We start from the raw sequence: 119,720 nt of genomic DNA on the forward strand, positions 1-119,720 counted from the left end.
AGAAATGTTTTCTTTCGATGCAAATTAAATCTGAGCGTTTATCACGCCATTTCGGATAGTAAACTTTTGTCGGTGGGCGCGCACGCCCTTCATTCTGGTTTCTTTTCCTTTCTTTTTTGTGTCTCTTCTTCTCCGTTCCATTCTTCAGCCCAGAGCTCAGCGGCATCTGCCCCGCGTCCGCGAGCGCGCGCGTTCGCGGGAAGCGATCGTATTCAGCGGTCGTATAAAAAACGTTATCGCCTTCGACGTGCCTCCGGCTGCCGAAGTGGCGCAGCCGCTCTATATGCTTCCTTAGCACCGAGGCGAGAACGTCTCTAGTCAGGTGTGTAGCGTCGTCGTCTTCCACGGATTCCCTTTCTCGCCTCGCTATCATGCGCCGTGTAGCTATACAGCGGCTCCCGGAGGCCTTCTCTGATAATGGGCGCAAATCGTCCGCCTCGCACGTGCATCCTTTTATCGCGCTCGCCGCTCTTATCCGTGCCTCCCCCGCCATCGACGGCTGCCGATGATCTCGGGCAAGGAGAGAGCTCGGACGGAGAAGGCATGCGTGCGTGCTCGCCAAGAAAGAGAGAGAATGCATTGCAAGAGGCGATCTGTGAGCCGAGAGAAAGGCGTTCGCTAAAGCTGGAGGCGAGAGGAGAGAGAGGGCGTCGACTAAGAGGTGAGGGGGAAGGAGGGGGGCGGAAATTGAATCAGCCTGATTAGCGTGCAAGCGCAAACGCACACTGTGTGTGTGCCGACAAGCAGAGTCAAAGGCGCCGCTCGCAACAAGGTTAAGAGACGATTACAAGGTCAGCTGACCTCCCCCTCAACCCCCCCCTACTCGTGCCGCCGCTGCCGACAGAGAGCCGCGTCCGATCAAGCAGGTGGTCTCACGTGATCGCTGCCGTCACGCGCTGCCTCCCCCCCCCCCCCTGCGCCTGTTGTCGCCACGTGACATTGGCATGTCTCCTTTTTCGCTTTTTTGCTTTGGAGAAAAAAGATTAGTTGTTTGAAGAAGTGAATTCAGGACGTGGCTATTGAAGGAGCTCTTAGCGCAAACAGGCCTGGATGCGACATTGTTGATGTAGGAGGCGCGTGCTTTTTCACTTACTGCGTTGAGTCTGTAAAGCGCAACGTTAAAAAAATTAAGAGGAAAAAAAAGACATCGCGTAGGCTAGTGAATATATGCACGGAGCAAGGCTTCTCTCGATTCGCTGACGTCGTCGTTCGGGGCTTTGTCGATGTAATTTTGCTGGCGCTTTGTCTGGCATCTTCTTGAAGTTGTGATGAGGACGATCAAACGCACCTCCACCAGCTCACTTTCTCTCTTTTTTTTTGTTTTTGCGTTTTCCTTTTAATTTGTGCGCTATAATTATAGAAGTGCAGAAGCGTGTGTGGGTGAATGCCGAATTAAATATTTCTTCACAGACGGATTCTTTTTTATTTAGGTTTTAAGCTTTTATATGTTCACTTTTCTGAAAGTTCTGAACCCACAACCTTCCCGTTTTTCTTTTCGGGTGTTTGCTAAATGCCGTAAGGAACCGTAAAGCTGAAAAGAGAGCGCCTCACATGTCTCTTCTTCTTAACGGAGTCTCCGGCAGCCTTTACCAATTGTCCCTCTGCAGGTTAAGCGCCGGACGTGCGGATGCGATTCTGCACGTGATCCGGCGTGATCCGGCGTGATCCGGCGTGATCCGGCGTGATCCGGCGTGATCCGGTGTGATCCGGCTAAAGACGCGCAAACAACCCCAAGATTCAACAATTTTCCAGCATGTACAAGTGCAAATTTCCAACACGTATTCGAGCATTCGCAGCAGCCATCCTTCCGGCACGCCGCTTGCTCGAATCGGACGCGGCAACGGTTTCTGTTACATTAGCAGCACTTGGGCGTTCCCACCGCTAGGCAGCTTTCGTGGGGATAGCCTACACTAGGTTAGTTGAAAAAGACGCGAGGAAGTCTGTCATAACGAGCGAAATCGCTGCCTGATTTCTACATACTGACGTCACGACGCACATTATTTTGCTGTTGCTCAAATATGTGCACGATGAAGCACGCTTTGTCACAGCGAAATAAACCACTGTGATTATTGAAACACCTTCTCGGGAAGAGAGAAATAAAATTGTTTTCGCGGCATAAGTCTATGCTTTCGATACAAGTTTTTGTCACACTTTTTGGACATCTTCTAGTGGTACCCTTAATAGAGTGTCGGGTGGAAAAAAATAATCATTCAGGTTGTTTAACGGCGCAAAACAACACTGGCACTGTGAGAGTCGCTGTGGCTTCGCGTTGACTTTAACTACCTATCTAACGGGCACATAAATATATCTGCAAAAGTGCTCTTCCATTCCACGTGCATGCGTCAGAATGTTGTTACAGCCGCCTGACATATCGAACCCGCGACCTCGCGTTCAGTAGCGGTACGCCACACGCGTTAAATCGTCGCGGTGGAATAAGATGGCGAATTGGGCTAGTTGGTCGACGTTCATATTTGAGTGAGATCGTAGCGCACCTAAGACGCGGACACATAAAGGAAGTAGAAAGGACAGTGCTTGTCCTATCTAGTTTCTTTCTGTGTCCGCGTCTTAGGAGCGCTACGATCTCACTCAGATATGAACGTCGCGTTGGGTCTGGTAGAAGGAGGTGTCTTGGATAAGAGCGCCCGCAAATCTCTGAGCCTCTCTGTAAATAAATAAAGAGAGAGAGAGAGAGAGAGAGAGAGAGAAACGAGATCTGACGACAGGTTAAAATGAACAGAAACGAGGTGGCTAAAATCTCGCTGAAACTCGGACCTCTCTTGCCAACGCGCGAGTGAAAACTGCTGACAACCATTCTGGGCGCCTTTTCTCTGGTGAGCCCTTTTTTCTTTTCTTTTTCTGCCAGGTTTCCAAATTAAAACCCAGGTACCGAGAGAAGGTACTCTTCACCGGGAAAGTGGCGCTCGCCAGCACCTGAACGCTTTCCAGACACCCCCGGCCACGGCGCCTAACCACCTCCGTGTTCGCGGCAGTGGAGCTTTCGCGCTGCCTCCGTGGCACCGTTTATCACGTTTCTCCCGCGTCTACGGAGAGAACACCAGCCTTCGGCCCATGGTTCCAGCGCTTCGCCGACTCTAGTTCCTTGTATCTCTCTCTCTCTTTCTCTCTCTCATCTTTGCTCTCTTTTACCCTGCGCTCCCAATCGTGCTGTTCAAAATCGCTGAGGCAGGCGTTTAACTTGAAGAGATATTTGTCACAGCGGGGCCGAAATAGGCCTCCTGTCTTCAATATTTTTTTTTCTTTTGGTTTATTTGCACTGGGCGCGGGAACGGGTTGCTAAAGCGGTCCCACTATCTTTATGTTTTTGCTGTGTCGTCACAGCAGGTCGTCAGTGAGCTGACTTTAACAGATGGCTTTCGAACGGCATGATGTGCTGACCCGCCCCGCCGTATTGGAAAGCTTATCCATCAGCTGAGCCCCTCTTGAATTTTGCGCCACATCACTAGTCGGAAAAAAATGATAACTTACTTCTTCTTTTTTTAACAGAAGACTGCTTGGAGGAAGAGGCCGCATGGAGAAGAATATAATATTAGCTGTGAGAGGTATAGGTGTTAACCTAGCTGTCTTGGGGGAGGGAAAGTGCGCGGTGAAGGATAAGTCAAGAGAAGAGGAAGGAATGACAGGAACTAGAGGTGCGCAATGTGACCATGATGAATAATTACCTTCGTTAAAGAGGTTGGACAAGTTGGATCGTCGAACTTTCTATAGAGGTACGGGGACAAGCGATAACAATGACAAACTATGCCTAAATTTCCACGCTTGGCGAAGTCTGCTGCCTCCTATGTTCTTTGTTACAGGGAGTCGTTCTTTTAACATAATGTGAAACGGTACTCAGATTTATTTATTTATTTATATTAAAGAACATGTTTCACTTTGTTCCTTTATACCTTAGACTCAGCGTACAGATGAAGACAAATCCTGATCATTGGCTTTTTACAAGAGATGCTTGATAATGTTCATGAAATATCTGTTTCATTTCACTCATTAATTCATCTATCAACCGTCAAAATGACCATAGCCAGTATGCTAAATCCATAGTCTACCTGTTTCTCGGGCTAGAGAGAGATGAAGAGGAAAGGAAGAGAGGTTAGCCAGGTATTAGTCTCCGGTTTGCTACTGTACACTGGGGTAGGGAGATAAGGATCAGAAAGAGGATAGAGAGGAAAGGGGTAAAAAAATGCACACACAGAGCCACACACGAAGGGCGTTCCAATTAGAGACGTTCACAAAGGCCAGCAGATCGCAAGAAGCGCAGTATAGCACTCGCACGGCCTTGTGTGAGGTTAGGTCCTGTCGATTGTGTGGAATTCTTTATTCCTATAGTGGTCGGTCGTCCAGCTGGTTCAGTTCGTGGCGAAGGGATTCCCTCTGTGGACTGTACTGCGGATAGTCGCACAAAATATGGCCACTCGATTCTTCATGGCCGCAGTGGTCACAGGTTGCGGTGTCGGCCATTCTCACACGGCACGCATAGGCTTCGGTAAAAGCAACGCCCAACAAAAGTCGATAGAAAAGCGTGGCGTCTCCACTTCGAACCTTTGATGGGACTCGAAGGCTTACTGTGGGATAAACAGAGCATAATCGGTAATTCCTGAAATGGCGACTCATTCCATTGCGACGTGGTGCACTGGCGAGCAAGCAGGCGGAGCTTCCGCGCTGCGTCAGTTCTAGAAAGTGGTACTGATAGTAGTGATCCTCTGTATGGGCAGAACGTGCAGTTTGATTCACCAATTCATTACCGATAATCCCGCAGTAACCTGGAAGCCGTTGGAAAGTTATTTCATGGCCTGCATCACTTATATGGTGCATCGTCTCTGTAATCTGAAATACTAGCTGTTCGTGCGGTCCGCGTCATAAAAGTGACAGCAGAGACTGCAGTGCCGCCTTTGAATCGCAGAAAATCGTCCACTCGTGTGGCGGTTCATCACCAATGTAATGAAAGGCGGTAAGGAGCGCTGCGAGCTCTGCTGCCGTTGATGATATCGCGTGAGTCGTCTTAAACTTGATGGTTGTAACTTTTGCTGGTATCACGATTGCTGTAGCAGAGCTGTTTGGCAGGACAGATTCATCAGTGTAGATATGCGTAGAGTCACGGTAGTTCTCGTAAAAAAGTAGTAACCTGAGCTGTTTAAGGGCTGGCGATGATAGATCAGCTTTTTTCGTGATGCCAGTTATTTTCAGATTGATTTTTGACTGAGCGAGGCACCATGGAGAAGTCGAAGGTCTCGCAGCAGGAGTGAAACAAGCTGGCAATGATTCACCATGTGCGGTTATTTTTGGCTGAAACAAGTATGTGGTCTGTCCGTTGGCAGAGAGGGTAGGTGGTGGCGAGGAGTCCTGGCAAAATACGTTATATGGGTCCTCAGCGCTTCAATTTCAATGTGGGTCTTGACAAGGTAGATAGCAGTTTGGGCTAATTTTTGTCAGCACACATTAGCTCTGATAATTTTTTCCTCTTCGCTCGAGGCTGGGTAGAAATCGGACGGAATGCTGACATCCTGTTTTCCAACTGTTACCAAATGGTACAAGATACAAAGAAGTTGCCGTCCGGTAATAACTATTTCCATATTTCGGCAATTCAAGAATGGTAATTTTGCCATATGTATATGCACCACAAAGAAACGTCTTAGATTTAATTGTGGCATCTTGCTGAGACAGCTGGCTCGCAGTTTTGAGCTTACTAAATACGGGCGAACAGAGTTCACGTGACAGAGGGGGACACAGTGTCGTCGTCTTTCACTCTTTCAGCCACACTGATGCAATGTAAACAATATAAAGACAAATTAAGGTTTTTCACTCACCTGAACATGAAAAGCAATTTGCCAGATTAAGTATATGTTCTTAGAAACATTTGCCTATTGTTTGGCATGTGAACGTCGTCTGGTATTTGAACGTCATTTTCATGTGCCTATATCATCTTGCAACCCACTTCTGGTGCTCCAGCGGTGTCGAAAGGCCGCGTAATGGAGGAACGTTTCAATTGCACGCGAAATGAAACGAAACAAGAACGATCGCACATGGCAGAGGGTATGGAGAGATGCCGAGCGGCCGCGGGATGACGAGGGAAAGCGGGACGCGGGGAGCCGAGCGCGTCTGGGGAGCGGCGGGAGAGAGCGCGGGCGTCGTGGGGAGGAAGGGTCCGCTGCTCCCGGAGGAGGAGCCTGCTATAAAGCGCTGGGGGAGTCCCGATGCCTCGATCAAAACACCGCGCCTCACCGGGAACGTGCCGTGGAGGGAGCGAACGCTGCGTGCCGTGAGCGCCGACCGTGTGTGCCGCGCTGGTTGCCGTTGCTGGTGGTTCTCTTGGTGCTGTGCGTGCGACTGAACGCGTACTGTTTTGCCGGGTCCCCTCCGGCACGTGACTCCGCGGTACCGATAGGCGCGACTTTGTCGAAGCAGCCACAGGCCGTACATAGCCGTACTGTGAACTCTCCGTGTGCCAGGCCTAACAGAACCCGCATCGGGCAGTTTCGTTGGGCATCGACTTTTCGCGCGGCGCGCAGCACGCGGACCCGATCGCGCCGATCGCTCGAAGCGCCGCCGTTGAGGTGAGGTACGTCTCGGCTTTTCAGGACTTCGTGTTCAGATTCGTGCGTGAGCGAGTAGTGCGAAAGGCGGGACCAGGGAGTGAGAGACCAAGGTGACGGGTCGATATGAAACGTTCATCTGACGTTCCTACATATACATAGCCGCGTAATAGAGTGTTGCGGCTGTGATGAACCACTAGAGGTAAGGTCTCGTATCGGACTTGGCTCAGCTAAGTAGCTGCGTTCTTGAGCAAACATGGCACTTCCAGTTGAACTTCACTTGTCCTGAAACCTGATCGAACAACTGCAGCTTTCGAGCGAGACACTATGGCTCGTCGTCGTTAAGTGGCCAACTCGGCAGGCGCAATCTTCTACTGAATGTATATCCCAGGTTTTGGACAAATTCTGCAGCGGCTTCGCTTGAGACTAACGACTAGTCAGTCGGGTGCTTGATATGATCTCGTCAGAGATCGACGGCTGAAGAAAGCTCCCGGGCCCTGCGTGCTTTTCGCTCGCGAGTATCATACGAGCTCAGAGAACGGAAAAGCGGTAGGTTCTGGTTGTGAAGACCGAGCAGCACTGGAGTAGCGCAGAGAGAGGGAAAACGCTTCGGCCATGGACTACGGATACCTGAACCAGGCTGCTGCGGCCAGCGCCGCGTTCGAACCATGCATGGAATCCGCGGCGTGCCAGCTGTCCTGCTCGTACGCTGAGCTTGGTCCTCCGACGGCCGCCTACCACCGCTACTCGGCGCCCGTGCCAAGGTCCTTCTCGGCACCGCCGTCCGCCTCGGCCCCGACCTGCGGCGCGGCGGGACTCATCGCTCGAGGAGTGAGGCCCGAGCCTCCGCCACCTCCGCCACCCCCGCCACCGCAGCAGCCGCAGCACCACCCGACGCCAGTCTTCCCGGCCATTCAGAGTAAGTGCGGGCCTTGGGCTTAGACCTCAGCAACTGCGCGACGCTCTTGTGCACTCGCAGCTAGCGGTAGACCAATGTCGCGTACTTATGGTACACCCGTGAGCACGCGGACGCGGAAAGTACGCGGACCAGGGATTGCGCAATAAAACTAATTTTCTCCTCGGTCTGTGAATGCAACTTGAAATTGGAGACTGCAGTCCATACTTGGCATTACGAATTTTCTAACGCACTCGTCAGTTTCCGCTTATGCGTTTTAATTACGAAGAAATTCTGTTTTTTCGGCGACCCTGTGGTCCGTATACTTTTGCTCACGAGTGTACGAGACAGTTCCTTATGTCATCAATGTTCTTGGTTCCTGTTGCTCGTCCCCTTTTCTCTTCTCCAGTGCATAGCAGTACCTTGAGCGAGGTGTTTTGTAGCGAGATGGAGTGGATGTTTTTGTCATGAGCACCAAGCATAACTCGCGCCTTTCGTTTCTCAAGTTCCTGTCACATATAAATCTGGCAAAATTACATAGGGAACACTCTGGCTTGGTGAGCGACAAAATTAGCGAGCAAGTGAGTGTTAATAAAATTGATGGATTAGGTAGCCATGATGATTGCGTGACACTGCTGATGTCCGGGATGAAAGATACGCTATGTCACTCAGGCCTCTGCCTTTTTCTTTCTTTCTTTTTTATTACACACCATCTCTTTCGTGGTTCCCCAGCTTTCACTATGGAACGTAGCCATATGAAAGGAATAAGAACAGGATCTGAGATGATTATACCGGGCTCACGAAAAGCGTGCATATTTTATTGCTATAGGTTACAATAATCAGAAAAAAAAAGAACGATCGTCTATCCACTACCTCAAGTACACAAATAATTAATCTCCGCATTCAAGACATCTTCAGCCTGGGTATTCGACTTGCACTTTGTTATACTGTATAATCGCGAAATTGTGTTTGTGGGCGTGTTTTTTATTGCGGCGGTTACCGGCGCACCGACGTCATTGATTCTCTGACTGCCTATTGATGCTGACTACGCCTACACTGAATTGAATTTTGAAATTTAACATGTCGGAACAGTACAGCAGCTATTAATGGACGCCGCGGGTGCGGGGGGCGGGGCGATAGTAGCAGAGTTGGGGGAGTTCCAGATTGCTTATACGTACGACTATAGATTTACACGGACAAGCTTTTTTTTATTATTTTGATCCCCATCGGAATGCAGCCGCCACGGCTTTAAGTCGATCCCGTGCACCTCGTGTTCAACAGCACAACGTCACAGCCACCAAGCCTCCTCGACGGGTGGCCTACGTTTCTCCAGGTCGCGTAATACGCCGGCTGCGGAGCTACTAAATTCTAATTTTCCGTCTTAACACCTTTCGTCTCATTATATGGCAAGAGTATGAGCACTAATTCACTCTTATACATTCATCGTCACCACGACTGGTGAAGCGCTGTCACGGCTTGCACTTTATAAAATAAATTGACGTGAAAAAAAAAAAAAGGTTATAAACGTTCCAAAACAACTAGCGCGCTTCGAGAAAATGGAAGCTCCGAAATAATTTCTACCACCTATAAAGTTGTTTATTAACGTGCGCATATACTTGAGTACCCGAGCGCTCTTGCACGGTTCTTCCGTTGTGCTGCGACCGCCGCGGCCGGTCACAAAACAGGATTAATACATAAAAAATAAAGACGAAAGATATAGTTTGTTATAAGAAACACTGGCCTGTGTGCTGGCCCTTCAGCACTTGTCTGGGGAGCTTGGTTATGTGAGCATATCCCACTCATGATGGATAATGTAAACAGAGAGAGATAAAGTTGGAAAGGCAGAGAAATTAACCAAGGTGGTGCCCGGTCGGCTATCATACACCTGGTAGAGAGGGTAAAAAATTCAAGAATGAAGAGGGAGAGTCATTGTGCGCGCACCCGCAGATGAATGTCCACTTGCGTATATAGTCCTCTTACGTATGTATACGGAAAGCATGGGGAAGGCGGGAGATGGAAATTCAAGACGATGAGCAAAATGAGAACAAGGTGAAAGCAGGAGCCATCGTTTCGACAAGTGCTCTACACCTTGAAGAAGACAAGTCCACTTATCTACACGTTGGCTCCTGCTTTCACCTTGTTCTCATTTTGCTCATCGTCTTGAATTTCCATATCCCGCCTTCCCCATGCTTTCCGTATACATACGTAAGAGGTATACGGAAATGCTCATCGTCTTGCGAATGTAGTCACATAGCTCGTGTAGCCCAGTTGCCTTCAAGAAGCGCATGCATTGTCGCTTTGGTGGTCCTTCTGCATACTGGAGTTCTTCGGCCGAGGTTCCGGGATCTTTGCTTCCGAAAACTGTTTGTGGTATAAGTGACCGAGACTATATCACGCAGAACATGCTGCTGGGATTCGACAGATGGGCAGTGGCACAGAAGGTTCTCTATAGTTTTTATCACAACCACAAGATGTTGCTCCAATATTATTTTAGATATCTTACTGTTTCCAGCAATTTCTGCTTTAAAGAAAGCAGAGCTTTTAAATCCATATTGTGCTTCCGGCTGTCAGTAACATAATACTCTTTTCTCGTAAGTGGGAAGTATTTCATTAAAATTGGTTCGGGGGTCACTGAAAGGAACCATTCCGCGCTCTTTGTGTACTTGATTTCGGCAATCGACATTTGTCACAAGATAAGGTCCATCTTAAGTAACTTTGGCATTTTGCGTCCTTTTTATTATTATTTAGACGTTCTTCTTTCGAAAGCCGTGTTTCCGCACAAAACGACCGGCACAAGCGCTACCCTTTCAACTCAGCAACACAACTCAAAACCGCTTCACTGCTGGAAGATAGCGCTTGTGCCTACCGCTTGGTGTGTTTCAATCTCATCCTAAATATCCGCGCAAGAAAAGCTAAGAGTTAAGATTCATTCTGGCTTCGTTGTCTGTTACTCCATATGGTTGTGACTAACAAAAAATTTAGCCTGGGCCTCGCATCTCCTTTATTCTGCTCGCTCATGCTTCTGACTTGCTACTTCAAACGGAGAGAAAGTGGGAAGGATAGCGACAGAGGAGGCAAATTATGATAAGAAGTGAATATGATGACAAAAAAAATGCGTGTTATCCCGCTCACGGGCTAGCAATGCCTTGGATTAATGAAAAACAGCCAACATTATCCCTATAGCCTGCATTTTTTGCATTGCTGTCTAAGCCGCAGGCGTGCGCACATAAGTAGAATCATATTATAAAAAAATGCAGGCGCCAAAGTGAGACGACCAACGCTCCTGTTCTGCCTTAGTTGCTTTCGTTCAAATCTCCACCTTCCAGGCAACCCCTGGCCTATTTTGGATGAGACCTAAGAAAGTTTGTCTTTGGCGAAAGTCAGCTGAACGATCGCTTAATGTGTGTCTGCCCGCATTTGGGGCATCCACACACCTAGTTAAATAACAAAAACGTCTCAGATAGCTGTATAATAGATTTGCTCTGAAGTGTCGCTTGCTATCGTAGTGAAACTAGCTTAATCTAGCTTAATAGTAGCGGTTTTGTACCCAAGCTTTATCTTCCTGAAAGAACGGGAATAGTGGAGACAAAATTGTGCAGAAGACAACGTTGGTACTTGAGTGAGTAAATTAATTGGATCAAATTGGAAAGTTTGGCAACTATTGTGTCACCGTCTTCTCCACAAGCAATAAATTGTTCAATAATCAAAAGATGATAACACGTGGTGATATTAAAATATGTTTTGGTAATAAAACACATTTCGTAAAGGCACTTAAACAGTCGACGTAGCGGGAAAACGGTAACGAAACGGCACATTCGAGGTGTTTTGCAATTGAACAAGTCAAATGGAAAGCAAATTTAAAAATAATTGCGGCAGAATTCCCATCTCGTGATGACTGTTGATGGTAATGCGTTATCGTTGAATCAATATAGCGACACAATCTATTGCCACCGTCGAAACGAGGTATGTATGAGCCCTACTGTATAGCACGACTCATATATTTCGCGCTTCCCTAAGAACACTCGGCGCCATCTAGTGCCGCCGCCACGAAGCCTGCGTTTGGCCTCCGAAATGCATGGCTCCTGAAAAACGCGTCATGTAGCAACCAGGCTCCTCTCTCGCACTTCTTCCTGAACATGCTGCGCCACTGCTGCGAAGTCCGAGCGTGGCCTCCGAGACAATGAAGCGTGGCGCATCAGTTTCTGCGAACGATGAGAATTGTTCCCTCGCTTGCCGCACAGTCAATGGTACATACTCAGTAACCCAAGTTGGCGAGAGGCTCATTGAAGAGCGTCAAATACCCTGTGACTTCACGGCGCAGCTAGCGAGAGCATTGAAAGGCGTTCATTGAAAAGCGGCACGTACCCGTTGAATTTGTGACGCAGCCTGCTAATCCGTCGGGTTGGTGTAGTTTAGGAACCCTTGTGACGTTAGTTTGATTCCGCTAAGCATAGGAGAAATTTAAGGAATCTTATTGGTCATTGTAAAGAGGCACATTCCCAGTGGTGCATACCTAGTTACTCAAGTTGGCGTCAAATATGTTCATTGAAGAGCAGCGCACACCTACTGGGACACACGCTCAGTGACACAAGTTGACATAAAAACTAGTTTATTGAAGGCAAGCACAGACCGAGTGGCACGTGCCGTGTTCCAAGTAGGCGTCAAATATTTTTTTTTTTCGAACAGCGGCGCCTGCTCAGTGCCGCATCTACAGTGACCCATCTCGGTCTGAAAGAGCTTCGTTGAAGCGAGGCACGTATGTACACATTGGCACATATATACTGAGTTACCCAAGTAGGCGGAAAAACGGTTAGATAGATAGATAGATAGATAGATAGATAGATAGATAGATAGATAGATAGATAGATAGATAGATAGATAGATAGATAGATAGATAGATAGATAGATAGATAGATAGATAGATAGATAGAAAGAAAGAAAGAAAGCAAGAAAGAAAGAAAGAAAGATAGATAGATAGATAGATAGATAGATAGATAGATAGATAGATAGATAGATAGATAGATAGATAGATAGATAGATAGATAGATAGATAGATAGATAGATAGATAGATAGATAGATAGATAGATAGATAGATAGATCCCGGAAAGTGCGTGAAGTACCCTAAGAAATCTAACGAAGTACACACACAAACAATGGCACGCTAATGGCTAAGGCATTTTGTCTCTATTTTTTATCTCACTGCCTTTCTTTCGCCATCTAACATCGCCCAGTGACAGGCGAAGCCTGTCACTGGGCTTACCTCTAGAGTTTATCATTCTCTCTCTCTTTCTCTCTCTCTCTTTCTCTCTCTCTCTATCCAAGTCACATCTTTTCATCGCTGTTTTACTCTTCGAGGAGCAGTCTTTGCAAAAGTATAGTATAACTTGAAACTTGGTCGCTTCAGTTATCTTAGGGTGCTAAGAAACTAACGCCAGTGGCGGTTCTGGAATTATTTTGTTCTTAACTGGACGAAATGTGATGGAACTCCCGCCGCATGCTTGTGCTATCAAACTCATCAGCTTCTTTATAGCTGAATGAGCATACCATTGCTGATACTGGTACATTTCAAGACCACAATATCCATATGTCATACATGCCAAGATCGAGATTTCTTATCCTACTGTTTTTTGCGAACGACGGAATACTATTACCTGTATTTACACGATGCTGTGTTGTTTGGAAGGAGAAAAAAAGGCATGTATGAATGAACGCAAAATTCTTAATGCGGTAAAACTACCGCGAAGAAGTACAGTTGTAAAAGTACTATCCTGCGTGAAGAGAGTCCTGTGCAGGGCTAGATGCAGACAGTGCAAGGAAAGAATGAAACGGAGTTTATTTCTTTTTTGGGCGAACAAACTAACTATGCAATCAACCTTCGATTGGTAGCAGGAGGTTTGAGGCTGATGATAGGCGATGATGAACGAAGTGTGTTAAAGAATTTAGCTATAACAAGAAATGAATTTTAACCTTACGATAACGCCTTTAATGCGTTAGAGCTAATTGCCCTCTTATCCTTCTTTTTTTGTGTGTGACAGCAAGCAGATATGTGTAAAACTAGGAAATCGTGCGTAACGTAGTGTCGCAAGCTCAGTGGTCAGTGTGAACAATATAATATACTTAGAATATTGTATACCTATCTATCCCTTAATTTTCGTTTATCACAGATGCATTGTGTAATAATCAACTCAGAAAGGTGTTCACATGCTGATATGCTTTGAATCTTTACCGGCAAACAAACATGACGATAAAAAGAAGTATACGAAGGGAAGTGTTCTTTGTAAAGCTAGGGTACGTCGGAGCATGTCGCACACAAGACACATAAGCTTTTTAAATGTAGCACGTTTGTTGAGATATGAACGAACACTAAATCACGCACACACGATTGTTTGGGCACGTGTCAACAATGCGCTGTCTTTAGAATGACAATGGCCAGCCAACTAGGCCACCAATACCTCCTGAGCATATAATATTTTTAAGATCTTTTAATTGTCGATATATTTCAAAGACGTGCAAGTATACTCCTCACCAATAAACATTGCTATTGGGTGAAGAGCAAAGTCTTACTGCACCTGACTTCTGGCAAGTACGAACCGCAGCGGAAATTGATCTCACAACCTACGCCGCTCGTGTGTAGCAGGCAAACTGCGAATACCTGGGCGAGAACTGGTTCACTTGGTAGTTCATGACGCGCAAGCTCTAGTGTAATGAGTACCGTTTTCTTACAGCGAAGCTGTATATGGCTAGCTGATTCCGTCCGTCCGTCAGTCGCCTGTACGCCGAAAACTCCTCCGGTGCAACCCCATGCTCATGCGCGACAAAAGAAAAGAGAGAGAGAGAGAGAGAGAGAGAGAGGCGCGCGATTGGCTCCGCCAGCAATAACGTCCTTGCTCTCCATCGCAGCCGAGCGCGCGCAGCAGTTCCTCTCCGGTTCCGAAATGGGTAGGTCACACGTCATACGCACTGCTGAGGAGCAGGCAACTTTCGATCAGCAATGCCGCGAACAGAACCGGGAACGAGCTCGTCTATGCCGTGTCGATGTTGCAGCCCGCGCAAAAGAACAGGCTCGTGCAACCGAGCGCAAGCATCAACTGCGTACCGAGGATCCGTCAGCCTACCAAGCCGTCGTTTGATGAACCGTCGGGATTGACCTAGTGGTTAATCATCTGTACGGAGTGCTTGGGCAGTGACCTTTTGGGATAAGCTTTCATACATGGCTTTTTGTTACACTATTATGCTGCAACAGTTAATGTTCGCTTTACTTTTACGCGTTGCAGTGACCGATAACCCCGCGAGAGATTGTCGTCACCATGAAAGTGAAGTCTGTCGCTCTGTGTGTATCTGCATGCTGCCTGCCATAAGCACATCACTCTAACAGACATTGAAGCGAAGGAAAGCATTGTGATAATAACTGTGGTTGTGATTTAAATGTAGATATGATAAATTGAAGGAAAATGTAAGTGGAGGAAAAACAACTTGCCACCGATATGAACCGACACCACACATGCCGCATTACGCGTACGATGATCCACCGTTTGAGCTATGTCGGCGGCAGTTCTTCCGTCCATTTTCTTGGGTACTGGGCATTTGTGCATTTGCGCTTATAGCTCTGACCCTGGGAATGTTAGCTAGAGTCGCCCACGGCCATAGTGCCGGATGTGGAACATTCACGTAACCGCAGACGTACCGTAGCACGTGAACTTAGGAGCAGGCAACCCCTTCCTTCACTTCATTTGTTGCGTGATTCCTTGCACGTAAAATGTCCTCCCGTTGTCTTTACTTACCTTACACGTTTAACAAAAGAACATGTAAAGTGGATAGGTTGCGCGTTGTACATTCGCTTGCGGTGTAGAGACACAGAGAAACATGTTTGTTCTTTTTTGCTCTGTAGTTAAGTCTATCGCGCGGAAATCAAATTGTACTTCTGTGATACGAACTGCATTCTGAATGAAACACGTACACCAGAATGGTTCTACGAAACACAGTCGGCCAATTGCAATAGCGAATACATTGTCAGCGAACACGGGCAACCTCAGTTACGAGCAGTTCATGTGAAAAAAGAAAAGAAACAAGAAACATCGTTAATTCGGCTCTATATCTATTTAGGTCTGCCACATCCGTTTCATTCTATATTAGTGTTAGACAAGCACCTATAGGCACATGCACTGACGTGATTTAGGCCTCCACATTGTTGTACAGCCAGCACGACGAAAAAGAGCGTATTTTTTTTTTTTTTTTTTAGATCCGCTTATCTCCAACAACAAAACGAAAGCTGCGCATAAGGCAGCAAAATTGCGTGTTTGAGGTCCCATGAATACTCACTATACTCATTACTGACTTTTCTGTGCTCCTTTACTTTCGCGATGAATAGTGCGGACTCCAGTCGACGAACTTTTTGCATTGTGCCACTCAGCAATGCCTCAGCAGGCTTTAGTTGGTAAGGCGTCGTTTTGTTCAGGCATCGTTATTCTTCGACGTTCTTTGTGTCGGAAGGCAGCACCGTACATTAAGCGATGGTGCCACTGGCAAAGTTCACGTACCTGCGCGTCTACGAGACGTATAGACGGCGCCTGAGTGCGAGCCCTTACGCGGGCTTCCACTCAATGACGAACATTCGCTTTGTCGTGACTCGCCCTATAAGGAATGCACCCAAACGCTTTCGAATCGTGCATCTATCTACTGCACACACATATCTGTGGTTATAAAAAACTGCGGCTTCTTATTCTCTTCCTGCTGCCTTCACGAAGGGCGTGCTTGCGATGGGGAAAGAAAGAAACCACGAGACCAGAGGCTGCGTGCTGTCTGTGTGCTCTTCGCAAGAAACGAGAGAGAGAGAGACGCCGTCGAATAACGGCCCTTGGTACGGGGCTAGAGGGGGTGGGGGGAGTGGTTGAGGGAGGGCGGGGGGCGCAGGGGTTATAACCGAGTTACGGGACGTGGTGCGCCGCTGGCCGCTCGTTCGGCAACGCGGCGGGCCGCAGCCGATGCTCGCTTGCTTGCTTGCTTGCGTGTCCAAATTACCGCCACCTCGCCGCTCTCGCCTCGGCAGCGCTTCCCTCCTCCTTTCTCTGACGGCGGCGGCGGCGGCGAGGCCGCCCTTCGCCGCAAATTTGATCAAAGGCACCCTGGCTTGGATATATAAAACGCTCGGGCCGAACCAACGGGGACGCCAGTTCGTAAGGTTGGTTCTCCCGTCATTCCACTGCGCGCACACATTCAGCGCCGATCGGAAGCGAGCTATCCTCCGTTCGAGGCGAAGCGGCGGCGAACGGCGGAAGAAAGGAGCCGTGACCAGCGGCGGGGCCCCTGTCTTCTCGAGGAACTTGACGCCGCCGCGAAGATTTCCGCGCGCTAGAAGTGTGCTAGCACTAGGCGAAGAAGCGGATGACCTCGTCAGTACGAGTATATTGGCGGATGACGTCGTGACGAAACTACTGTGCGCTCTTCGGTGCGCCGACGGGCACGTCCTCCGCTGTTCGAAGGGGTCGGGGGGATAATGTCGGACAGGATCAAGATGGCCGCTCCGTCTCGAAGGTGAGTGCGCCCTTGCATTGAATCGTCGCACATCGTGGTCAGTGCCTGTTCGTGGGAGGTTAATTGAAAGTCATTGTGGCGCAGATAAGTAGGTTAGCTGCAGCGGCGTTTATATGAATGCGAAAGGTTGCGCATTGCATTGCAATTTTTCTAGCGCTCCGCATCCGTCTAAGCGGTGCTAATGTGCTGGAAAGGCGAATCGCATTGATGCGCCAGGAGGTAGTAGATCGAGACGGGGTAAGTCGTATCAAGCGGTGCGCGTAAATGCTAGCGTGTCGCATTGAGGGAGAGAGGAAAAGTGAGAAGGTTGCCACCCTGTGCTCTCCTCCACTCACCTGCGGAACGCAAATCGCCGGAAACAAGCTTCCGGCTTGTTTCGGACGAAGTTGGGTGCACCGCATGCAAACGCTTCCGCATAAGTATTAGCCTGATGATGCTACTATCGCGTTCATGTAAACACGGCTTGTGAACTCTGTGCGCCGAGGGTATACTGTTCCTAAAACTCGCACGCAAAGCAAACGCTGCTTAACTCTTATTCTCGGCTCCCAGTGGTGCGATTGATCTAATCCACGTAAATGGAATGGCACTTGTATAACCCCACGTGACACAGGTACGGCGCGGATGTCAACTCGGCTGTCGTCCTTGTGATAAGCTAAAGAGAATAGCGTTCATTGACGAACCGAACAATAAACCCGCATCTCTATTACGCGCATTATGTGTCACCGTAAAGTTGTTCAGCGCTAAGTTGACGTAAAGAGGAATGTCCACACCAGCGTATGTTCTCATTAAAGTTAGGAGCTGCGAAGGATGAATGCTAGCTTTCGTACCAAACCAGGAAGCAAATTGAGCAAGCGAGCGGGCACTTTTCAGTAGTTGACGGACAAACTGCGACAGGCATGGTTAGCGCGTTTGAATATCTTGCTACTTTATTTTCTTATTATTCTTCAGCTATTGACCTTTAAATAATGGCGAATAGGAGTCGAATAAGAGCGTATTCTCTTGTCAATAACCACTCTGCATGTCTTGTGGCTTAATATTTTACTTTGTTGACTTGTAAACAGTTCAATGTGTACTCAATGTTGTTAAAGGTCAAAGTGTGGCTCTGTCAAATACTTCCTAACGTTTGCCGTTTTCTCTTCCTCTTTATTTCTGTATGAAAGAGAATAAGCTCTTCAAACCAGCTAGCAATGAGTGGTTTCCCCTTACGATGACGTTTTACTGTTTCTTCTCGTAAGTGTGTTTATGAGATTAACCATGAAAAAGCAACATGAATAAACTAAACCAATTTTTTTTAGCAAAGTGTTTTCTTCTGTTGATGAATTTTTATAATAAAGAAAGATGCTAGATTAAGAATATTTCAGCACAGTAAATCGCCATTTTATCTTTACTTTCCCGGTTAAAGCACTGTAATATTAATTGGAAACATTATTTAGTTACTCGGCTTGTTTTAATCTTAGAAACAGTTCTCAATGTGTTTTTTTCAAACAGCCATTTAACATATAGCTAAAGTTTCGTGGTTCATCGTTTTCACTGCAGAACGATGTATTCGATATGAATATTGTTATCGGTCACGCTTCATTGGTATGATTAGAAGGACATCTGGATTTCAAAACTTGGACCTAGATCTTGTGAAAGCTGGTGCTGGAGGAGAAATCTAAACATTATCGCGAAATAATTGATGCATTTCCCGGCAACACTGATGTCTGTCCCCTCATGACTGACATATGGCTAGAGTCAGTTCATATATATACTCTTTCTCTTATATGCAATGTTTTTCGTATCGACCTTCTATTTTATTACATATTGGTATATTCCCTGAGATTTTCCGTATTTAGTTTCTCCGGACGTTACAGACTTTTTCGGATGCAAACAATGATGCATTTCTACGAGAAATATGAATAAATAGTTAGTTGCGCGTGTAAAGACGAACGGAGGCAAAGAGAGCCTGTAATTTATATTGCATATTACGCTGAAAGATATATATCTATATATATCTATATATATATATATATATATATATATATATATATATATATATATATATATATATATATATATATATATATATATATATATATATATATATATATCTTTCAGCATAATATGCAATATAAAGAATTAGTTCGAAGTGGGTCCGCCTTGCGAACTCCACGTTAGAATTTGGAAATTGCAATATGAGCCACAAGGTAATTAGTTGAAAAGCTTAATTAGTATACTTTCTTGTTAGTTAGCCGATTATGCTTTTCAATTTTTTTTGCAAGTAATGTCTGCTTTTTCGAGTAGACCAACTCATCAACTAGAATTGTGCTATCTGCCACAGGCAACGTTTAAAAATATTTTGAAAGTGTGCGCTGAAACACCCTGTATGTCGCCCCCCCCCCCTCCACCCCTAATGTGCCCTATTGTATCTCGTGTTATTATTGATTTAAATGCTATTTCTTCACCGCATGTTGACACAGATAACTCATGCGTGCTGCCACCGTGTTATGTCGGTTTGTGCTTGCTTCTGCTTCCCCTAACGTCCTCAAACTGCACTTTCTTGTAACTTTTTTGTCTGAAATTAATTATTCAACTGACTGGGATGATTACATTGGCTACTGCGTTTTGCCTCTGAGCACGAGGTCGCAGGTTTGACTCCTGGCTGCAGCTGCTGCATTTCTACGGGGAGGAAATATAAGAACACTCGTGCACTTAGTTTCAGGTGCACGTTAAGAACCCCCGGGTGGTCAGAATTAGTCCGGAGTCTTCCCCAACGGCCTCTCATAATACCAGTGTTCCTTTGGGACGTTACAATTAATTAATTAATTAATTAATTAATTAATTAATTTGGTAGTGCTGTGGTAAAATCTTTCCGACTGAGAGAGAGAGAGAATAACTTTACTGAATTGGAGAAAGGGGGGATAGGGGATTCGGAGCTTGATGGATGGGGCCCCAAGTCCAGGGCTCCACTGGCTTCTGTCGCCAACCGAACGTCACCCAGAAGAGCCTTCTGCACCTTCGGGCCAGCTTCTCGGCTTTAAAGACGCTCTTGAGAGGCTATTAATTTTCGCTAGCGCTTGTAACCGGAGTTCCAAATAGCAACAACACGCAATTAACTGGCGAGCTTTAGCGTTCCAAAGCAACGCAGAGGCTGAAGCGGACGTCGTAGCAGGGGCATCGTAACCGATTGATTTTGACCACCCGAGGTTCCTTATGAGCATCCAAAGCCCATTAAACGTTGGTTTTATTGCAGTAGCAATAACACGGACGCTCGAGGTGCAATTGCGCCGTCGGTGCCGCAGCTGCCGCCGCTGTCGTGCTGACCCGCTATGGACGGCCCAGGAGGGGCTCGTGCGCGAAGGGTTATAAGGACACTCCAAAGACGCGGACTGCGTTTGGGTGCAAAAACGACAAAGCGAAGCGGACGCACCCACATGCTTCGCTCACTATGTCAGTCCTTCGCCTTTCGAGTTATTCTAACAAATTTCGCTCCCGTTTTGACGGGGCCGCCATGGCAAAGGGCCGTACCTGTGAGCGGTACTCCGCAGCTGAAATACAATTCTGTTGAACCGCCCCGGCAGTTCAGTATATGCCTGAGCCAGCGTTTAAAACATCAGTTCGATAACATTGCTTTCAAGTAAATTTATCGTGCAACCTTGACTATCATGCACAAGATATCTACTTTCCTAAAGAAGGCCAACAAGATAAGATATCCTTAGCTGGAAATAATGTTGAGATCACGTAAAGAAACTTTATGGTGCCAGGACATTGCATGTTTAAATTGTGAATAACATACATAGTGTTTTCTTTATTTTTTCTTCTTTCTTTTTCAAATGCCGACCTGAAGCCTTCTCTTGAATCACATTTAGCCCAGGCAAGCTACTCGGACATAAAGCGCGCCAGAAGTCTATGAAATTCTAAGGAATATATTTTATAACGCGAGCATTTAATATACGAAGTCTATTTAGTTGACGATTGTTTATTATACGACGATGCGAACGAACAAATATACGTGTAGAAGTCAGCCTCCCATACGGTAGTACGTGTTTCCCATTGCTTAGAGAAATGAAAGGGAAATAAAGCTAAAATAAATTATAAGTGAAAGGATGTGAAATGACACGACGAAACGTCCTGAAGAAATTTGCTTTGAACTAAAGTTTGACCAAGGCATAGAGCTGAGGAAGCATCACACATATACGCAAAGAATTTGTTCTCTTAAATGCAGTGCAGCAGGGATATACGGTGTGGACCAAAGATGGCTCACAGGTGGGCGGCTTGTATGTAGCCACACTTTCATCAGGTAGTGGCGCCTTGTTGAGCGCAGGCCATATGTTCTGAAAAAAAAATGAAGCGATATGAGAAATTTTCACAAGAGTCCTGCTCACAACGTACCTGAAAGCGAGATACACTGGCTAGGTTATACGCACGGTACTCGACAACGCGCAGCGCGAACCAGGCACCTTGGGCCGAATTTACGAAGCTTTTCGTTCGTAACGGCTGTTCTTCATTGGCTGATCGCCTTCGCTAATAATATCTACTACGTCACTACTGGCTGGCACGAACGCTTTATCGTAAGATAGCTTTATGAATACGAGACCTGGTCTCCAGAGAGAGAGAAAACAAGGATAGGAAAGGCAGGGAGGTCAACCAGAACAGCATCCGGTTTGCTCAGGAGAAATACTTGAGTAATGCTCATACCCATATCACTTTAAGATTTCTGGTACTATGAGGAAAGACATGAGTTTCGTGATGCTTGAGGTAGAAATCTGATAGGGAAAAATTACTCCCAAAGATTTAAAGTCAAATTGAAGTTGCTGGCGTGGCTGGATTACCAACGAGCTTCGCCCCCTGATGCTACACTGGTACGTTTGGATAACATAAGCGTTCGTGTAACGATTTTAGGTGTTTCAGTTTGTTAAATTCACCATATTTTGAACGAATAGCGATCCCGGAAAAAAAAATAAGCAACCTGAAGTAAACGCACGAGACATTACCTAGAGCGTTTCCTCAGTAGTTCATTCTGACCATTCAATGTTCATTAGTAAACATGTCAATACGAGCTGCTCGTTTAATGATGTGGCTTTGCTTCAGTAAGTCAATGAAAATAAATAGAGGGGTCTTCGTCGTATGCTGGCGATGGCTACTTCTTTGTGCTTTCTTGGTAAGTAATCTAAGAAAAATGTATCAATCCTTGTACTACTTAATACCAAAATAAAACAAACATTCGCAGGCACACGACTAAAACTGCCGCAATAACTCACGGCGCTGTGGCAGCCAATATTCCTCATTTATGTCACTGTTTTCTAAGAAGCATTGCATTGCACTTGCTGCTTTACAATTTTTAAACGTTACTGCTTTCGTACATGTAGGCAGATGTATGTTAAGTACGCGCTAAAGGCGACGTATATCACACTTAAGTCCTTTCGTTTCTTTAGGATAGTCATTCACGTTGATTGTGAAAGCTGCTGCATTGCGGCTTGCAAAATACGTGTAACACATTGTGCACTAGCTTGCATTGGTAAAAACAGAAAATTCTAAGAATGACATGTAAGGTCATTAGTAAAATGAGTGAACACGGCTTGCAACGGCAATAATTATTACTACGTGGCGCTCAGGGGCACCATGAATCATCGCCTTGCAGTGCCAAGCTGAGAAATCTTAGACGGATGTTAGAGAAGGAAAATTCTACTAGAAAGATGTCCCTCGCATTATGCATCACGCGCCGCATTCTCCACTTAAAGCTACTAAAGATATGCTAACCCGCCGCGGTTGCTGAGTGGCTATGGTGTTAGGCTGCTGAGCACAAGGTCGCGGGATCGAATCCCGGCCACGGTGGCCGCATATAGATGGGGGCAAAATGCGAAAACACCCGTGTACTTAGATTTAGGTTCACGTAAAAGAACCTCAGGTGGTCTAAATATCCGGAGTCCTCCACTACGGCGTGCCTCATAATCAGAAAGTGGTTTTGGCACGTAAAACCACATAATTTAATTTTAATTAAAGATATGCTATATAAAGAAGAGCGAGCAGTCAAAGAAAAAATACAGGAGAGACGTGTTAGCTTTGACGGTAGTCGTGGTTTGTTCAATGTCTCTTGATTTAACCATTGCGAACTAAGAGACACGTCATGCACTTCATGGCGTAAAAAAGCCGATGTTATGTGGCGAATGACAGCCTCACGTGATAAGTACCACCTTCACCATACTGAAATATACGTACATAAATGAAAGTGGGACCTGTGAACATTTAGAAGTCATAGTGACCTAGGGCATTTCTGACGATATTTTGCTATCTTATAAAAACCCACACCTTATGTAATGCCCCTTCGGGGGACGTTAGGGTAATAAACTGAACTGAACTGGACATGTGGATGAACGTTCCTTAGTCCACGGGCGTGTTCCGCCTAGCGGCGTAATATGTTTCTTTTTATTCTTTTTGTGACTGATTTCTTAAAAGTGTCATCGGACAGCCAAGTCCACGCGTTCTCCCGATATTAAAAATTATCTAGCCTTTCACTTTCACCAAAAGTAGCATTTTAATGAAACGAAAGTCACAGTTTCGCCCCAAAAGCGAAGCGTTGATTCCGATAGCAAATTATTAGACATCTATACGAAGTAAACTTAGTAGTTTTGTCCACCGTATAAATTGCAGTAAATATTCGCTTACTGTTAATAAATTATCAAGCATGGTATCAAGCTTTGCACATGCGAACATAGAACTCGCTCTATGGCCGCTGACACTGGCTGTCAGAACGCTGGTGTAAGAGCGACAGAAGCGGCTAGCGAACGCTTCGTGCTGCCTCTAGCTTCAACGCGTATCCGAAACTTACGATTACGGGACCTCCAACGCTAGGCGCGTGAGAACATAGCGCACACGAAGCGACAAGCAACGGGCAAGTTAGAGTGGGAGACGCGGTCATCTGCCTTCCCCACCTCTCTCTCTCTTTCGCGCATTACACTGGACAAACGGGAAAAGGGCGCGCATTAAGCCACCATCCTTCTCGGCTCGCCCTCTCATGCTTTTCTTTCGGACCCACTGCTTACGCCACCGCGGGCCCAATAGACCCCATTGTGCCCCGCACTTAGACGCACTTAGACTTTATGCATAACATCACGGCGACGCCGACGGTGGGCATTCGCCTGGAGTGTCCCTACAATTGCTACTGCAAATAATGAAAGAAACTAGTAAGTATTACACCACCAGTTAATTGCTGATAGCGTTCAGGTAATTGATTCATGGTTCTTAATTCTGCCCCACTCTCTTTCTTTCTCGCTGTTCTTTTTTTGTTTTCCATTGGGTCACCCTTTGATTTGCTGAGTTACACCTTCGTTCTTTCTTTAATTACCTTCATCATGTTTGAGGTTAGTGAAGTATGATTCTCCTTACATAGACGTTGCGCGTGGCAAAATACAGTTACAAGAAATAAAAGACTAGCTTTCTTGTATGTACCTGTACATAAAAAAAGAGACAGTAAAACTATTTAAGTAAGTATTTCCTCAAAAAGGGAGATTTAACGTCGTTTTTATTTAGAAGCTTCGTACTCTTACTTTTGACCCCGTGCAGTGCGTAGAATGTTTCGCCTCCAGAAGGTCACGCGAGAGGCAAAGCACGCTTTACAAGATAACAAGTTAAACGGTCGAAGGGGTCATTTTTGATATTCGGAAGCATTCTACAGGAGGAACGGTGGTGCTCCGCGGTTTACAGATGTGAAGAAAAAAAAACACCCTCTCTTCTCGGCATTGTGGAGAGGATCGTAAGGGCGCTCGGGTGAGGAGTTGTGGACAGTGCGGGATAGTGTTGTCGCCGAAATTCCGCTAAGCACTGATTGGTTGCGAGGTGTAGCGTGGTGAAGAAAAACCCTCTCTCTCTCCTCGGCGTTGTGAAGAGGATAGTGAGTGTGCCCGCATGAGGAGGGGCGAAAACGACGATCTGATTATGAGGCACGCCGTAGTGGGGGACTGCAGATAAATTTTGACTAACTGGGGTTCTTTACCCTGCTCCCAATGCACAACACACGGGTGTTCTTGCATTTCGCCTCCTAGAAATGCGGCTGCCATGGCTGGAATTTGATCCCGCGACCTCGGGATAAGCAGCGCAACCTCCCAAGCCACTAAGCAATGAAGACAGATGAGGAGGTGTCCACAGCGCTGAAAAGTGCTGCCATTGAAATTCTGCAAAGCACCGATTGACTGCGGCGTGTGGCGTGATCGCATTTCCCCCTCTTCGATGAACTTCGCCTCCGCTCCGGATCTCATTTGCCCTTGTTACGTTCATGGTGGATGATGATGTTATCGGTACTGTTAAAAAGATTATTAGCGGCGCATTCATTTTTTGGTGATGATTGAAAGCACTAATACATTTATAAATCTATCTTATGATGGATGTGTAATTAGGGATGACATGATTTATATGTTACAGAGATACAAGCTTCAATTATATGCTGGAGATTTATGTGTTATATGTTATAGAGATTATTACGAAGATTAGCCCGTACCCTGCTTGTGGCACATATGTAGTGACCCAAGATGGCGTCAAGGAGGTTCATTGGAGAGCGGAACATACACAGTAACACATACAGAGTGACTCAAGTTGGCGTAAAAGGAAAACGGTTAGATCCGGACATAGAAAGATACCGGAAAGTACGTGAAATATCCTACGAATGCTAATCGCACTAACGAACTGACAATGCGAAGCACATGTCTTTACACATGCAAGTGTATACATGTTCACTATTCTTTGATTCCCTAGACTCATGTACAGAACATTGAGATCCTACTGACTGACTGTTCTTGTGGTACTTCTGTGATGCATTTTGTTACAAATTCCAATACACTAGTGTGTGCGTTACAGGCGACCAGGGGGATCATATCTTCACCTTGCCCTTCATAAAACACACACTGCCCGTGTGCGTCCGGTGATCAAAATTTGGGTATTATGCCGTAATATTGCCAAATTTCCTCACAGTGAAGGTAAATTAATAGTATGGCAGACGCGGATTAGCAAAACCAAAAGTAAGATGAGACACCGAGAACAATAAAATGGTTTCCAGTCCCCGCTGTGAAGGTGGTTGGACAGCGAAGCTCTAAACGACAACTAGAACGATTTCCCATTGCGACGTAGGTTGAAATTATTCATGTGGCGAGACTCACATGTACTTTACAGAATTATTAGTCTGAGATGTTTCGACGGCCTGCGACTTGGCTTGCATCACTACTTCGTGCACCTACAAAGAGTCGATCTGAGAGAAGAGAAATTCGCCTCGCCTCGTATGCACGCTGCTCTTCAGGCGCCCTCACTATACGTGGCGTCCCCATAGTGCTGCCAAAATAGGAATCAATTGCTGGGTGGTTTCTTCTTTTACGTACGAAAGTGTAGTTACGTCACTCCCTGCTTCGTATGCTACAGTCAAGCTGCCGTCGCCGCGAAAGCTTGCGCAACAGTAATCTTTACAGGGAGACGTATGCGGGAACGCTACATGTTTCGCATTGCATGTAGGCTCAGGAACGCCTTATGAGCAATTATGCGGTTCGGATGCTTGTTTTGAGCTTGTTCTTTATTGAAACTTATGCTGTTATATATTCGTACGCGTGATTCCAAAGAATGTATGCACTGCTCTCGTCGTTTTGCTGAGTGCTTGAAGCCTCTGCCTTACGGGGTTATGAGCCATAGATGATGATAGTTTGCTGTTGATGCTACGCCACGAACAAATCCCGGAATCCTAACCATAGGCAGCTTCGCAGTAAAAGTAGTATGCATAATGGTTGGCTGGTTTGCCAGAACGTTCAATAGAATTGAGATACCTTTTGCTGAAGAAACCCGAAGTGCTTGAGTTTCATTAGCACCAACGTGTCCTCGTAGAAACCTCAAGCAAACCGTCTTGCGATCCACTGGGATAAGGTGTCCAAATAATGTTTAGCATTTATATTTAACACAGTTTTGCCTGTGTGGCAACGAACATGTCTGATTTGCTGTCGTCTCGGGGCTATAACCATATAATCATATAATTAAGCACCAGCTTAGGCTTTCTGTCTCTTACGCCATTCTCGCCATGGTTAACTGCTGCATGAGTTCCTTCATACCCACTACATTCGACGACGTAGCGTTTTGCGTGTTCCCATTGACCAATCCAGAGGAAGTGGAGGTGACGAAACTAACTTGGAACCAGATACGTATCCAGTCACCATTTTGTTTACGTCGCACCGTTTTCGAGTGCACAAAGCGATTTGAAGAAGAGACAATGTGTCAAGTACATTTTTTTTTGTCACCGTGGCGCATACGGGTAAATTTTACCCGACCTAAGGACAAATGTGCTGCTGTAAAGAATCTTCCCAAAGCAGAACAGTTAGGCCCGGCCAACGACAAGCAGTTGCTGCAACGAGAACCTTTGCAAACGCATGCCCATAGCCTTTGCTTTTCGTTAGCCTTGTTTGATTTCATCTTCATTAGAATCTGCGCAGCTCAATTTATGGTTATCGATCTAAAGTTAAGTCCTCAATCTATAAGTAAGTCCACCGCAGGACGAAGGTTTTGCAGGTTGTTTATGAATTGTATTTCTCTGGCGCCAGCTAATTGCATCTTATGCCTGCAGATTTCCTTATCTCATCGTACTATCTGATCCTCTGTCATCCTAAATTGCGTTTTTTTTCTCTCGGCAACCATATTGTTACTCTAACCACTTACTTCCTTGCAGCTTTGTATGATATGCTACCTCCCCTGCACTTTCCCCTTCTTTCTATTAATCTCAACCTCTACTCAGTATATGAGCTACACTCGTTTGCTCTCTAATACGTATAGACTGACGTCTTCTCGCCTTTTAACATTACTCCTATGATTTTCCGCTCGACCTCTCGTTGCGCGTCCCTTTGTTCCTTCCCTGAGTTTCTCTGTTCTAGGTTATTTCTTTGTACTGGTGGAACTGCGCTAACTGTATACTTTATTTTTCAAGGATAACGATTTGCTGCTCTCCGTAAGTTGAGATCGCACTCTATTTGCATAGAACGACAGAAAGCTGAGCTAGTTGGTAAGGATTCATTATGCAAAAAAAAAATGGTGAGGCGTGCGTACAGGACACAAGAGTAGAGAAGTAGAGTAGAGTAGAGCGCTCGTGTTGTCCACTTCTCTACTCTTGTGTCCTGTCTGCACGCCTCACCTCTTTTTGGTCTATTTGTGATCTCACGGGATGGAGATAACGTACATGCACAATGGTGTGAAGCGCTATATGCGTATCAGCATATTCTTATTTGTCTGGAAATTTTCTTCTTATAGTCCGGGTCTTCTGTGACTGTCGGACTTACATAAACTAACACTTGCGCAGCTTCTATAGGCTTACTACCAAACGCGAGCTACTGTTCTATTGCCAGGCTACTGAACATTGCTTAACGGTTCAAGTACGCAATCACTTGTTGCAAATGATCTCCAACACTTGGAGTAGTATGTCAGACAAACAGACAGGCTAGCATATCAAGCATATCATTAAAACCTCTATCTATCTATCTATCTATCTATCTATCTATCTATCTATCTATCTATCTATCTATCTATCTATCTATCTATCTATCTATCTATCTATCTATCTATCTATCTATCTATCTATCTATCTATCTATCTATCTATCTATCTATCTATCTATCTATCATGATAATCTTATGAGTGGACGATAATCTTATGGACTGCCTATAAGGGACTTTACGTGTTTTTGTCTTATCTACACTGTGCTTATGTGTTATAGGAGAGATGTCGCGGCCGTTTTGTCTTTATGCATAAGTACATGAAAGAACATTTGTGAAGTTTTGCTCTCCTGTGTGGTGGGTGACCGTCACATAATTACTGAACTGTGCTTGCGGTGCTGGTGCCCGTAGAGTTCGTGTGTTTATAGTGATTTTTGACATTTTATTCTTAATTTTCATTTTTTTATTGTTGCTGTTGTAACGAATTTGGGATTTGGGGATAACCAGCTCTAACGTACCTTTGCTTTTCATGCTTCTACATCTAGAATATAAAATAAAGGACAACGACATGTGCAAACCGAAGTTTGCTGCGATAATTGCGCGTTGCTACTTACCCTTATACCTTCTCTATCAGCAATCTTAAACACTTTTTAAAAGCATTCATTAATTACCCTTGTTAAGATTGTCTCCTTGCTTGGCACCCTTTATACTTTTATTTTTCTGTTTTTCCTGTGAAGAACTATGGGAGCTAAGTCATTTGCTGTAAATACAGTAAGAACCCGCACGTCATGCGAACTGGAGTCTAAAGGCAGGAGCGACGTTGAGACAGACGAAAGAAAAATAAAGGGAACTTCGGGCCCATATTAGCCTACCAAGAGAGAGAGAGAGAAAAGAAAGGGGAAAGGCAGGGAGGTTAACTAGATGGGTAGATCCGGTTTGCTACGCTACGCTGGAGAGAGGGGGGGGAGGGGGAGGTAGAAAGTTACCTCACAAATCTTTATCCACACCACACTCACAGCTCATTAACTGACAGCGACATTGCCGTAATAGAGCGTCGTGGCCTGTGTGTGCTCACACTGTTTAGCAATACTGACAGTAAAACAGGTGAGATGGTATTAAAAACCACGTTCCGACGCCTGGAAAAATATTTGGCCATTGAATGTAACCGAAATATTCCTTCGTTCTAAGATCTCGAAGAAGTGTTCGTATGATGTCTTTATTTTTGTTATTCTACCAACGTGTGATTTCTTCCGCCATTCGTAAAGACGCCGCACGTTTTGTTCCAGAAGCTGACGCATGGGCGCGGGCTGAGCGGTTGCCGGAGTGGAGTCCCGACCGCGAACGGAGTGCGGCGGCGGCTGCGGCGGCGAGACAAGTATCCTGGTTCGGACAAAGTGAGTGTCCTTCTTGTCAAAAAATATTCGGCATAAATGACTACTGGATTACTTGGCAGAGGGGTAACGCCTAGGGGTGCAGCTCGGACAGAACTTATTGCTTGGCTAGTTGCTTCATACTTAGGTGGAAAAGGCGCGAAACCATGAGAAGCAACGACCGTTCAGGAAAGAGTGCCACTCGCGACTAACCTTATTATTCAGAGTAGACGGGTACACTTTTTTTTAGATTACCAGCGTGCGCGAACACATTTGCGCACCGAAAACACACCAGAAAGCAAAGAAAAATTAAATTGCCAAAATCAACGGTTATTCCACCACATACGAGAGGAAATGATATTCGTTGCTGCGCAGGGTAATAGAAAGCGTACCTGTTTGTGTATCTGCGTTAAAGGCTGTACCTGTCTGCTTTTCATTAGGTTAGTTGCGAATGACGCTCTCTCCTGTCTCGTTGCTTCTTAACATCGCTTCGGGTCTTTTCCACCGTGAGGACTGTCTGTTGCGATTGTCTACTTTAGTGATTATTTATTTTGGGCTACCTCCATTTTCCAGTCGCCACCGCTTGTAAGGAGCGATTTCCGATTGGGAGTCACCACGTTTGAAGGAACGCTAAGAGTGTAATGTCAAGTTAGGTTATAATTGTAAATTGCGCTTCTCTAATTCCACGTGACACGGCCACCTTTTCTGTGAGCTGCTGCGCACTTAGTAATCCAGGAAAGAGGCAAGACCGAAAGACGGGTGGCAAGGCCACTCGAAAGTTTTTGCAGTACTCGCTGTGAAGTCATGGATTTGGCGACAGCGTATACGCTGGTGTAGTTAACTTCTCGTCACTGTACGCGACTACGTTGCCTTCTAGAATAATGAACCGAAGAGCAAACCTGTAGTGAGTTGCTTTCGAAAACTTATTTCATTTTCTTTCCTTTTTGCGTCAGCACAACCCCCGAATATAAGGAAATATATTTTGACGTACATGAGGTCGCGCCGACGGGTACGCGCTACTGTTTCGGAGAAAAAAAAAATATGTCGTGGAATTCATAATTTTTCTAACATTGTTCAACTTTTTCCTTACAAATGAATGAAAGTAGAGCTAATAATATTGTTCAGCAAGAGACACGTAATGTTCTACAAGTATAAACTGATCTAGCGGAGCGCCAGAATCTAATAAATATCAGGTATTAAAATGTGGAATTATTCATTTTATCTTCCTTATGATGAAAGCTTCATTTTTTCCTACTTGAAATAAACAGTGGCACAGCTTGCCGCCTACTCTGATCAGCAGCTCCTTACTAGACAAGCTTTTGCCATTACTTCAACTTACTTGCTTCCGTCGCCGTCACGAATGATTGTCTAATCTATTTAATCCATTATAATAATTGCCTATTCCCCCAAATTACTGCACATGTTGCGGTCTTTTTCTTCTTTTGCTTTGCTGTTATTTCTCATACACATGAATTTCAAATCCTTATCCTACTTTTGCTTGTTAATTATCTTAACTTATTGTCACGGTATTGCTATCTCTGCTCTGGCACGGCTTGATTGCTTATTGTGTGCACACATAATGGCTGCATTGTGCCATTTTATTTAATTAGTGCCTTTCCTGCGATAGTCGTTGGTGGAATCGGTGATGTATTCAGATAAATAACACAAAGGGTGTAATCATAAAGAACTACTTTAGTAATCGTGCTTTTTTTCCGCAAGTAGTTTTGCCTTTGGTGTCTGTGAGATGTCCTGCTGCAAAACGATCCGAGTAAGCGTTCACAGTTAGATACACTGGCCCCATTTCTTGCCTGGAACTTTGCGCTTACCATGCGGTATTTACGTATAATTGGAGCTGCATTCATGAAAATTATAGAGCTTCCTTTGGTATCTTCCTGTGGAACACATAATTTGCACCAGTTTAACCTTCAGTGAATCCATAGTCGCTCAGTCTAATTTCCTTAGAAACTCTCTCACCATGCTATTGTTAGTAACTTCTTTCATGTTCTTCCATGTTTTTCCATGCACCCACACTAAAGCGCTTATAGCATTCTCGTGGAATACATGCCTTAAGGGGATACTGTAAATAACTTGGTAGTACAACAAACCTATTGCTAGGATCACCTCTCCAAATATGACCAAATTTTCTCTCTTCTACGTTACGGATCCATGTTAAGAAAGAGGTCTATTTTTTTCGAGAACACAGAAAGAATGCACACCGCACCATAACAATGACACAGCGTAGCTTAAGTAGGTCGCATTTCTCCTGGACGATGTCGTCAGAAGATCTCACACCGAGAGAGGAACGGACACGCCGCAATGATCACCGCCCGCCGCGGTCCACAACGCGCCACATCTTCGTTACCTGAGCGTGCCGCAGTGAGATACAGACCAAAAGCTACAGCTCGACGCGGTGTGGTCGTTATGACAATGCGACACACAGACGGCACGGCGTTGCTGATTCGATTAGGCTGGTGTGTAGCGGACCGTCTCAGCAGAGGGGGAGAGAGAGTATTTGGAATGGACACCATCTTTTTTGGTTAGCGGAATGTAGGTGAGATCCTCATGTGATTAGCGCAATTAGCGCGGGCGAGGAAGATTTCGTCCCTCCATGTTCGCGCGCAGGAGAAGGTGCGCGAGCGAGATCCTGTTGCACGGAGTGTTCCCATGGCGATAGCGGAGAAGACTGTTATTAGAGTCGACAGGAAAGGCAAATTTTCTTTACGTCCGGCTTCCGTTTTTCTCTCAGTTGCCTACCGCCGTATTCGCCAGCTCTGTTATGTGGAAGTTTACTGGCCGTGAGCTACGTTGTATCGGAGCACTACTAGAAATTTTCGTGCAATTTCTAATGCGATAGAAGCAAATTCGGCAGTACAAAAATGCATGAGGTATTTTTTATGCTTAATGTCTAAATGTCCTTGCAGCTTGATATAGCTAGTTTCGAACGGAGCAAACGCCATTCGGAAGGGGAAAAAATCTGCAATTCGTTGTACACAAGAAAAATTGTAAACTGTTTCGTTTGATGTTGTTATTACTTACGGACGTCAAAACCGGTGCCAGAGATTTAGAATGCTTTTTTTGAAAGGTCATAAATTGAGCAGCGGAAATTCAATAAGAAAGGCGCATTACTGGTATTCATCGTGCTTAATTTATGCGTAGATTGTTAACAGCGCAGTGAACATTATGATAACATTTTATTAATTTACGCTTTTCTTTAGGACAATCGCAGTAAATATTTTCCCACACGTACTCTCGAAAAACACAAGTCGGACTTTGCCGGTGTAGATGCCTGCAGGAGATATAGATGCGACACTAGGCTGAGCTTCCTCGGCTGCCCTGCTCTGACTATTCCTATTAGTCAACTAGTACGTAAAGACTTTGCGAATGTGTTCTGTTAGTTATCATTCCCATAACACCCCCTTCTCTTAAAGGAGCTTAAAACATACAACGTGCGAAACCCTGTTATTTTTTGCCCCGAACCTCCTTTTCCTTTCTTTTTTCGACACCCCGATTTCTGGCATTGTCAAACAATTGCGTATGTGCGGATCTTTTTTTTTCTTTCTTATACCGGCATGGTATAGTTGGAAAAGAAGCAAGGAGGTGTCTTTAGGATATGCTTTCTTTGAACAGCTCTAGCCATGTACGTCCAGTGTAGCAGCATGATATCTCAGTCCTAAAAGCAAGCTCATTCTAAATTATATTTACCGTAGCTATTTGAAAGAAGTCTAGAATTAACATGGGACGTTTCCGTGCTAAAGCAAAGTTTACACACTCTGCCGTTCCAAGAGTGGCATAGGTTTCGCATTGTTAGTCATAGTGCATTCAGGAAGAACTCTCTAAACCTTCTATAAACAGGTACTTATGCTCTTTATATAGTGATATACTAAAGTCAGTTCAATGTATGAAGCGCCTTTCACTAGCAGAATCTTTTGTAAAGGCATGAAATGTTGATTCAGAGTGACAGTGCTTTTAATTCTGCTACTTTGGCACGCTTTCATTCTGTTCTACCGCGTTATGTTTACTTGCACAAACACAAACAAACACGCACGCATGCACACGCAAACCACGTATACGATAACATATGACAACGTATATACACAACACACATCTCAAGCCACAGCATCATTCATATTATTCCGCCTTGTGCTCACTTTAAACAAAGAGTCCGACTGACAAGAATAAAAGGAGGGCCACCGTTTATAACAATTCCTACGAGCCCTTTAGAAATTGCGAAAGCGCCTCGGATCCGCGAATGCCTCAGTGCAAAGACAACAGCAGCAGATTCACCAGCGGGGTGCTTGGACAATGGGCGCGCTTCAGCACAGACCGTGTTCGTAGCGTGACGGACACGCCTCCGTGGACATCGGGTCTCGTATTTTTCTTCTTAACATAGACCGTACTCGAGAACGAGAAACACTTTTTTTTCAAGATGGCGGACTGAGAAAGTAACCTCGTGATTTCTATCGCCTTCTTGCGGGCGGATGCCGAGCTCTTGATACCGCATGGTACACGAGTCTCTTTTATGACACGAAATAATGTTAGGAGAATTTGATTCTTCGGCTAGTGCTCCTGGGGGATGAGTTGAGTCAAAAAAAAATTATCCTGCCGTATGCGCACTCCTTGGCATTCCTTGCGCAAGTTACGCAAACATTAGGTTCCGAGAAGGCGATTATTGCGATATACGTAGACATTTAAGCAACAACACTACGCCGCTTTCGCACCGAATTCAATTGAGCACAATCTGTCACTGTATAAGTGACAGGCAATGTTTGCGGCGATGGTTGAATTTCCGGTTTAAGCAACCTTAGTCGAGCTAACGCAGTAACGCCGAACTATGCGCGAGACGCTCAGTACTTTGTCTTCATCTTTGGGAAAAGTGCCTCTAAGTTTAATCTACTTTAACGGCAGAAATACCACAGCACTGTATCGAAACTCGCGTCGCATATGAAGTGTTTGAACACCCTTGCGAACTTATACTGCACTCACTGTGATCTTTCTGGTCAGATTGCGACTATCGTGTCCCATGAACACACACTATATATACTCTAAATATCTAGAACAAAATGTAGCGTTCGCGGGAAAGCTCATGTTTTTGTGACGTAGAGATGAGCAAAAGCGGGAGGTGCCTCCAACCATGAATCAGAGGTGTGGGCATTTGACAACTCATCTTGAAGAGTGCGTTCTTTTGCATCTCAAGCTTAGCAACAGTCACATAAGCATGTGTTTCTGCCACGTCTAGCAGAATCAGCATGACAAAGCATGCTTTTTGAGTTATTACCACAGAAATCTTGGTACCGGTATCGCCAAACACGCTGCCCCGATACAATGCCACTTAAGATAAAGTATTTGATAACAATATCAAATAAGACCTCACTCCGTTGATGCCTTCACCGGCAACTCGGTTTCGGACATTTGCCGGAAACGCCGAGACCACAAGTTTAACGTGCACTCCTTGTGCACGCTGATGAACCTGAGAATACAATTCTTACTCCGTACGGTGCGCCGAAGACCCAGTACGTAACCCGTTCGCAGTCACCTTCAAACTAATGATCTTACAAAATTTTGGGACTCGGAATCTTGGGACGGGCAGAATTTTTCATAGCAGCAAAATCGTAGGAAGTTGTAGCTAGATTGGCAGGCATTCACGTTTCAGCTCGTAGGCCTGCTGGGTTTCACCTAAACACATTCACAAAAACCTATCTAACTACTGAAGTCTGACGCTGCTGTACAATCAATCAATCAATCAATCAATCAATCAATCAATCAATCAATCAATCAATCAATCAATCAATCAATGGAATTAATCGATCGAATGAATGAATGAATGAATGAATGAAGCAAGCAAGCAAGCAAGCGCTTTTATTATAGATGAAGTTTCTATAGCCGGTTGCCATTTTCTCCAAATGTTATGGTTCTTCGACTGGGACTGCAGTCTCACTAATTCCGATCTGAGTTCGCGGGTATATTAAGTTCAGCGTATGAGCGACGATATTTTAAACGTGTGTAAAAGCCTCTCCATTTATTAGAATAAAATACGGCATAGAGTCATTTGAAGTGTACCTGACACATTTATGCTGTTCTCCCGGCTCGTTCTATCGATCACTAAAAACCTCGGGCCTTGTTCTGCCTGTATACTCACTTGCGAGCGCAGATAAAATGCGCAGTATGAAATTTCAAAATGAAGACGAAGGGAAGGAGATTTCCTTTGCTTTATTCAACAGCGTGTCGAACGTTAAAGCCCTTCTTGCAGCTTACGGTACGCACATTTCTCTAGCGTTTCCCTCCCTCTTTTTTCTATAGACAACTGACACTGACATGCACAGCGACAAATTATGCGCGGGTTCATACGTGAAAAAGAAAAACCCCTGAGAGAGAGAAAAGCATTCTTTTTTTCGCTACGTCAGAGGAAAAGCTGGGGTCGCGCACAGAAAGAGGATGAGAGAATGAAAAAAAAAATATCATCCAACGAAGCAAGGTGGGAGAGCGTCTTCGACCGCCTGAGCGGCGGTTCGCGGCGAAGGCATCCAGGGAGCAGGCAGGAGCAGCTATCGTTGAGGCGGTCGATAGCGAGATCTGCAGTGGAGGCGTCGAGCGCAGGAACCATCGGGGTCGGAAACGCACGACCCTACACAACTTAAAACTCTGCTGCTCGCATTGTTACAAGAATGTTGCGGCCATCCTCCTTGGCAAGTTTCAGCCCAGTGTTGACTCGAGCCGGTTAATCAAGATCCGCGTGCGAGACGCGGACTAGAAAGCAAAGAACGGAAGACGACGCTGACAAATGAAGACTGTACTTGCTCGATCCGTGCTGTGAAGACTGCGAGAAGCAAGACTTTTTTTGTGTGCGTTTAAACTTGCATACCTTCAAGTTGAATGCGGCGTTACAGAAGGGAGCAGCCATACTGCAAGTCCACATGCGCCAACACGTATAAACCAGATAGATGCCGGAGGAATAGTAGCGTAAAAATGTCTAAAACACATAATAAGCAATACAACCGCAAGCAAATGCTAAGATATTTAAATCGTGCAAGAATTTAAAGCTGACCAAGCGCATTCATGAATGCGCTTCGTTCTTCTTTCCGCAAGCACATTCGTGTGTTCTGGTGAGGATGGCTCGTGGCCTGATTGAGTAAAGGAAGTTGTTTGAGGAATTGGCGAAGAGTTCCAGCACTGGGGGTCTCGCAGCAGGAATCCCCTATTCCTGGACGCACTTCGAGAGCACCAGTGCCACCTTCGAGGTTTTGCTGGTTGGGGGTGTGATGCAGTCCTCTCAAAAGTTTCACTTCCACCAGCTCAGACTTGCGCTGCTCAGCGAAAACTGGACAGTCCCTGAAGAGGTGACGCAAGCATCGGTGCGGCGTTTCCGTCGTGAGTGTTGCTTGCGATTGATGCTGTGAACAGCGCGAGGAAGAGGATTGCAGTTGACACGAGTACTGCAACTCAGGGAGGTTACATTCTAGCCCGGCAGAGCTGGCTATACTCTCTCACCTTCTGCTCTGTGCAGCTTTTGCAATGCCTCAGCAACGTTAAAGCGCTTCTTGAGTGCCATGGGTTTTTTGCTAGGGAGCCGGCGCTGACTTGGAGCTTCCCCGCAGTCAAAAGGTGTTTCCATGTTCTCGAATCCTATTGTCTCATTTTCTGCGTCGGTTGAGGCGTATCCGCGAAAAGTCATATTCTATTGCTGTTATCTTATTGGCGGCGAGGAGTTACGGAGTCGCCCTCTATCGGAAGCGCCTCGCTGGCGTAGTATGAGAGATCACGCGGCGCGCTCCTCATAGGTTTTGCTGTCAGCGCTCACAGAAAACACCACGCGCGAGCTCTCCCGGACATTTCCCTAAGTACTCTCGAAACGAGAGAAGTTTTTTACTGTCTAAATAATAATATTGGGCAAACCGAAAGCACAGAATCGTTTACAGACGCTATCTCTTTACCGAATACGTACAGTGAACGCCACTGCGCGCGGTCGCCGCGATGGAGTCTCCCGAACCGGCTTCTTGCGTGAAAGTCAGGCAAACGCTGAGAGCAAACTATGTGAAATATGTCCTTATAGTGTTTGTATAGCTAAATGTAGCCTAATTGAATGAAGCCTCAATGCAGCGATCGCACAGATTCGCAGCGACCGACTGCGCATCTGCATGCTTGTCTGCGCACTGTTTCGCTTTCGCCGCGTGTGCCTTTTCACACCGTGCCATGAGCTTTAGGCCGCAGAATATGAGCATTTGACAGTATACAAGCAACCATTGTTGCGTGGGTGCTATCAGATCTGTTCAAAAATAATTTCATTGTAGAGACTTCGACGCCTACGGGGATGTGCCGTCGCGTCGATTCAATCTTTTCTTTTTCTTCTAAATTCTTCGACATTTCAATATTATTTCTGGAGTTGCGTCGCACTGTATGTTTATCGGTGTTCTCAGCGTGCGATTTCCCGCTGCCTCTTTTTTGTAATACAGTGCATTAATTCATAACACAAACATGACCTTATGTCATACTTTTTTATAATGTGCTTCTTACGCTCCCTTTCCACTCCAGTGAACTTGCCAGTACCTATAGCATCAACAAGTTCATCGACCAAACCGTCATGACATTAGTCGGGCAGCGGACTCGGGCGAGCGTCTCAGTGCGCGTTTTGCGAAGATCGCAGACCCGGCGCCGTAGCAGAAATCTTCCTCGCGTCTGTGCTTGCTGCATACCCGAGTTGTAGCCGATGACTGTTTGCCGGTTTTATGTTTCGCAAGCCAAGCTTCACGCACCTTGTCCTGCGGCTACCTGTGAATAAGGCAGACACCGGGCTCCGTTGCGTACGTACGACACTGCTGCACCGAGCACTAGCCTACCATGTTGCGCGCCTTTAAAGGCAGCCACTACCTATTGTAGTGCTTTCAATCGTTCTAAAGGAGACACTCGAAGCGGGAAAATCTTGCCACTAAATGAGGACCGCAGCGTACGATGGAATTTAAGCTCTCGTTTTCAGCTCGCTTCGGCGCTCCCGAAGCAGCCGACGCAGCCGCTATGTCCACGTGATCCCTAATAGCACGTCACGCCGACGGTGGTGCCAGCTTTTCCAGTGGTGGAGCTCGAGGCCAATACACCACGGAATCCGGTTTGTTAGAAAATTAATGTTTTGTTCACGTCGAAGATCTTATTTCCTTTCTTTTATGACACTATTTGACTCACAAGTTCCTAAATTTGTAAAAAGAAAGAAAACACGCTATATCGAACGTGTACTTAAGCTACATATCTTTCCTTTTCAATATTTTCTCTAGGATCATTTCTAGGATCTAAAAATGTAACAAGACTTCTAATCTATATAACCATTCGTGCTGAGTTTTTTTCCCCTTAGTAGGGGGCTGCTTCTGTGCTCTGTTTTGCCTGTAAGGTTTGTGTCGTTTTTTAAGTGGTTCTCCTTCATCGATAATTCCATCACAATACACAGTTGCTTTCGGCTACTTTGTTATGTTCTTTATTTATTATAATGGCAGTGCTGATTTAGGAATGTGGTATTACGAAAAGAAAGAAAACGGCTATATGAGAGTTCTACAGTACACGCGAAGTAATCTAGAAAAGCAAAAATAACTTAATATGCAACATTTTTTTTTTTCGTGCTTCGTGTCAATCGTTGGAGCTTCCTTGCGACTACTATGTCAAGTTACGTTCGCTCTAAAGAACAAAACTTCAAGAGCTTAACACGCTTTCTGAACACTAATAGCGCCCAGCAGTGTGAGGTCACATCACATATACGTTTGATGCCATTCTCTGCATAGAAGAAAAAAAATACCGAAGGGCTGACGCAAGCCTTGCGAGATGATATTACATTTGATAAGCCGATTTCCCACTCGCTCGATTTATTTACTAATCTGTTCTCAAGAATGTCATAATACTCACACGCTCAGTTATAAGAATAGCACGGCGTTGCGTCGCCCTTGGTTCTAGGGACATTGCTGCTACGGTCAGGGCAGCCCCCAAGTAGCTGCCTGGACAATCTGGCCGAGTGTTCCATCCATAGTATGACGGCGTGGAAGGCTTTTTTTCTTTATCTTTACTTTTCGCGCACGATCCATTCCCGTGCGTGCATAGCCCTGCTCGTTGGGAATACACTAGGCACTTGGTCGAGGGAGAGGAGGCCGGAGGAGGAGATGTAACGCTCCCCGTACCCGGTCTACGCGCCCAGAGACGTAGACAACAGTGGAAAAAGCAGCAGCAGCGACGGCATCAGCCCTGAGCACTGCCACCACGACATACGAGGCCGAACATCGCGTCGACTGGCGGCCTCGGCTAGTGCAAGCACATACACACACGCGCAGACGCTCGTCTCCAAGCTCGTGCCGAGCGGGAGAGCGTGCTGCTTACTTGCTTGCTGGCTGGCTGGCGTGCCGAAGCCGCAGAGCAGCAACAGAGGCTGTGGTGGTAGAGGAGGAGGAGGAGTAGGGTGGTCGAGAACGCCGCGCATTCTCTCTCGCTCTCTCTCTCTCCTGCCTTCCCGCTGTCCCTTCTTTCCTCGTGATGGCGCGTATGACTAAGAGCAGAGAACTCGGGCGCCGAGAGATCTCGGAGCCCTAACCTGATTAGGACCCTTTTCATCTTCCACGGAGTGCCCCGTTGTTTTCCATCGCTCCTTCCCTATCCGCGGCAGCGGCGGTGCAGACACGGGCCCGCCGCCGCCGCCGAGCAATGAGCCTGGGGTCTGTCGCACCCTTCTGCGCATGCGCAGCTGTGCTTCGCCTCGCCTCACTTTCTCCTCCTCCTTCTCGTCTACACACACACGCGCACAGGCACACGCACACACTCTCTCTCTCTTTCATCTCGTCTTTCCTCGCATCCCGTCCTTCGTCCCTCCCTATACTCCCTGTCCTACAGGCGCCTTCTCTCCATCCTCCCAACACCGCCACCCGCTCCTTGCCGCCGCCGATGCCCAACGTGCCTTTGTTCTGCGGGCTCCGAAAACACACGCGCCGTAGCAGCTAGCTTTGCTGCGGCGGCGGCGCATTGTTCTCTTCCAGCCATCGTCATCGCGCATCTATGGCGAGCTTTGCAATCTCTCTTCCTTTCAACGCAGCGCGCCGTTTGCGGCCGCCGCTGTTGTGTGTTGCTGCTGGCCAGCGAAACCTCTCGAGCGCGGGTCTTTCATTTCTTTTTCCTTCTCTCGGCCGGTGATGCGGGCTAGCGAAGGCCGATCAGCCGTCGACGAAAGCAGTGCGCCTCTCAGCGCAATCATTGAAGAACGCAATGGGTTTATTTATTTGTTGATTGAACGCACGTACTGCCTTAGTTCTTTCTTTGCCATTAGGATGACTTTTTCAGTGGAATTAGAAGTTAAAAAGAAGGCGTGGAATTCCTCGCGACACATTCTCAACCAGATGCTACTCTTTTCTCCGCAGTTCTACCTTTTCAAGTTCATTTTCTGGAAGTCGTTATCTGTGAGAACCACCTGCCGATTCTTGGCCCATCACCTGTTGTGGATACTGTGTCTGTTAGATCATCATTATCATAATCATCATTATCATGATCAACGTTCTTGCGCTTCGTGATGCGTCAAATGGAAATCTATGTTTAGTTAATTTTTTGTACCTACTCACTGCTTGTCGCGAGTCATGCAGTTTTGCAAGCGCTCGTTGGCATATACCCTGCAAAAGTATGTGTTGGCTCCATTTTTTTTTTTTTTTTTTTGCGAGAACACTTCAGAGCCGTTTATTTTCTGTTACTCTAGTGGCGATAAGGAATCAAGGTGCGAAAACATAATTTTGTCGGTTATTAGTATGTCCACCGCACCATTTCGTTCCTTCTTACAACTCCACGCTCGCGCCCGCACGAAATTATCCCACCTGTATCCTGTATTCGTAGCTCTCGTTTCAACCCGCAAAGAGCAGTCCTCTCAGCCACCATAGACAAACTGTACAAGGGCCCAATGAAAGAAAACAAAATCCTTGGAAACTGGCCTACGCGAACATCAGCGCGTTCCGCTATGAAGGCGCTCCTGCGGTACTTAAAAGGCACGGGACTTTCTGACAAATTGTGACTGTACACTGTGTGACGTAGGATTGTACGGTGACACTGTGTAAGACTAGGAACGCACTTGCGGGCTGCGTGACAATGCCCACAGAAACAGTTCGTGTGTACGTGCGTGTGTGTGTGTGTGTGTGTGTGTGTGTGTGTGTGTGTGTGTGTGTGTGTGTGTGTGTGTGTGTGTGTGTGTGTGTGTGTGTGTGTGTGTGTGTGTGTGTGTGTGTGTGTGTGTGTGTGTGTGTGTGTGTGTGTAGGGTTCTTTCTTTCTTTTTTATCCTTCTCTCTCTCACCTATCGCACCCTCTTGCCCCTCCCCCAGTACAGGGTAGTCAACCGAAGATAATCTCTGGTTAACCTCCCTGTCTTTCCTTTGCCTTCCTCACTCTCTCTTGTTATATAGGGTTGCTTTCAGAGGTGGCAGACAAACGTTCCCATCAGTACTTATCACCAAGCTATGTTAATTATTTTACTTAATGAAATTTTAGTATTGTGCTTTAGAACCTGATATATGAAAAGAAAGGAATTTTGCCGCCAAGTTTGCACTGACTTTTCAGAAAAGAAAAGAGCAGGTTGAGGAGACTTGGCACAGAAAATGGACCATGCTGTACATAAGAAATATTCCACGTACATTGAACGAAATTGGAATGATGGAAGCTATAGCTATAATGGGAAAATAAAAGATCCAAGAAAATTTAATGAGAAGTTAGAGGAGAGTAGAACTGACATACGAATACATGAAATAAGAGAAAAAAAGAGAAATTGTGTTTATTTACTGCTGTTGCTTGATGTAATTGGGTGTCATCGAAAATGTTACTAACTATTCGGCAACCAGTTAAGACTCTTCCGCAAACAATAAATTTTATGCGATTAAAGGATGATAAGATAAAGTGATACAGAAGCACTTCAGCAAATTAAGAAGTTTTTGCAAGCGCTTGTTGGCAGTCAACTTAATATAGGAAGAAAAAAGGAAAAAAAAAAGAAAACACATCAGCAAATCGGCCATTTCTTCCGGCTACAAACCATAGCCATTTGAGGGCAGCCTTACACGATAATGCTGTTAGCGTCTCGCTACAACAGATTTACACGCTTGAAAAACAATTGCGTGCGCAGACAGCCACGACGTCGAAGCACGATGCAAATTTGTTTTCACTAAGGGCGTTATTTCCTTCTTTTTTTTTTTCAATACGCTTAAAGAACCTTATCTATTGAATCTTCTTTTCGTCACACGCCACACGCGCTTTGGACGCGCCTATCCGCTGACGAACGCGTTTACAAAACACGGGAAATGGCAAAACCGCACCAGCGTAGCCGGGCACTGCGGCCACTAATTCCTCGCGCGGATGCCTGAACGCCAGCTATATGCGGACGTCATCAGTATTCATTCGACCCGGCGATGCGAGGCCTCAAGACTCGCGCAAATAGTTCTCGCACATGTCTCTATTGCTTTTTTTTTTCTTCTTCCTATTCCTCAAGACCTTTCCTTCGCTCTAGTCGCCGGTTTGGAAACGGGACTCGCATTAATTTTCGGCAATGCCACCGCGCCAAAGCGCCGCGGTCGCGGCGAGCACGATGGCGAATTGGAGGCCGGGGCCAAAACATTTGCATTACACCGCGCACCCGTCACGTGGTGGTATACGACGCGGAGACAAACGGGGCGGCGTCTTCCGGGAGGGACGACTCGCGGCCCTAATAACCAAATGCATTTCATCTGTTGATGCCTCCGGGAAAAGGCGAACGCCGCCTTTCCGCGCGAGCAGCACATCCGCGGGCTTTAAGATGCCGGCGTTGTTGTGGTGGCTGGCACCATGCGAAGAGGGAAGGGAACGGTAGTCGCGTGGTCCCCACCGCGAAGACGCCATCGTTCTTAGTTTACGCCGTCGGGAAAGTGGGTGCCGTTACGGTAGAGCGCTCCTTGTTTAGGCCGTGGGAAGAAGAAAGAAAAGGTAACGAATGGTGACGGGGATGAGGCAATCAGGAAAAGGGTTCACGAGCGTGGAAATCACTTCGCTTACGACATTCAGATATCTGTTCTTCAGTCGCAAAAGCCAACGACCACTCGCGGAATAGCCTGCTACACGTACCAGTGATATTTGTCGAGGGATTCAAATTCGTCTTTGTAGAACGGCTGCAGTATACGGTGAGGCCGACAAACGCCTCCGCTGTTGATGGCGACCGCTGAGATGGCGGGATGCGAAAGTGAAGCGTCGTTTTATATGTGTGTATATGTGTTTTCTTTTTTTAAAGATGGCACGTTGAAAGTGTCCTGTATAAATCTTGCTGTCGAGCAACACAGGGGTACTGACAAAATGTCACTGCGTGTGCGACGCTTAACGCAGTCTCTTCTTATGCACTTGACTCAACAAGCAAACTTTTGACCTAAATTACGCGCTTGTATATTAGAGTGGATATGGCGGGGAAGAAAAAGCAAAATAACGCTAACAATCACCGTATTTCTTCTTTCATTTGTGTGCTGAAAAAAATCCATGTTGTCGTGCCCAATGAATGGACCTTTGCGATTCAATGATTTGTTTGTCGTTCAGTGGATCTTTTGCTATCTCAACCGCTCTCAGTATTTGTCGGCTCCTGTTGTGAGAAATCACTTATACGCCCTATGTACAAATCAAGCATCGTATGCTTGGAGTCATGAGATCATGTGTATGACATGACCGCTCATTCATTCATTCATTCATTCATTCATTCATTCATTCATTCATTCATGTCATGACCACTCTATCAAAGCCATGAAGATACTCTTGAATGAGCGATGAAGATGACGATGATGTTTGTGTGGTTGAAGGAAAACGAAAATGAAACGAAACGAACGAATGTTCCAGCTGCACTACGGACACCTATACCTTTGTGCTGAGTAGCTTACTGCTTAGTGCAACCCCTGCCGACTATCTGGGTTATATTGCTACGCTATTCCATCGCTAAAGGTTCTCATACCAGGTCTTACGTTCTTGACTAAATTATTTCCCAGAATTTCCAGAATGGCAGCCCACAAACAAATGTCGTGGGACATAACATTCACAGCGCATGCATTTTATCTTATATCATCTCGGATTATTAAATATGAACAGTGTAAAAAAAAATATCAGTGCTCAAACCTGAAAGTGATGTAACTCTACTGGCGCGGATCTTTACGGGCAGCGTTGTGGCGCCTGTGCGATTTCATTACAGACCCTACACGGCGTGTTAAAGCTTTTAAGGGTGCCAGAAATTTTGGCGCACCGGCGTGTGTCACGTCCGCGTTAGTCGGACCCGCCCATAGTTAAAACACCATCTGACAAGTTCAAGCGCAACGATAACCCTCGCTATTGCAGTCAGCTAGTGCTTCGCCTTTCGTTAGAAACCGCCCATTTTTATTTTTCGTGCGTCCCTAGTTTTCTAAGTACAACAACCTAATCAGCCTCTTCCTGAATTTGAATTGTTACAAATATAACGTGGTATTTTCTGTAAACGTGGTCGATTTGCACAGCGACAAAGCCGTTTGAAGCCAGAAGGACAAAGTTTAGACAAATTCATGTACCGCCTGTCGATAGCATGTCGGAAGAACAGCCTCACGGGAAGAACAGCCTCACTGGAAGCTCCCATAGACACTATCGCAAGAGTTTCCTGTGCAAATTCTTGTTTAAAAATGAAGCTCTATGGCGGAGGTTACTCCATCCTGCGGTGATTGAAACACCGTTGTAAAAAAAAAAAAAATACGCAGATCCAACGCCCATTTCGGAATCTGTGTATCGAAGCATTCGTGAAGCGGTTGATTAAGTGTTGCAAAACTGCTCATCTTCCGCGACGCGTTTTGCAGCATAGCGATTAAGTGCCCTCCCGGGGCAAATCAGCATGACGCGGGAACTCCCGCAACCCGAACCACGCACGTGAGCCCCGCGAAAGTGAATGACACCGTCTCAGGGATCGGCCCAGTATGCTATTGCATTTTACTCCAGGATTGTCCCACCTTGTTTGGCAAGTAACCGACCGAGCAGATGCACTGAACCCCGGTAAATAATAAGGCGTATATAAGCCTTCTATCTAATAAAGTAATTAAGCGCTTGAAAGCGCGTATTTGTTGCAGTGGGAGTATTTATCTATACCGTCGTTTCACAGCGTAATTCCGTAAAGAACCGGACTCGAATTTCCAAAGCTTTTCTATGATGCATGTCCTTTGCCTTCGGCTATCTGCCCCGGCGCTAATTATATGTCCAGCTTCAGAATTGGCTGACGTTCGCTTTTAGGAACACTCTATATATAGCATAAGAGATTTTTGTGACTGCGGACCTAGAGCCGGCCACCAGCACATTCGTATGTGCATGACATGCAGGTTTGACTAGCGCCCCACCTTAGAAAGGGCTAAAAAAAAGAAGGTAGACACAAAACAAGCGCCAACTCACAGCTAAAGTTTATTCGGAGCAGGCAGCAGGTACGCAAATAAAGGAAGCAATGAAGATGAGCAGACCGCACTACCCTTATAAGCGGCAAGGAACATCGCAGGCATGTTGAACTGCATGCAAACATTCAACCACAACAAACCTGCAAGTATATATATATACCAAATAGCCAAGCAACGCGTTATACTTGAGAGGTAATACAGATGGGGCTACACATAAGCCGATTCACGATTGCTGTTTTGTGTATACACAAAACAGCACTCGTGAATAGGCTCGTGTATATATGCTATATATAGCTCGTGTATATATACACAAGCTATATCGGCGAGACAGCAGCATCCAGGACCAGATAGGGGCAGCAATGTTCGCGAGGGTCCGCCCAGAAGGACTCGCTTTTAGAATACCCGAACCGAAAACAACGTTCAAGTAGCGAGCTCGCACACACCCCCCGGGTCGGGCTGCGGTTCAGGCCTTCGACGTGCCCCGGCTCTCGCGGTCTGTGCGAAGCCGCGCACGAAGTGTGCCGAAACCGTCCGCGCGGAAGACGCGGTCTCCACGCTCAATTTGCGACCCCGGACGCCGCTGCCCCCTTATCGCGGCGCTTTCTTTTCGCGCTGTAGCTGGCTGGTCGCAGACTTGGCGCCGCCGAATGCGGCTTCGTGCTGCGCCCACATTGCGGACGCTTTCGCCATATTTTGATGTGGGGGCCATTGGAAGGTTGCTTTCGCAACGCCCCTCGTCGCGTTTCTTAAATGGTCAAGTCGCCAAGGATTCGTTATGCACTTGTTAAGGAAGGGATTACAGATGGTCTTGTTGTAACGTAGTAGTAGTAGTAGTAGTAGCAGTAGTAGTAGTAGTAGTAGTAGTAGTAGTAGTAGTAGTAGTAGTAGTAGAAGTAGTAGTAGTAGTAGTAGTAGTAGTAGTAGTAGTAGTAGTAGTAGTAGTAGTAGTAGTAGTAGTAGTAGCAATTGGTTGTTTATGTTTTATATATAAAATTAGGAAAATTAATCTAGCGAAGTTACTGCTGACCGTATACTGTAGCTGTCTAGCTACATAAGCGTATACATGTTCCATGTGTTCAAAGAAAGCCGTTAGGCTTACGTGTGACACTAGGGTGCGAGTGTCATTATCCCTTGTCTTTCTTTTTTTCGTTCTTTCTTTTCCTCTCTGTTTGTTTCTTTCTTTTTTTCATTCTGCTTGTTCGTATTCGTTTCGAGTGGCACTGTGAAATATTTCAGGTTGTTAGCCATTGGTTCCTATTGTCGCTTCCGTTGTCCTTCTTCAGATGCCGTTATTAATTTCCGATAAGTTATTATCCGCCGAGGGAGCTTTCTGTGGCTTCGCGCTGCTAAGATTGAGCTCGCGGGCTTGGTACCTGCGGTCACATTTCTCAGGGGGCAAAATGCAAAAACGCTCGTGTACTTAGATTTTGATGCACGTTTAAAGAAGCCCCGTGCTCAAAATTATTCCAGAGGCCTCAACTATATGGCGCGCCTCATAAGAAAGATCGTGATTATGGCATGCAAACACCAGAATTTATTCATTTCAACAATTTACTATTTTGATGCAAGAATGTGTGAACTAAATACACCGAAAATTCTTATTATTGTGTCTGCGATTTCATGTAAACTTACCGACCATGAAGGACGCCGTAGCCGTGGATTCTTGATTAATTTCATACATCAGAGGCTCTTTAACGTCCACTAAAATTTAGTACGCGAACGTTTTATAATTTGTTTTTACAGTCTGCCTCCCATCGAAATGCAGCTGGGAGTCCAACCTGCGACCACGTTTTAAGTAGTAGAACGTCATAGCCAGGGAGCCACCATGGCGGGTACTGAATATAGTAGTTTGTGTTCACAGAATAAGGCGTCTAGTGCGGGTTTTTTTCCCTCGTTCCACAACTGCACTGCAGTGTAGCTGTTGCAAATAGCAAAGATATATGGTTTGAGTCATTGCGGACGAAGAGTTCCATTAGTGTCAGGCCCCCTATAAATTCTTGAAGCTATACTAAACAGCAGCACTAAATCAGTTTAGACAGGTAAAGTAGTCCTGCAAAATATTACCCGAATGTCGTCGGCGGGAAAGAAGATCACGAGTCATTCTACTCTGTGAAGGCCGATGACCCGCAAAGCTGTCATATATATATATATATATATATATATATATATATATATATATATATATATATATATATATATATATATATAAACACCTCTGCCTTAAGAGGGATGAATCATGCATTTCTTGCTTGCTTAGAGGGTATGAGTAATGGCTGATGACGATAGTTTTTGTTGACGCAGAAGAAGAATGCATGGAAGTCTAGCCATCAACAGCATCCCTGAAAAAAAAAATAGAGATCGAACTATGGTTTTTTTCTTGCGCCCTGCAGTTTGCTCAAGCGGCCACACCCACAACGTTATTGTGGCATCGCTAACTTCGCCGAGTTCTCGCGAACTTGTTTTCTTAGCTTTGTTCGAGAAAACTAACTAAATCTGCAAGGTTGAGTATCTGTTTATATATTTGAAAGCAACGTAACCTTATTCTTTTAGTGCACAGTAAACTGGTACTAGTATCACGCATTGATGGCATATTTCTCTCGATGTACATGCTATTGATATTGTAACTGCGGTACCTTACATTCTTCATGTATACCTTCTACGTTGCGCTGGAACCTTATGTATTGCAACTGTTGACTTGTTCACTGAAATATTGTTGTCATGCGTTGTTTTGCGTTTCAAATGATGATTTGCTTGAACCACACTTACACTGTCCTCATGCGCATGCCTTCTTGGATACATGGGCTGCTCTGGGGTTGCCACCATTGTTGGATAAAAATATTAATTCGCTAATTAAAGATATAGTAGTCCTGAGCGGACGCTACCCAGAGACATGACGTCAGAGTGCGCTGGTGCGGATATGTCTGCGTGACGTCCGCACTCATATTTAATTTGCACGCCAACGTTTCTCGCTTAACTGCCTGACTTCTGCTGAAGGCATAGAGGACAGAATTGTTTGATATGGGAGTGCTGGGCGATGACACTCACTGCCAGTGGCGCTGCATGGCTAACACACACACACACGAACACGCGCGCGCGCGCACACACGCGCACACACACCAATACCTAAAATTGTTGATGGGAAGGCGGCGGCCACGGTATGGACTAATGTAAAAGGCGTGGTTCGGTTCCCACCGGCGGTTCATCGGTATCCCAGAAGTGTAACGCATGCTAATTTCTCTCTGCTGCCGTTCCAATCCGACCCCGTTTTTCCTCGTTCGCAATAATAAACAACCGTGCGCGCTCTTTTTCTCGGCAAATGGACGCAGGTGCGATTCCCTACAAGGTGTACACGGCAGCGGCTGCTGCGGCTGCGGCGGCGCACGAGGGTGTGCTGACGGAGAAGCGCAAACAGCGTCGAATCCGCACCACGTTCACGTCGGCGCAGCTCAAGGAGCTCGAGAGGGCCTTCCAGGAGACGCACTACCCGGACATCTACACGCGCGAAGAGATCGCCATGAAGACGGACCTCACCGAGGCCAGAGTACAGGTGCGTGATCGCGATACGTTCGTGCGTCTGTCGCGGGCCATTTGGCTTGGTTGTATATTGCAGCGAAAGCAGTTCAAAAGCGTGAAACTGGGTTTGGTGGATGATGATATCTATAGGGGCTTGTAGGTACGGCATATCTTGTTTTGTTGTAGCGCAAGCTGAACGACGAGGACAAACAGAAAGGCACATCTGACACACACAGCGCTAACTTTCACCATTTTATATATAGCGACGAGAACTGGAAATAAACCTATTGTTGAAAGCTAGCGCTGTATGTGTCGGATGTGCCTTTCTGTTGTCCTTGTCGTTCAGCCAGCGCTAAAGCAAAATAAGATGGGTTTGGTTGGTACGTCCGTCCTGCGACAGCCGTCTCCGTCATCGTCGGTATCGTGTCGCCAGGTGCACCTCCTCATCCTCACCTACGTCCTTCGCCATGTGGCGCAGAAAAACAGAAACTGTCTCTTGATTGTTTTCCCCACTGGAATTCGAATCTATGGAGAATTCATGCTGGCCAGGATATGCTGCGGCAGTTTAAGTGTGCGACTAAAATATGCTGACGTCATCCGATGGGGTTGCCGCGAAAATGACACGAGATTTTCATCGATAACAGACGCGCGAGTATCAACGTTTGCTTCAGCCCGATGCGTTCAGGCGAGCTCTGTCCGTGGCCCAGCGACAGCGTGGAACTGCCCATCAACTTCCGAGAAATTGCCGGAGCATGAGGGACAAATCCGCGTTATACAGCGGTCGCTAGTCGATGCTCTTCGCGTGCTTTTCACTAAGCCCCAGACGCTGCGCCAGCTCGACGCGCCTTACAGGTACTGGACGACCTGCATTCAGTGCTTGCGTGCCCTCGGTACAAAGATCATGGATCTTCGGAAACGAAGATTCTTAGACCATGGCCGTGAGCGTCGCTAGCGCAGAAAGCAAAGAGGACATTATTGCATTACTTCAAGTTAACGAGTCTCTGCGACCATTTATACATTTGCTGCCCGTCTTCACGCATGCGCGAAACTAGTGCTAACTCTTCCCCCTCTCTCTTTTCGTTCCTACATCCTATTTTCCCAGCGCGGGGTAGCAAATCGGACGTGCGTCTGGCTAACCTCCCTAGCTTTCCTCTTCTTTCTTTATTTACTTTTCCTGTTTCTCTCTCTGTTCGTGCGCTTGCGCGTCGCGATGTGCGCAGGCCCTCATATGCTCTGTACAGTATGGCGGTGCCCAGTCAAGTCAGCAGCTAGAGGCAAGTGCCTCAAGATGAGCTATGAATTTGCTGATGTGATGATCGGCAGCACATTCTACTAAAAAAATGTTTCCTGCGCTCGCTGCAGGCTGTGCGCTATAGCATTGCTGTTGGCACGCAAAGTATCTATGCCCCTGCGGCAATGTGAAATTGCCTGCTAGATTCGATAAGCACTGCGCCACTTCTTTATTTAATAGATTAAAAGCAAAAAACTGGCGGTATTATATACTAATGAGATAGCATTGCTACGCGCTCGCTACAAACTTGGCAAGCTTTCACATGCGTACAACATGCGCGTCATATACACGCTTCGAACAGAGGCTGCAGTTTCACGATAGGCAGGTATAGCAGGTCGCGGGCTTCCGGCATGCCGATCACACTTTCCAGACCTCCAGAAACAGTACAGACCAAGCAGAAGAACACGTCATGCGGAGGAGCACCGCAATCCCAGTTTTGGCGCTTTGTACTCTGCGTGGGTTTTGGGCGCCACATAGACTCGGAGAGCGGTGGCGTCTAGGCGCGTATTTCGGAAGCCTGAATAGGCACTATACTATAGCGCACTAGGCTGACATCGTGTTGATCGCAAATAAACTGGTCTTGAAAAGACGACGGTGTGCGCCAAGAGAGCCTGCTGCTGTCGCAGTAAACGAGTTCCGGACCGAATGAATTGCTGAAGTCTGTACTTTTCTTTCTTTTACTTCCGCTGAAAAAAAAAGAAAATAATTGCATCCATTTGTGAGACAAAATCGCGTACTGATCGTTTTTCACTCGGTCGAGGCCTAACTAAATCTACTGCGTATAACCTCATCAGCTTAACTTATTTTATAGCCAAGTTCATATATGAGCTTTCGTTAGTCTCAATGTCCAAAGCATACTTTTTCCCTTCTTCGTCCTTGTCCTGTCGCTATTCCTCATAAGCCGTGAATTCACGCGAACTCACCAATTTGTATGTTATTTTGCTTTAGCAGCGTAAGAAGGGTGGTTTCGAGAAATTGGCCGCTTTGTCGCGTTTGTGTGCAAATGTGACCGTAATACAACCGTCAATAAACTGAAATATAGCAGATTGTTTTGATGAAAGTAAAAGAAGATAAATGAACATATATAATGTGTACTAAACTTGTGCGCGAAGCTTTGTGATTTATGTACTGTTGGACTTTCGTACTGTGTTTATACATCTGATGTTCCACTGAGTGTCATATTTTGTGAAATTATTCGCTATTTTTGCGCATACTTGTTTAGTTAGCTAAGTGGCAAGGAGTAACCGGTGCCGCCATAAAAGCGTCAACCTCTCCTATTTATCATCTTAAAAAATATATATATAAATGAGCCAGACCACAGCCGTAAGCTCAGGGCGAAACCTCAATCCTTGTGCATTCAGAGCAGTGTGCTTTAAGGTGCTGTATCGAATTCTCGGAAGAAAGTGTACTGGATCATTATATACGATTCGCTTGAATGTGTATTATCCCCTCATATCCTAATTTAGGCGATTTGTCTGATGCATTCAGCGTGCTGCGATAGATAGGTAGATGCTGGTTTTTATGAGAAACTGAGGATGTCAGCCTGACTGATCTCCTGGCATGCTACCAGGTCGGGTGCTTTGTGATAATTACGGTGTGAGCAGGGATCACACGAACTCACAACTAGCAAATACACCTAACGGCACGCACGCACTCTGAATGTATTCACAAAGCTTCGTTAAAGCCTGCAGACGTGCATCTGTATACCATCTAAACGTAGAGATACCGCACTCGTCATAGTAATCATTCTGGCGGCAATAATGTGTGCCTTACTATATGAAGAAAAAAAAACGACAAACGTTGGCCATTCTCTCTAACGGAGAGGTTCTATCCGTACGTACCTTACCAACCAAAACACGCCATTTACGCGAGTGAGAACGCCTGAGAAGATTATGAAACATTTAGCGCGTTCGATTATTTCGCCCACGACAATGAAAGAGCCAGCACCACAGTATGTATACGCGTGACCGAGAACCTGGTAATAGCCCCGAAGCCCTACATTTTCCGGTTAGCTTGGCTCTCTCCGGACTACGCCGTGGAGCCAGGCCCCGCGGCGGCTGGCCATTTGAGCGGGCACGTCGATTCATTGACGAGAGCCATTCCGGCGTGGCGCTCGATGATCAGCCGCAAAAGCTTCGCGTCCCGCTGCGCGGCGTTGGAACCCTCGCCGTTTCCCTGGTTCATCCCCACCATCACCGGCGGCAGCATTTTCGGTTGACTGACACCAGCTGCCGAGGCAGGTGCCTGACGTCAAGTGTCCCCCGATTACAGTATAGCTTCCGGCGTGTACGGTGAATGTATTTTGGTCTCCTGATTCGTGTATACTTATAGAACTAACGCTAGAGGATTTATTTATTTAGTTAGTTAGTTAGTTAGTTAGTTAGTTAGTTAGTTAGTTAGTTAGTTAGTTAGTTAGTTAGTTAGTTAGTTAGTTAGTTAGTTAGTTAGTTAGTTAGTTAGTTAGTTAGTTAGTTAGTTAGTTAGTTAGTTAGTTAGTCATGGAACATATAGACACTAATGAAGTGCTAGTTTGCGGTAAGAAAAGGGTAAGAAAAAAGGCTCGTAGAACGAGAGACAAGGCGAAGATGGAAGACGGGACACTTGGTCATCCTCCTTTGTCTGGTCTCTTATTTTACGCGCCCTTTCTCGAGTAAACTAATACCAACACGCCCGATTCGCTGCTATTCTTGACCCTAAAGGTATCTTACAGTGTCTTTCTTTTTCAAGGCTAACATAATTTTCAAATACCCCCTGCGCCAGTCTATACTTCCAGCTCTGGTTTACTCGGATAGATGGTATACTTGCACAAGAAATCAGAGCAAAATTCGAAATTAACGAAATTTCACTAATCAGTTTATCGACAATCTTCCTTTAGGGCACATATTGCAATTTATGAATTGATCCTAGCAAGTTCTCAAGAAACACCCAAGTGAAACAAACCCTAAATTTAGCACCAGTTTTGAGATAAGCACCGTCAAACTTTCGGCAAAAGTGAGCTTTTGTTCCACATACTTCTTTTAACAAAGCACAGTTTTATGCATTGAAGCACAAAAACTACTACGCTAGTCTACTTCGTCACACATTATGGAAACACTTAATCTCGAAACCGGTATTATCCTCTGAATTCGTTCCAGCTAGATATGCCTCGCGTACTCGCCTGTTTTAATACGTATATTGCCACACACACAGTAAATCAATTAGCTTAAGAGCTAATTTCCAAAGTTTCTGGCAATTAGTTGATTATGCACTTTGAATTCTAGCGCAAATAACGCCCGCCTCTTATGGTAATCCAGTTCAACGAGTACAATTGTGCCACATACCATGGGCAGTCCTTTATGAGCTGTGCATATGTTTAGATAAGATTTTCTGACTGGAGATAGTGGATTTACAAAAGTAGAATAATGCTTTTAGAACGAGAACGCCATAATAAGCAGCGTGTCTGCCATCGAGAGGCTAACCTACCCGATGCCATATGAAAACCTTAACGTTGAAAATGAACTTTCTGCCTATTTTTTCCAGATTAAGGCAAACCTGTTTAGTGTTTATATCAGACGTATGCGACCACATTCGTGACTTCAAAGATTACGCTCAGAAAAATAAAATTCACTGTTAAGGATTTCGTCGAATACAACTTTAAAATGCAGGACGTTTATAATAATGTAGGTGCGCTGTGGTTAGAAGGGAAATAAAAGAAAATGCAAGTACTGATAATTGTTTTCTCCCCTGCCAACCGGCCTTTTTCTGCCACATAAAAGTACAATCAGAGTGTCGAAGACAGAGTTCACTAGACTTTTGGCTACCCTACACTGGGGAAAGGGACAAGAGGAGGGAGAGATTAAAAGAAGAAAGCCTTATGAGAGTGACACCAACGAAAAGGTGGAGGCACGGATTCGAAAATTTCCCAAACGGAGGCCACCCAAGCGTGCTAAACGTCGTTCTGATTCGCGCACGGTGCTGAAAAAGAAAGAAAGAAAGAAAGAAAGAAAGAAAGAAAGAAAGACGCAGCGAAAGGGCCAACAACGAATAGGAGGAAAATGAATACGCACACGCAACGCACCGCTCTCTCGCATCTTTTGTTTGTGTTGGTACCCGTGTCCAATGTTTCCGGCTTTGTGCCGAGCGGCTCGAGTGTTAGGCCCCTACCGCCACACATCACCCCCTGACCAGCCTACGGCGCGAGCGCGCTCACGCACTATCACGCACGCACGCACAGCGCCGCCACGTTTTGTGCCACCGTCCCGCCGCGCTCTCCATTCGCTCCGTGGCATGCCGGAAAACTGCATGCTTCCTCGATTTCCCCTGATGAGCCGGTCGAGATAAACGAGCTTATAATAAAATAACAAGCGCTTCTATCTCTCTTTCTCTTACTCGCTGGCTCGGTCCTGCCCCCGCTACGTAGCAGCCGCGAAGTCGGGGGGAGGGGTGACGGCAGAACGGCAGGGTACGCGGCCACTGACACGTGACCAGTCCAGAAAGGGTGTCGCGGGAAGAAAGAAGAGGAAACTCGGTGGCGGGCAGGGCTGTGAGCGGGTCGCTTGCCGGACAGAACTGCAACGCTGGCAGCAGCAGCAGCAGCAGGTTCAATCTAAGAGAGTGCTCAGTTTTCTATCGGTACGACAAGCGGACGCACAGCTCAGAGAGAGAAAGCGTCTGGCCTAAACGTGCGTGCGTCCACGAAAGCTTGCATGGAGGGAAAGGGGGGAGGGGGTGTCGTCCTGTCAAGGGTGAGGGAAGAGGGTCGCGACACGGTCGGCTGTCGTGTAAACAGTGTCCGTTATTAAAGCGTCATCCCCGCGGCTCCTCAACTTCAAGTGGAAGGAAAGAAGCACGACGTCCGTCACGTGGTCAGCCGCCGGAGGGGGAGAGACGCTGTCATGCCCAAGCCATCTGTGCGTGGCTTTGGCTTGCTCTTCGTAGAATATCCACTCGTGAGCATGTCCTATAGAGTTGGCATAATGTGCAATTTGTGTTCGTGGGCATCTTTGCGTTCTCTAAGTCGCGTTATAGTAGCATTTGTCGCTGTCACGCGTCAAGCCTCGTCAAGAAAAGACGAGGCTGATAAAGTATGTGCAGTTTCAGTGAAGCTTACTATTTTGTTACGTATACAAAACCAATACGATTATCTATCATCCCCGAGCGGCGCAAAACCGCAAAGGAAGGCGTTAAATAGAACTAAGCAAGCATGACCTGACGGCACGTGCCGGGTTCGAGGCGCGGTGCCCAATACTATGCATGAATGTGCATGTCGGGTGAACAACCGTGCATGCATCTTCGAAAGGCAGCAGTTATGCCATGACGCTGCATCGACGTCTTTGCTCCAGAGCGCTTTGCACAATAGGTCTACAACTCGCACGAGCATGAGCTTTGCCCAAACTTGGTTCTTGAAGGAAGGCTGAATATTTCGTTCGTCTTGTTATGACAACTTAAACTAAATAACAACATTTACATCACTTCATCTCTTTATTTTCACTGAGTTTTCTGACATCGAGTCTCAAACCCAACCCTATAAATTTATTCGAGAAATCCAAGGGTATACAAGGAATGAAATAGAAAAATACAGCTGCAGTCGAACAGGGGGCAAAGGCAAAATAAAGGACACACCTGTATGAATGCTTAGGCCTAACTGTAAGAGAAACAAATTCCGTTTGTGCCACGAACCCGGCAATCTATGAGGACACCTGACTTCGCCCCCATCACTTGACGATATCCGTACACCAGTTTATAGCCGTAATCCTTTCCCACCAGACTAAACGGGACCAGAAAAGGCCGACGAAACAGGCCTAAGCCAAAGTATAGTAAACCATAATAGAACTACTATTACCATATACCCAGTATTCTAGTTCACCATAGTGAAAGTGAAGTTCACGGCCGGACCACCACCGAACGAGACACAAATTGTAGACTGCGGCAGTAGAAAACACCCGCTGATCAAAAAAAAAAAAAAAGAAGAGACAGCCGCACCACCGGCGGAGCACCAGAGTGACGCCTTATTTAACGCGGGCCACATCTGCGCTCGCCTCACCGCACCCAAATCAGAGGCGACAGTTCGCCGCCGCCGCCGGGAAAGAAAGGGAGATCGGGACAGGCGCTACGCACTCGGGTCGGGCCCCTCGGAAGACAATGGCGGCGGCAGGCGGCGCGTTGTAATCAAACTGCCATCTCTGACCGCGACAACAGCGTACGCGGCGTCGTCGACGACGGAACGACAAGAGGGGTGCCCCGTCGCACGGAGACACTTGCCTCGACAGCAACGCGGGGCGCGTTCGCCGCAGGCTATGGCGTGTGCGCCTGCGCACGCAGCACGTGTCGCGGCACGCGACAACACGCGTTAGCCGTAGTCCGGGAGCCCGCCGTGCGGCGCTGCCGCGCGGGCAGCACGTGGCCCCACAAGAGGCCTCCTGATTGGTGCACGCGGCGCGAGCCAACGCGGTCGCGTGCTGGCCCGGGGCCATCTGCCGCTCGAGGTCCTCGAGGCTGTCGCGCCGTGCTCGATCCGTAATAGTGCATCTGTCTTGCGGATGAAAGCGGGTTGGTCCCGACGTGTCTCTCAACCTTCGGTTCGCTGCAGTGAGCTGGCGCGGTAAGGTCCGGGGATGTGCAGGAGCCGAGCGCGGCTGTCCTTGGCGTTACAACAGCAAAGGCTAGTCTGTCGTAAGGGGCAAAAATACAAAATACAAACTTTTTTTTTACCCGTGCAGAAGTTCGGTCGTTTGGGAAAACAATACTTGTATTATATCAGGTCGCGATGGCCGATTTATAGGATGCCTTTCGCTGACATCTTCGGATTCGTCGCCAATACCTCGATCTGCGTTCTTTGATCCGTGACACATTTGTTTGCAGAATATCGTCTCAAGAGCGAGGAGTGTTCTACACGCTGCAGGCTTTCTTTCTGTCGATGATCGGGTGTAGAACGAATAACCCTTTGACGTCCCATATAAATCAATACAAGCAAAAACTGAAAAAAAGAAACTAGGGGTCGGTCAGATGTGTAGGTTGAAATGTAGAAATACAGAAATATAGAACAAACATTTTTATCACAATTGTCTTCACTAATGAGAAGGCTGAACACAGCATATTTTTTCGCGCTTGCGATCTTACATTGAGGGGATTTCCAGCGAACAAATTTCTGTAATTAAGTGCTTTAAAATAGGTTTGCGAGAGTATTTTGTATACGAATCGCACAGTCATTGGTTTCGAATCGTATTCGATTTGAGAATTCACCAGTTTAAGTTGTAAAATATTCGTTTATGCTTTAATGATTTACTGTTAAGGAAAGCACATTGTTGCTGTCGCGTGGAGAAAGACCAATCCAAGTGAAGACGCGCTGTTCCACGATTCTCCTGCAGGACAACCGCACTTGCGCAAACGCATTAGTTCCTGAGCGAAATAATAATAATAATAATAATAATAATAATAATAATAATAATAATAATAATAATAATAATAATAATAATAATAATAATAATAATAATAATAATAGTTTGCAAGCGTTAAGCGTGCCTCGCGCCTTCAAATTTCCTTTCTTGATTCAGAGAAAGCAACGTATTTTTTGGCCAATCTTACTATGCTTGTTGGATTCCTTTAAAACAATCTACACTATGCATCTAGCTCTTTGAACGAGTGCAACAATCTGCTACGTGACGCATGCGACGTGCTGTCCTTTTGTTTCATTACTGTCATGGTCATGGCGTACCAAATGCGATCGCTTTACCGTTATTTATCATTTACAAGCTTCTCAGTCGACCTGACATCCAATTAAACGCATCATTTACATCGAATAACGTAAATCAACCTTTTCTTTCTGTCGTTTTCTTTTTGCGAGACGTGTTCTACGCAACCTTTATATGTCCCTTTGTTAAGAAACCGAGAATATTCGGCATGCGATTCGATACTTGAAGGACGTTTCTCTCCTATCTATATGAATTTGAAAATTTCGCCATTCAGAATCGCATGCATTAAACTGCAGCTTACGGTATCCATATATATAGAGAGATACAAGCTTTAATGATGTGGGCATTTATTGAGACACCTTCACGCAAAAGTAGCTAAAACTCAGTGTAAGAGGGGCAGAAAGGCGTCATTCGCTTTGTTGAAGCAGCTGCACCAGCTCCTCTTGGTGCACGCTTCCTCCAAGTAGCTCGAGCGGGGCTGTCGTTTTCGGTACACCATTTGTAAACGAGCGCGGTCGACTGTATTTAGAGGCCACTTACTCACCCAGTTCATTAATCACCCGCTCCCTGCAGAGTCGGATTCAGAACACGTCGCTTCACAGCCGCTTTCCATACTGTGCGTTATCGAGCAAATCGCGTGTCATACGAGCCTATACCGGGCCCAGGCACAGCTGGAAGACAGGGACGGTGTGTGGCGAAGCAAGCCAGCGCCTGAGGCAGGCAACAGACTACGCGACTGCGCAGTTGGAGGCCATTTTAAAGGAGACTACGGCTGGTGCTTACTGCGATTTAATCGCGGTATCCACTCGACTCGCACTCCGGGTCGCCCAGGTCATCTGGCGTCATTTAGTGCCGACTCGCCGCGTCCGATACGCACCTCTGACTCCCGTTGCTTCTGTACGCCCCACAACGCGAGGCGCTTCCTTCTATACGCCTTCGAGCACGCAGCGTGGTTCCTACTCGTCTACGGAATGGGCTGCGTGCTCCCCCTCCCGCTCAGTGAGCAGTCCGGGAGCTTTAGAAAGTGGCAGATGTGTGGTGGTCTACTGATGACTGTTTTGCGCCGGGCTCCATCCACCGTGCACTGGTATAGCTAGCTGGCTCGTGGGGCAGGAGTGGACAAAAGCGGGGTCGCTTTCAAGGTTTGTTCGACGACCTCACCAGCGCGCGCTTTGAACCTGCATACTCGCGTCCGTGCCCCATACGCGCACCGCACTACACCGCAACCTCTCTCCCCCTTCCTCCACCCGCTTTTGATCTCTCTTCATCGCCCCTCGGCTAAGGTGCACCGCTCACCCAAGAGCGCCTGGTGTTGCGCCCCTCTACTCGACGCCCCCCCTCCCCCCCCGCCCCTTTCCGCCGTCCCCTCCCTGAACCTTGTAACCTTTGGCACACACCTCGTGCCTAGCACTCTCTGCTTACCCCTGCGCCCCCCCCCCCGCTCTTTCCACCCCCTTCAAGCTGCTGCTGTCCTCGTCCCGAAACCGGCCTCAGGAAGCGAGCGCGACGCTTGGTTTCACGCACTCAATGCGTCCATTCAGTCCCCGCACCTATAAGCTGCCAACTGCGGCGCCAACAAAGGCGCGCGTTCGACCAGAAGCCCTTAGCGGGCAGAGATGTCCCGTTATAAACGATCGCTTAATAAAGTGCCCCTGTGGCACGCGGAACGTATTGACTGGCGTGCTTGACGGCCACTTTTATGCCGTTAAAAAGCGCCGCTTCTCTTCGTTTTCATTCATAGCTGTGCCCCGCTATCCCTTCTCTTCCGCTGGCTGAGTAAATTAAGACACTAAACCGCACGACGACACCCAGATTTCCGGTTCCGCTGTCAGGGTATAGTATCTGACGAGGCAACGTGCAGTGGATGCACCGAAGCCCCTGTGCTGTTCGAAATCCTGCCAGACACGGGGCAAGAAAATCCGCTCCTTGAGAGTGTATGTGAGCTGTGTTATAATAGCAAGATGCGCAAATGCCCGAACTAATTTTGAGACTCGCCGGTGTCAACCTGTGTAGACCCTTGTATTTAGCGCCCAAGACGAGTGTAGGGGTTATGGTATGCGCTATGCAAGAAACAATGAGGGCATCCTAACACCGGAAACGCTGTCTAAGAGGACAAGCAAGGAGTGAACATAGGGAACGTGCTATACCCAGCACGACTCTTTTTAGTTCCGCTGCCACTCCAAAGATTTATTACCGTGCCACCCCGAAACTTGCAGTTATGACATCGTCCTTAAAGCACTAGAATAATGTAACGCGTTTCTCGGATGCAAGAGATTATTTCTTTACAAAGAAGCTATAACTTAAGGCGCACACGCCCGGAAATTACTTGATGACACTAACAGCAGCTATATTTCAAAAATAAAGGTGTTAAAAAGGGGCGTCACGTGAATTATAGCGTCCTTGAAAAGATGGCAATATAGCAATTATTGCACGATGAATACAGAAAAGAAAGTACGCAAGTGTTTACATCACCTAATAATCTATATTATATAATTAGGTATCTCAATTAAATAAGGTTGGTGCATTACACTTATAAAAGCCACGCCGTGAGCAGTCACTTAGCGAGCAAGAAAAGGCAAGTACGAAAGACGACGTGCACGTGCGAGAGCGCCCCTCGACCTCGCGGATTGCGACAGCATCTGCTTGAACTCGATTAACTTCTGATAAACAAGAATCGATTGAATTTTAACCTAAATTGAACAAATACACAACCTTACAGGTTCTTAGTTTTTTTCTTTCTTCAGAAAAGAAAAAAATCTGAGCCAAATATGAGAAAATTTCTGTTATATTCGTTCCGTCATGCTGACATGCGAGTGTACAGGCGCGGCCATTGCTAGCGGGAACATGGGAGCTCGTGGTAGCCCCCCGCGGAGTGCCACCAACTGCGCCTCGTGAAGTGTCGGCAGACGACTCGTCATACTAGGCAACTCGCCGGGCTTTTCGCTAATGGCTTTGATTGCGCATGCGCCGCAAAACTTCATGAAGTGCCGGTGGTTGGGCTCTCCTCAGAGCGATACCACGGCTCCCGTGTTCCCGTTAGCAGTGTTCCCGCTAGTAGTGGCCGCTAGCAGTGCTGTTCCCGCTAGCAGTGTGGCACCAAATTTGAATAATGGAAGCTCGGCCTTCAGTTTCTTCGCTCATGAGCAGTGTTTTCAAACGTATATCGGGCTTTTAAATATTACTTCATCGGCTAACAGTCATTTAGCGTTTCTGTTTAGCGTCCTTTTAAGCGCATCGAAAGGGAAGCCAGTGTCGGAGCTCCGCCGATGACAAGCAGGTCTTCTCCGAAAACAGAGAAAGAATGAGAAAGGGTAAACGAACGCAGCAATGACTGCCTGTAAGCGCGCAACCCTCCTTTGAACGCGTACAGCAGTTCCAGCAATATACCGATAGCTCAGCCGACCGGACCTGGCTTGCAGAGTTTTTGATGATAACAAGTGGGGAGCTGCGTCGGGTTAAGCGACGAAGCTGCGACGAACTATGCCGGGAAGGAAGGGCTAGGACGGATGGAGAGCCCTGCAGACGTGTGTATAGTATAATATATATACTGGCTATACACGCAGCGAACGCAACTCGGCGGTTCATTGCGAGCCCGCCGGCGTGACATATGTGACGCATTTTACGCGCGACAAAGCCACGCGTATATAAGCGAGAGAAAGGAAAGAGCCCGCTCTCCTCCGCATTCTCTATATTTTTTTTGTCCCGTGGCCGTGGCCGATAGCCACGACCACGATTTCCGCGTCTCTCTCTGTCTGGCACCGCGAGCGTTAATACCGAGACCGAAATAAAACGCAACGCGCAGGAAAGCAGCTCAAACATGACGCTGTACAGGACATAAGCAGCGACCGGAGAGGCAGGAAAAAAAAAAAAAAAAAAAGGCGCGGGGGTAGTGAAAGGGAGGAGAGGGGAGAGAGATCGCGACCGCGCTGCAGCATAGGCGCCATAGAACAGAGACGTATCCCGACACGCCGGGGTGATCACCGTGTTGTGTGGCTCTGTTTAACCTCTTCCATAAGTAAGTTATGCGACGGTGCCGCACTAAGTGAAATCCCGTTAGCGAGGAGAGAAAGAGAGGAGTTCATTCGGTGTCGTACTAGAGGAGGGAGAGCAGGGCGCTGCCATCGTGATGAGGGGGGGGGGGGGGTTGGATTAGCGACACGGGGTTGGCCACGTCGTCAAACTTTGCGAGCAGGTGTGACAGATGGGTGAAGCTGCTGCGGGTTTGCGGGGCGAAACCGTGCGGACTGGCGTGTGTGTGTACTTATGTAAGTGTCGACAATGGACGCCAGCGCCCGCGCGCTTGCCGCGTTGTTTGCAGCGCTCCGGTTCCGAATACGCCGGGGAGATAAGCTTGATTGCTCCCAGTTTGCGCCTGCGTACTATATACCAGAGGGAATGGTAATGAGAAGGCGAGAAGATATGCCGGCGAGTGCATTCGCATTGTCATTACATCCTGGTGCTGAATGGCTCACGGGACAAGCATGCGATGGGGCTTGTCGCAGGTGCAAACCTAGAAAAAAATGTATATTGAATTGGACGCTGCTCTGCAAAGTGATGAGGCGAGGCGCGCAGAGTTCATTTCCTTTTCTTATCTTGTTCGTGCAACTTTGTGAATAAAGTTTCCTTGTAATAGTGTGATGACTCCCAAGCGGTTGGTAAGTTAATGAAACTGAAGCGCGGTTTCCCCTCTAGAAAGCCCTTATAGCGTTCTGAAGGAAATCGAGAGTCACTCGCTTTGTTAATAAAACGTGGTACAAATGGCAACAGGCATGTGCATAAGTGGTGCGCTAGAGTTTAGTAACTTGCGAGACACCAAGGCGTCGCTTGTGCACTACGCTCTCTATAGATATATAAGCACTGAACTGTAGGCTATACATGATCTGAAAGTGACTATTCGGTGCAGACCTTAGAGCTTAAGGTTAGGTTCGAAGCGCATGGGATTTAGCGCACGAAACTTTTCTCGTCGTCAAAATTAACCATGACCACAGCGAGGGGCTGGCAGCATCGTAAAATTTACGAGGCTAGGTCGAAAGATAACAACGTAAAAAAGAGTGAGCAATGCCTCCAGCCGTCCAATCCCGTCAATCAAGACAAACTGTGTGTTTGTAATAAAAGCGAGCGTAGCTCTGAAAAACAAAAAAAAAACGAAAACATCAGGTGACGAAGCTGCTGACAGACGTACGCGTTAAGCCGTGAGGTATACAGGCCAAAAGTGATTGGATTGGATTGGAGAAAGTTTAATTATGCCTGCAGTTGGGCGCTCGCGCGCCCCGACGAGGGCCTACGTCATCCTCGAAGGTGCCGTTACTCGGCGCGGGTCTCCGCTCGCCGTTGCCGGCTCGCTGGGTCCGTGCCTTTCGAGCGCCTCGAGGACCTGCTGGACGGCCCAGAGCTGATCGTCTCGGTCGTAGCTCTTCGCGGCTGCCTCGAGCCGCGGTGGGAGTGCTCTTGAGTTAGCGTCTTCTGGATATTTAATGCAGTCCCACAAGATGTGCGTGTAGTCTGCGGTCCCCCTCCGGCAGACTCTGCACATATCTGTCGGATATGTCTCGGGGTACATGCGATTTAACAGTTTCGGGCTCGGCAGCGATCCGGTCTGGAGCTGTCTCAGTACTACCGCCTCCGCTCGACTCAGTCTCGGGTGCGGGGGTGGAAGAGTCCTGCGAGCCAAGCGGTAGGCCTTCGTGATTTCATTGTAATCCGTCATGCGGTCCTTGGTTCCGAACCATGTCGGACGGTCTGTCGCCGGGGCGCGGTTGGTTAGCGCTCGCGCCGCGGCGTGTGCCGTCTCGTTATGGTTCTCATTGCGTTCCGACGCGTCGCCCGCGTGCGCCGGGAACCACTTGAGTCGTACTTTTCGTTCGTCTAGTTTTACCGCTCGCAGTACGCGCTCAGCCTCCCTGCAGATTCGCCCTTTGGCGAAGTTTCGCACCGCCTGTCTTGAGTCACTCAGCACCGTGTGGCAGTCTGCGTCGGCGATGGCCAGGGCGATGGCTACCTCCTCCGCTTGCTCCGCTTCGGTGCTTCTCACGCTCGCTGCCGTCCTCGTGGCGCCGGTTGACGCCTCTATGACGACCGCTGCGAAGGCGTTCCGTTGGTATTCGGCCGCGTCCACGTACCGCGCGTGTTCGTCGTTGGCATGCTGGTCGATGAGAGCCTTGGCCCTCGCCGCTCTTCTTCCCTTGTTGAACTCGGGATTCATGTTCCTCGGTATGGGGTCGATTCTGGTCTGGCGTCGGACCTCTTCCGGGACGGGGAGCTTCATCTCCACCTCGTTCGAGCGTCTTATTCCCAGATCGTCCAGTATCTTCCTCCCGGCTTTGGTCATGGACAGCCGCTCCAGTTGAGAGGTCCGTTGCGCTTCGGCTATTTCGTCGAGCGTATTGTGTAGCCCGAGTTGTAACAAGCGGGCCGTGCTTGTGGACTCGAACAGGCCCAGCGCTGTCTTGTACGCTCTTCTGATGAGCACGTTGATTTTGTTTCGTTCGTGTTGCAGCCATCTGTGGTAGGCTGCAACGTACGCGACGTGGCCGATGATGAAAGATTGGACGAGCCTAATTAGGCTCTCCTCTCTCATGCCAGCCTTTCTGGAAGTGACTCGTTTGAGGAGTCGAATCGCGTTGGCTGTTTTTGCCTTGAGACGGGTGATGGTTTCGCCGTTCCTTCCGTGCTTTTCGATGACCATGCCTAGGATCCTAATTTTGCCGACCTCGGGGATTACGTTGCCGGATTTGGTCACGATTCTGATTTTTTCGTTTTCGCGTTGTCTAGTCTTGCCTCTGCTGTATTTGGTAGGTGGGAGTATGAGAAGCTCCGATTTGCTCGGCGAACATCTCAGTCCGGTGCCTTCCAGCTGGTCTTCTATTGCGTCGACGGCGGCTTGCAGCGCGCCCTCGATGTGGGCGTCGCTGCCACCGGTCACCCATATCGTGATATCGTCCGCGTAGATGGTGTGCCTGACGTCTTCGATGCACCCGAGCTTTTCGGCCACTCCGATCATTACCAGGTTGAACAGCATTGGCGAAATGACCGATCCCTGTGGTGTTCCGGCGCTCCCGAGCTTCTTCTCTTGCGTCTGTAGGTCGCCTGCTCGTAGCTCGACAGTCCTGTCCGTGAGGAAGTCCTTGATGTAGTTGTAGGATCTTTCCCCCATGTTGAGCTTGGAGACTTGGGACAGAATCGCCGAGTGTTTCACCTTATCGAAGGCGCTCTGCAGGTCGAGCCCTAGGATGGCTTTGTTGTCGCGGGCGCTGCCGCCATCATCGATGATTTGGTGTTTGAGCTGCAGCATCGCGTCCTGCGTGCTGAGATGCTGTCTGAAGCCGATCAAAGTGGCCGGGTACAGCCCTTCTCGTTCCAGGTAGTCTTGCCACCTGTTGAGCAGGACGTGCTCCAGCACCTTGCCCACGCAGGACGTGAGCGAGATGGGCCGGAGGTTATCCGTGTCCGGCGGCTTCCCCGGCTTGGGGATCAGGATGGTCTTGGCTGTCTTCCACAGCTTTGGCAGCGCTCCCGCTCTCCAGCACTTGTTGTAGTATTGTGCGAGCTTTTCAATCGAGCCGTCATCGAGGTTCTTGAGCGCCTTGTTCGTGACGAGGTCCGGGCCGGCTGCCGACCGGCTGTTGAGGTCGTGCAGGGCCGCGCGTACCTCCTCGACGTCGATGTCACGATCGAGGTTCGCGTTAGGCAGGCCGCTGTACGGCGCGTGTTGTTCGGTAGGTGTAGTCGGCAGGTATTTGTCGTTAATGCGCCTGGTGACTTCGTCGACGCCGTGTGCTGAGACCGCGCGATGTATGAGCTTGGCGAGTCTGTCCCTTTGGTGCGACTTGGTCTTCGTTTCGTCGAGCAGGTGCCGCAGTAGGTTCCACGTCTTCCCGCTATGCATCTGCCCGTCTGCCGCGTTGCAGATCTCGTTCCACTGTTGCATGCAGAGAGCGCGGCAGTGATCCTCGATCGCTCGGTTCAGCTCCGCCACCTTCTTTCCCAGTCTGCGGTTAAGCCGTTGTTTCCTCCAGCGATTTAGTATCGACTGTTTGGCCTCGATGAGATGCGCAAGCCGGCTGTCTACTTTGTCGATCTCCGCGCCCGTTTCAATCTCTTTGGTCGCGTCGCGTACGCTCTTGGTGATTTCGGCCGTCCACGAGTCGATGTCTTCGATCTCGTCGTCACCGTCGCTCTTCTGGCTTCTGGCGTCTCGAAAGGCATCCCAGTCTATCCATCTGTGTGTTTTGACGCTGGTGTCGTTGTGTTCCGGTATGCCGATTTCCACGATGGTGTGGTCGCTGCCTAGGTCGATCCCCGTGTTTCTCCATGTGATCGCGCCCCGGATGTCGTTCCTGACGAACGTGAGGTCTGGAGTGGTGTCCCGGGACACGGAGTTACCGATTCTCGTCGGATGTGTCGGGTCCGTGATGAGGGTAAAGTCGAGTTCCGTGGCGTCTTGGTACAGGTCGCGGCCCTTTGCTGTGTACTTGTTGTAGCCCCAGGCAGGGTTCATCGCATTGAAGTCTCCGCACGCGATCAGGGTGTTACGGCCCGCTGCGGTGCTGGCTCTGTGCAGTAATGTCTTGAATCTCTGTTTTCTCTGAGATGGCTTGCTGTAGACGTTGAGCAGAAATATGCTTCCTTTTCTCTTCTTGCCAGGGATGATTTCGGTCAGTGTGTGCTCGATCTTGAGATTGCTTTGCAGCTCATGTTCGACGAACGTGAGTCCCTTCCTGACCAGGGTGCACAGGCCTCTGCCGTCGGGCGGTCCCTTGTGCACTCTGTAGCCGGGGAGGGACGGTGCGTCGGTTAGTGTCTCTTGTAGTAGTATAACGTCTGGCTTGTGCGCGGCATGTACGATGTGCTGTTGGATGACTGCCTTCTTCCTTCCGAAGCCGCGACAGTTCCACTGCCACGCGGTTACACCTGCTACTGCTGGTGTTGCGTTGGCGGCCATGATTGCGTTGCCGTGTACGGGGCTCCCTGGTTGGGTGGATGATGCGCGAAGAGGGGCGCAAACGTCGGGTGGCCTACCATCGGCTGTAGGGTCCTTTCGATGTAGGCGAATCTGTTCGTGTTATCGGCTCGGTAGGTCTCCATTGTTTGTTTCAGTGCTGTCACTGCTGCGATGTTTGTCGTGATTAGCTGTTCGAGTTTGCTGAATGTCGCTTCGAATTTCGCTTCGAGGCTGTCGATGCGATCGTTTTCTGTTTGCGTGTGCGTGGCCTCGATGGCTCGCTTCTTCGGTGCCGGTTCCTCTATGGCTGTCTCCTGGATGTTCGTTGTCGTTTCCTCGGTCCTGCTTGTGCTTGGCGTGGGTCTCTGTAGAGGCTCGTTGTTGCATAGCAGCAACTGACGAATCTCGGCGATCTCTTTCGTGAGGTTGTTGATGGTCGCTCGCAACGCCGCGTTTTCGTGTCTTAGGAGCTCATTTGCCACCCGGACCTTATTCATATCTTCTTTCTTCGTGGTTTCGGTGATTTTCTGCACGTTCCTTATGTTGTTTCCTTTCGCTGCGTCGACCCAGCTCACTCGCTCACGTGACGGTGACGTTTTCCTGCTGAGGCTTCTCTTGCAACAACTGCTGTCTCTGGATTTGGGCGCGCGGTTTTCCGATGGGGTCCTTGACTTTCGCGCAGCTGGCGGCTTGTCCAGTGGCGGGAAATCGCTCTCCGACAGTAGCTGGCGTTCGGCCTGTCCAAAAGTGACAAATACTTGAAAACACTCAGTGGCTTGCTAAGCCTATAAATAATTGCTTGACGTAATAGTGTTGGTAGAATTGCTCACGTTTGAAGGGACTTGGTAAGTGGAAACGTCCTATGTTTTTTGTACGTACAATCGCCTTGTCGATCTGTCTTCGTAGTGTCAATGACGCGGCCCGCTCCTACCGTGCTTAATATTGTGGCATGTTTAGTGCAACAGAACTTAAAGAGAGCACTCAGGCGGAGCAGTTGCCGGTATACATTTGGAAGGTCTCAGATATCCTCCTGTAGCTAACGTATAATTCTCCACCTCCTCCTCCTCAAACGACTACGTGCACAGTTTCTTTTCTTCGGCGCTGGTTTGCGCTTTGAAAACAATCTTTGCAAAACAACTTGCGCAAACTTTCCGCGTATATTAACACGGACTTCTGATAAAATTCACGCCAGTATAGAGGTCGTAGAAATTTTGTATCGCGGTGCGACAGCACCATCGCCGCATCTTCGCGACGTCACGCTCTGCAGCTTGTCTTATAAGCCACGCGTCCGAAGACAGTGTGGTGCACGCAATATGGGCGGAGAGGCGAGGCGAGCGACCAGTTTTCATGCTATTCATCTTTACTTCGCGTCGTTGTAGCCGTCGTTGTCGTCCGAAAGCGAGAGGAAGCAGTACCAGCGCAGTCGGGGAAAAAAAAATAAACGCTCTCCCCGTACACGTGTCGAGGCGGCCAGAGAAGAAACGGCTGACATACAGCGGACCACGGAGAAGCCCCGAAAAAAGGGCAGGCCTGCAGCGAGTCCCCTCAACCCCCCCCCCCCCCCCACCTTCTTGCTCGACTTCGTTCTCGTTTCCGACCTCCCTTCTTCCCTCATTCTTCCCCGCGTCCTAGACGACGCGGCGCGCGAGCGAATAAATCTTCGTTTGCTGAGCGGGCAAGTAAGAAGCGAGCGCGGGCGACGGTGAACGAACGGCGCAAAAGGAAGAGGCGCGGGCGACGCGACGCGCTGCGCAGCCGAAGGGAAAATAAAACAAAAAATAATATAGAGGAGGAACGCACAGCGTCTTCCCTTTAATTTCCGTCTATTACAGCCCTCTTCTTAATGGACTGCCTCCGTTTACTTATTCATCTATCACAGCTCCTTTTTTTCCCTCCCCGGCGTCCCTCGCTCTTTCGGCCCGCTATACGCACCGCGCTCTTTGCGCTGTTTCAGCTATATGCGGCTCCGCCACCCACCCTCTGCATCCGACGCCCACTTTCACTTTCGGTCTTTATCTCCTTTCCCCCGTTTTTGCGATCCCTTTCTATAAGGTGCGCGTCTTGCCTCTTGGCGTCTTGGCATATTTTGTCCTCCTTTCTTTCTTTCTTCCTTTCTTTCTTTCTTGCTTTCCTTCTTTCTTTCTCTCCTTCTTACTTTCTTTCTTTCTTTTTTCTGTTACGTTTTTATATTGCTCGGAGTTAGAAAAGCGTGCTGCAAAGACGCCGAAAGTGCGTCGCCTGCCCGTTCTCCTCCCCGCTATCTCTCGGGGAAAAAGAGAACAACCACGGTGCAACAACTCGTGTGTGTTTTACATTTTTTTTTTTTTTGTATGCGAGGTTGCGTCGAGGAGCGCACAATTTGAACCGGTGTGTAGGTTAAGCTCTTTCGAAAGGGCAGGTGCGTGTTCGTGCATGCCCTCCGCCCCCTCTCTCTCTCTCTCTCTCTCTCTCTCTAAGTGTTTTATGGTGATGCGCTGCGCAAAGTGCCCGTGGTACATTTTGTGCAGTTAGTTTGCTGGTCAGCTTCGCGGATCGCGGATATTTAGCGGCGGAGAAATCAAAAGGCAGTATGCGTGATAAACAAAGCAAAGAATGGCGGGTATAGGGCCATCAACACATTTAAGTATGTTTATTGCTATTCGCTCTGACGTGAACTAGGATGCATATGGTTCATATCGCTTATATGCGAATTCGGAGATCGCGAGTATTATAAAGTAAAGGAGAGTTCACCGACCTTTGGGTGCTTCGTGACACATTCAGAGAGCTGTCCGTTTATGAAGGCAATGAATTTTATGTAAACCCTTAAGGCAGTTTCCGGTCTTGCTTACTCTCTCATGAAACGGGTCTTATTGTGAAAATGCATAATTGCTGTCAATAATGTCTAGAAAACTGTGCCTCAGCGGCCCTCAGGCCCAGGTAATCCAATTTCAATCAAATTTATTTGCGAGCAGCGAGGCGTGAGACCATTTTTCTCAACAGAGAGTACGACAATAAAAATAAATATAGTATGTACAAGGCGACAGTATACGATGTTAAATATGCGGGTCGATGTGCATTAGAACAAGACGTTGGCAACAACACAAACGCGTGAAGTATTTGCTTATTCAAACTTAGCCATACGTCGCCATTAAACAAAGAAGTACGTCTATTCGCCAACGCTGTAGTCGCAAACGATGAAAAGTTGTGAAAACAATGGCTCAGAGCTGAGACTACTCTTGCTTCCCCACTCTTAGCTCTTGGCACGAGTGTCGAAATCTGTAAACCATGTCAAAGCAAGCTAAGCACGACGCAGTAAAAAAGTGCACCGTCCACCACGATGCTTTTCTATAAGAGAATCTCAATTAACGTGGCTAGCAAATTAGCATTACCAGAGGATTGTCAGGGGTACTTTGGACAATCTTTGAGCATTTCTCTCACTGAAACACGAGAAAGTGTGGAGGATGGTCCGAGAAATGAGAAACCGGACTCTAGCAGCACTCGCAGAGTATGCGCAGTTCATTATTATTTGCTAAGAAGGCTACGGTTATTCGATCTCGGGGTAAGAGTATAGGCGAACATAAAAGCTACAACTGACGACCCTACCCAAGGCAAATATCGACAGTCTAAAGATTGCCTGTAGACGTCTTGTAGACGTATTTGTCTTCTTACGGACTCGTTATTTTGACTATGTAATTTATATAGAAAAATACGTTCACAAATGCATGTTCACTGGTATATTGCTCATGGAATCTCCGGAGAGACGTTGGGTATGTTTGCAGAGCATCTATAGACATAATACGATAAAGAGTGTAGAGCTGTCACAGGTTGTCACATGCAGTGATATAGTGACTATTGACTATTTTTAGGCTTCGCTTGAAAACGTTTACAAACTTTTTATAGACGGTCCAAGTGGGTTTCTGAGGAGAATCCTTTTCTCCTTGAAGGCTATTAGAGCTATTGATAATTCAAGTGAAGCTACTCACAAAGACCGCAAATCATAGATGTAAACAAAATAAAGCGGCTATGTTACACCACGCACAAAACTAGAGCGGCCTCAGCAAGCCCTTTTGTTCAGATTCTACGGTCGCCAGAACAATTTCTTTCGATTGTTTATTTTATCTTTAAAGCAGATCACGTGACTACTGTTGATTACGCATTTTCACCTCTTCAAGTGTTACATACAGCGAGTGTAGGAATATACGTGGCCATATGCCACTAACTGTGGTGTAAATAGATGCTATAGAGTGCATATTAAAGGAACTGTGGGAATAAATCGCAGGTTATGCTACAGATTCGCGTCTAACCTAACAACACAATGGTCATTATTTCAATCCTCCCGTCATTGAAAGCTTGAAGAGACAGAAATAACTCGAGAACAAATGATAGATGGCGACACCACAGGGATATTTTCAAACCATCTCTTCATAACATCATGTATTTTGACACAGTCTGCTCGGAGTTGTTTAACTATTCACTAAAATAAAAACAGTGCATTGCCTTAGCAAGCAAGCAGATACTCGAGCTTGCAACTTTTAACAAGTTTCCTTGCGCAGAAAGGAAAGAGAGAAAGACGGAATGAAAGAAAGAGAGAAACGCATGAAGTCTAACCACGTCGTGGGCGTGGCATTTCAGGTGCGAAGTTCGAAAAATTTCAATTTACCATTCCATCGCATTTTTAATCGACATCTCTCCGTAGAAAAACGTAAAGTTAAGAAATACTGAGCTGTAAATAGATGTCGTAATTTAAATGAAACATTGTCTAAAAAGATTTATTGTTTTCCTTTATTGTATTTCCTTAATAGCCAACGCCCCCTATCGTTTTCCGCGAAGCAGCTGAGGCGAGTCGGCCGCCTCTGTGTGCGACGACACCCGCCTTCGCGTATCCTCGGCCGCTTTCTACAGTTCGTACGGCCGATCTTCCGGGTGATTTGAGTGACGGTGGATCCCGGGCCTTAAGCAAACGCTCCTCATCCCCCTCCTCCGCTCCTCGTCCCCGTGCTCTTAAAACACAAACGAGATCCGCCCCATCCGTCTTCCTCGGACCGTCACTCCGTCCACGTACGTGACTTGGATGAGGTAAAACACACGCGCCGAACAGAGAACGTAACCGCCCGGATCTCCTGCTGCTCCTGCTCCTGCCTCTTTTATCTTGCTAGCTTTTCTTTCTTCTTTTCATTCGACGAGATTTTTCTCGTAGTGAGACCTGAGAAACGCAGTCGCGATTGCCTTTAGAACATTTGTATGTCACTTCTGAAGGGCGCAGTTGATTTCATCTGAACAATGGGGACGGAAGAATTGATTGATTGAAGGAACGTACTGGTTTTGCAAAGTATGGCTCTTTGGTCTAACACGAGGAAAGCGGAAGGGAAGAATATTTCTTGAAGAGGAAGGCGCGCTGCGAGGAACATTTATATACAATGCCACTGTATAGAGCCCGAACTTCCTGGCAAAAGTAGACGGTGGTTGCCTTAAAAATGTCATGAAAGCATATTTTCGTTCTCTTTTTGATTGATATTAATATGCCGAGAAGTTCTACTACTTCACATCTGTATTATTTTGTGTCTTACTATAATTATTCTTGGCTAAATCAGATTGAACTTTTGCTTGTATATCTTTGTCCATAATTCTTAGATAAGTTACCATGTAGGACTTACATTGTCTTGTTCTTGTTTAGAAGATGTATAATGATGTATGTATGTTAATTGCATATATGTTTTTGATGTAAACTATTCGTTTTTGAGGAATGTACAGGTGGCAGGGCCTACGTACGCGAGCCAGATTACTCTCTGCCTTTACCCTTGCCATCCAACACATTCACTGTGTGCCGAACAATGATAACTAAATAAATAAATGAATAAAAGCGTGAAATATACTCCGAAGCCACGCGAAAATTATCTATAGCGTCACCCAGCGGTCACACCTCGTATCTCGGCATCCCTTCCTGGTCTGAGGTGATTTCTGTCAGGCACTATTTCTTGCACCAGACCACGGCCGCTCTCGAGGATGCCAGATCAGTTTAGGATAGAAACTGCGGCATGTTGGTTTTGAATCTTCAGGCAGTGACGACGACATTCAGATAAACCGACGCATACAAAGTACATTGTTGTGTGTGTCGGTCTATCTGTGCGTCGTTGTCGTTTTCGCACCTTTTGCCTGAACGTCTAGATCACGCAGTAGGCCGTGGATGTTATGTGTCACTTGTAGAAGTGGTCTGGCGTGGCCGCAGTGGGTGACTTGCATGTCGCCCTCAGTTTGCACATCTCGCCGATTTGTGTAGTATGTAAGGGGTCGTTTATTTTCAATTTGGGGAAACTGAAAAAAAGATTACTGCTGACCGAACTGTAACTATAGCTAGCAAGTAGCTTCTGCTGACCCTTGAACGGCGATCAGAAGTAAGGGGGGATGGGTGTAGGGGAGCAAAATTACAAGGAGTGAATGTATAGGAGGGAGGATAGAGTATAATAGCGTTTTGTATATGTAGCTACGCGACAGAAGAATAAGACCTGGTCTAATGTGTTCGCGCCGCTGCGATGAGCCATGTACTATATGCACTGGATGCCACCTATGACCGCGTCTCAAATTTGTGTGACGTCATCATACTTGAATAGTTGAAGCATAGCGTTTCTTCGTGCTCTGTGTTGACGAAGAGATAGAGAGAGAGAGAGAGAGATAAGTGATAAGAGAGAAGGATGGACGTTAGTGAGTCTAAGCCCGGTTGGCTATACCCTGCGCTGGGGAAAGGTGAAATGGGACTGAAACATAAAAAGAGTTCGACAGTATGCACAGATACACGCAATGACACCCGCAAAGAAATAAAGAAAAAAAGCTAACAGCAAAAGAAAGACAGAGAGGTTAACCAGATAACAGTGAATTTTATAAATAGCGCACCAAAACGTCTTTGCGTATACCCAAAGCCCCAGGCTCTTGCGTTATTTCTTACTCCTGTTCATTATTATATTATTTTTAGGACCTTTTTCGTTCTTTCGTACGCCAGGTTGTCTGAGCCATCTAACGTTGGGTGCGCCAAATCTAAACTCCCCGATGTCTCCGGTTCGCTACCCTGTATTGGAGAGAGTGAGCATGGGTTTGAATGTTGATATGAAAGCAAAGAAGTACAGCAAATACGTGTGGGCAATTGAATACCGTGCGGGTGAAATTAAACATGCAATACAGAATTATAAAGCATGGCTGAAGCCGAGAATCGAGCAGTGCTCGAAGGCATCTTTATTGTGCGGTCGCTTCAGTTGCACGATATGGAAAGAGCGCCGATCGACGCCAGACGTTGCGAGAAGCGTTCGAGAGACCATTCAATAGAACTACTTTCTATACATAAACACGGGCCGCAGGTGCGACGTCACAGACGTATAGGCATGGAAAAAGAACCGCTGAACCTCGCTGATGGTTCTCCTCAATAGAGCAGTGTTTTTCCTCTTCAAAAATTGCTCCCTATGTGTTGCTTATTTCTGCACTGAAAAAAAAAAAAAAAAAGAGGTTTCGTTTTCTCTTTTTTTCCTCGCCCTCTCTTCAACAAAAAGAAATGCACTGGCACGCACGGAAAAAACGGTAACGACGCATATAGGGAGTGTCTCATCATTCGGATCTGCGATAGCACAACAAATGTGATTTCAGTTGCAGCCGGGGACCCAGCGTTTCGTCGAAGTTTAAGCAAAGTCATCGTGTCCAGAAAAGAAAGCAAGAAAGAGGAAGGAAATAAAGAAGGAAACGCAGGCAGAAAGAAGCTGTGAAAGAAAAAAAATGAAAGAAGGAAGTAAGAACTGAAGGAAGGAACGAAGGCTGCGCGACTAACGCAGCACTCGGGAGCGCAGTGCCACGGGCGAGAATAAAGACACAAGCGTTCAAACGAGGAGGACACAGAGCTCGCGCGAAAGACTCCGGTGGCGGACCCGCCGTGGTTGCTCAGTGGCTATGGTGTTGAGCTGCTGAGCACGAGGTCGCGGGATCGAATCCCGGCCACGGCGGCCGCATTTCGATGGGGGCGAAATGCGAAAACACCCGTGTGCTTAGATTTAGGTGCATGTTAAAGAACCCCAGGTGGTCAAAATTTCCGGAGTCCTCCACTACGGCGTGCCTCACAATCAGAAAGTGGTTTTGGCACGTAAAACCCCAAATATTATTATTATTATCCGGTGGCGGCCTCGTTGGGCGTGCATACCGCGGCCAGCAGGGCTTGCGGCTGCCGCAGCAGCAGCAGCAGCCATGGAGCGCGCCGTCCTCGCCTCCCCCTTTCGTGGGCCTTCCCGTTGTCGCCCCCCAAGGTTTCTAGGGGCGCGGCCGTCTTCTCAAGTAGGAACGCAAGCAGAGCGCGCGCTGGTGGGACGGCGTTGCCCCCCCCCCCCGCGCTGGCGTATCGATCTGGAAGAGCCCAATGCTTCCGCCAGAGGGGGTCAACCTGCCGCCGCCGCCGGAGACCGTATACGCACGCCCTGGCTCTCTCCGATCGCGGTCGGAGCCACCATCCGTGGCCGGCGACGCATTAACGGCACCTTTGTCGCTGCACGCCGGCCCACTGCCTGGCTGCCCACGTTACTTGAAGAAAAGAGCGCTACAGAGACGCGCTCTAAAAGAACATGTAGGACGGATAGGCGCTAACTTCCAACTATATGGTTATTTGAAGAAATGGGATTTATATGTTCTTTGAGTCCGCGTCTTTGCAGCGCTCTTATCTTTTCTTCCACAAGTATGTTAAACCAACTCGCCCACATCAAGCTTCTGCTGCCCATGTTACTCGAGCGTTATAGGAACGAAGCTAGCTGCCCTGTTGCTTGCTTCAGATGGGAGGAAAAATAGCAATGCGGGTCCGTATTCGAAAAACAAACTTTTTTATGTTGTAGCTGTTCGTAAAAGCATATGCTGGCCGATAATGTTGACGGACATTCATTACCGAAGGCGATTGGACGAAAGCAAAACATTTTGAAAGAGGCCTCCGAAGTTTCGGCCAATATTTTACTGAGTATCAAGAATATCTGGCGCAATTATGCACGGGGGCCCGCCGATTGTGAACTGCAGCTTTGATAGTATCTCACCTGCGATAACGCGCACCGCGGTGTGAATTTCTATGCCGTGTTGCTACCGTTAATCGAGCATTCGCCAGCACCATTCCCGCAAACATGTTGCGATTCCCAACGCTGTGCAAGTACAGTTGGCGTTAAAAGTTTCTGAGACGCGGAATCGGAGAGAACATTGCATTTTCGAGCAGTTTGTGATTGTGGCCATCAAAAATCGTACAATAACATACGCTGTTCGCATATACCGAGTGTATTTTATTTTTTTTAAAAGGTCAAAAATATTAAATGATTGCCTGTGACAGATATTACAATTATAACCCTTGATCTAAAGTACTCGATGAGGCGGTCATTAGTTCTAAGAGAAATCAAAATGCTTCAATAAATTAGTAACATATAGTTACGACAACTGAGCTTTAGTTATTTACTTTACGGCACATATATAAATCTACGAATTAGAGCCGGTGAGTTCGCAAGGTTATGTTAAGTGCTTGTCTCCACTTTGAACGAATTCTCTGGACTGCGCCCGTTTCGAGATATTTTCAAACTGTCCGACGAAATGCATCGGCGTTCAGTTACTCCTTTTAAGAAAACGCTATTTTATGCATTGAAGCACTAAAGTAACTGGACTTCTATAACGGGTGTTTCAGCGAACACGTTCAAAAATTCGTAGAGGTTGTCTGTGGTAGATGGCACAATTCGATGCCGTGCGCTGGTGTACTTGAAGAGGCAGACATTAGTTGCACAAAAAATTTAAATCTATAATCGACTAACTCACAAAAATTTACTTATTATGTTTTTAACTAATTACCTTATAGCACATAATGTGAGTTACAAATTCTAGCCGGGGAGTTCGCGAGGCGGATACACTTGGAACGAATTCTCGCGATGACATCAGTTTCGAGATATTAATTCCCGAACTTTGCCACGAAATGCATTGGCGTTCCAGTTACTTTTGTGCTGCAATGCATAAAACGACGTTTTGTTAAGAAAGTAAGTGGAACGACTGCAATATTACCGCAAGTTTGACGGCGCATATCTCGTAAATGGTGTCATCCACACAATTCTTTCGAGTGAATATGCTTTACAGTCTCACCCACTAGAATTTGTAAATTGCAAGGTAGTTAAGAACTTAATTAGTGAACTTTTGTAAATAAACCGACTATGCATTTCAATTTCTTCTGCAAGTTATGTCCGTCTCATCCACTAGACCAGCTCATGGACTAGAATTGTGCTATCTGCCACAAGCATTTTTTTTTAAGCTGAAAGTGCTCGCTGAAACACCCTGTACATTAATTTGACCAAAGGACCTATAGCGCAGAAGCCCGATATTCTAACTATTATTATGACACTGACGCTTGCCTCAGAAGACAGAATAGAACATTGCTAAGAATTTCAAGCGTACGGGAGACGTTTCGTAAGTGCTAGGGCGCCTTTCCTTCCTTTCTACTGAGCAGTAGCTGTCTTGCGTGCTGCATCATGCAAATATGTCGCAACCGTGTATATATGTAGATGTAGATGTAGAGCGCCTCGACGTTAGTGTCATATACCCACTCTGAGGGACTGGCCAAGGACCGGGTATTTCCATATAATGATAAGAAAAGGAATGATAAAATAACTGTACACAAAAGAGAGAGAGAGAGAGAGAGCAAATGATAAAGGAAGGGTAGGGAGGTTAACCAGGACTGAGCCCGGTTGGCTACCCTACACCGGAGAAAGGGAAAAGGGGACGGAAAGATTAAAAGAAGAGAAAGTCTACTGGGGATATCGTTCGGTCACTCAGTCCGGATCACAGACGCTTACTCAATCCAGTAGCTTTCAAATATCGTAGCAGCGCTTTCGTGGCCTTTTGTAGCTGCGATATCCGAGGCCATGGTCCCAAGATCTTGTTCAAGGTGAACGGTGTTTATGTAGCTGATTGAGAGCTGTGCAGAGCTCATGTCTCTCGTTTTCAAAAGATGGGCAGTAGCACAGTAGATGTTCTATAGTTTCCTCGACACCGCAGGCATTGCAGTCGGCGCTATCAGCCATTCCAATCAAAAACGTATATGCATTGGTGAATGCGACGCCCAAGCGTAAGCGGCACAGCATTGTTTCCTCATTTCGCTAAAGCCCTGGTAACAGCCGCAGTTGCATAGAGGGGTTGAGGGAATGCAATCGATCTGTAACGCAAAATTGGCGAATAACTATATGGGAAGTAATAGATAGATTCTAGCTTATGATTTTAATAGGATGCAGGAATAAACGACAACTAAAATACAGCTAATGTAATGGATTTCGAAGAAATATAACAAAACCTTAAGTTCTGATTTTATAATCAAAATCTTTCTGACCCTGCAATAAAATCCTGGATAGCATCGCCAAACTTCCTGTCATTGTGCCCAGAGGTCCAGGCCACCAAAGATAGTACATTTTCAACATTCAAGTACAACCTAAGAAGGCAGAACGGCGTTTCTAATGTTCTTTTTCGCAATTAAGAATATCTTTGACAATCAATGAGGAAATTATATATTGTTTCATGTTCGCCGCAAGAGGGACAGTTCGCTGAGGGAGTCAGCCGAGCTTTGTATGTGTAGGTAAACATTTAGAAATGGAATTCGGCAGCGTAGTCTAGTGATTGCGACTTCAAGTGCTCGCGCGTGACAGAGTTTACTATCCCAACAATGTAACAAGGGCTGAAAATCTGTAGAGTTTGTCAAAGGAGTGGCGTGATATTCACGCAGCGTCATTTTCCTCCGAAATCTTGGCCTGTGATGAAATCTGTTGCCGGTAGAGTTTCAATGACTGCAGGCCATTCAGGGACGCTTTCACCAACAAATCTGCCATTTCGTATAGAAATAGGCCGTTATTTCCTGGTACCCAAATTAATCTAATCAAAGCTAAATGAGGGGGCACTTACGATTTCAAATCTCGTAAAATGTGAGAGTCAACATAAGTAGTCAGGGAGGAACATAACGACAGAGAATCCGTCACGGCCACTGTGGAACGTGTTGATGTATTTAGTTTACGAAGGGCTAGAATTACAGTGAAAAATTCAGCTAGAAAAATCGGCACGAAGTGTGGGAGGCGAATAGAAGACTAACCAATCGAGAATAGGAGAAAATATTCCGATTCCATACTTTTCTTCATTTTGGGAAGCGTCAGTAGCAATAACTGTCTTGATTGATATGTGCAGAAAATAATCATTTAAGATACAGCTTAGCATGCGGTAATATAGTGTCTTTGCATTTTTAGGAAAAATACAGTCAAACTGAACTTTAATGGAATTGGTGTTACAACCAGCAGGATTCACCTCACCATTTTGGAAGTTTAACTGATCTAGGAAGTTTAACTGATCTAGGAGGGCTTGTATAAGCATAATTTGAGGTGTGTGGAATCGCGTCCAGTACAAGCTAAAAAACAAATCCGGCTGGGAGATAAAAACTGCTTGTGAACGCCTTATAGGGGATTCATATAGCCTTAGAAATTATTGTACAGCTAATAATCGAAACCGCGATGCAAGACAAGGGATCCTAGCTTCCAGATATAAAACTTCATTCGCTACAAATATAGGCACCCTAAACATTGTCGCAAGGCCTGCCTCTCCAGAAGAATAAGGGGCAAAGTTTATGTGCAGGTGCTCCAGAATACAATACGCACCCAACTTGCAATACCGGGCGAATATACATGCGGTATATCGATAACAGCGTTCTTCGCATTCCTGATCGACTATTGCTCAGCCTACGTAGCAAGCCAACCTCGCGAACACACTTTGCTGCCAGGCGCACAGTCAGTGTGCGCCTTCCAAGATAGAGAACAGTCATATATCACGCCAAGATACTTGGCAGTCTCTACTCGTGGGATGATGTCGAGATGATAAGACAGAGAAATATATATATATATATATATATATATATATATATATATATATATATATATATATATATATATATATATATATATATATATATATATATATATAAACATCACTCGACGAGTCGTCGTCATCGTCGTCGTCGTTGTAGTTGTTGTAGTTGCTACCCATGCAGCTTAATCGTGGCTGATACCCACTATGAGGGCTGGCCAATAAATGGGTGGATTATTATTGCAAACAAACTTTCGGGACTGCTCTAGAGTAAGCGTTGTTGAAAGGTTAAATTACATGTTAAAATTAATGCATTAATAGTAGAAAGTGTCAATGGCTAATAATTAAAAAGTCACGCAGAAAGTAATTAAGAAATACAAATTTAATCGGGCCATTCCATTAGACTCCATAAGAAACAAATCCCGAACTGCGGAGCAAACATCTCCGTCGCTGAATCCCAGAATATAGGGGCCCTAAACGAAAGATTCCAAGTGCAACCGATATATACCTTGCTGTCGCTGTGAATGACTAGCCCTTGAGGCGAAACTGCCAGTTTCTTTGTCAACAGGCGGTGTCTTTCGGATCTAGTTCACTCACTGTGCCAGTATAGACCTCTGGGAGAGGTCTGTACTGCCGAAAGCCTTTGTAATACTACAGGTCCGCCTACAACAATCAAAACTCCTCCTCCTTCTCCTCATCCTTCACTCAGTGCCCCCGCGGGCAAGTCACTACCTATACTTTTCTCTGACAATCCGCGCAGGCGTGTCTTGATTGGGGTTTAGCGAATCCTCTTTGATTGCGTCGTAAATCAAGGTCGTTGACTAAAGGACACGTGTGGAATGCAATCCTTAAACCGAGCATTATGTATACTCTGAGGGAACTCATCGTTAAAGATGCATAAAACGTACATAAAGAAACATGCATCGCTTACCAACAGCGTTACTTCTCCAGCAGTCACCACACTGTATATGTACGTATATACCAGCGCCAGCCCACCTTTAGTGAATGTGTTGACGACAGACGACGACGCGATGCTGGTGAGCCTCGTCAAACCCGAGTCATGAGCCGACGACAGCTATTGCCGCGAAATGCAGCCTTTCTAGGGAAGAGGTAATCCACTGGCGCCACCAACCTCGGTCACTGGCTGCGACAAAAAACTAATTTACTTCGAGAAAGGCAGAGACGTTGGTTCCAGGTGAAATTAAAGCGCCAACTGGGCTAGTTTGGTACATCGATTCTTTCTTCTCCTTGTGCAACATGTTTGCATGTTGAAATTTTTAGGCGCACCATGGCATGTTTCTTCAGACTGGATAATATTTCATTTGAATCTGTCAATCACCAAATGCTCCTTCAAATCGACGCAATAAGCATACCCGTTCTCCAGCGGAGCAGCGAAAAATATAATACGGCTGTATTTTCTTCTTTCATTTTCATTTTTTTTTCTTTTCACGAGACGCAAGGCCATACTAAGATGTTCGCGTAAACAAACGTGGTGGTGGTGTGCAAGAAATGGTGGCCATGACGTGTCTGGTCTTTTCGACCACCCGAATTACAAAAAAAAAAGGATCAATTTGCGTTCCCCATATATATATATATATATATATATATATATATATATATATATATATATATATATATATATATAGTTTTATTATTATTTGAGGGAGCCGTCCCTGGGGGGCGCGTGGGGAGAGGGGTGGGAGGGGAGGATGGGCAAACTATTGTGCTATACAAAGCACAGAGACGCTCGCAGATGCAAGACAGGAAGGGGCAACAAGTCTCATCCTTGTCCCGGCTGCCTCCGCGTCCTTGTTGGCGCCGTTTATTTTTTTAAACATGTATTCCCGCCAACCTGTTCAACGTGCCATAGGTAGCTACCGAGAAAGAGACGTAAACTTAGCAACGCATCGCCTGCTCTTCCTTCTTAGTGATATTGCAAAAAAGCGAAGGCCGTGCTCGAAATATGGTGGAAATACGGAACATGTATATGTCAGTACGGCCCTTAAAGATAGAAACTGCATCGAACGAGAGAACGATGGCGAAAGATGAGGAACGCTACGCTTCGTGAGACGGGGACCGGGCGGAAATTGTAACGACCAGTTACAGCTGCAACTGGAGAGAGAGAGAGGGCATTGGTGAAGAGAGAGAGAAAAAAGGGGGATGCGTGAAACAGCAAACAACTGACTGGTGATCATCCATTCAATGGAAACGATACAGGTTAGAATAAATAAGAGAGAGAGAGAGAGAGAGGGAAACGGACAGATAAATGCTGAAGAGGAAAAACGACTGGAGAGAAGAAACTGTCTTCATACAGACCCGCCATGGTTGCTCAGTGGCTATGGTGTTGGGCTGCTGAGCACGAGGTCGCGGGATCGAATCCCGGCCACGGCGGCCGCATTTCGATGGGGGCGAAATGCGAAAACACCCGTGTGCTTAGATTTAGGTGCACGTTAAAGAACCCCAGGTGGTCAAAATTTCCGGAGTCCTCCACTACGGCGTGCCTCATAATCAGAAAGTGGTTTTGGCACGTAAAACCCCAAATATTATTATTATTATTATTGTCTTCATACACATGACGGGGTGTATCGTGGTTCTCTGGATCCGCCAGTGCTCAGACGTAACGTCTATACGGCACTACCGGCCGCTGGAATCATTTACGACGCTCAGGATTCGTTGACATCATGCCAATAGTTTGTTTGTCTTGCATTTGGGGCCAAGGCGTCGCCGAGAGTTTCAGCAGGCTTCATGAATAGCAATGTGCTTAACGGGTAGTGGGTAATGGGTATGTTGGTTTCTTGCCGTGGCAGTGTAGGCGTGCGTACGTGTGTATGCTCCTGTGGGTGCGTGCGGACGTGTCAGAGCATGCTGCGTTTTATCTCCGCCGGAATTTCGTAATAAATTTCCTCGACAATCATACGTGAACACCACGTTCGCATCTTTCCTCCCTGGTCATTTTCTTGTAGAATTCATTGCGCTCAATCAACGAGACCCCGAAGGAAAGGAACACACGGACAGCGCCTTTGTTGTTCCTATGTGCATTCCTTTGTTGTGGTCTCGTACATCGTGCGCGCTAAATTCTGCAAGGAAATGAATGCGTAGCAACTCACCCAACTTTCCGTTCTGCTACCTGGTCAGTCTGAATTAAACGCGGAGAGGTAAACTGCCTACCGTGGGTATAGCCTTCGAGACGATGATGCTTAGGAGCAAATTTTTTCGAAAGCAGAATTGTCTTGCCTTTGGAGCGATATCTTTTCGTAATTGCGCTGCCTGCTGTATAGGCTTGTCAGACAGAGGTGGGCAACCAGTGCATACGCGAGAGTATAAATGGTAGCACATAGGAAGCAGTGGAAAGTGGGTGCGGCCAGATTGGATGTCTCAGCTTGGTACCCCGAACTGAATTAGTTTCTCCCCAGGCGCTCTGACGATGATCCCCTTCTATTTATCTTTATTGCGCTTGTCGAAACGCTGGCCGCGGTTGGAAGCACGGTGTTTCTTAGTGGATATGTTTTTCTTTAATTTTTCCTTGCTTTTTTTTCTTACGGAAACGAATGTAAAAGAAGTATATTTAATGAGCTGCTGTTGTTTTCTGTTTTAGCTAAAGATAACGAGCAAGTTCCTAAAGGCTGGCATGCATGTTTGCCGTTTATGCAAATATTGTTAGCAATGGCTTCACCCGTCAAAAAGAGAGAACGTGCAAGCCACTTCCGGTGACCTCTTGTAGGGAACTTCTCTCCAATATATATATATATATATATATATATATATATATATATATATATATATATATATATATATATATATATATATATATATCTATATATATGTCATGCTGGTTGCTTTGACATAACGCAGTTACTTTTTTATATTAATCTCAAACATCAAACATACAGTCCCATCAGGAGTCCACATTCTTTTTATTTTTCTCCCCCCCCCCTTCCTTTAATGCTACGCATCATCATCATCATATGTATTGTCCACAACCGGACGTAGCCTTACTCCAGTGATCTCCATTTACCGCGGTTTTCCGTCAGCAGATTCTATCACATATCTCCGCAATATTCCTACGACACATACGCGACTGAAATGAAACAAACTCCAACGCTGAGCTAGGCAGGCTCAATGAGCGTGTGAGCTAGTGTCACGCGCATAAGAACCCACGTACTAAGACACTCATCGCCGGTCTCACCCGACTATATATGGTCCAAATCAAGATTCTACTGACGCCAGGCATTCTATTCGCCTCGCTGCGGCATCGCCAAACGCGTGTCTGCAGTCTACACTCGTGGTCACGAGCTTCTCATCCCGGAGGCAAGCCACCCCCGTGTCCCTTCAATCTCTCTCTCTCTCTCACTCCTTGTTTCAGGGAGAGACCGCCCCGTTAATATGCATTACGCTGGAGGCAGTATCAACGCCGGGTACCTCCCTTCGCCGACCAGAGGGAGGGACACGACCAGGCGCGTGAGAGCCGCAGCCACCATCACGAGCAGGGATGGTGGCAGGCGGCTGCTGCGGGGCGACGGGGGAAGGAGGAGGAGGAGGAGGGAGGGGAGGCCATGCAAGTGTGTGCGGGGAGCCAGTCCGCCGGAGCCGTGCGCTGGACGCATTTATTATGCGCTCGGGCGACACGCCGCCGGGCTCGGAGGGTTCTCACCCCCCCCCCCCTCCCTTGTTCTTGCTGCTGCTTCTCTCGATGCTTCTGCTGCTTTGGCGCTTTTCGTGCGTGCCATGCCTGGGCGAGTCTCCGCGGCCGGCGCTCGCATGCATGGTGGCCGTATCAACCGCGAGGGACGCCCGCGAGCGAAATGCCGGCTGCCCACGCTTCCTCCTCCTCCTCGCCTCGTTTACAGCCTCCCGTTCCTCCCCCGCATGTCGTTCTACGGTGTACACTGCTATACGGTGTTGTCATCTCTGTTTTACCTACTTGTACGCGCGTCTCGTCCTTTCGGGAGTTTTGTTTTATTTTTGTTTTGTTTTTTTCCTTGTGCGTGAGTTGAAATATGACCGTCGAGTGTAGGCTGGAGGTTTCACCGAGAACGCGGGACTAATTGAGGGACCGAGTTTTCTACATTTATTTGTTTTTTCCTTGATATTCTTTTCTTTCTTTCTTGCGATAGCAATGCGGGGTGAATCGAACACTTGTAGAGCTGTTTCCTAAATAGAGAGATAGCGCAACCAAGCATAAATCTTACTACATTGCCCACTCGTCTGCTACAACTACGGCACCAAGCTGGATAGGCTGAGAGGAGACCGGGGTGACATTTGGTTCGCAGAAAGGATTTTGGCACTAATTTTCGTGTTCACCTGCTACCCTTCTTATGCTCCCCTGAGAAAAAAATTATTCCCAGCGTCTAAGTTATGAGAGGGTCCGAGTGCTTTCAAATGTATGATCGTTTAAAGCAACGAATTAATATCTTGTTCCACATGCGGGAATAGTTGCACTACGCTCACCCTTAATTCAGTGACTGGGCAGGGGGCATCGACCTCTTCTCAGTCATGCACCCCGTTCGATTGCGTTGCTGTTCATCGTCGTACAGCTGCGAAGACAGGAAAGCATGGGAAACACAAGGCAACCGATTTTGCTTCCTCGCGTATCTAAAGAGCAACAACGACTTAGACGTTTACGTATGATGTACGGCTTATTCCCTGCATAAAATGGTACGACATTGATTTGAAGAGATTCTATCGGGCTTGTTACGCTACCACGTAGGTTAGCGGCCGTTTTCTAGTACATTGCGTTTTAACCTCTTCCCGCCGGCGTCCCGACGTTCACGGAGCGAATTTCATGACGCATTTTCATAGAGACTTCTAACAACAGCCTAAATGGTCGCTGAAAGGAATTGGTGCTGTTGCGTTTCGCCTGCGACACGTGGTTTTGCCGGCGCGACTGCGGCGGGGCGGCAGACATTTTGGCCCGATCGTCGTCGCCGCAACACTCATCGCCAGGTGTTTCCAGGCGCGACTGCGGCGATGCGACCGCCTAGGGATCATCCTCGCATTCCAGTCATTGTGCCCGAAACAGGCGATGCCAAAGCAGGGATCTCATTCCAGTTATTGGGCCCGAAACAGGCGATGCCAAAGCAGGGATCTCGTTCCAGTCATTGTGCCCGAAACAGGCGATGCCAAAGCAGGGATCTCATTCCAGTTATTGGGCCCGAAACAGGCGATGCCAAAGCAGGGATCTCGTTCCAGTCATTATGCCCGAAACAGGCGATGCCAAAGCAGGGACCATCTTCTCATTACAGTCATTGTGTCCGACCGGCAGCGCCACGACAGGGTGCTACGAGATCGTGCTCGACATGGTGCTACGGCATCGCTACGACAGTGTGCGTCACCATTAGCCCATTGTACATTCACGTGCTCGTCTTTTGAGGGGTTCCTTCTTGCCCTCAACTGCGAGAGTATAAAAACAGCTGCCCCCGGACGCCGAGAAGAGGGCTCCGATTTCTTCTGTTGAGTGAAGTGCTCTCCCGTCTCTCTACTTCGGTCGTCCTGACCGCCAACTCTTTGCGATGTTAAAATAAACAAGTTGTTTCGTTGTTACCAGTCGACTCATGCTTTGCCGGGACCTTCGGATGCTTCCAGTTGTACCCCAGGCCGCCAGGCCAACGCTACCCTTGGGGCTTGCGACCCAGGTACAACCACGGGCGTCAGCGCCGAGTTCCCAACAGATCGTACCAGCAGTCCGATCCAAATATCTGGTTGGCAGCGGTGAGATCGCCTACGACTTCAAACAACAGTCTGCCAGCGGTGAGATCGCGACAACGGAGGCCAGCAGCAAAGAGATGCAGTTGACTGTATGCTGAGCAGCTCAACGACGATCCGGGAGCAGTGCAACGAGCCCTGTGTGACGACTGGTTGCCTGCAGCGGAACGACTGCGCGGAATTCCTGCCTGCGAGGTTTGGTGAGTGCGGGACTTTCTTCTTCTGAGCTTTGCCAGGCTTTTTGTTAGTGTCAGAAACAGAGCTGGTAATTGTGGTTGTCGTTGCTGCCGGGTTAGTTTGCGGCAAGACAATAGTAAGCAGTAGAGAAAGCAGCATTCAGAGCAGCCATGGATTTGAAGTCGTTGCGCAAACCGAAATTGTTGGAGCTTGCAAGAGAGTTGGGTCTGGATGTCTCAGACAAACTAAGAAAACCTGAACTGCTAAAGGCTATTCTTGAGTTAGAGGCTGAGGATGACGAGCTGTCGGAATGCCTTGAGACTATTGAAGAGAGGGAGACAGAAAAAGAAGAGCGTGAACGTAAAGAACAGAAAGAGCGAGAGCAACAAGAGAAAAAAGAAGAGCGCGAACACGCTTTGGAAATGAAGCGTCTCGAGGTAGAGATGGAACGCGCTCGTAATGGAAGTCAGGCACACGGTGCAGGAGAACGCGTATTGTTCAAAATGACGGACCTGATGCGGCCGTTTAAGCTTGGAGAGGACATTGGTTTGTTCCTGGTTAACTTTGAGCGAACGTGCGAGAAGCAGGGGTTCTCTCGGGAAACGTGGCCACAGCGCTTGCTCACTTTGTTACCCGGCGAGGCGGCCGACGTAGTCGCTCGCTTGGATAGAGAGGAGGCAGAGGATTTCGACACAGTGAAATCGAGTCTTCTAAAAAAGTACCGGCTGTCTGCGGAGGCGTTCCGTCGGAAGTTTCGGGAAAATGAGAAAGGCAGAAGTGAGTCATATACAGAGTTTGCGTATAGGCTTATGTCGAACATGCAGGAGTGGCTCAAAGAAGAGAAAGCGTTTGGTGACCACGATAAAGTTCTGCAGTGTTTCGGGCTAGAACAGTTTTATAGTCGGTTACCGGAGAACGTGCGATACTGGGTCTTGGATAGGCCAGACGTTTGTACGGTGGCTAAAGCCGCTGAGCTAGCCGAGGAGTTTGTGACGCGTCGGGCTCGCGGAGCAAAGGACGGTCAAAAGGGTGAATTTGGCTCGAAGTTTGAGAGGCCGAAGTTCACGCCCATGAGATTAAAGGGGGACACGCGTAGTGAGGATGCGAGTGAAAGCAGTCCGACCAAACGTAAAGAGACGGCGGCAGCCAAACGCAGAAAGCGGTTCGAGATGAGGCGAGCGCGCTTGTGTTATACGTGCCAGAAGCCGGGTCACTTTTCGGCGCAGTGTCCGGAAACAACACCAAAAGTTGTGTTTTTTTCAATAGGCAGCACTGACGAGAACATGAAGCTTCTCGAGCCTTACATGCGAGACCTCCTCGTAAACGGGAAAGAGTGCCGAGTGCTTCGCGATTCCGCAGCTACGATGGATGTAGTTCACCCGTCTTACGTAGAACCCCATATGTTCACGGGCGAGTGCGCATGGATCAAGCAAGCCGTGGAAGCTCATAGCGTGTGTCTGCCGGTAGCAAAAGTGCTTATTGAAGGACCTTTCGGAGCGCTTGAGACAGAGGCGGCAGTGTCATCTATGCTGCCACCCCAGTACCCGTACCTATTTTCAAACAGGTCCGATCACCTCCTGCGCGAGAAGGGGCTTTTGTTTGGTGAAGCTAGTGTTCAGGCCTTAACCAGATCGAAGGTTCGGGAGCTCGCTGCAAAGGCGGTAGTTGCGGGGCCGACGTTATCAAACAACGAAAAAGGGTCAGAGGCGCAGCAAGCTGATATTCCGAGCACGCCCGAACTGAATAAACTTGAGTCTGTAACGTTAAAGGCGCCAGATACTGGAGAGGAAACGCCCGACACGGGAAAGTTAGAAGAGCTATCTACTGATTTGCTCATCGCGCCTACGTCAGACGGACTTGATAGGTTGCTAAAAGTCAGCCGGTCGGCTTTGATAGCCGAGCAAAAAAAAGGATGGCAGCCTGGAAAACGTGCGCTGCAATGTCAAAGAAGGTATCGCCAGGAAAACTGCGCGTTTTGTGGAAAGGGGTGGAGTCCTGTACCGGAAGTATCTAGACCGCAGAGGAGTGGAGTTCGATCAGCTGGTCGTGCCTCAATGCTATCGTCAGGATCTGTTGCGCTTGTCACACGGGGGTTCGTGGTCCGGACACCTAGGAGTTAAGAAAACTAAGGACCGTCTCTTGCAAGAGTACTATTGGCCAGGGTGTTTTCGGGACGCAGACCATTTCGTGAGGACATGTGACACTTGTCAGCGGGTGGGCAAACCAGGGGACAAATCGAGGGCACCGTTGAAATTGGTACCTATCATTACGGAGCCTTTTAGACGGCTCGTTATTGATACTGTGGGACCTCTGCCGGTAACAGCCACGGGGTACAGACACATTTTGACTGTGATCTGCCCAGCGACAAAGTTCCCTGAAGCAGTGCCGCTTAAAGAACTCAGCTCAGTTGAGATAGTTAATGCACTACTGTCCATATTTGCGCGAGTTGGTTTTCCTGCGGAAATCCAATCAGATCAGGGCACAGTGTTTACTAGCGCTTTGACGACAACTTTTCTCGAAAGGTGTGGGGTAAAGCTGTTACACAGCTCAGTGTACCACCCACAGTCGAATTCCGTTGAGAAGCTCCACTCCGTCATGAAGCGCGTGTTGAGAGCGTTGTGTTTTGAACATCAAACTGACTGGGAGCTGTGTCTGCCTGGGGTGATGTTTGCTTTAAGGACCGCGCCGCATGCGGCTACGGGGTTTTCGCCAGCTGAACTGGTGTACGGTCGCTCGCTTCGATCTCCGCTTCGCATGCTTCGAGAATCATGGGAAGGTAGGGGCGACGACCCAGTCGTGGTGGAGTACGTGCTTAAGCTCCTCGAACGCTTAAGAAGGGCACAGGAGTTGTCAGGTGAAGCAATGACAAAGGCCCAGCAGAGGGCCAAGGTTTATTATGATCGGACAGCCAGGGCCCGTCGTTTTGAGGTTGGCGATGAGGTCATGATATTGCGCACATCGCTAAACAACAAACTAGACGTGCAGTGGGAGGGCCCAGCACGAATTGTTCAGAAACTGTCGGACGTTAACTACGTGGTAAGTCTGCCAGGAAAGCGGAAAGCACAGCAAGTTTACCACTGTAATCTGCTCAAACCTTATAGACAAAGGGAAGCAGTGGTGTGCATGATGGTAAACGTTCCTGAAGAGCTTCCGGTCGAGCTTCCGGGACTAGGCTCAGTGACGAACAGGGAAGACACCGGTCAAGTCATTAGTGACCTTATCAGTAAAGCACCGCTGTCGCCTGAGCAGAAAACCGAACTACACCAGCTATTACGAGAGTTTCAAGGTCTGTTCTCTGAGAGGCCTGGTAGGACTTCTGTACTTACTCATGATATAGAACTTACCTCCCCAGAGCCAGTACGATCCAAGGCGTATCGGGTGTCACCCCGCCAGAGCGATATTATGGAGGCTGAGGTAAAGAAAATGCTACAGCTCGGTGTTATTGAGGCAGGTGAGAGTGATTATACCTCCCCTTTGATTTTAGTTGAGGTACCGGGCAAGGAACCTCGTCCTTGCGTCGACTACCGCAGGCTTAATTCCATCACTAAGGATCAAATTTATCCGATCCCTAACATCGAGGAGCGCCTTGAGAAAGTTAGTAGCGCTCAGTTTATTTCCACCCTAGATCTTGTCAGGGGTTATTGGCAGGTTCCACTTACAGAAGAGGCTAGTAGGTATGCGGCGTTCATTTCACCAATGGGAACATTCCGTCCTAAAGTGTTGAGTTTTGGTTTGAAGAACGCGCCATACTGTTTTTCAAGCCTCATGGATAAAGTGTTGCGGGGACAGCAAGAATTCGCTTTACCGTATCTAGACGACGTAGCGATATTCTCCGCATCCTGGTCTGAGCATATGACACACTTGCGGGCAGTGCTAACCCGCCTGCGCGAAGCGGGCTTGACAGTCAAGGCTCCTAAGTGCCAGTTAGCACAGGCCGAGGTTGTCTACCTCGGTCACGTGATTGGTCAGGGTCGTCGCCGCCCCTCTGAAATAAAAGTGGCCGCTGTGCGAGACTTTCCGCAACCGCGCACCAAGACCGATATTCGGTCGTTCTTGGGTGTCGCCGGCTACTATCAGAGGTACATCCCTAGGTACTCTGATATCGCGGCTCCCCTGACGGATGCTCTAAGAAAGACAGAGCCTCAAACAGTCGTCTGGGACGAGACCAAGGAAAGAGCTTTTAGCGCCCTAAAGAGTGCCCTAACAAGCCAGCCTGTGCTACGATCGCCAGACTATACAAAAGGGTTCATTGTTCAGTGCGATGCTAGTGAGCGAGGCATGGGCGTTGTACTGTGCCAACGGGAAAATGGAGAAGTAGAACACCCCGTCCTGTATGCTAGTCGTAAGCTGACCAGTCGTGAGCAGGCGTATAGCGCCACCGAGAAAGAGTGTGCATGTCTCGTGTGGGCCGTTCAGAAATTGTCATGCTATCTAGCCGGCTCGAGGTTTATCATTGAGACGGATCACTGCCCTCTCCAATGGCTGCAGACCATCTCTCCCAAAAATGGCCGCCTCCTGCGCTGGAGCCTCGCTTTACAACAATATTCCTTTGAGGTGCGTTACAAAAAGGGGAGTCTCAACGGTAACGCCGATGGCTTAAGTCGAAGCCCCTAACGTAGGAATCAGCCTCAAAATTGTTTGTTACTGATGTTTTTCTTCCTGAGGCAGGATTTTTTTAACATATTGCTTTTGTTTAGTGTTTCAAAGTGATGATATGCTTTCTAGTGCAATTTTTCAATTTGTGGACGCGTTCTGAGTGATGCTAGACTACTGTAAGGAACTAGGCAGTGGTATAAAAAGGGGAAAGAGCCTGGCAGGGCTTAGTGAGGGTTGTGCCGTGCTTGCTGACTGAGCGGTTGAGTTTCAGCGTGTTCTAACGCTTGCCGGGAACGAGAACAAAAATGTGAACTCTCCCGAAGTCACTTTGCAGTGTCCCGTGCGAACCTGAACGAGAGAACGAGGCCTTCTCTGTGCGCTGCGCTCAAGAAACGTCGAGGGACGCCCGACTTCGGTTATGAGCATCATCGAGCGACATCCCTCCGGACAGCGGATGCAGTCCCCTGTCCATCGGGATCTCCTTCCCCCGGCGGGGCGGTCTGTTGCGTTTCGCCTGCGACACGTGGTTTTGCCGGCGCGACTGCGGCGGGGCGGCAGACATTTTGGCCCGATCGTCGTCGCCGCAACACTCATCGCCAGGTGTTTCCAGGCGCGACTGCGGCGATGCGACCGCCTAGGGATCATCCTCGCATTCCAGTCATTGTGCCCGAAACAGGCGATGCCAAAGCAGGGATCTCATTCCAGTTATTGGGCCCGAAACAGGCGATGCCAAAGCAGGGATCTCGTTCCAGTCATTGTGCCCGAAACAGGCGATGCCAAAGCAGGGATCTCATTCCAGTTATTGGGCCCGAAACAGGCGATGCCAAAGCAGGGATCTCGTTCCAGTCATTATGCCCGAAACAGGCGATGCCAAAGCAGGGACCATCTTCTCATTACAGTCATTGTGTCCGACCGGCAGCGCCACGACAGGGTGCTACGAGATCGTGCTCGACATGGTGCTACGGCATCGCTACGACAGTGTGCGTCACCATTAGCCCATTGTACATTCACGTGCTCGTCTTTTGAGGGGTTCCTTCTTGCCCTCAACTGCGAGAGTATAAAAACAGCTGCCCCCGGACGCCGAGAAGAGGGCTCCGATTTCTTCTGTTGAGTGAAGTGCTCTCCCGTCTCTCTACTTCGGTCGTCCTGACCGCCAACTCTTTGCGATGTTAAAATAAACAAGTTGTTTCGTTGTTACCAGTCGACTCATGCTTTGCCGGGACCTTCGGATGCTTCCAGTTGTACCCCAGGCCGCCAGGCCAACGCTACCCTTGGGGCTTGCGACCCAGGTACAACCACGGGCGTCAGCGCCGAGTTCCCAACAGATCGTACCAGCAGTCCGATCAAAACAGTGCTATATGAATAATTTAGCCGTCTATCACTTATTTCACTTCAGCCTCGTATATTTCTGTAAAAGTATAAACCAATCATACGCACTCTTTCTGTATTCTGTTAGCACTGTCTCGTGGCTAAAATAATATTCTTCGCTGGTAAAGAGAGCGCTTTTCGATGCAGCTTCATATAACACTTAAGCCAGCGCTAAGTTATGGTGTTAAAAGAGGAGAATAAAAAAAAGTGGATGCAGTACTCGGCAGAATTTTTCCATAAAATTATCGATATTTTATTTAAGTTACGATTGTTCCTTAGGCCTAGACCACGCAGTCCAGTAACCTATGGCGCTAACTCAGCTAAACAGGAAGTTAATATCGCTGAGTTATCAAGACCGCTCTAGAAAGTTTCATTAGGCTTATACGCCTAAATAATTGGTTTTCAAGCACAGCGGTCAATATAATGACCGCTGTACTTGAAAATCAATTATTTATGACCGCACAGGTGAGCCGCCATAATGCAATGGCGCCTGAGTAAACTATATGCTCACCAAAATGATTGCATTCATTCTTGTGAGCTTGGAGCTGAGCGTAGCGCGAAAAGCATCAGTTAAAACGAAAAAAAGTCAAGAGTCGATTCTCTTAGTTGCACTGTGCCCAACTCTTTCTTTTTTCTTTAACTTTCTAAAACAGTCGCACCCGTGCTAAAAAAAATAAAGAAAAGGGCAAAGGAAAAGCAAGATCAAGATCACCACAAATTAAGAAGCTGTTGCTTCGCCACACGAAACCGACGTTGTTATTTGCGGAGAAAACAAACGACGCTTTTCCTTTTTTTTTTCGCCGACTCATCAAAACAAAGTTCTCTGCTCGACCCGTTCCTTTCTCCGTCATCGCTTAGCTGTTAGGGACGAGGCTGCGTCCCCTGCGGCCTGCCCATTTCACCGGTACCCGGCACAACTTTCGATTACGCTGCAAGAAAAGCGAAGTACAGCCAAGCAGTCAGAGGGACAAGCAGGGACGAAAACTGAAAACAGAGCAGATCAAAGCACGCACAACCGAGCTCAAGTTTCTTTTTTCTTTTTTTTTTTTTTGCACTTTCGGCATGTGCAGCTCTGCTACAGTCCGTCCGAAGCGATGACAGACCCGCAAGAGATGATGGCGAGAGAAGTGCTGAAGGAAGAGAAGAAGGGGGTTATCGACAGCCCTGTGACAAAGAGGCAATGAGTTTGAGCAGGCTTGCAGCTCCGGAGGCAAGAAAAGCGAGAAGCCAACGGATGCGAGAGGGAGCGGAAGAGGACGAGGCCCAGAAACAGGCCCAAAGACGAAGTGTCGACAGTCGGCAAGCCAACCAGCCTTCCATCGGCCCGAACCGCCGAGCAGCACAGTGGAACGCTGCGTGGGAAGATGAAAAACAGCTAAACGAAGCGCGATCTATGGTCTCTCAACCAACTTTGACGATGAGAGAAAAAGAGAAAGGAGACACCGCTGAAAGAACAATGGGAGGAGGAGCGGCACTTTGAGTGTGCGGGCTTCGTTCTGTGTTACTGCAACGTCGTGCAGCGTGTGTGCGTGTGTGTGCAGCCGCAGTTGAAAGAGAGACCGAGTTAAAGAGGAGGAGACGAGAGGGCAACGAGATGGTGTTGCTGAGAAAGGAGTCTTCACAAAAGAAACAGGCCGTGAGGAGGTGATCAAAGCCCGAGGTTCTCGGCTGCGTTTCCTTTTTCTTTTATTTTCGTGCTGCTACGTCTTCTGGCGGCGTCCCTGCTCGGCCTCCTTTTCCCCTTTTGTTCTGGGGGTCATCCCCGAAGCTAAACGGGCGTGCCCCTGTCTGTGAAAGACGGCAAGGCGCCGGGCGAAGAGTGAAGCCAGGGGTTGGGGAAAAAGGGGAAGGGGGTGTAGCGGAGCTGATCCAATTAGCGTAATTGCATTAGCACTAATTAGAGTTCCGTCAATACGACGAAGGACCGGTTTCCGACCCGGCCTTTTCTCCTTTCTCTCTCTCCCCTTTTTTTCTTCTTTCCTCAGCTCCGCTCTCCGCTTCCCACAACTTCCCTAGGGAAGAAAGACACCGAGTATAGCGCGCGAAGGAAGCTGGCAAGCGTGCCTTTTATTTTTTTCGGAAAGCAAGGATTGTGCGCGTCGCAGGAATAAAACGACGATGAGTACCCGGTGGCGCATTTCACGGGCGGCAGAAGAACGCTTCTCGCCCTTTCCCTCCTGCATGATATACGCGCCGACAGAAAGGTGGTGTAGCATCGGGCTCAGCAAAGACTGGGTCGGAGGCAGGTAAGCGTGCACACAGCCTCGGGGAATCTTTCCCCGGCGTCACACCGTTCACCGCCCACAGAGCGGGGCCTCAGTTGTCTTCGTCGTCGTCGTTGTCAACGTCGGCTGGCGCAGCGTTCTTCGTCAGCCAATAGCCGTGGAGCGGAGAAAGCTTGGAAGTTCTCGCCCTGCGGTTGAGTTGCTCAGCGACCGCGCTGCAGGAACTCTTCTTCGGGTATACGAGTCTGCTGGGAAGAAAAGTTGTAGTCAGCCTGACGTGTTGGCACGCAGGGTCGGGTGTTGACGCGCGCCCTCGCGCTGTTTAGATCGAAAAAGCGGCGGCCGAAGTTTGGCACGTCTGCGCGGTACTTTTCTCTTGCGAATAAATCTGCTTGGTTTCCCTTTTGACTAACTATACGCCGAGCTTTGTCTAGGAAGCAGCGAACACCTGCCGCTCGTGCACACATACCCAGCTAGTGTTAGCCAAGCTGCTGAACGAAAAGAAAAATATGAGAAAAGAAACCACGGTGCAGTATACGATTCTAAAAACTGTGGGGTTCAGTTGTCAGATTCCTGACGACTGACGACTGAAATATGAGACCGCATGGGTCTCACATTCTTCTTTTCCTTTTTTTAGAAGCTTAGCTAACGTTAGCTTCACACGTACGGTACATATAGTGGGAGCTCACGAAAAATAACCTGGCGCACTGTTTTGATGTATAAAAGACAAGCAGTTTGGATAATATGCTTGTTCAGTGCAATGACACTACATTTTTGTAAATGTTTCTCCTAATTGTAATCTATGCCTTATCATGTATGGCTGCTGGTGCATTGCACTGCGTGTATTCTTCTTTGTGCATGCGTTACCACTCTACTTTGTAACGACCAAGGTGCTCCGAAAATGAATGAATGAATGAATGAATGAATGAATGAATGAATGAATGAATGAATGAATGAAGTGGAAACTTGGCAATCGGTCGCCAACTGGAGACGCACTACTGGAACCTTATATCCAGGCATTATATATGTGAAATTGCAAATACAACCATAAATTACTTAATTCCTGAGATGCGTCCCCCTTGCCTAGCAGCAGCGGTGGGTCCACATGTCGCACGTATGCTTTATATCTGCGCTCAATTCGCTTTCGTCATCCCGACAACCTGCATGGTTACCTTCCTTTTCCACTTACGCTAGTGCAGATAGGAAGCTAAGAGGGGGCAACCTGAAGTCGATTTCACTGGTCCTTAAATAAAATTCACGTCTTTCTATCTTCAATGACGTCGCTTGTGATCAGGTCCCGACAGTTATCGATTGTTCCACCTTTGCTTCTGTGTGTGCGATGTATTTCATTCTGTAAACGTAATAAAAAGGATTACTAGGATTCCTAGAGCTGTAAATAAATAAATAAATAAATAAATAAATAAATAAATAAATAAATAAATAAATAAATAAAAGTGCGGACACCGCTTCCTATGTAAATCGGTTTTATCTATAAGCTTTCGTTTGCAAAGAACCCCGTTCTTGTTTTAAGACAATTGGCAAGCCCACAGAACGCGACCAAACTGGGCACATTTTCACTGGGAATCGTTTCGCTCGACCAAAACCTGCGACGCTAGAACATGCGTGTCCCACTCAGGACAACTATTGATTGATGACGATGGTATGACGATGACGTCGTGATGACGAGGACACGTGAGGACAATGGAATTAGGATGGCAGATTGACCACGATGGCATGGCGACTGCATGACGACTGTGCTATACAGGACAACGTTATCGCATGATGACGGATGATGGAACGCGGTATGGATTTTAAGGAGATAGAAACATAGGAAAGGAGCACAAGCAACTTAAGGCGCGTGCACAAGCGAGCAGTATAGCACCCAACGTTCTCAAAGTCTGTCATCTAGGCTCGTTCACCGTAAAAGCTGAATAAGAACTTGAGCAACGCACCTGAGCCATCTGGGAGTTTCCATTGCCATTGCCCCGCCGGTCTGTCAAGCTCTGCGCGCATCACTTGTTTATTGAATGCTGGTATAGATAGCGTAGACTGGCGCGCTGACCGCAGCCACAGGTCGCTAACGTGAGCGTCGCGACGGGAAAAGTCATGCAACACAGTATCCGTGTTTCGAGAAGGCGAGTGTTACGGGCACGCGCATAACGGGACGTACTTGAAAGGCAACGAAAGGTATCCGCTAAACATGGAAGAGAACAGCACGAACGGCGATAAGAATGAGTAACGCCGTAGCGTTACAGCATGCTTGGAATACACACACATTTTGTCGCAACAAATATTCAGTGCTCCGAAGATGAAGAAAGGATTGATTTGGTGCTATTGACAACGTCCGCACGTTTCGGTGCCGGTTTTTTGTTATCATTTGCTTATCGGATATGCACGCACGCATGTACACATTATTATTATTATTATTATTATTATTATTATTATTATTAGTAGTAGTAGTAGTAGTAGTAGTAGTAGTAGTAGTAGTAGTAGTAGTAGTAGTAGTACAATTATGTACTAACACACGTGCAGCAAGTGCATGCACGCAAGCAAGGAAAGACTGACGCGCTTGAATAAATGACAAATGTGGTGAAATTGAGCTTTCAGACAATTTTTTAGACGCCCAAATCCAGAGCTATTGAATTGTGGGGCTTTGGGTGCCGAAACCATGATTTGATTATGAGTCACGCCGTATTTTGTCCCCTCCATCGTAATGCGGCCGCCGGGGCCGGAATTTGATCCCGCGACCTCGTCCTTAGCAGCGCAACACGATAGCCGCTAATCCACCGTGGCGGATAATCCAAATCTATCAAATACTTCACAATTTTGGAGCATATGAGCCGCAAATCACGGAAACAGCACAGGTCTGTATATGTATACTCACTCAGTGGACACCGGCGTTGCACTATAATTTCTCGATTATTGACTTCGTATTCCATCAAAAACTCGCAAGGCCGGCTTTTTTAAAATGATTATTTCAGCCGTAGTTTGCTTATATTTTTACTTTCCTTTTCCCATGGATGCGACTTCCGTTTCATAATCGAATGCTCCACTTCGTAAGCGGCGCCACTATCGGCCACTCGTTGTGTCTGCTGACAGAGATGACGATCGGAAGCAGAGCGTGAGCATTGAGAATGATCCATTTGTAGCCGGTCCAAGACGACAGCACGCTGCTATTACAGCCACTGTACTGCTATAGGAGTCAGCCGCCGCAACTGGTTATCCCCGCCAATTCGTTAGAGGTAGACGGCCTGCATCAGCCGGCCGCCTACAACTTATACAACTCAGACATCCTTTATATATACAGCGCCGAGCCGCAGAGCACCTCCGAGAAAGGGACAGAAATAACTCGCAGACAGAGCACAATGGTGTGCTCCTTGTACAGCGTCCATGAATCACACACTGCAGCTGGCGCAGACCCGCACATTCTGTTGGCGCAGTTGGCGGGAAAATTTGCGGCGAGCGAGCAAGACGCCAGAAAGAGTGCGTCGGAGAGTCCCCGCCGCTCAAGCGCGCTGATGGTCGCATATAGTATGCAGAGGTGGCGCGCGCTCGGAATGGTGCAAGCATGCACGCGGCGCAAGAATGAACGCCAGCGCTGCGGCGAAGAGGCGGCGAGCAGTTCTCTCTCTGCGGGCGGCGTTGGACACACTCAAGTCCGCTCGTCCCCTGTCGCACGTATTCGCCGGTGTGCTCACAACAGTCTGCGGCTCTCGGAGAGAGAGCTCGGTTAATTAGATTTGGAGCCGAAAGAAGCAGAGAAGAAAGAAAACGTAACCTCGCGCGCTTTCTCCGCAATGCGCGCGTTTTGTCGCGGGCTCGCGCCAAAGCTCTTTTTCGGGAGCTGCGGGCGCCCACGCGTACACACACACCGCCGGTCTCGCCTCGCCAGACTCGAGAAATACTCGCTGTCAACGGCACTTACCTCGCACTTGGGCCGTTCCTTCCCCAACCTCGTCCTTACCCGTTTGCACACGGCTCGCGTTGCTCGTGGCGCTCTGGTGGCGTGAATCCTTTGGGAGACGCGCCGCTTGCCAGAAAGCCGTCCTTGGAGCAGTTCGCAAGGGCAGTATATTACAGAGAGAGTGCCTGACAGCTTAGTTGCGCTCTAGAGACGAGGCCGCGTGGGAGAAAAGTTCGGCTGCGCTTGAAAAAAAAAAAAAGTTCTGGCGACTTTGTTCGTTCCTCTTGCCTAGCGTAAGTCGGTTGAGCGAAAGCGTCAGGACGGCGTTCTCATCGCGGCGTCTTGCGCAGAAGACGCTTGCGGAAGCGGTCATTTTGTACGCGAGTGAGAAGACTGTATAGAATATACAAACACGAAATGAAGGTGAGGATGAAGAGCTGTGCAATACTCACAAGATATGGCGGGAGAAAAATTTTACGTTATAGACGTCCAACTGCTCCAACATTCCAGTGCCATTTTTTTTTTCTTCTGGTGTACGTATCAGTGAATCAACCTCCAAGTGGCTTATTCAGGCTTCTAAATCGCGTGGTTGCCATCTATTAGACGTAAGTCACCGAAACAGAGGCCACTGCTCAGGTTCATACAACATGTCTATACTATACAGCCTCACTATACATATTCCCTAATTTTGAAGGAGAGAGAGGAGAATGATAAATGAAACGCAGGGAGGTTAGCCATGAACTGAGCCCGGTTGGCTGCCCTACCCCCCTGCATTGGGGAAAGGAAAAAGGGAAGAAAAAGGATCGTTGCTTCATTTGGCGAATGAACGTGGTCACCGCTGCTCCCGAATTTCAGCAACAGCAGTGCCCATAACGCCTTGTTTTGACATCTGAAATTTGTCACTGGACTGTGTCAATGTGAATCGTTTCAACAATAAAAAGAAACAAATGGGGGGGGGGGGTGAATTCTTGCTCTTTATACGTTAGTGATATTGATTAAACTATGACACACACACACAAAAATAAACAGAAAACTCCTGTCTTACCTTGTGTGTAGAAGTTGTTCTCGATGCTCGCAATCTGCCGGGTCGACTCAGTGTCCATGACGTTGCGCTGCAGAGCACGAGGCAGCGGCATTGATTCCAGGACGTGACGGCCTGGAATCAATTCGTTACGACAATTCATCACAATCTCATTACGACGGCGGTGGAAGGCAGAAACGCGCGTGTACCTTGCTTTGGGTTTCACGTTGAATGAAACTCCGGGTGGTCAAAATTAGTACACTGCACTTCGCCACAGCGTCCATCGCAGCCCACAGTGCAGCCTTGGGGCGTTAATTAAACTTCACAATTTAGTTTTACTTTACTGTTTGAGAAATTATTATTTCTCAGACTTAAACTTACCTGAGGCTTGAGCTTGCTTTGATACTCGTCGTTCACTTCTCAGACAGATATCTGTCCGTCCAACAACGTAGTTAAGCCCTTTACAAAGTTAACGTTCCCAACAAGATCCTAATGACGGTCATGTAGCGTGACCGCTTCGTTGCCCCTATACGTATATTTTCTTGGTGTCCTCATCTCTCCGAAGAAATAGTGACCTTAATTGTTACGAAATATAGTTAGTCAGTCTATAGGAAGTCTATATACGTTAATCTGTAACGTATAGACTATCTGTGCGCATCGTTATTGACTAATGAACGCAAGAAACTGAAATAAGCTTTTATTTATGTCATTAAACTTTTATTTTTGTTTTACGTGCTTATGGCTATATTCTTCGATTCGCCTGTTGTTTGTCGTTATGCATCGAGATGAAAGAAGAAGAAAGAAACATGAAGGAATTCAGAGTAGTTCGTAAAACAGTACTTTCTGAATATATTCTCAAATTGTTTGATTAATGGTAAACAATACGGAGATAGAAAATAATGCAATAAATTCTGAAACTCAAAAATTGTGTGCTACCTTGCTAATTTCTTTCATTTCATTCTTTCAAGAAAGGACAGGTGAGCAGTACTTTATATGTGCTCGAGCTCTATGACCGTATTCAGGATATTTCAAACGTTTCAGTGTGTTTTTTTTTTTCATTTTTAGGCCTGTTCCACTTAAAGGCGCCAACCTTTCCTTTACAATCGTATTAATAAATATAAGATGATTAAAACATTTATTTACCTGCTGCTTGTAACTTGCTATACATTGTGCGCAAACAAATAAAGAAAGCTAATGCAGGTAGATTAGTCTACAGACAGTAAATTTGTCTCAACTGTATATAGCGTCTGGTCGACGCAGTTCTCAGCACTTCGGGACTTTCTAATCGATAGGTATTTTATGCACTCATTTCGAAAGATGCTCAATCAGTATTGTGTTCTTTATCATACTTGTACAATTACGGGAAGTTGCATTGATGTTCTCTACTTTATTTGATAAAATGTACTGTAACGTCTTACCTGGACTATTTGTAGCGATTTGCTTTATTCGCTGTATGCGAGGCTCTCTCTCTCTCTCTCTCTCTCGCTGGCTTGCTCGCTCTCTCATCTAGTGACTGCTCTGATAACGAACTCTGTGACAGGACAGTTACGTATTGGTGATATGTAAAGCTCGGTATATGCATGGATATATACCAGCCCCTTTATTCCTCTTCTATGTTTTTCTTTCTACCTTGTTTCTTCGATCTTCTCGTTTTAATCTTCTTTAGTTGCTGCAAATTATTTTAATTTCAACACCATTCTTCGCGTCGTCAGACCCGTCCTTTCCGGCTAGCTAACCTAACCAAAAAATACAGGCCGATCCAGATAGCGCAGCCTAAAAATGCGGACCGATCCAGAAACTATTGCCTTCTAAAAAAGTTGGACCGTTGCTGTTGGTTTGTGCCACTGGTTATGTGCTGGCTTCGCGGAGCTACCGCTAGATGGCACAACGTGTCCCGAGAGAGAGAGAAGCGTGAGAGAGGAACCCGGCTGCAGCAGACGCTTCATACATGACACGTTTCAGCTTCACACACCTGGATAGCCATCTTAGGTTATTTCTGGCCAAACCTTTATAACGATTGAGGTAGCCGTCCCTCGCGTGGCCCATTTTTCTCGGGATGCCATCATTTAACGAACAACATAATGAGTAGGTGTTCTGTCCGTGCCGCAGGTGTGGTTCCAGAACCGGAGAGCCAAGTTCCGCAAGCAGGAGAGGCTCAACCAGCAGAAGCAGTCGGCGTCCTCCTCGTCGTCGGGGTCGGACGCCGGCATCACCACTTCGCCCATAAGCACCACGGCCGACTCGACGACACACACGTCGAGCGCCAAGGACTCCAAGGACGTGAAGGTCATGCTCCACTCGCAAGACGTCAAGCACCTCAACGGTGAGCCGACAATTATCATTACGTCGAAGCCCAACGAAGAGGCACCAAAACGAAATATCAAGTTAGAGCAAAGTGAAACACTCGATCAGTTTGGGTTGATAAGGTATTTTTTCTAAATACTATTTTTTGTTAATTTAACAGTAAGGGGTTAGGGTTGATTAATAGAAGAAGAAATGATGGCGAAACTTACACGTATTTTTTGTTTTCAATTATTTCGCACCGAGACCCGCCGCTGGTACGTCAGTGTGATGTCATAGATTTTAATCATTTTTCTCGTATTTTGGGCCGCTGTGGCGCAGTAGAAATTCTAGATATTCGCTAAGTTCAGTCTTTGGCTCCTTTAGAATCCAACTAAGTCCATATTGTAGTCTAAAAAATTAACTAGACCGGAGCAGACGCCGTCAGAATTTATGACGTCGCAGCGAACTGTGTTTAGGTTTTTCTTCTTCTCTGGCTTACAAACCCCACTTTCGCGGTAGAAGTGGCTTATCTAGTATTCGCCCGTAAAGGTAACCTAATAATATAACTAGATTTTGCTTTAGAGTCCCTTTACGCTTGTACTTGTAAGTTGCGTTTCTGCAATACTAAAGCGGTTACACTTATCCTGAGTAGAGGGGACTTGGTAAGCTAGAAAAGACGGGAAAATAAAAGACAGTGGTGATGCCACTCTGCAATCACCGAGCCAGCTTTCCGTTACATCGTAAATTTTGACGGTGTGTCTTCATAGCTCAGTAGAGTCGAAAATTGAGCAAGTTGAGTCCTTTATGTTCTGTCTTCGTGTGGCTGGGGCCTCCTTCAACCTTCATAGCTAAGGGCTTATCGTCTCTAACGCGAACTGAAGACTCAACCGAAGAGGCTTTGAGAACTTTTTCTGCGCTGGAACGACCCAAGTGCGAAAAAAAAAAACTGCTTTGAACTATGTGCCACCGCACTGACGTGTACCGGGGCTGAGGCTTGGACACGTAATAGAAGAACAGGGATGTTTGGCCTTCAATTGCTCCCCTAGTAACTAATGCTTTACCGTCAGATGAGTGAGAGAGTCGCGTGATGATGCTTTACGAGAGAGCGAGAGATATAGCAAAGAGAGGAAAGGCAGGGAGGTCAAACAGACAAACATCTAGTTTACGAGTTTAAAATAATTTATATTATGATCTTTACTGTAATTTCAAACAATTTGCGTTTTCGTATTGCATGTTAAGCATACTGAACTGTGCACTTGCAATATAGTGACAGCAAGGAAATTCGCTCGAAGATAAGCATTGCGCACATTAACGCGGCCCGGAGAACGATACAATTCGTACTAGGGGTATGAAGGCCCATAAAATTACATAAAATGATGAGCAAGTGACTTCCCTGGGAGGGCTCTGATGTCGCCAAAAGACGCAAACGCGACGAAACGAGACAGATAGAAATAATAGGGAAACATATCTGTCCGTTTCTTATCAACCTTGACCCGTCGTCTCCATTGTTCGCTGTGCTAACGGAAACCCAACCTCTCTAGCCATGATATCGGAGATAGGGCAGTCGGGCGGCGCGCGCTGTCTTGCGCTTTCCGATCACGTAAACCGCGTTCCAGCTTTCGACCTTCTCGAAATGCCTGCTATTCAACGAAGTCGCCTTGTCCACGTCGTGGCGACCTCCAGACGTCTTGCGCATTGCAGCAGTGGTATAAATGAAGAAGAAAGTGTAATATCTTGACTACTGAATATTCGCAACCCGATGTCCCATTTTGCACTACTCACTCGTTTAAGGAATCAGTGTGGCATTTCTTCTCTTTTCAGGTCGTACGCGCTAGTCGCGAGACAATTTACCCTTCCCGATGGCCTCCGTCTTTTCCAGACTATTGCTTCTGACTTGACTGCGCGAAAGGCTTCTTGTTTTTTATTTGTTTGTTTGTTTGTTTGTTTGTTTAATATGGGTGAAAGCGTGAAGAGGCATGGCTGAGCGTTTTCGAATTGCAAGGTTAGATTGGCAACGTGTATGCGGTGCAGCCAAGAAGAAAATTCCTAAGTTTATTCGCATAAAACGCAAAAGACTCACTGCTTTTTCGCCAGAGTCCATTAATTCTTCTTACGAAGAAGCTTAGCTGTTTTCCTGACTTGTCTCGTATGCCTGACGTGGAAAAGAAAGAAAGAAAGAACGAAAGAAAGAAAGAAAGAAAGAAAGAAAGAAAGAAAGAAAGAAAGAAAGAAAGAAAGAAAGAAAGAAAGAAAGAAAGAAAGAAGGAAAAAGAAAGAAAGAAAGAAAACTTGCACGTCCAGGAAGCGCCCCCAAGGCGCGTCGATCTGTTCGAACGGGACGCCAGACCATGAAATGTTCAAGAACCGACCAGTCCCGGAGTACCGCGTCAGCGTCGTCGCGCCTCTTGCGAAACAGCTTCCCGAGCGAGCCGGCGAGCATCCATCTCTCACGCGCCGGGCTCCAAAAGCGGTGACGTCATTACTCCCAGCAAAATGGCGACATCGCCATCCCCCTACTCAACCATCCGCCCGCAGAACAGCTAGCGAACTTGGGAGGAGCGTCCAGTGCTGCACGCTGTCCGTCGTCTGTTTCCATTAGTGTCGCGTCGGACACGCGAAAAAAAATTAAGAAAACAAAAAAAAAGGCAGCTGCGCAATGCAACGTAGCGGAGGAGAAGGAAGGCCCGGGCTCAGCAGAAGCGGGCTGCGAAGGAACGAAGACGCATTCGCGAAAATAGGGAGAGCTGGGAAGTCTAGGGACGGGAGGGGGAGGGTGGAGAGAAGAGAAATGGATGCGCGCAAGGGAAGGCACAGAGGGGCGGGCGGAAAAGGAGCTCGCGGCGTCCATCTTGAGCGGGCCTTCTTTATGTCCAGTGGCCACCGGGCCTAATGGTCAAGTTGCGTCGTCTGTCTCCAGCCCGCGCTCCCGCAGCCCTAGGCTTTCACTTTCTCTCTCTCTCTCTCGACAGTTCCCTAGAGTTGCGAGAGTAGGCACTTCTGAGGAAGTGCACCGAAGGCGATATGCACGGTGCGCTCGTGGTGACGTCTCTGACCTCGTGATTAGCTCTGGCGCGAAGCCTTCCGTCCTGCGCTCTCGAAGGCGACGCTGCCGGGTGTCGTGTCTGTGCAAGGCGGCTGCGAGTTACCTGCTATGAGCTCAGTGACGAGGTGTCCTGCCGGAACGAAAATTGTGGTATTTGCGGGAGAGACGATGCTCTTCGCCTGCGCTTGGCTATTCAGTTACTTAGTGCGCTATATTGGGCTTGTTGTTACGGGGTAGTATTTGCTTTTGCATTTTCTTGTCGTCGTTTTCATCATCGTTGCCACCCCTGCCACGTTAGAAGACGCAAGGACAATTGCATTAAAGTTAAGTTAGAAAAAGAAAAGTAGCACACCATTTTCTAGGAACACTGTGAACAGTGACTGCGATTAACAACACGTGTACACTACGACCCTTTTTCAATGCTCCAAGAATGGTGCCTTAAGGAAATTAAGTGAAAGAATAGAAAAATAATACGGAGGGGAGAAAATTGAACAGAAAAGAGACAGTTGAACAATATTTGGTGGACCTCTTTTTCAGATGAATTGGTCATAGCACCAAAATAAACTTGTATTCTAGGAAGCAGTGGCAGCTCTCTAGCACATTCACAAATGCAAGTCCATAGGTGTGCGCAGTCTCTTGTTAATTACAGTCTCGTTCGAAGGCCGGCGAAATGACGCAATAGCAAGTATGCGACGCCTGTGTTGCTGTGAAGCGTAAACGGCACCCTGGAGGCAGGCGTCATAGGTATACATCCGATGGAACGGTGAGTTAATTGAACTGCGCCGTTCGAGTAAAGATGAGCAGACGCGCCATAATGGCGTGAGCGGCCGCTGTGGTGGCGGTTGTCGGGGACCACCTCCCAAAAAGTGCCAGGCATGCGCCGGGAATGGTGTCGTTCTAGACACCAAACTGAGTAAGACCGCAAGACACTACCATGCACTACCGTCTTTACTACCCTTGTAGGTGTCCAGGCTACTGGCCCTTTTTTCTGCGCAATTACTCAGTGATAAAACAAATGATACCTAAATATCCTCATTGCAACAAATATACGTCATCAAGAACGCAATTCGTTTCATAAAGCAAACATTTCTAACCTTTCCATGCTTATTTTCCTAACCATTAGGTTGGGAAAAAATGGCAAGGTATCGCTATCTCACGCATTTGCGGGATGATGATTGCGTGACGTACTTACATGGGATAGATTTTTTTGCTGGAGCCCGGCTGAGAACACTTTCGGGTTCAAAAATTCTCGCACACATCCTGCGTCTCCTGTCGCTTTTACACGTGGCTTCACCGCAAAGGCAACAAAAAAGCGCGCTTTACCGAATATAGTGTATGAAAATTAAATTGGAATACTAAGGTTTGAAAACTTGGTTTCGGTTGGGCACTACGGGAGTATTTGCACCCTCCATTCCATCCTCTTCTTACACGCATGCATCGCAAATGCGATGCATGCACATTCATAGCTTTTAAACCGAATATGAGGGCAGGTCACCGCACTGCTGACAGAGGTTTTTCAAGCTGAGAGGAAAGAAACTAAGAATAAGCAATACGAAACCAACGGCGGATACAGACATAACTAGAGAGAGAGAGGGGGATATAAGGAAGGTAGGGATGTTAACCAGTCAATATTCCGGTTGCAGAACTAGAAGAAGCTGATAGAGGGCAAGGGGGTAGTCTCGGTAAGAAGTAATAGAAATGCGAATAATCACGGTATAGCAGAGTATAACAATTTCTTGTATTACTGTAGCCGGGTGCACCTCCACAGTCCCACTCATACTGTTGATTATTACAAGTTGCGTTCTTCAATATATTATATGGGTTATTTATTAAAACATCCTCTAGCGAACATCAATTGGAATAACCCGTGTTTGAAGCGTTTAGGCTTGTTTTAAGGTGCATACAATCGCTGTCTTTGTGATATACAAGTGCAACAGTGCTTAAGTGGCGCAGAATTTACCAAAGCCATGAATAAATGTACAATAAACATTATTATTATGACGGAAGCCTTAGATGGCTCACGGGTCGAAAAGTCAGATGTCCAGCGTTATGGCACCGAAATGCATGGCACCAAAATACATAGGCAGTCGAACCCTCGACCTTTGTTGTTAATTAGGGCGAATTAGGCCATCAATTTCTTTATACGAAAACGTGAAGCCAAGGCGAAGGAGAAGAAGCATCAGCACGACCTGTGATGTTAAGGCAAAGTTAGCTAATGCACAGTTAGTTAAGTTATAGTTAATTAAATCACTCGAACCCACGACCTTTGGTGGGAGTAGAATCCACGACCTTTAGTGTTAATTAAGGCGCCGATAATTAAGATTGTATTTACTTACACCCATCCCTGAAATGTGCGAACGCTAAACCACCTGCTCGATCCTTTGCTTACGAGCACCTGCCCCTCTATGCAGGCAAAATTGTGGCCGCGGACAGCCCCTGCAGCCAGCAGCAGCCTCACATGTCGCCGCCCAAGTGGAGCTCCAGCCCGTGCGGCCAGCCTTCGTGCCTCGGCCCGTACCCGTACGGGTCTGGGCTCACGGGCGTCGACACCAAGCCCAGTTTGTCTCCGCAAATATTCTGAAACGACAGCCCGTGACAGGATCGCGACTGAGCGCGCCACCGCCGTCCCCGTCACGCCAGAGACTGCCGCAGTGGCCATCCGACAGACACGGAATGAATAGCGAGTACATACCGCAAATTGGGCTAGGCCTGGAGTGTCGCCGTTGCACCCTCCAGCTGCAAAGATGGTACGGAGGGGGGGCTTGTGGTCCTGGAGAGTCGCAAGCAGCCCCCCTCTTACCACAAAATGGGGGTGCCAACGCCGTTCAGAACTCAACTATACCACCGGACTCGTCGAAACCAGTGCGCACCCCAAGCTTCGTTAACGAACAAACGAACGGCTTCGGCTGACACACAGCCTCGTCGATGAAGCTCCGCTTCAGCGCATTCGATCGGAGCGTGTGCGCGACAGAGTGCGTATGCGTGCGTGTGTGTGTGTGTGCGTGTGCGACTGTGTGCCGGCGACCATGTGTTTTGTCCATCCAGCGAGAAACAAACCGGAACTGTGTTTTGGCAGAAAGGCGCGGTTCGGTTGTTTTGTGATCTTTGGCGTTCCGTTCATTTCACTTGGTTCCATTTCCAGCGTCGTTTGCTCCAAACGCAACTTTCAGTGTCATTGTGTACAGAGTGCCAACAAAGAGACAAAAAACTGAAACGCACGAAGCAAGCACGATCATGGTAAATGTGGGTGTTCAGAACGCTGCGTCTTAAGCTTCAGTATCTCGTGCTCTTCCGGCCGTAAATAACAACTGCAAGAGGTAGTATTCGTGTTCACACATCGGAAATATTATTTCTCACCGAGAAAACGCGATCTATTATATTTTATGCTCATGGCCTTACATACAGCGGAGGTTACACGTGAGATATTCCTAGTCATGTTATGCTTTAAGTATCTCACTCCTGAGAAGTTTTCACTAAGACTTATGAGGCCTGTTTCACAAAATAGTAATGCTAATAACGACTGACTTAGCCATAAAATCCGGCTTGAAATGAGAAGTTCAGTTAATTTATTTCGACGTGACTTAAACACAAGGCGAACAAATTGGCGTTTTGACAACACGATTTCGAAAAAGAAATGCATTAGGTATGCTTCAATCACTGGAACTATCGAGAAAACGAACTTGCAACCTCTGTGCAAAAAAAAACAACAGCATCAGCATAAAGCGCGGGGTTACCGGTGACAACGTAAGCAATGATGACGCATGACGTCCCTGGTGAATAAGTAAACCCTTCACTAAAAATTAAATTATGTTCTATAATTACGAAAACAAAAAGGGAAAAAGTGGTGCGTAAGAAACACTGCAGTCGTCCTGCGTCATCTTTTGACAACGTGATTTCAAAAGCGGGATTTTATTAAAGAAATCAGTGTGGAAGTGAAAATTATTCCCGTAGCAAAGGTTCAGCGTATGCGAATAAAATATGCTACGTATACAAGGTGTGCTGCTTTCAAACTCGCCACTCCTGTGCTACAAGTACGGACTTTGAAGGGGAATCCGCAATACTGTAGCACGAAGCTACAAAGAATTGCATTGTAGCGTGAAAGCTATTGTATATTTACCTAAGCAAACGCAGAATGCAAAGTTAAGGTAGAGGTTTCACGTTGCGCTAGCTTGTCCTAACGTTGGCCTGCGTTCGATAGTGACTGAACCAGCATTAGTCCAAGAATGGTCTCATATACTCTAGTATATTTGGGTCTAGAGTATGCTGTAGCTGCTTCCGAGAATCGAAGAGGAAGAAAAAAAGCCCCAGCATTCTGACGGGAAAGTAAAGTGTTCACTTTCTATAAGGTTGTGCTGTCTTTTAGAACGAACACCAATTGTTCCATTCGGAAACAGCTAGACGTAGAAAGGTGGCTTCCATTAAAGATAGCTTCCATGCACCAATATGAATTTACTTGCCCAAAGCAACACGCTCTCAAACATTCTTTTTGGCCCAATATTTTTGTGACATCCCTGCCCAGAGCTTCACAGCAGACATTTCTCATATTATCTTCCTGGAGAAGGTATCCCTTCGAGCTCACTTCAGATGCCTAATTTACAAAAAGGCACCATGCAGCTGTCAATGTACTGAAGTATTCTTTCAGGTAAGTCACGTGCGGTTCCTTCGCCCTAAATCGTGCGCATCTAAAGGGTAAGTTGATTAATCGTACCTGAGAGCCTTACAAAGGTTTTCAGTAGGGGTGATATGCTTAACGCGAAGTAAAATTTCTGGCGCGATAACTTGCCGCACTTTTCGCAATTTAACTTGTCTAAACTGTCATGTGCCCATCGCGGCAGAGAACTTGACCTCGCTGCTAACATTGCTCAGTTTTGAATGGGATAAATAGTTATCCACCTACAGTGGCACGAAGCTACAAAGAAAACACACACGGGTTTCGGAAAAACAGTGCATTGCAGTTGAAAAAAAACGAAAAAAAGATTTGTTATGGTTTGGCGATTGTAACCCGGAAACGATGCCTTTCCAGTGTGTTAGTTCATACCATCAGAGCTAACCAGGAAGCTAGCCGATCGCAGAGCAAGGCCGGATTAATCCACAATTTCTTTCCTGATTATTCATTCAATTTGCAGGCTTCTGCAGAACTGATTTGCCGTACTGCCCATCTTTCTCGAGCTTTTCACTTTTCTTTTTTTTACTGTCTGTGTGTATTTTCTGAATAACACAGGCGCACCTTACTCCTATCTTGCTTTCATTTTTATAAACCGTCGTATACTAAAATCGATATATCTTTGAACAGACTCTGTAAGAATACACAGTCGAGCGCGTCTACAACGAACGCCTCTACAATGGAATGACCTTTACAATATAATTCTGCCCCAGTTCTATTGGGACGTGGCGGTGCGCGACCCTTTACAGCGAAGTGACCTGTATAAGGAATCACTTCGGAGCCCACAAGGACTTCGTTATAAAGGCGTTCGACTTAATGCGCTTTACCTCCCAGCTGGCTCTGTTCACTAAAACTTGAAAATGCTAGTCGTAAAACATTAGCACAGCGGTAATTGGAGATCGGAGGGAGAGGCCTCCGTCCTGCATTGGACTTAAGATAGGTTGATGATGATGATGAAAAAATTAAATTTTATAGAGAATTTAGCCAAGAAAGCGCGGGAAGTGTGTTCACGTCTCTTCAATATCAGAACAAAGAAAATACAAATAAAGAAAGAACTGAGGCATCATGCTGATCGTACAGAGACCATCGTTTACGGACTTTTGTGCCGTCGTTTCTCCAGCTACATGCGGTTTCAAAACCCATGACGTGTTTCGAACATGTCTCTTTCTCTCTCTTGTACATGTTAGTATGTTTACTCGAACATCACTGTCTTTGAAGGGCATAATCGATTGCTAGCGGCCGTAAGGCAGAAAAGGAAGAAACACGTTTGCGCTTCTTTCGTTTCTGTAGAAGCACGTTTATCGCAAAACCCGCAGCGAGCATTTTAAAGCTAAAAAAAGTGGAATCCTAATTCGGAGCACAGCAGATGAAAAGAAAAACTTTCGGCTGCCGATACCGAGAGCGAACAAAGCGTTGTGTGGTGCTCGCTGGCTTGTAGCGGGGCAGCCGACCGGGACCGAACGGCGGAGCTGCAAGGCAAACAAAACCGCGGCGCACGGAGGAGCGGTGGGCGGTGAGCAAGAAGAGGCCGAGGTTCCCCCTCACTTTCTTCAGCGATCAAATAGAAGAGTCGGGGCGCGCAGTCTCCCCGACGTCGTCGTGTTTACCGACCGGTGTTGCACAGTGTTTGCCGAGAAAGTCCTTCCACTGTAGTTTGTCCGTCGCGAGTCACGACGGATGACTGGCAAGCGAGGCGGCCTGTCAAGCAGACTGACACGTCATCCCGAAACGGAGAGAAAGGATAGAAACGGCGCGTACACTGTAAGTCTGCGAGTGCAAGTTTGGTGGTTAGGAACGGGTCGTCGTCAATTTCATGCTGAATTTGCTCGGTTCTCGTGAGATTACCGTAGCTAAGCAGCTCTGGGATTGGTGTGGCGCCGTCTGTCCCCGATCCTTCAATCACGCGACTTGTGAAACGTCCAATAACCCCCGTGTTTCGATGCCCGACGAGTAGCATGTGGGGTCTGCCGACTGTTGTGTCACCTAGAGAGCGGAGAACTATACGACGACACTTTTAGAGCGCAGCTCTTAAAGGGACGCTGAAACACTTTTCGAAAAAAAATGAGTTCTCTGCGGCATTCTACAGTTTTGAGTCCCCTGAACACGAATATCTGGTTCAAAAAGGGCGGAAACAAACGCAAGCGGCCGTTTTTTCAAGAAAACGCGCACCAGCGCCTCAGGGCACCGCGCGAACGCCGCTGTTGCCCGTGATTGGTCGGGGTCGCTGTGACATCATTCGCGGCAGTCGCCGGTCGGCGCCGCCGTTTCAGAGCGTAGCACGCTGCTCTGTTCTGGCTTCATAGCTGAGTTGTAAGCATTATGGAATGTTCTCGCTGTCTCGGACAGCTTGTATTTTCGCCGTACATGTTCGAACCGATAGCCGATACGGAAAACGATGGCGGCAACGGCGGCAACGACGATGTTGAGTGTGCCAACAGCGAGAGCATGTGTGCACCTTCTCGCGCGTTGGAAATCTTAGCTGGTACGTATGTTTTTTTTCTTCATGTAGCTGCACGTTCCAATGACGGGAGAAAAAATGCGCTAAAGTGTCACTGGGAACTTGCTGCTGGAAGAATGCCGAAGCACTAACTTCTCATTAGATTGTAAACACGGGTGCGATTCCGCGATGTCAAGCACCTTGCCGCTGCTTGTCTAAAGTCCCGTGGTTTTTTTAGTGTTTATACACGATCGCGAACATAAGTGCCACGTTTCAAAGCGCGCACATGCAGTGCTGCGAGGTATAGTCATGGAAGTTGCTTATCATACACATCCTGAGATGGCCAGAGGTATTATATGTGCAATATTCATACTATGGTTCGACGACTTTGCGATTGTGGCTCGACCGAGAATCGGTATACGTGCTCCATTCTAGTGTTGACATAAAGATATTAGGCAGTTTTAGCATCGCCTTGTGGTAAACACGATAACTGCAACCGTACGTCGAACGTCACTAGGCAAGCCTATACTCCATTTCATACCTCAGGTGCAACGCTGTGGAAGCTACGCACGAAGTCCGGTCACCAAAATTTATTACTGCGCGTTTCCGTCTATGCCTCGCAGCGTGCCAGCGGCGTTTGCTCGCGCGAGCATGCACGTGAAGCTGCCGCGACAGGCTGCAATTAAAAAATGCCGAAAAGAAAATTGATTTAAAAGAACGTGTTAGCAGCCGTATAAGTACACGGATTGTTTCTATGGGAAAATTCTTTTTTTTTTCATTCAGAACTGAGCTTATATATGGAAAATTTTCTCAAAAATCGGGTCAAGAAACACCGAACTTTTTCTAAGTGCGAACGCAGCCACTGCAAGAAGTATCTCAAGCCTCAACAGCGTTGCACCTGATGTGTGAAACGGAGTATAGCAACGCTAGCAACAACGTGTTTCCGCATTTGTCGTAAGGCTATCCGGCTATCACGGAAGTGGTCCGAGCACAGCACAGTTGATTTCGTCGGCACGAACTTATCTCTCCTCACCGCACGGACCCACTGCGCTGCAAGCTTCTTGTCCTTCAGGAACCTGTGAAACACCACATCGTCTCGCCCGCCTGTGTTCGCGCTGCCGAATGCTGCACAGAACGAGGGCATGTTGGGCGCCCTTGGCTGTAGGCACTCACGCAGCACAGAATGAAATAACAGTTTACGAAAATCGCAAAAGAAAACAAACGTGAGCGGCGGCGGCGGCGGCAGATCTCTCGTAGCGTCGTTCAGTAAAGCGCAGGACGGAAAGAGGCATGCCAGCACATGCCAGCACGCCGGTCCGGCAGCTCGGTCACCGCGAATGACGTCACTCTCGCCGGTTCTCTCCTCTGGCAACTACCTCTACCGGCGCTCTGGGATGATTTAGAAAGCGATTTCCCGCCCTTATATTAACGAAACGAAGAAAAAAAATTCGGAACCGTAAATTATTAGGTCTGTTCTTACCAATCCCAGCAATTCATGGAAATTGAAAACCGTTTCAGCTTCCCTTTAAGCACCCGTTACTGCGTTGAGCGTCGCGGTGTCTCGCAGTCAGCGTCATCGGCGTAACCGAGCGAATGAGCAGAGAGATAGATGAAAAAGCGAACGCGGAGACCAGCGGGAGACGAAAAGTGAAGAGAACGCGAGGAGGAAAGCGTAGGAGGAGGCTAAAGTGAAATCATGAGGCGGAAAGTGGAGGAGGAAGGTACGGCGAAAGCGTGAGAAGAAAAGCGCAGTGCCGCTCTGCGGTGACGATGGCGGCAGAGTAGCGCGCGTCGTCTGTCACCGATGGCATGTGGTGAGTGCGTCCAACGATACTATTGGAGGCGAGCTCCACCACTCGAAAAGCTGGCAGCACCGTCGGCGTGACGTGGCATGAGGGATCACTTGGACACAGCGGCCGCGTCGTCTGCTTCGGAAGCGCCGAAGCGAGCTGAAATCGAAAGTTTAAAGTCTCACCTGCGCAGCGGTTCTGATTAAGTGGCGAAGCTTTCCCGCCTTGGGTGTCTGCTTGACAACATTTGCAATCACTATAATAGGTAGTGGCTGCCTTTGAAGGCGTGCAGCGTGGTAGGCTACTACTCGGTGCCGCAGTGCCGGACGCACGCAACGGAGCCCGGTGTCAGCCTTATTCACACGTAGGCGTAGGACAAGAAGCTTCGTGAAGCTTGGCTCGTGTAACTTAGAACCGGCAAAGAGCCATCGGCTACAACTCTGGTATGCAGCAAACACAGACGCGAGGAATATTTCTGCTACGGCCCCGGGACTGCGATGTTCGGTGAGTACCGAAAACGCTCACTGAGACGTTCGCCCGCGCTCGTTGCCCGGCTAATGTCACGACGGTTTGGTCTATGAACTTGCTGATGCTAGACACTGGCAAGTTCACTGGAATGGAAAGGGAGTGGTAGGAAGCACATTAAACAAAGGCATGGCATATGGTCATGTTTGCGCTATGAATTAATGCACTGGATTACGAAAAAGAAGCAGCGCGAGATCGCCCACTGAGTTTAGAACTTCAGAAATAATGTTGAAACGTCCAAGAATGCAGAAGCAAAAAAATATTGAATCGTCTCGATGGCACGTCACAGTCACCGTAGGCGTCGAAGTCCCTCGTTAAAACGAAATTGTGCTTGAACAGCTCTGATAACGTCCACGCAACAATGCTAGCTTTTGGACTGTCAAATGCTCACATGCTGCGGCCTAAAGCTCACAGCACGGTGCGAAAACGCTCTCAGTGAAAGCGAAAAATTGTGCGCGGATATGCATGCAGACGCACAGTTGGTTGCCGCAAACCCGTGCGATCACTGCATGCATTGAGGCTTCCATCTGTTATGCGCCAGTTGGTTATACAGACCACCCACTATAAGAACATATTTCACATAGTTTGCGCTCAGCGATTGCGGACCTTTCACCCAAGAAGCCGGTTCGGGAGACTCCATCGCGGCGACCGCGCGCAGTGGCTTTCACTGTACGTATTCAGTAAAGAGATAGCGTCTGTAAACGATTTTGTGCTTTTAGTCTGCCCAAGGTTATTGTTTCGACAGTAATAAAGTTCCCTCGTTTTGAGAGAACTTACAGAAATTTATAGGAGGGCTGCCGCGCGGTGTTTTTATTAAGCGCCGTAAGCCAAACTTATGAGGAGCGCGCCGCAGGATCCCTCATACTACGCAAGGGAGGCGCTTCCAACAGATAGCGACTCCGTAAGTCCTCGCCCCCAATATATGAAAACAAAGCACTGCATTAGCGGACGTCTGTTTGCGGCGGCTGCTGTGAATCGCGCCTACGCGTCACCCACGTGCTTGCCTCTCGCGATCTGCCGATTAGCGATGCAGTCGCGCTACACTCTAAAGAAATTCGCGCTTATGTAAGCGTGCGTTTTCAGTTTTTTTTACACGCTTAATCTAAGCCTGTTATTTCTCCATGCTTGTCGATCACGCCTGCTAGGAGTGATCAGCAACCCATCTTCACGCTTAAAAGACGTGTTAAGGACCCCTGCTTCTACGCTTATTATGCTGTGACCAATCTACACGCTTAGAGATGGTTCCCAAGGGGGCAAATAGGATGGAGTGAGGAGCGTGCCCCATTCCCTCCTTCCCTTGCCCCTTCTCTGCATGCGTTAGAGGCACCGAAGAAGCACCTGCCCTGGTCGACTTGGGTGCTTGGGTCACTTCTTTGGAACGAACTTTGCTCACCAAGCTCTTCGCAGTCCTCTTCTTTAACTTCTTCTTCGATGGCGCAGACTGTGACGAACCAAGGCGCTATGACAGTGGCAGCATGCCGGCGAAGTAGACGCTGAGTATACTGCAGAGAGATTGCGCAAGACGCTCCCACCCGTGACGCTGAAACTAATCCGCTAAGAAGGGGCTTGGCAAAGCCCTGGCACATTTAAAGACTCCAAAGAACGTAAAACGTAAACAAGCCCGTCGGTATATCTCCTTGCGCAAAAGGACGAATTCCCTCTCAACCGCGCTCTGCAGAGCCACGCGTTCGAAGATAGCAAGCTTCGAGTCAGGACAGAATTTACCGCATTAAAATCATCATGCTATTGCACTCTACCTCCGATTGTTGCTCCAAAATACCTGAACAAATTCTTTTTCACTGGCATCTTTCTGTAAGAAAGACGAATATTCTAGGCAGCGAAAAAAGTATTACACACGTGTCTGTTCCTCGGGTAAATCTTTTAGTGATAATATTCATTCCCATAAAATATGATACAATGAAGCATTGATGCTTGAAAACAAAACTTAGAGTGTTTTCAGATCGCTCAGAAAGCGTAAGTCTTTATCTGAGTTTATTTTAAATGCGCAACGCGTCTTTTAATCTTTTAATCTTTTAATCTTGTTTGCGCCCACGATATTTCTTTGCTTCTTCTTGGCTTTAAGTTGGTTGCTCAAAAATTGGCCATATGCCGCCGGATATGTTACATATTACGTACCATAAAGGCAGACGCACATCACTAGTGCCTTTTCTAGGGATTTGTCATCCCTGATCTCAATGTTTTCCTGCTCGCAGCTGCAGATGAGCAGCCTTGTTTTCCCCCAGACAATGCACGGTCTTATAAGGTCACTTTGCACGATCTGAAAGAAAAAAAAAACAAAAATGTCTTAATATCAAAATTATGATACTATAGAGGTGAAAACGTTTTTTTTAGACTAAATGTGGTAACGAAGACCGCTTACCTTTTCACTGCTTTAACAGTGACTGCACTTCTTCTGACATTTATCCTACTGACTGCTCTTAAAATGTTGCAGTTTGGAAGTTTTTAGAAGTAGGCGACAAGGGAAATGCGGTCACATCACCTCAGTAATGAGAGCATGAATTGTAAGCCTGGGTCGCAAGCACGCTTCTAAAGCGACCTATGAAGGCTCAGAAAATTTCAGTATTTTCGATAAGATCAGAAGGAACTTTTTCAATTTTTGTTCATTTTCACCAATCCTACATCCAAACTTTTATTCGTTTTCAAATGTGACCTGAAAAACAAAAGAACAATGTGAAAACGCATTTAGGTGAAACACATAGCTGTAGCTGATTTTATTCCATCATGCTCTTCATAAAAATAAAGTTTAAAAATTCGAACACCCAACTGGCAACGCTTTCGATAAAACTTTTAAAACCTAAGAAAAAATAAGCTAGAAAAACGTAGTTACGCTGAATTCCCAAACCAATGTAGATGGAAATTTTGACAAGAATGGCATAGATGGGTTTGAAGCTGGAAATCAAGAGCTGCAACGGGCAGAGTATATTCATGTTTACTGAACACAGACACGCTTGTGTGCTTTCAGTTTGCCCAAGATTATTATTTAGACAGTACGAAACTTCTCTCGTTTCGAAAGTACTTATAGAAATGTCCGGGAGAGCTCGCGCGTGGTGTTTTCAGTGAGCGCTGACAGCAAAACCTATGAGGAGCGCCGCGTGATCCCTCATACTACGCCAGCGAGGCGCTTCCGATATTGGCGGCGAGGAGTTACGGAGTCGCCATCTATCGGAAGCGCCTCGCTGGCGTAGTATGAGGGATCATGCGGCGCGCTTCTCATAGGTTTTGCTGTCAGCGCTCACTGAAAACACCACGCGCGAGCTCTCCCGGACATTTCTATAAGTACTTTCGAAACGAGAGAAGTTTCGTACTGTCTAAATAATAATCTTGGGCAAACTGAAAGCACACAATCGTTTACCGACGCTATCTCCTTACCGAATACGTACAGTGAACGCCACTGCGCGCGGTCGCCGCGATGGAGTCTCCCTAACCGGCTTCTTGCGTGAAAGGTAGGTAAACGCTGAGAGCAAACTATGTGAAATATGTTCTTATAGTGTTTGTATAACTAAATGGAGCGTAATAGAACGAAGCCTCAATGCAGCGATCGCGCAGATTCGCAGCGACCGACTGCGCGTCTGCATGCTTGTCCGCGCACTGTTTCGCTTTCTCCGCGCGCGCGTTTTCGCACCGTGCCATGAACTTTAGGCCGCAGAATATGAGCATTTGACAGCATACAAGCAACCATTGTTGCGTGGGCGCTATCAGAGCTGTTCAAAAATAATTTCATTGTAGAGACTTCGACGCCTACGGGGACTGTGATGTCCCGTTGAGACGATTCAATCTTTTTTTTTTCTTCTAAATTCTTTGACCTTTCAATATTATTTCTCGAGTTGCGTCGCACTGTATGTTTATCCGTGTTCTCAGCGTGCAATTTCCCGCTGCTCCTTTTTTGTAATCCAGTGCATTAATTCATAACACAAACATGACCATATGCCATGCTTTTTTTAAATGTGCTTCTTACCGCTGCCTTTCCACTCCACTGAACTTGCGAGTATCTATAGCATCGACAAGTTCGTGGGCCAAACCTTCATGACATTAGTCGGGCAGCGGACTCGGGCGAACGTCTCAGTGCGCGTTTTCAGAACATCGCAGACCGGGCGCCGTAGCAGAAATCTTCCTCGCGCTGTGCTTGCTGCATACCCGAGTTGTAGCCGATGACTGTTTGCCGGTTTTATGTTTCACGAGCCAAGCTTCACGCAGCTTCTTGTCCTGCGGCTACGTGTGAATAAGGCTGACACCGGCCTCCGTTACGTGCGCCCGGGCCTGCGGCACCGAGCAGTCGCCTACCTTGTTGCGCGCCCTCAAAGGCAGCCACTACCTATTGTAGTGCTTTGAAGCGTTGTAAAGGAGACACTCGAAGCGGGAAAATTTCGCCACTAAGTGAGAACCGCAGCGTACGAGGGAATTTAAACTCGTTTTCAGCTCTCTTCGGCGCGCCCGAAGCATCCGACGCGGCCGTTATGACCACGTGATCCCTCCTAGCACGTCACGCCGACGGTGGCGCCAGATTTTCCAGTGGCGGAGCTCGAGGCCAATGTGGCGACTCCGTAACTCCT

At 47.3% G+C, this 119,720-nt stretch overlaps 1 protein-coding gene and 1 long non-coding RNA gene across 3 annotated transcripts; one reads left to right on the forward strand and one right to left on the reverse strand.

The window, feature by feature from the left end:
- Positions 1–2,694: 2,694 nt before the first annotated feature.
- Positions 2,695–109,441, forward strand: LOC142579049 (uncharacterized). Of its 2 annotated transcripts, none has more exons than XM_075688871.1 (5): positions 2,695–7,464; positions 29,685–29,792; positions 49,481–49,701; positions 102,518–102,731; positions 108,146–109,441. In XM_075688871.1, exons 1-5 carry the CDS (start codon positions 7,161–7,163, stop codon positions 108,313–108,315), a joined length of 1,017 nt encoding a protein of 338 aa, XP_075544986.1. In that variant the 5' UTR covers positions 2,695–7,160; the 3' UTR covers positions 108,316–109,441. The 2 variants fall into 2 exon arrangements, with proteins under 2 accessions (XP_075544986.1, XP_075544987.1); XM_075688872.1 differs by having other exon boundaries at positions 29,688–29,792.
- Positions 95,298–98,611, reverse strand: LOC142579051 (uncharacterized). Its single transcript, XR_012827349.1, has 2 exons — positions 98,368–98,611; positions 95,298–95,731 (listed from the first exon to the last, which is right to left on the reverse strand). It is a non-coding gene; the product is annotated as an uncharacterized LOC142579051 (long non-coding RNA).
- Positions 109,442–119,720: the final 10,279 nt, after the last annotated feature.

Source organism: Dermacentor variabilis, chromosome 4, assembly GCF_050947875.1.
Source record: "Dermacentor variabilis isolate Ectoservices chromosome 4, ASM5094787v1, whole genome shotgun sequence".
NCBI classification, from domain to species: Eukaryota; Metazoa; Arthropoda; class Arachnida; order Ixodida; family Ixodidae; genus Dermacentor; species Dermacentor variabilis.

Excerpts from the sequence above, each read along its gene's own strand:
- LOC142579049 (XM_075688871.1), top strand. The coding sequence starts at position 7,161 with ATGGACTACGGATACCTGAACCAGGCTGCTGCGGCCAGCGCCGCGTTC. Across the intron at positions 29,793-49,480 it reads AGTATCCTGGTTCGGACAAA|GTGCGATTCCCTACAAGGTG; the intron begins GTGAGTGTCCTT and ends AAATGGACGCAG. Across the intron at positions 49,702-102,517 it reads TCACCGAGGCCAGAGTACAG|GTGTGGTTCCAGAACCGGAG; the intron begins GTGCGTGATCGC and ends TCCGTGCCGCAG.